The sequence below is a fragment of the Microchirus variegatus genome (genome assembly GCF_963457635.1).
Source record: "Microchirus variegatus genome assembly, chromosome: 4".
Lineage (NCBI taxonomy): Eukaryota > Metazoa > Chordata > Actinopteri > Pleuronectiformes > Soleidae > Microchirus > Microchirus variegatus.
The window spans coordinates 26,769,492-26,883,633 of NC_139805.1; the positions used below are offsets into that span (position 1 = coordinate 26,769,492).

General features: G+C 41.0%; 2 protein-coding genes across 2 annotated transcripts; one reads left to right on the plus strand and one right to left on the minus strand.

Moving 5' to 3' along the window:
• Positions 1-14,373: 14,373 nt before the first annotated feature.
• Positions 14,374-26,976, minus strand: hps3 (HPS3 biogenesis of lysosomal organelles complex 2 subunit 1). Its single transcript, XM_083888706.1, has 25 exons — positions 26,917-26,976; positions 25,677-25,845; positions 25,518-25,589; positions 24,543-24,636; positions 24,343-24,416; positions 23,610-23,822; positions 23,464-23,518; positions 23,221-23,309; positions 22,982-23,099; positions 22,651-22,801; positions 22,466-22,548; positions 22,150-22,324; positions 21,426-21,507; positions 21,146-21,303; positions 20,809-20,910; positions 19,188-19,296; positions 18,727-18,983; positions 18,031-18,208; positions 17,714-17,947; positions 17,074-17,271; positions 16,776-16,979; positions 16,292-16,396; positions 15,978-16,184; positions 15,774-15,861; positions 14,374-14,936 (listed from the first exon to the last, which is right to left on the minus strand). Exons 2-25 carry the CDS (start codon positions 25,725-25,727, stop codon positions 14,809-14,811), a joined length of 3,225 nt encoding a protein of 1,074 aa, XP_083744832.1. The 5' UTR covers positions 25,728-25,845; positions 26,917-26,976; the 3' UTR covers positions 14,374-14,808.
• A 31,792-nt stretch (positions 26,977-58,768) lies between these two features.
• bcar3 (BCAR3 adaptor protein, NSP family member) lies at positions 58,769-110,088 on the plus strand. Its single transcript, XM_083888134.1, has 17 exons — positions 58,769-58,886; positions 69,466-69,670; positions 70,568-70,828; positions 78,136-78,181; positions 98,849-98,977; positions 100,226-100,351; positions 100,550-100,666; positions 101,521-101,744; positions 102,663-102,763; positions 102,924-103,058; positions 103,707-103,961; positions 104,838-105,472; positions 106,556-106,671; positions 107,799-107,970; positions 108,065-108,176; positions 108,634-108,837; positions 108,923-110,088. The coding sequence occupies exons 2-17, from the start codon at positions 69,474-69,476 to the stop codon at positions 109,099-109,101; spliced, it is 3,009 nt and encodes a 1,002-aa protein (XP_083744260.1). The 5' UTR covers positions 58,769-58,886; positions 69,466-69,473; the 3' UTR covers positions 109,102-110,088.
• The last annotated feature ends 4,054 nt before the right edge of the window (positions 110,089-114,142 follow it).

Genomic DNA, 114,142 nt, shown 5'->3' on the forward strand with positions numbered 1-114,142 from the left:
CATTCGTTTATGGAATGATTTGTTTTGCTCAAACCCAGTAGTCCAGTGTCACTTGGCCACTCCTATTGACTACAATCTCAGATTGAGTATTTCAACTCACGAGATTCATGGAGCATGGCAGAGTGGTGGTCAATATGCGTGATCAGGACACAGACACTCCTTATGGTCTGGTCAATGAAAGGGCACACCAAAATGTGGACTTTTACCACTTGTCAATGAGCGTTGAAGCTGTGGCAACACAACTGAATGACGCCGTATTCACCAGACACGTCATCTATGGAACACCTTCTGGGATGTTCTGGATAGGCGTGTCCGCTATCGGGTTCCAGCTCCAGTTCCCCAGAACGGCCGCCAACTTGGGACTGGGACAACATCCCCCAGACCACGATGGACAACCTGGTGATGTCCATGCGTCGCCGGTGTACCGCTCTGCTAATGGTGGACACACGTTATTGAAGTTTGTGAACTCGGATCATCGACCCCCATCGTGTTCTTCCTGCCATTACTCCAGGACTTTTGTTTTGAAATTGATCCTAATCAGTGTGCGAAATACCCATTAATAATCGGGGGGGGGGGGGGGGGGTCCCATCTCCAATTTGTTGCGCAATACTGTTTCACCACCCCATCTTCCCTGTCAGATGTGGGCTTGTGTGGGCCTTTTCCACAGCGCCATTTGGAAAGCAAATAATTAAAACATTAAAAATGCACAATTAGAAATAAAATAATTGACATTATGTCTGGTTAAAAAGGATAAGAAAGAATGCAAAGTGTATTATGTATGTAGATCATATATGTAAAACTTTAATTACAAAAATCTTTCAGAAAAAAACATGCTTTCCAATTACACTGTAACATGTTTAGACCCCACTCAAATTTTGCATTTGAGGCTTTCAGGGGGTCTTGAGTGTTATTTAGGGGGGTCTAACCCCCCCCAGACCCCCCTGTATCTCGCACAGTGATCCTAATGCTCGCAAATTAAAGCCACTTTATTGATAAAGTTGTACTGTTATTTTTAGATAGTTACTCTGGTTTATCACACAACAATAACTACAAGTTTTTCTTTGTGCGTTTATATTTTTGTTGAGTGTAGCTGACGAATAATCGTTTCAGTCCTAATCGCAACTGGCCCTCATACGATTTCTTTATCCCATGAAAGAAGAAGACATTCAAAAAAGGACACTGACAAGTCTCACACTAATCTGAGAAATACTAACCCCGGTGTAGAAACGCAGGGAGATTAATCTGGGGAACCCAAGAGGAGGCAGGTGATCGGCCCCAGTGATGAAGGTGAGGACATCTTTGAAGGAAAAGTCTGCCTGGCCATCTAGATAAAAATACAATTTGTTTTCCCCCCACATTCTATGACAATCACTCGGTTAATTGCATTATTTGGTGAAATCCACCCTCCTTGCTTACTGCTGATGATGGTGAGGACCGTTTCCCAGTGGTCGACCGTCGCCTCCTCTGCTGCTCTCAGCTCACAGCCTCGACGGCTGTAGCAGACGTCGAAGAGGGTCAGAGGTGCCTGGCGTGCGCTCGTCATCACCGGCACAAACGCCCTCCAGTTCAACTCTACTATGTTCCACAAGCCACCGCAACTGTTCATCCCCGCCTTGAACTGGGAGATCATACTGGCGACCCTGACAGACAGCAGAAGGACATGTGGATCTTAAAATAACACAAAAATAAATCAAGAGGGCAAAAGGAAATGCAGTTCAAGCACTTCATGGGACACAAACTACAGCATGTGTGCACGTGTGTGTGTGTGTGTGTGTGTGTGTGTGTGTGTGTGTGTGTGTGTGTGTGTGTGTGTGTGTGTGTGTGTGCGTCCTACCTGTGGTACATGTAGTGTTTGACAAGGCAGCTATAGATGTCTGGTATTTCCTCAGAATGGGCGGAACAGATGCCAGGGATCCCACAGCTCGACACCCACTCACACAGAGCAGGAGACAGCAGCTTCACATCTGTACAACTTTGCAGCTGGAAGAGAAGCTTATATAAATGTATATATACATATATATATATATATAGACATATATGACCTATGTGTTTGTGTGTGTTACCTGTTGCAGTCGGCTCTGCGCTTCAGTGTCAGTAATGTCTCTCCATGTAAAATCTTCCAACGATAGATTGTGGCCACACATCAGCTGTTGGTACACAGAGTACATAACATACATTACATTGATATAGTGTGCTGTATAAAGGACTTGTACAGTACGACTATATACTAGATAAAGAGCTGCAGAAATTTGCTGATTGCAAAAAACGAATTGTAAAACTAAAATGTTGGCCTGCATTAATGTAAAGACTATATTTTTCCCTCTCACTACAATAAAAAAAAGAATTAGTGGGATTTTTTTATAGATCTATGAACTATTTTAAATGACAAAGTTAATCTTTACTATTTTGTGGTGAAGTTAATCCAGAAAAGGCGTCGTCGTTGGCGTGCAAGTGCAGCATTGACTGACCAATAACTTAATCAGTGAGCATTTAAATAGATAGCCACGTTAAAGTTGCATTATGTAATAAATCTAAAGTAACTGGCCATAAAATCCTCCTAATATGTCACAGAGACTCAGGAATAATGTTCATATAACAAACTGAACTCACCAACAACAACAGTGCAGCCAAAATATTTACATTTAAAAAAGATATTTTGCAGACTGTAAATCATGTTTATGTTTAGAAATCATGTTTTGGCATGTGGCGCCACCTACCGCCATCTACCAATCATTGCAGTCAGTAGAGTCTCAGCTGCCGAGCAACCACGGGTTGCCAGTTACGGCGGAGAAAACGAAACCTAAAAGACCTCTGTATTTTGAATGTAGTAACCGTTTTTGGCCACATTCTTACATATGGCGCCTTTAAATAATGATGGTACATTTCTGAATTTGAGTCTAGCGTGTTTGCATGTTGGTGTAAGGGAAAAACTTTTAAAGTTACTGCATCTCTTCTGGAGAGAAACATACATGATTGCATTTGAACAGAAGAGTCATTCTGCTAAAACAGTTTCTCTTGACATTATGTTGCTTGTGTCCCAGTGTTTTGAATAAACAGACATGATATAAGACAATATCCAGTCAGTACCAGTGCCACATAAATAATAATAATAATAATAATAAAAAAATACAAAAAATAACATGCACACAACCTGGAAGAGGGCAGGGTGTAGACAGCGAGGTCCAGGTCCGCCCTGAGCCAAAGACCAGCCAATGAGAACGCCTGCTTCGTAATACTTCCCGTCTTCGAGAGCGGCGAGGTCGCAGGTCAAAAAGAGGCGCCCTGGAAGACCCTCGAAGACAGAGCTTTGCTGCAGCTCGAGGAGAATCAACCTGCGAGAATACAACGACGGCACATGTGCTTAAAGCTTTGAAAGGGACTAAGATAGCGAATAAGATACCGACACATTGTCAGCCTGAGAACCAGAACAGGAACTGCGTCTTCACACTAGAATCAATTCCATTTGGAATTTGTAAGGTTGGTCATCTGTGAAGTGTCGCCATGCCAGCTTTCATCACTGGGCGTGTTTGAGCTGTAGTGGAGAGGAAGAAGGAAGGAGAAGCAATTTGCTTTGTTGCCACTGTTATGTTTACTTCTGCTTACATCGTTCACTGAGAAAACCCCACTGTTGTTGATGATGAGGATGATGATGATGTACAGTAGTGGAACGTTTGGTTCCGCCTAACTGGGGTGAACAACGGGTTGGTTCACTCACCAAGGTTTCCGACTGGAACCAGAACCGTGCTGGTGCTTGCCAGGTGTGCAAAGTTAAAGCTTCAGTGGGTGATTTCTGCCTAATTTTGCAAAACATCAAGTTGGCGACATATCGTCGTCCTTCCTCGTGCAATACGATAAAATGAAATAAATATATTTTCATTTACAAATTAAGACGCTCTCAAGTAAACCGTCCCTGCCGGTTTCACCTGCCTGGCGTCGGTACTTCATGTCTCCTCATGGTGGCGCTGCTCAAATGAATGAGGGGAAAATTAGGTGGAAGTTACCTGGCCGAAGAAGAGGGGATAATGGTGGAGAAAGCTACGTTATTTAAGCACTTTTTTCTTTATGTTGTGAATAAACGAGATAGATTCTAGCTTGGTAGCTTACAAGCTAACTAGCCGGCTAACTAGAAAGATAGATAGATAGATAGATAGATAGATAGATAGATAGATAGATAGATAGATAGATAGATAGATAGATAGATAGATAGATAGATAGATAGATAGATAGATAGATAGATAGATAGATAGATAGATAGATAGATAGATAGATAGATAGATAGATAAAGAATGACCCAAGAGGTAGACATTCAGTAAGAAAGAGAAACCCTGACGTTTTGTTTTCTTCACGGTAACTTCATCACGCCTGTCCACCCAAATATAATTAGCCGCAAAACTATTTGACATCTTGTAAAAAGTTTTACACCTAAGTTTATGTAGTTGTTAATGCTTGAGAAAACATGTGGATCCAGATAAGCACTTTCTTCACGTACACGCGACTTCATTCAAGTGTTGGGAGTGGCTTCCCAAATTATATTTAATTAAAGTTTCAAATGCAGGTCTGTTGAGTTTGGAGAGGGTTTTAAAAATAGCATTTGACGCAGACATGGGACGCGATGCATATTTTTAGTTGACAAAATATTTACAACACTATTATTTATCGCCTTGATCTCAAAATAAGGCTCTACCAGAGCAATGTTGCTGTCCGGTTGTGTGGAGATGATTGGTTTGAATTTAAGAGACATTTCGTTTCCTTTTCTAAAAACAAGGACATTTGACAAACATGTTCTAGATACTGTTGACATGAGGTAAAATAGAATATGAAGAATCAAAAACCTGAAGAATTCTCTGAGAGTCCCCTCGCGGCCGTTGGTCTCCTCTCCGCTGAAGGAGATGATGGGCGTGGTCCTGAAGCAGAAGGCTGGGTTCCTCACCCACTGCAGAGCACTGTGCAGCAGGTCTGTCCTCCTCACCTGGGCGTGGGTTTCTTCGTCTCCGTCCATGTTCTCCTGCCTGAACTGTCTCAGGACAGTGTCCAGGTCCAGTTTGGACTAAATCAAACAAGACAGACTGATGTTTTTATAGGGTTCCCACCTTGGTTTCACATCAAATTCAAGGACTAAATGTGCTGAGGGCAACTCGTAAGATTTGCAGCACACTTTGCATCTGGACAAGTGATTGTCCCAAGTATCTTGGTCAAAGTTCAGCCTTTGTAATCTTCTTTGGTGAGACAGAGATCTTGGAATTTCCCAGGCTTCACGTTGGCATTTGCTCTCTTGCTTAACTTTACTCGCTCATTGTTCTGCAGTGCCTGGAATCTCACGTCAACGGCGGAGAGAGACAGCGGACAGTGTCCACAAGACCGCTAGTAATTAGGACTTGTCCTGCGTACTCTGAAACAGTAGGTGGCGTCATAACAGACAAGGGAGTCATTTATCTAAATATCAGCTTAACTTTTTCAAATTCACAAACTTTCCAGGGCCTCAAGGACCCGTGGGAACCCTGCTTTCATAATGTAGGAAATCATTTCACCTCCTCTGAGGCGCTGCCACGATCAGGCTGCGTCTCTTCTCCTGGCTGATCGACTTCATCCATGTTGGCCTCGAGACAAAACTCCTCCCTGATAAGAGACAGCAATCATACCTTTGTGCACTTCAGTCACATAGTTCACATCTGGATACGATCCAAAAGGTTTTCAAGATCTAACTGCAAGGAATCGCTCATGTCACCGAACCTGTTCAGCACAGGCGTCTCACTCGAAGGCCTCTCACATTCTGCCTGATGAGGAAACTTTAAAGTAAAAAGACATTTTATTAACATTTTAGAAGGACAATCAAACACTGATGGTAGCTATCATTTTTATAATTATTTATCCATCATTTAAAAATGTCCAGTGTGTAACATTTTGGAGGTTTTATCGGTAGAAAGTAGAGTAGAACTGCACAGAAATAAAGAGCCTTAGAGCAGACACCTATAACTTTCATTCAGCCCCTCATATCAAGTTAGAATTATTATTATTTTGCTATTTAATACGGAAGAGTGTTAGGGCCACATATAAAAAAAAAAATTTGAAAGAAAGAAAATGAAATTGAATAAACTAGCTTGAATGCTGACCTTTTCTTCAATCTCAGAATTCTGATTTGAATCTTAGAATTCTGACTTTAATCTCAGAATTATTTAATCTCAGAAGTCAGACTTTTTTTCCTCAGAATTATTTAATCTCAGAATTCAGACTTTTTTCTCAGACTTTTTTCTCAGAATTCTTTAATCTCAGAATTCTTTAATCTCATAATTCAGACTTTTTTCCCCCTCAGAATTCTGACTTTGATCTCAGAATTATTTAATCTCAGAATTCAGCCTTTTTTTTGTCAGAATTCTGACTTTAGTCCCAGAATTCTGACTTTTTGCTCAGAATTCTTTAATCTTAGAATTCTTTAATCTCAGAATCCTGATTTTAATCTCAGAATTATTTAATCTCAGAATTCTGACTTTTTTCTCTGAATTCTTTAATCTTCCTTGCCCTAATACTCTTCCATAACATAAGATTAACTTTGCATCACACATTTGTTTTTACTGTGAATTATATGTAGTTACATCAACACTACTAACCCTACTGAACAGGTGTCCCCTATCCCAAAAAGTATTTGACTTTTTTTCCTCTTGACCAGACTAGATGCTCATTAGCCCCCAGTTCATTTAAGTTTGAGACTCCTTCCTTCACTCTTCAGGAAGCTACAGTGAGAATGCACCTCACATTTGAGACTCGGTAAAAGTGTTCAGTTAAATGTGAGAGGAAGCTTTCTTTTGAAAGAGTATAGATTATTTCATATGGAAAAAATCATAAAACACATTACTTTCAGCAATCATACTGGCTGAAAGGATAAAACACTCCCCAACAGTAACACAGCAATAATCAAGGAATCAAGACGAGTGTGTTTCACCTGAGGAACGTCCAGGTGAGCAAAGACGTACAAGGGACCATGTTGGGAAATCCTGAGCACCTGCTCTGTTGTCCAGCCCTCGGCAGGGGGATCTGGGACAAACAGAACCCTGGAGCCCTGCAGACACTGTAAACAACAACAACAACACACACAGATAAACCCAAATGTAGATCAACTCAAACTAAACAAGTCATTTGCCCTCAGATTCTGATGAAGAGAATACGAGAATGACAGCTGAAAGAAAAACTCCACGTCCTGAGAATTAAATACACCAGTTGTGATTTTTTAGTTTAAAGCTGCAGTGCCTAAAAATGCCATACAAAACAATGTCAAAAGAGTTCACACAACGCTGATAAAAACCTGTTGGGCCCAGATGTCAGAGGTTGTTTTTGACCAAACTGAGGCAGAACAATAACGTTAAAACATAAACTGAATGTTAACTTCATCTGGATTCGTAAAAGTCTTGGTTTTCAGATTTTGTCTGCAGAACGAAAAGACAATTCAAATATGAACATGCACACCTGCAGGTACGTGAAGGAGAACCTTTGTCCTGCTCGTCTTACAAACTTCCCTCTGAAGAGCATGGCCAGCCGACTCTCCATTTGACCGATTGACCAGCCGTCGTCGATGGTGATACGAGCGGTTACCGCCGCAGCTCCTGGAGCGGCTCCTTCTTCATCGTGTGGAACGGTCTGTCTGTACGGACAGCAAAGAATATATCTATTCATATTAATATATTCTCATAATCTGGACTTTTTTTTATCTCATAATTTTGACATTTCATCTCATAATCTTAATTTTTTATCTCATAATTTCGATTTTTTAATCTTCTAATATTCATATTTTCTCTCATAATCTTGACTTTTTTTTTAAATCTCATAATCTGGACTTTTTTATCTCATAAATGTGACTTTTTTTAATCTCATAATCTCAATTTTGTTTAATCTCATAACCGTGACTTTTTTAATCTCATAATTTCTACTTTTTAATCTCATATTTTCGATTTTTTTAAAATCTCCTAATCTTCATGTTTTTATCTCAATCTTAATTACTTATCTCATAATCTTGACCTTTTTTTTTATATCTCATAATCTGGATTTTTTTATCTCATAAATTTGACTTTTTTTTAATCTCATGATCTCAATTTTTTTTAATCCCATAACCTTGACTTTTTTAATCTTATATTTTCGATTTTTTAATCTCATATTTTTCGATTTTTTTAAATCTCCTAATCTTTATGTTTTATCTCATAATCTTAATTTCTTATCTCATAATCTTGACTTTTTTATCTGATAGTTTCGAATTTTTTATCTCATAATTTAATTTACTTTGAGGATATTTTATTATCAAGGCTAAGTTTCACCTCTTTTTTTTCCTGGCAGAAATGGACTTCTTTAATCCCTTGCTTGATGTGTGTAATTTCCTAATTTACTGTCCGTTTTAAACTGTTTTTGCAGCTATAACAAGAGTATTTGCCCAATGAGGGATAAATAAAGCTTATCTCATCTTAAACATCAGAATTCCTGATTATGTCACTAGAGATCATGGCCACAAAGAAAAAGTGGATACAAATATGCAGCTTAAGTTTAGAAATTACTACTAAGTAACTGAGAACTTGTGAAATGCAGTTTCCAGGCATTAGTACACACTTTGGGAATTAGGAATTAGGAAATAATGGCACTAGCCATATTTGAAATATGTCACTGTAAATAAAAGAAAAAGAAGTGAATAGGACATACTGTCGCTTGAGGGCAAAATTAGTCGAAAATAACCCTTTTCCATTCAGCTAAAGTAGCTTCATATGCGATTTGGAATCACCAGATTACCTTTAGAAAATGAGATAAAGTGATAAAGAGACTGTCCAAAAATAAAAAAAAAGGGATCATCAGTGAGTGGGAACTGTTTATGTTTACAGCAAACTCAACATTATTCTGTCACTTACATCTTGATAGTGATGGGGTTTTAAAGAGGAGGAAGTCGTCACTGATAACGGTGCCAGCAAAAAAACAACAACAACAAAAACAATCGCGGGTGGTAATAAGGGACAATATCAGATGTCATACCAGTCTGGTGAGTACTTGAGATCTGATCTTATCTGATGGACAACTAACTCCTCTCTGAGAAAGATGTGTGTGTTTTCCTCACACGAGGGAGAGGAGAGAGGAGTTTATCAGATAACGCTCTCACCGATGCAGCTGAGCCAGGTCGTGAGCCGTGGGCAGACAGACGACGTCTCTAACCACCAGTCCTCTCCTCTGCGGAGTCACTCTCCTCCATTTGAGACGGCTCACAGCGTCTGGCTGCGATGGCTGCAACACATGATACATGATTCAGTTTAGGGTTATAAGCATACGATCGCAGTTTGAGGCCCATCATCAGAGCAGGGAACGAGGAAACAGTAGCATGGATATAAATATGTGCTTTTTAAAATTATTTTTCTTTGTTATATGGAGCAAAGAAACTGAACAGGCAGCATTTTTACAAACAGAGGTCATGGTGTAAGAACGGTGGAACTTTACCTTCACTACTTCACTTTTTGAGACTTTGAAGGGAGGAAAAACCTGTTAAAAAAAGCCCAGAGATAAATGAGGTTTACAGTTAAAATTCTCTAAATCAATCACAAGCAGGTGTTGCTATGACAGACTGGAGTGCTTTTGATTTACGGAGCCTAGATTACTAACTCACTCCCATTCCACCTATTGTTATCACTGACCTCCATTTCTATCTCTATTTCCTCCATGAAGCCTGGGATCGGGGTGTAGTGTTTTGCCACTTCACCTGCAGGAGGCTCTGGTCTGGGCCTGGTTCTGGTTCTGGTTCTGGTCTGAACCTCGACCTCAGACTCAGACCCTGATTCTTTCTCTGGGTCTGGGACCAGAGGATGTTCCAGGTGTCTCTGGGATCGAGAAGAAGAAGGAGTTAAATAAGTTAAAGTTCAAACGGCTGCAAAATTATTAACACCACCGCAAAACCATAATCTCAACTGTGGAAAAACTGGTTATTCGAATCGATATATAGATTAAGCTTTACGCACACACTTATCTGTGGATCTTTGACCGGTTTGTTCAGTCACCACTTGAATAAAACCAAAACCAAATTGGAATCCAAGAGCTGCTTTTTTATTTGTTTTTGACTTAGTTTTGATGGCAAAACTCTACATCTCCATATGAGATTTGAAAAGACTTTAATATACAATCTAAAATATGTACGCCTCGATAACCAGTTCTCTTTTTTCGTCGCTGGCATTCCTGTGGTCATGTGTGTCACATTCCTTCTGAGAATTGAGCATCAACCTAACTTTTCCCTCCTCGTGTTTTCACAACAAACAACTTGATGATGAGGATCAGTGAAGCTTCCTTGTTGTCACTGTGTGTTTGTCACGAGTAACAGTAACATAGTGAAGAAGAAGAAGAAGAAGAAGAAGCCACACCTGGTAAAACACGTGTTCCTCCTCCACCACCTCCTCCTGCACTGGGATCACCACACACAGTTCGTCTGAGGAGAACAGCTCCATCTCAATGGTTTCTCTGACGGCCAGCAACGTCACCTTCTTCTCGCCCAACATTGTCCTCTCAGATTAAACAGCTTTTGGGTTGTAGCTCAGCTGCGTCGAAACTCAATCTCCTTCTCACTTTTAGCTCCACACCGCTGATTCACCACTTCTTATTTCTTGTTTATCTCCTTGGTCTCAGTCTTCTTCTTTGTTGTCTCCATGCCTGCTGTCCATATCTTCTCCGTTGCCCCCGCCTTACAAAGCTCTCCTCAGCTGTTGGTGGCCTTCCAAACATCTGAGGTCTTATTTCCTCAAGGTGAGATCTATCAGAGTCCAAAGCTCTGATTGGCTCATAGTCCACCAGTCCGGGCTGTGATTGGAGAGGTGGACAGTTCAGAAGCTCAGATTGGTTTAGCGATCTTATCTTTGGAGTTAAAACATTCACATTTTGTTTTTGGGGTCAGTTAAGAAGGCTGATAAGACTGAGACATGCACAGCTCATGTGACTGATCGACCCCAAACTTCTGTTTTCTTCACTGACCTGATGATTGAGTCACTTTTCACTGATAGTTCAAACATAATCCAATATTTGTCCCAAATGCAGTCCCACAGTTACCATGGTTTTGGTCTGTGGTGTTTTATACATGATTGTGTAAAGCACTTTTTAATATGAATCCTATGGAAGTGCATTGCATTCACTTAAAATTAAAAAATGGCTCTGTTATTCGGATTAATTTTCCCTGACTTTTTCTGGCTCTGAATTTCCCGAAAAACTAAAAAGTCTGGGTCTGATTTTCCAAGATTTCTTTTATAAAATTGTTTTTCGGGTCTGAATTTTACGAAAAAAACATTTTCTATCTCAAAACCTCAGACCAGGAGCTTTCAGGATTCAGTACACCTACGTATATATTCCTGAAATATACCATGTTCATTTAAATAACCTTGGCGAAACATTGCAATGTCCAGCAGATCTGAGTTTTCTTTCCGTCTGAACAACCTCAAAGTCCTGAGTTAACCAACTGATAACAATACTATCAATATTATTGAAGGACAGGAGAATCTCAGAAAAAGCCAAGTAAAAAACAGGATTAAACCGAAGATTTGGGACATCTTTGCTTTATATTGATCGATCGAGACGGAAAACGGAAGCTTCTCAGCTGTGTCATTTATTCAGAAAAACAGATCCTGAAAACAAAATCTCTTTGATTCAAGACAGAAAAACCATCATGAATTCAGATCTGTAAAAATCTTGGACATTAAGACCAGAAAAAAAACAACTAAAAATAAATCATGAATTCAGACCTGAAGAAAAATCGCATAGATTCAGATCCGCAAAAAAATTGTATAATTTCAGACCTTAAAAAAAACTGTGTAAATTAAAGGCGCCATATGTAAGAATGTGGCCAAAAACGGTTACTACACTCAAATTCAAAATACAGAGGTCTTTTAGGTCTCACTTTCTCCGCCATTGTAGCTCAGACGTAACTGGCAACCCGTGGTTGCTCGGCAGCTGAGACTCTACTGACTGCAATGATTGGTAGACGGCGGTAGGTGGCGCCACATGCCAAAACATGATTTCAAAACATGATTTGCAGTCTGCAAAATATTTTTCTAATGTGAATATTTTGTCTGTACTTTTGTTGTTGGTGAGTTCAGTTTGTTATATGAACATTATTCCTGAGTCTCTGACATATTAGGAGGATTTTATGGCCAGTTGCTTTAGATTTATTACATAATGCACCTTTAAGACGTGAAAAAGTCTCAAAAATTCAGACCTGAAAGAAAATCATGAATTCAGACCTGAAAAATAATCTCATAAATACAGATCTGCAAAAAAAAAATCTTAGAAATTCAGACCCTGAAATAAAATCATCCTTTAAATTAATGCAAATCACTTCTGTAGAATCCAACATAAGCATTATAAATGAACGTTAGAATTAAACAGTCACAGACTTTATACTCCGAGTCGCCTTTAACCTTCTTTCAGCAAAATCTCTGCATGTTAAAATCTATACGGCAAAAAAACAACAACTCTGATTGTGGGTTTTTTAAAGTAGCAAATGCACCAGAGATTATTTAGAGTCACATTTTGAGCGTGTGGTGACACAACAAGACAAACACACATAAATATCTGTTGTCAAATAGTGTCAGTTAACTGGAACAGCAACACAAGTCATTGTCTTTGGCAGCAGCGTGCACTTCAACTTTGGTTTTCTTGCTTCTGGGAGGAGAAAATATTTTAAAAATCTCTTGTCTTGTGACATGAGAGAGAAAGAAAAATGTCGTTGGTACAGCAGAACGACTTCATCTCACATCGCCAGATTTACATCGCTCACATTCCCTGGACAAAAAACGACTGCTGAAATAATCTCAAAGTCAATTCCTTGTGAACGCGATCGACGTGATAAACTTAAACGCGACATTGCGTTAAAAGACAGCAGATTATTGACGTCAAATTCACAATAAAAATGTTTACACGTCTGCAAATTTATGCAATAAATATAAAAGCCAATTCTAACTGTCATTTCTGTTACGCCTAATAATATTTTAAATACAGAAAACAGTTTTAAAAAAGAGATAAATATCTGAAAACTGATTCACAACATTTTTTTTTTTTCTTTTTTTAAATAAGTCTTAAGAAAAGGCTGGAAAAAGTCTCTGGGAATGATGGATTCACAATGTAACGCAATGCAATGTTCTAAATTCTACTGGATTAATCATCTTTGAGGTCTGTTCTCTCTTCCTCTTCTGCCAAATTCTTCATAAAGTCACCGAAATCTGGCAATTCTGTGACACCTACTGCACGTCTGTCCATCCTGAGAGGAGGATCCCTCCTCTGTGGCTCTTTCTGGAGGTTTTTATATTCTTCCCCTCTGTACATGAGTTATTGTGGAGTTTTTCCTCACTCAATGTGAGAGTCTAAGGACTGTAAAGCCCTTCAAGGCAAATTGTGTTGGTCTATATAAATCAAACACTTGATTATGTCTTTTTTTTAGGTTCATTCTTTAGACAACAGTAAGTTTTCCTTTACCTTTGTACCTTTCAGCGGACCATATCACTGCAGCTTTGTGATATCGCCAATTTTAACCACTTAATTTAATGATTTTAAATTGCATTCCAATGTTTTATTCATTTCTGCTTGATTTTACATTGTTTTTTTATTTTTTTTAATTGATTGTGTTTTAATCAGGGTCTCTGCAGGTTTCAACAAGTCAAATGTAAGACTTTTCAAGACTTTTTTAAAGACCATAATGAATACAATTTACAATTTGGCAAAAAAGTACAAAAGACATGAAGGAAAATTGGAGCCACAAATCGTTGGAACTTGGCAATTTCGGCTTAGCTGTGGGCTTTCATGAAGTTTTCTCTGCTGCTATGCTAAGCTGTAACACACCGCGGCGTGCGCACAGCACACTAGCTAGTGGTGCTTGATAAATTCTCACCGGGCAGCACAGGTGGTCTACTTTAGTTCCGTGTTGTAGTTATGTTATCGCATCCTCAAAAATAGAAACATTTCAAAGCGAGATTGAAGTTTATGCATGTTTTAAATAAAAGTAACATTAATAGATTTTTAAGACCTTTCAAAACTGTATTTAAGACCTTTTATGAGATTTTAGGAGAATTTAAGACATTTTAAGGCCTTAAATTCAAATGATTGGATTTAAGACTTTTTAGGACCCCGCGGTTACGCTGTTAATTTCAAATGTATTTCCTTGCCTTCTGTAAGAATGGCACTATACAAATCAACTTGCCTTGCTTTTGTTAAGCAGTTTCGGCGTGTATCTCGCCTTCTTCAGAACTGTCACCTGATGTTAGGTGGTCAAACTGCTGTTATCAGGAAGTCATATGATCAGGTTTCCTAATGTCTAAAAAAATTAACCGAAATAAAACTAAGTTCAATCAGAATACATACTGAACTTCCACAATATACTTGGGACTATGACGCCATTTTCTTTTGCTGCTAAAAGGTCACAATACTGTCATTTTTATAATTCCCGATTCTAGCAGCGCTGAATTGAAATGAGTTAAACCAAGCACGGCTCTTTGTGTCAACAAACAACAAATCACGGTACATTATAAACACAGGTGTGTGTTGAATGATCCTTGAAGACCGTCACGGATCGATTAAAGCAAAAACACTGAATCTCCGCTCACACACGACGACACGTTTGTCTCTGGTTAGAAAACCTCACTTTGTGAGGACATTTTGGCTGGTCCTCACATCTTAAAGGGTCTTTTCAGAGTTACAATTGGGTTTATGTTAAGAGTTAAGCATTAAGTTGTGATAGTTGAGGTGAGGACGAGGGGCTAGGGAATGTGTCATTATGTCTCTGAGTGTCCTCTGCCGTACGTGTGTGTGTGTGTGTGTGTGTGTGTCTCAGGCCAGCAGGTGTCTCTGGGTACATGTCAACAGGTGAGGCAGGAAGTACGACGCCGTGCCATCGTCTGGTATGAGTTCCAGGAACTGTGCGGGGCTCGTCTCCGTGGCGACCACCACCAGCGTCTCTGTTGGCACGGAAACCGTTAGACAAACTAGACCCCGGTACCAAAAACAGGTTCCAGAATATCATTGCTGCTCACCATTATTTTGCATTTCCTCAAATAAACAACACATTGATTAGGTTTTTGAATTTTTTTTGTTTGTGGTGCAACTTCAGACGACTCAGCTGACTCTGATTCAAAGATGTATTTATTACCTGGATTCTTTGTATTAATCTTATATTTTTATATATGGTGCTTAAAAACTGTATTAGACCACCACCCAAAGCCACAGCTGCCCTAAATGAACAGCATTGGTAATGATCAAAATCATGTTTTTATGTTTCTGTAATGGAAAATACATCAGTATGTAGAAGCTCTTTGTCCAAAATGATATATTTAATGATAAAATATCATTATTGTTGTCATCTATGAATTTTAAACATTCATAGAACAAACTTCTCAGAGAAGAAGCCCAGTGAGCCAGCTCAAATTTGGGTACAAAAAAAAAGGTGAATTTCTAGTTTTTATGCTGTTTTTTGACTTTACTTTCCCCTTGTTTTTGTGGATTTTCCCACTGAATGTGTAAAAACCTATTCCTCTAGTATATTTATTCAGCTAATCTAATTTTTTGGGCACAAAACGTTGCCTATCTGACCAAATGAAGCACCCCCTGCTCCTAACACTGCCCCCTACAGGTTTTTGGGCTGAACCACGTATTAACAACAGGAAATATAGAATTAAAGAATCATTTATTGCCTTGACTGTAGTTGTTTTTGGTGATTAAAAAGCTAAATTGTCAGTCATTATAAACAATGTAAAGTCCAGCTGAAATAAAGGTGTCAGAGTACATTTTGACTTTACCTTTGAGAGCAGCCAGTAAGATGCTGTTTTCTGCAGCAGCTCTTGTTCTGTTGCAAAGCTCTGGGAGAAGCTTCTGCCACCACAGCCCCTGCAAAAACACAACACTGTAGTGAGACACGACGGCAACTTCTAGAGAAACTGCTCATTACCTTAAAAATGAACCAAACTATGATACGGAATGAGAGCGAGAGTCAGTTTAGACACCATGTTCTTGTCTTGTAAATGGTGATTGGCGTAAGCGATGATGGCCTGAGGACATCTGTCCAGCAGCTTCTCAATGCTGATGTCATACTGGCCCCTTCTGGTCGTGCAGAGGAGGTGCAGGCTGAAGCCCCATAAGGTTTCCTCGGACAAACGCTCCAGCAAAGGTTGGACTGACCCAATGGACAGAGAAGGACCACACAGGAGAGACTGGAGACACAGAGAGGAAGATTAATTAAGACCTCGTCCTGAATTATCATTAAAATATTTGTTTATTTCTGATGTTTAACGTCACTTGATGCTAGATACTTTATTACCTGTAGTTTGTATAGCTCCTCCTGGTGTTGGCAGCTGCTAGTGTGAGCTGGACAGAGAACAATGAGCCATGGGTAGAGAGATCCGTAATGGGAGCACGAGTTGATCTGGAGACCGATATGAATGTGAAATTAATCTGGAGAACAGTGACCAATGTACACTACTACAAAAAGTTTGGGGTCATCTATACATATTTGTTTGTTTTTAATTAAAAGTCACACTTTTATTCATCAAAAGAGTTGCAGAATGAATAGAAAATATAGTCAAGACATTGACAAGATTAGAAATAATGATTTTAGAACACTGGAAATGGGCCTCTATACACCTAAAAAAGAGCTTTTCCTTCAAAAATAAGGATATTTCTAAGTTACTTCATACTTTCGAACGGTAGTGTACATATAAGGCACTGGTATTGCCAACAACAGCACGTCTGAGATACAGTTTTTTTTTTTTTTTTTAACATGAAATGAAAAGAAAGAAACGTACCAGGTCATCGGTGTTCTTCAAGGACCTGCGTCTCTGAGATATGCGAGGAAAGCTGCGGCCCGAATCCGAGTTGGTGCTCACAAGTCGATCGATGTAAACAGAAGCCAGTCGGAACAAAAGCTCCTGGATGATGGCTTCTTGTGAAGAAGCCATGAGCATCGCCTCCCAGAAATCCACCTGTAAGCAGTTCTCACAGCCCAGCTCCTACACACACAGAAACACTTGAAATATTTTTACTGATCCTCTACTTTCAGAATCTCTCTCCAGCTGATTAAAATAAAAAATAAAATACACACACCTTGAATATGTGATCAGCCTGCTCCAGCTGAACCTTATTGTTCTCGTGCAGAGCCACCATGCCGGCCACCAGCAGACCTGGCTGGGACTTTGCCAGCTGGCGGCTCAGCGCCGTGGGATGCACGTGCGTGCGCGGGGCTCCGCCTCCGCCGTGAAGCAGCAGCCGCGGCTCCTCAATGAAACCGTAGACCAGCAGCATCTGAGCACAAAAACACATGCAGTGTGTAGCTCTCTATTTCTGTTTATTTTCCCCTTCCTGTCAGCCATTTTTCCTTTCACCACAATCGGTCTAGGCAGATGGCTGCACAACTTTGAGTCTGGTTCTGTCATAGATTTCTTCTTCTGTTAAATGGGAGTTTATTCTCTCCACTGATGCCTAGTGTTTGCTCATTGTGTGAATTGTTGGGTTGTTATGTTATGATTCGACGCTATACAAATAGAATTTAATATTTAATTTAATTTAATTTAATTTAATTTAATTTAATTTAATTTAATTTAATTTAATTTAATTTAATTTAATTGGCCTGTTTTAATTGATAAATTAATTGATAAAACAGGCCAAGCACCTTCTCTTTGCATTTAAATAATATTTAATATAATAAGTTATTAATACATGGGCCAGAAGCTAGCTTCTAACTCACCTCAGCATGTCTCTCCATCAGTTGCGTGTACTGCGGTAGGTCGTCCAGACGCAGCATCATGGTTGCCATGGCGATGGTCAAAGGCACAGACACGCCGGCTGTGTCTTCCAGGTGTTGTAAGATCCTGAGCGTGCGGGCAGGACTGACATCAATCATGGACGGGCTGGCACAGACGCTGAGGAGCTCCGACGGACTCGATCGGCTGAAAATGTCAATGACCTCGTCAGCCGATTCCTGCAGCAGAGAAGTTTTTTTTTTTTCAATAATTTCCTACAATCATTTACATTTCTACACGACTTTCAGCTCTCTTCGGGTACCTGACTGAGCTTCTGCTCCGTTTCCTCTAACAGGTAATGCTTCAGGTAAAACAGGAAGCCGAGGCCATAGGAGTGAGGGCTGCTGGGAAGTGGGCGGTTCCTCACTATGATCTCTGTGACGGACAGACCGGACATCCTGTAGTAGGGTAAAGCCAGGTGACAGACCTTCTGACTCGCCCTTAAATATGTAGAGAAAGAAAAATCATCAATGAGAAGAAGGGATGCAACAATGACAAACAATTTAAGTGTTTTCTTCTTCTAAATAAAACCAAGTTTATTCATTTAATCTTCATTTTGCAGGCAAACGAACATTTAAAATAAACCTTGATTAAACCTTGATAAAAAATTGATTAATCATAACAACAATCATCTGATAAATCAATAATCGTGAGTTGCAGACCTAATGAAAAGTGAAGAGAGGGACAAATAAATATATATATGTATAAGGTTATAAAAGAAGGTTTTTTTAAGGGGTTTGATGGAACCTTACTTTATATTTGAGGGTAAAGCTTTAGAGAAGCGCTGCGTGTTTTAGTAAAGGCCGGTGTGAAGGTGGATGTGCTGCTCCTCAATTTTTATAGATTATAAAGATGAGGTAAATTAGACTATATTTTGTAAAACAATTCAACAAAAGCCCAAAACCTGCTCATATAGAACAAGAAAAGCAGTTCAGTACTAACAACATCTGTCATTCACCTGCTGAAACCGTCTCCCAGCTGTGCACAGTTCTGTCTGAGTGCCTCCTCCAGCTGTTGTCTGTGCGTCTGAACGGCTGTATGACTCTCATCCTGTCCGTCTGCGTCTTTCTGCGGAGACGACGTGCCGTCGCCGTTCTGTTGCTGACCTGGTGTTTGCAGCAAGGAGGCACGGAGGAGGAGGTGTGCTTCGCTGAGGAGGTGCTGAAGGCTTTGGGCCTGCGGGTTGGTTTCTGCATAGTGTCGACTGTATTCCACCTGTAACAGAGACACAGAAGATTCATGGACCCCGTTTGGAGCTGGTATTAACATAAACATCCGTCCATCCAGTGATACAATCACAGCTACACAAAACCCACATTCGACAGTGGTTTGAGGAGGGCTGTAGTAACATTTTTGAGCTAATGTAATCTGCATTCTGACTCTTTTTCTCCAATAGAGTACAAAAAAGTGACGCGTTACCATCTCTTTATAAAGAGTGAGGGGTGAGACGGTGTCGACCACGTACAGGTTCCACCCATGTCCTGCCGTGCTGGTTTCTTTGGGAGCAGAGATCGTCCACCTCCGGCCTCTGAGAGATGTCACGAGACAGAATACAGTCATTCCAAAATGAGGAATTAATGAAATTAAGGGAATGTTAGAATCACACATGTTCAGACAGAGCAGGTTAGAGGTAATGAGCTCAGCCTGTGTTTCTACACCTATCTACAGTCAGGATAGGTGTTTCTTTCCTGGTATAGAAAGATAGAAAAACATATACATGGCTGTTTTGTTACTGCACACAACATATACACACATAATTAATCAAGTAGAACAGGTTTTCTATTCTAAAATTCTTAGTTCTGATGTCATTTGAAACATGGCCTTTGTCAGAAATGTAACACCACCATAGATAGGTTCATGCCTATTATAACTGCGATAAGTTTATAAAAGACGGAAGTTAAGTCACTACTTTCTATGAAAGTTTACAGTCAGATCCACAGACCACATGTTTCTTTAACACCAGCTATGAACTGTTTTCATGTACAGTGAGTGATGTCCATGACACCAAAAAACAAGGCACCATATAAACGCATCTGTTCAAATATCGTCTCTGCCAATCACATGGCAGCAACTCAATGCTTTAAGGCATGTAGACATGAAGCTGAAGCTCAATCTGAGCATCAGAACAAGGAAGATTTAAGTGACTTTGAATGTGGCATGGTTCAAGTATTTCCGAAACTGCTGATCTACTGGGATTTTCACATGTAAGCATATTATGCAGGGTTTGCAGAGAACGGTCCAAAATGAGAAAAATGTCCAGTTGTTGATGCCAGAGGTCAGAGGAGAGTCACCAAGTACAACCAAGGTGTGCAGAAGACCACCAGGAGCCACTCTGGACACTTTATTAGGTGTCCTGTGTGTACCTAATACAGTGGTGGGTGAGTGGACGTGTGTGTATATGCAAGAAACCAGGAGCCAGTTTCTTAAAGCTGGGAGAACTTAACTGAAGGAAATTCAGCTCCTTTTCATCTCAGTCCAAACATGATTAGTTTGTGAGCAAATCACACACACACACGCGGTGGACAGTTAGAAATGTTAGGGTGGGCTCGATTTAGAGATTAAAATGGGAAGTGTTGTCACTTTCAAAGTAAGCTGCAAAGTGAATTCAAACAGGAAAAAAGCTTAGTTTGATGCAAACCCTTTGGTCCTAGCATGTTTTCAGTGTAAAAACCTGTCTGGCAAAAACCTGATGCTAACGAAAATGTCGTAAAGTGTCTAAAAATAGAGGAGCGCATTGTAGAATTAAACTGACCCTGAAATGTAATCCCACAAAATTTGTCATGGAATAAAACTCCCAGGATAATAACCACTATCAGATTGCAGCCGGCAATTTTGGTTCCAGTGGCAAACACAAAAAAAAAAAAATCTGCTTTTGTTTCTGTGGCTTTTGTTCTCTGGCATCAACATTTGAAACCTAATCCAGGGATTAGCCTTGTGATCTCATCTAATCTAATTACGAGGAATTCCTGTTATTGCAGCTTGACCAAAAGAGACAACAGAGAAAGGAAGGGGTGGGGTGGGGGGGCGTGGCTTGTCTTACAGGAAGGGGCGTGACAGAAGGCTCTCCAGAGCCGGTGTGGTGGCGGGATCGATTCCCACCGCTAGGAACATATCAGTCAGCATGGTGTGCTCTTTCAACTGGCTAAAATGCACAATAACATCAAGATCAGGTTTTTAAATGTTTGTATGCCCACTCTCACACACACGTAAAGTTGTTTTTATATTTTTACCACCATTTTTACAAACAAGTCCCTAACCCTTACCCAAAACCCAGTTCTAACCCTAAAACCAGGTCTTAACTCAAGACCTTAAGGTTTATCATCAATGCAACACCATATGTGTCATATGTATGTGTTTTTTGGGTGTGTGTAACTCACAGACTCCTGCGCTGCGTGCTGCGCTCGGCCTCCTCCCGCGGGTCGGCGTCGGCTGTAGAGAGCAGGACAACATGGCGGCCGTAGACGCACACCGAGCGCAGGCCGATAAACAGCTGCATCCTGAGCGCGCACACGTCCAGGCTGTTGGGTGGACAAGCCTTCAAATAACACACACACAGACACAGACATAGAAAACACGATTATCTTAAGAAACGTGAAGATTATACACGTTATATATGATACTACAACTATGGCAACTATATTAATAATAGGCCTTTACCTTCATGGTGGTATCAATGTATGGGTCTTCAGTCCTGGCCGCGACTGCTGCACAGCGCACTGTGAAACACTGCAGTGCATTCCTGCCACAAACATACAGAAATCAAAATACACCCATGAATCTTCACACAACGGAAAAAAAGAGCAGGGATAACCAAAAAGCTAAAAAAAAGTCAACAGACCACATCAAACTGTCGCAGCTTATATGTAAATGTAACTTGTACTATGAAAATAATAATCTGCCATTTGGTCTTAACCTGATTTCTTGAGTTTTGTTGGACCATCAATACTTTTTTATAATTTCAGGAGAATAAAGTAAAGGAACAAAAGAAAACCAATTCCATTTTGATATCCATCTTCAATGAATCCATTCATTATTAATTCATCAAATCAAATGTTTTGGTGTCAGGATTGTTGAAGGACAGTTTAGTTTGTTTGTGTTCTCATTAAACTCTCCTCAAAACATCACTGTTGTCTTCTTGATGGGCAAAGAGGATATGAATGAAGGTCTAGCTAGACTCTAGCTGCACTCACAGCACCCTCTGCTGGACAGCTATGTAATTACTTTTAATAACCAATAACATTTTGAACTCAAATTGTTTTTTTAAGGTTCAAATTTGGGTCTAAATTTGAACAATACGGAAATGAATTAAAATCAAATTGAATTGGAATTGAGTCAACTCGGGATATCAGTTGGTATAAACCCATTCCTGCTAAAGACGTACTTTGTTATGACATGCAGCAGGTGGTCGCTCAGCACCGCCTCCTGCACCCTCTCTGGATACTGATAGGCCGAGAGCAGCTCAACGCCACTTTTCAGACTGTACAGGTATCCGGCATTGGGGAGGGAGAAGAAACAGAACAAACATGCCGGCTCTTCTGTGGACACTGACTGGTTACCTGGAGAGGGAGTTACAGTCATAATGTAAAACAATATGTCGATACAGAATGTGAAAAGCATCTCGATAACTCATATTGTATGTTACCGAGTCCTAAAATACCCGTCAAACTTAACTTTAACAGACAAGGTTATGTCCTTACTGGTGAAAAGTGGGTAAAGCTGCAGGGAGTGGAGCTGCGTCTCCTCCACACTGCAGCCTTGGAAGAACTCAGGAGTAAACCGCCTGCAGGAGGGGAAAGACAGACACTGTTAAAATATGACCTCGATAGGAGAAATATTCTTTCTATGAAAGGTCTAAAGGTCAAACTCAAAAACACACGCCGACCTGAAAAGAACATATGACAGCGTGTATTGTCCTTTGTCTTCCAGCCCCGTCTTCTCGATGCTGACGGTAATGTCACAGTCTCTGGCTTGATCACCAAGCAACTCCTGCTGCCTCGGTATGAGCAGAAGGTCAGCTTGGTCCTCTAGATAATCTGATGCACAGACATATACAGATTATTATCTCAAATGGTCCACCAAGCCAAAGGCCAAGGTGGGGACTCATACTTGGCTGACTGACCAGAAGAAAATCATGGAAATGCAGAATTTAACAGACTGGTGCAAACACAAAGATCATGAACACATATCATATTAATAGTATTGTTTGTTATTACCATTTTTACTGGGGTCCGATGATTCGTTCACATTGTTAGGCTCAGAAGATGCATCCAGTTTCAGTACGAGCACCTCCAGCTCCGCCTGCACGGCCAAGTAGCCTCCACACAGCGCCACCTGGAGGGGCACAAAAGGTGCTTTTTGCGTTTAGTAAACATCCTTCATGGGGGTTATGTACTCTGACAGCCAGTGAAGCAGCAAACATCACAAAACTAAATTAAAAATAGGTGGAAATTACCTGTTTGGGTGTCATTTGTGGAACATGTAAAATGACTGAACGCTCAAAGTCCAGGATGGAAACGTTGTGGTTTGAACTTGATTGGTGACCTTTGGGCAGAGAAGAAGTTTGAGGTCAGATCAGTCACAGGAGGAAACCTTTTCTGTCATTTTATCTTCTGAGGCCAGAAGGGGAAGTGGAAAAAACTACTACAAATTACAAACAGGTTATTTAAACAGTAATGCATGACTTTGCTTCAGTTACCTTGACTCTGACTGGAGCTCTGCTGACTGTTCGCCCAGGAGCCCTGAAGGTTCTGCTGTCATTTTCCACAGAAAGACAGTCATAATCTTGCATCTTAAATGGCAAAGGAAATATCATTTCCTTGTGTCTCACAACTGGATACCTACCAGGTTCTGCTGGTTCTGCCTCCTCAAGGTAAAGAGGATCAGAGTGTTCTCACAGCCGACCAGCAGGTCTCCTGTCACAGAGCAACACGCCACAGCGACGGGACGCTCCGACAGAGGGATCTCGATGATCTCCATCTGCGCTCCGCCCCGCACGGACGCACCGCGCAGCAGGTGACCCAACAAACGCACCCCGACGCGGGCTTTCTCTTCAGCCTTGATTGTAAAAAATAAATGAAGAAGAGAGGAATTTAACAGGAGGAGTAGATTGAATATAAACTACAAAGCTACCGAAACAGAAAGTATATTTTCATGTTGTTTAGCAATAATGGGGATTTGGAAGGTATTTTTTATCTATGGATAATCCACAAAACTGTTTCTAAAAGGGTATGACATCAATTACAGGGTGTCCTGATGACAATAACGTCCTTTAAAGCTCTTTTGTCTTTGTTTCAGTTGCCGAAAACTGGATGAACATTTACTTCAAAATAGAACGCAATTATAAACCTGGGCATTTTTCCTTAGGGGGAAGTTTGTCATCGAGTTTGTAATGTAAAGTGTCCAATACATTCCCATTTAATTAGTATTTTAGTTTACTTTTACTGGTGTCATGGGTTCAATCAAAAATGCACTGATCTGCCAAAAGATTAAACCAAGTTTAAATGATGCACTGGATATTTTCTTTCTAATCCCTTGTTGACAGCACATTAAAGTAATAAACATGACACCCTTGTACCTGGTATCTCCAGTTAGTGTAGGCTCTCAGGTAGGTGGCGCTGTTCTTCTCCTCTATGGTCACCAGGTAGTCTCCTGTGTGAGGAAGGAAGAGATGGTATGTGAAGTGTGTATAATATGTTATCAGCTGCTTTACTTACATATACTGTACGAACACATTGTTTCTAGTACAAGTAACAGACAGAGTAGAAACGTTGTTACCGATCTTGCTGTGCCGGATGCTCCTCACGGTGCCCATGGTGCCAAAGCGACAGATGAGTGGACAGCCCTCCTGCTCCAGATTGTATGCATCCACCTATTTATAGCACAACACACACAAACACACAGTGTTATGATGGTGAATGGTCTGTATTTATATTATAGCACTTATCTGGACTTCTCCAGTGGAGCTAGGTGGTTGGTTTGAGCAGCATGGGAAGGAAAGTGATGGGCGGAGACGGGTTTTTTTTTTTTTTTTGAGACAGAAGAAATCGGTTTTTGGTGACGTGTTTGATGTGGTGATCAAATGAGAAGTCAGCTGGATTGGCTCCATATGCCTCGCAACCCTCAAAGAATAATACGATTTCACCAACTTTCACATTCATCCACACCCATTCAGACACAAGCGTCACAGCCAGTTAGCACAGGGCACATCAGTGTGTGGACAGTACAGGATTTAACCTTGAAAATTACTCTTTTTAAGTGAAATGATCGGTGCTGTAATTCATCACATATTACCATTATTGTCTATATGTAGACAAATACCACACGCTGCTATTAATTAATTAGTTGTTTGGTCCATAAAGTAAAGGGAAATATTGAGAAATGTTGATCAGTGTTGTCCAGACTTAAAATCATGTCTATAAACCAAAATTATTAAATTTTTATGATTTCTTTGTTATATAGAGCAAAGAAATCAGACATTGAAAAATCAGAGAATCTGAAAAACACTCACAATAATCTATTAAATTACTAATTGTTGCAGCCCTATATCTTTTTGTCTTTTACTGCCTTCATAAATGCATGAGCCATACCTTCTTACATAGCTTGTGTTTAGTCTATGCATGCATTAAACAATGCATAGCATCTAGAAGACAAAAAATATGATTGACGATTGCTCCTATATGAATAAAAGATGAGCATCGTTCTCAGACAAAGACAGAAAATAATCAGTGAAATAAAACAGTTGACGGTAACCTTGCATCCTCCAGTGGCCACCACGAACAGGGCTCCTCCTCCACAACAGAACAATCCAGGCTCTTGCTCAACCTGAACCACAGAGAGACAGCAGATAAAGATAAACAACAGCAGAATGATCCACCAAACAACAACACAAATCAGTAAGGCTCCACTGACCTGCACAATCTGCTGCGAGGCAAACGGGTGGCAGTTGTACACGTGCACCATGTTTGGTCTTCTTCTCGTTCACTTCAGCAGACGGAGTAAATGTTCATTAAGCTAAAATTCTTCTTTAGCTACGAATGTGACGAATCCATGAACTCCTCCGTTTCATGCAGCAGGACGACTAGCATGACAAAAAAAAAGAAAAAAAAAACATTTCATTGTGGTCCAGTGACATGAAGATGAAAATATTTTATATTTGGTATTATGCAACTTTGCACACACTTTTTTCTTTGCCCCGTAAATAATATGAGATCTAATCAGAAGATAACTGTATTATTGTGTTGGTGCTTGCAGGAGGATGCACTCTCCATTAACACAACGTGATTTAGCTGAGGGTTGATGAGAATTAGGGAAGAAAGACACACAGTTTTTGACCATAATATGATACCGTATATATCAATGTATAATGTGTAATATATACCGAATACATGCACTGCATAGTAAAGAGGTTTAGTGGATTGATTTGTATATGCAAGTTCACAGAATTGTCACATACAGATTGAGTCATTTCTTTTGAAACATTTGAGAATGATATTTTACATTTCAGAAAACCAAATTAGAGAAAGAAAATTAGAATAAAATAAGATTTTATTTGTCATGATGAGATGCTCACAAACCTGACAAAGCTAAATAATTCAGTTTTAATGATTCATTTGTTATGCAGAGCAAAGAAACCAGTAAATATTCATTCAAAAGGCTGAAAAGCTTGTTTTAAAACACTTAAACCGATTAAATCGAGTATCAAAATAGTTAGTAATCGATTCATGGTATTATCGTCCTGGTAATTTCATGAAACAATGACCACTCTTTGGCCTGATCGTCACATCCTCTGCATCCTGTCAGTCAATAAATAATTAAATATCTACCAAACTCAAGATTGAGAGACTTTAAAACCAAACTATCAAAATAAAAGCACCAAATAAGCTCAGCACGTGTAAAACTAATGTATATTTGTCTAAACTGAATGTTATTTTCTGCATCTCTGGCTGTAACAGACAGAGTTTCACTAATCGATATCACATGTCACACAGTCTTGTGAGCAGCAGCAGAAGCAGCTCCGGCGGTTTGTTTCCCTTCAGCTCACATTAACATGGTTCATTTTCGCTTTACTCACGTCCTAATAATCACTAGAGACGCGTCAAAGTTGTCACACACGCTGAAGGTTATAATATAAAGGAAATAGCGTCTTTACCGTCGCTGTCTCTGCTCTTCCTTCTCCACTTTTCTGCCGCTGCACTTTTATCGATTTCACGCAGCAACACAGGAAGTGCAGCACATCAACACAGAGCCCGCCTCCTCTGGATTCTGATTGGCTCCTGCCGCTGCTTGTTCTGACTCTGGCGTTCTCATTGGCTGCTGATCTGTCAGAGAAATAAAGGGCGGATCTTCCTCTGTTATGATATTTATTTTTCACCTTTATTGTCTTTTGTGTTTGTTCTCGTTATTTTTATCAAGGTATTTTTGTTTGTTTTGTTTTTTTTTAATTTCCAAACTATTTTTTATCAACTTATTTACAAAGTTGTGACAATTTGTTTAATGAGCTTCGACAATCGCAATAAATGTTCTTGTGTTGTTATTGAACATACTCACAAGACAATAAGCCCTTTTATTTGATTTATTTGACATCATTAAAATATATATAAACACAATATGGCACTGCAACTTTACATCCAGTTGTTGCAGTGACTCAGACTAACCACAAGGGGGCAGACACTGACATGCATTTGAGAGAGCATGAACATATAATGTGTTTGCAAATTGAGTAGAGAGAGGAAATGTATTTGAAATTATGTACATTAAAATACGTCAGCGTTTGTATGATGCTTGTTTCAGGTTTTGTTCCCAGTAACTTGGTTTTTAAGTGATTTTCCCCTTGATTTATGTTTTATTGGTCATCATCCATGTTTAAAGTCTTCATCCATTAATCAACCTGCTCTTTTCCACAGCATGCATTTTCGCGTTTCAGGAGAATAAAGAAACACAGGTGATAAAGTCATGACAGTGTAGTGAGCCAGCTGAATGGAACTCAGCCTTCATTATGGTTAAATCACTGCTGCAAATTTTATTTATTCATTTATTTATTTTTCAAAAAATGTCTGCTACTGTATGACGTGGACACACAGTGGAGATCTCCAACTAACTGCACTTTTATATTTTTATATGTACCATGATTTATTTAGGTATTCATACTTGAGATTGATGCAGAGCAGGTTCACCCTCTCCCCCTCCTTCTCTCTCCCCCTCCCTCCCTTTCTCCCTCCCTCCTTCTCTCTGATGCTGACAGGTACTCTGGGCTTGTATCCTCCTGCAGAGCTCAGCTGAGGTGTCGACAGCAGAGCTGAACTTAATAATATGTCATTCGCAGAGTGAGACGGTGGTGCAGTACCAGCAGGACTTGCCGAGAAGAGCAGAAGAGAAGAGGAAAAGCCACTATTATCAACTCCACCTTTTATCCACAGCTGGTGTGCAGACTGTGTGTGTGTGTGTGCACCGGTCACTCTGCAACTCACCAAGGTAAATATGACATGTTTACTACTAATGCAAGCGATGTAGTGCTTCTGCTATTCATTACTATGTTGGCTGCAGTGTTATTCTCACATTTGATCATCATTTTACAGCTAATTCAAATAAGACAGAGGAAGAAAGTTGAAATTAAACTAGAATATGTTGCACAGATTATTCCGAAATTAGATTAATCAGCTAAGTGGGCAAACGTTTGCATTTGTTGTTGAAATGAATGAATTGGCAAAGCAGGTCGTTGTCTCAGCACTGGCTGGCTTTGTGCACTGAAACTTGAAGTTTATGTATGGGTTTCATCCAAAAGTTATTAAGTTTCTTTGGCAACATTGTCATGTTTAATATGTAGTGAATACATCATTTCATCAATAAATGTTTATGGAAGTTAATGCATAATATGTTTTAATTGCAAGTCCATTTATATAGAGAATGGTGCACTTTTAAACCACTGGGTCCTGCTTGACATAATTCAGCATGGCATTGCAGGAAAAGCAGTTTTATTATTGCATTATTAACTGATAAGCGAGAGAAAATGAGTATTCCCCTCTTTGTTTTAGAGAGCTGTTTTTGCTTTTGTTGGACCTTCTCCATACATCCCCCCTAAAAACAGAAAAATACAGTGTGTGCAAGTCATGCAGCTCCTCTGAGGAATGTCTCTCCTCAGAGCTGAGTCATGCAAATTATACCTCCCTTGTCTTTCTATCATCTTCTATCTTGAATCTGTTGTCGTCAAACCACAATATTTCATTTTTAATTTTTAAGGCAATGCATATTTTACACTCACCTGCATGATTTTACGGCAAATAAAATGGTAATATTTCATAAGAGTAATTAGTGGTTGATGAGTCAGACAGTAAATGGAAATATTGGCTCCAAACTCCTGAAAACATTTTGGGGGTCGTGACAGGAGCGTGGATAAACGACAAAAACAGTTTTAGAAGGAAATAAATCATATGTACTTCTTAAAATACATAGTGCACATTGATTATCTTTTACATAAAAATAAAAGCGCAGGACTTCTGTGTTCTTCCATACAAATATAGAAATACTGCACAAAATACAGTGGAAAATGTTGAGATGTCTTTAAATTATTTACATACCCAATGAAGCAGGGTTTGGTTTTTTTTTTTACATGAAATGCATCCTGCCTGGAGGCAAAGATCCAAACCAAAAAAGAAAAGTGTGGTGCAGCGTGATAATGGCTCCTCTGCCTGCAGCACAGAACCAGTGAAAGTCATCTAACATTTCACACAAATGAGATGTTTGCTGCTGCCTGGTACTTTGCTGCATGCCCGGCCATGTTTGATATGCACCTGTCTGAGAGAAGTGTCATAAAGTTGCCAATTTCACAGCCTCGGGTTTAACGCAACACGATAGCCATTATCTGTAAATCTGCAATATACGTATCGCAAAAGATCGATACGCCATGTAAAAGTCCAGAATCTGTTTATTCATGAGAGTCACATCATCATTGCAGTATTCAATGTTATCTCATATTGCCTTGCAACCCTATCTCCCGCTTGTGAATAGAGATGCATAAAAATGCAGACGATGAGTTTGGAGAGACAATGGTAAGAGATAGCGCAGTGATATCTAAGACTGTGAAAGAATATGAGCAGTGGACTGACAGTGAAAGTTGTTTCAAGAGGAGTCACAGTTATTCACATAGTCTCATCTGATCTTCACTAAAATATGCTCAATGTGACATTTCAGCTGCTTCTGCAGTTAATGTAACCTGCAGGTGAACGCACTCAGGCAGCTTCAGACATGTTCTGAAGGCGAGCACACAGCCACACGGAGGGGAAATGTATATTTCACCCCTGTCAAATGTTTATTTTCACACTCCTGAAACAGTTCAGGAGGGGTCACAGAACATCTCATCATAATCTTTGATGTTTCTGACTTTGTCTTATGAAGTTTTGTGCTGATGTGTTGTTGTGGAGTCAGATATGATTGTATGAAGTTTTGAAAAAGTTTTATTTATTATTATTTTTTTGGTTTAATATTGTTCAGACATCAACATCAGTTCGTTGTCAAAGTGCATCAGGGCAAATGGATCATTTCCTGAATTTCAAAAATGTATTAAAATTATTTCTTAAGAGGTTTACAAATATTTTCAACGGATCCTTGTTCAGGGTGATGCAGACTATTATGATGGTAAATTTCAAGTCATTCCGAGATACTTTTTTTTTTTGAGAAGAAAGTCAGCTCACTGTCAAAGTGCATCAGGGCAAATGGATAATTTCCTGAATTTCAAAAATTCATTACAATTATTCCTTAATAGGTTTACAAATTTTTCAACGGATCCTTGTTCAGGGCGATGCAGACTATTATGATGGTAAATTTCAAGTCATTCAGAGATACTTTTTGTTTTTTTGAAGAAAGTCAGCTCACTGTCAAGTACTGTTCTGTGTGGAAGTCCAAGAATATCGGCAGGAGTTACGGCTCTGGCTTTGAAAATTTAGCTAGCTGCTCACCAAAATCAGTCTTGCATGTGCATATGCTGTAATCACCAATGCAAATGATTGATGATCAGATCATAGTGGTTTCTGTGATCTGATCTGATGGATTGAGAGCAATTCAGATCTGTACTTAGAGCAAATTGCATGTAATCGGATCAGGACGGATGTTGATACCAGGTTTTAAATGAACTGAATGGAGTCACTGACTTATATATAAAGGACTATCTTATCTTATCTTATCTTAATTTCCAGGTGGACTGGATTGTTATATTCCACATTTGTTTGCTAATTTCACTCCTTCTGGACGAATCAACCTTCCCTGCCTTGTTGATTAGCGTTGCCTCGCATATTTGCTAACTTGGTGACGGCATCTCATTTGTTCTAGCCGTGTGGCGTCCATCATTTGAAACAAACCAACCTTGTTCTGCCTCCCTCAGCTCTGAGAACTGGAATTGGCTTGGCTGTCACGCTGATGTTATTTTTGGAGCTTAATTCAATCGGTTGGATTGTGTCAGTCTAATGTGATTGTCAAAATGGATGCCCTTGGACTATAAAAGGCAGCCCATACAGACATTAGAGAGCGACTGAGAAAAACGGAAGCTGTCCTCTAATGCCGTCTTATTTTGGACTTTGTTGTTTGCCGTATAGCTGCTTTGGTATTTGGAGAGTATCTGTCAAATAGCCAGCTAGCTTGTCTAGATCATTCACTAAGTGGGATGCTGGGACGACTCTATTTATATTCTATAATGAAATGGACTGCTGTGACAAGTCTCTAGAGAAATGTGGCCATGGGAAAAAGCTGAGGTCAAACCAACAGGGAGAGGAGAGGGGACGCAGGCTGGATTGTATTGGACAGGAAGAAGAATCCTCCAGAGACAGAGTACAGCTTCACTTTCTTGATAGTGAACTTGTTCTCCGGGTTCTGCTGGGTAAACTCTTCTGCACATGAGTGCTAACCTCTTGTGCACTTGTACTACCATACTGTCAGCCCTATTGGGAATGCATGCAGCATTTCCCTTCCACTGTCAACAAATACTAAAATGCCTGAGTTCCCCAGGAGTGAAGATGAGATAAGACGGCATCTCCCACGGAGTTCTCCTCGTCTTTGAGGACAGCCAGTGTAGTCTGACTTCCGGCTTCTTCCTGTAGCCAATAAGCCAATAACTCCCTTTGGATGGAGGTCAATGGGATAATTGAGCCTAATTCCCACTTGATTTATAACATGTTCTCCCAATGTGTGCATGGGTTTTCTCCCAGAGTCCAAAAACATGCAGATATGGGGATTAGACAAATTGGAGTGCACGGTTGTTTGTCTCCATGTGGCCCTGTGATGGATCCTCATGGAGGGTGGAGGATAAAGTGGCAGAAGATGAGAGAGCAAAAGAGCAAGAGAGAGCAAGAGAACTACGGTAGGAAAGAGACACCAAATGTAGAAAGACAGCAAATAAGTCATGTTCCAGCCTGAACTTAGGGCCAATTCCAATTCCTATCTTAACCCTCAATCTTAACCCTCAAACTCAACTCTTAATCTTAACTGGCCCTCAAAACCAAGTGTTGAGGGTTATTTTGTCACTTAGAAATGGGACACTCCTTAAATGCAGATACGTCTTCAGACTGAAGTGGGCAGAATAACGTGAAAGCTGCTTCCAGTCTGTCAACTCCAAAAAAAGAAGAAGAAGAACACATTTACGTCACAATTATTTATTACGATCCATTTGTCAGTCAAGTTATTAGGTTGTCAGTTAGTTATAAGATGATACTCATACAAATACCACAACCACGGACATATTTAGCTGACAGTTACCACACACCACGGCTTATTGAAAAGTAAACCATAGCAAACGATCGCTTGTCTGCACCGGCCGACTATTGACAAAAGATCGTAAAATAAAAATAAATGTTACGCAACAATGACGTCAGTAATCCATAATATGGGCCTAAACTAAGATAATACAATGGTTTTCATCATTTTTATATCTCCATTAACAAAGAAAATACTTAATTTGTAGCGTACTCGTTTCGCTGCTTTAGGCGCCATCTTTATTCTGTCAAAACACACAATGCATTCTGGGTAGCCCTTGCTCCCAAGGGTGGTCTCGGAAAATCTCAATATTGAGGACGATACAGCCCTTAAACTTGCCCCTCAACTTAATTTTTCTGAGAATCGGGACAGCACTTGCACTAGAGGGAGTGCACATTTTTGAGATTGAGGGTTAAGATTGAGGGTTAAGCAAGGAATTGGAATTTCAGCTTCGTGTTTTCATGTGTGTTCTTTCAGAGTTCTGTGATCCTTCAGCAGTTTCCATCCAGCCATGTGGAGCCTTGACAATTTACAAGATAACCTGCCCATAATCCGAGGGAAACGCCTCGACACTGTGAAATGACACACAGCTGTTGGGTCGTCTGTGCCGCTCAGTGGTTACGAGGATCATCTGGCTGAAAGATGCACTGACACAGACGGGGGTCGTAGTCGACTCTTGCCGCATAAGCTTCTCAATTAACCACAGTCATCAAAGCTGTGAGACTCTGTAGCCGTTTTGAGGTTAATTATAAGGACGCCACTGTTGCTTAGATCCACTTCCAGCTGCGAGATCCTCTCTTAAATCAGTGAAAGTGAAACAGGCAATTTGACACACGCTGTAGTAAAGGTTTTTTTTTTTTTTTTAATTCAGCAGTTTGTTAAGTTTTATTTGAGTGATAAAGGAGACAGAAACGGTTGATGTCTACATCCATGTCTTTCCCAGACTGTCTATTGAATCTGCCTATTAAACTGCAGGATGTATGATATCTGTAAAAGGGGAGTTTATTTTGATGTTTACGTAAAAGTGTTCTCGTGTAAGAACATGTAGAGCATTGGCTGATGGCAGTACTTCAATTGAGATCCATCACAGTGGTGCAGAGCAGCAGCTGTAGCCGATGAGGTAAGTTGGAAACACTGAAAAAACAATTGAACATGCTAACACGCGTAACATATAGGGAGGCAGAGAATGGTTCCTCCGATGCCTGGCACTGCGTATGAACCGTGTATAAGCTCATTGTGGAGCACGGAGGTCGTTCCCGCTCCTGAACGACCTCTGTTCCTCCATAAGGTTAAGCTGAAGATGGTGTTAGACTCCGACAGGAGTACATATACTGCATGAGTGACTCCTCATCTACATGAGGACACTACTCATAGATTAGATTGATGTGATTGAAAGTGTGTGTGTGTGCACGTGCGAGTGTGTGTGTGTGTTGAGGGGTCTAACAACCTTTGGTGACAGTCAGTGACATCATGTACCTCTCTGTGACATCACTTAGCTTGATTGCGTGTGCATGTGTGTGTGCATGTGTCCCTGACAGGGTTTCTGTTGTCCCATCTTTTCCAATGACACGTTCCCACACACATGCATGCACGTTGGCACGTGCATCTCAACATACAGTGAACAATTAGTAATGAAGTAATGTTGACAAAGTATGACGGTAACGCGCAGGTGCTCAAAGCAGTGATTGTTCTCGTCAATACAAATTGGATCACCATTGATCTGGAACAGCAGCATTTCCATATAAATATGATCTTTCTTTTTATTCCCCTGAGATTCTGAGTCAGCATTTCAGAACTTTTATAATCTATGATGCAGATTTTCTGTCTCAGTTGACAAGATGGTCCAAACCATCTATTTTTTCGACTTTTGAAGAGAACTTTTTTGCATAAACATGTCTTGGGACCATTTGGATCAGTGTAGTGTGAATTCATTGAAGTGTCAGAGAACCCTTTGCTCTCTTTATATGGCACTTATACCTCTTATATAATGTCATAATAACATAATGTTCACGCTTAGTGGAAAGTGCTTGGTACTCGATGGAGATCGAATTGCATCATGACCTTGACCGGCCTCGTTAGCGCAGTTGGCAGCGCGTCAGTCTCATAATCTGAAGGTCGTGAGTTCAATCCTCACACGGGGCAGTTGTTTTAGACGTCCACGGGACAAAGTGGAGGGGAATTGGGCTTATAATAGGCGCGTTTCCGGTTCAAATCCCAGGAAAGGTCATGAGCTGGTGTTCCCCTGAGAAATATGTACTACCCTCACTGCTCCCAGGCCTGTGCACCATCTCTATGCCGGGTTCACTACTGCTTTGTCAGAAGGATGAATTAAATGCAGGGGGACATTTTTATATTCAGTGTTCTGTTCTATGCAGTTAACAGCCCTTTTCTCAGGGAAACTAGCCTTTAATTAGGCAAATAACATGACATAAACATACATGATTACATCAACACATGTCCATATATGTGTGTGTATGTTTGTGAATCTGTTAGCTTAGAGTTTTGTTTGGCACTAATCAGCAGTGCCTTTTATTCCACGTGCATTCTGCTTAATGTTGTGTGACTTTATCTCGACTGGCGGCACAGACACCGAGTCTGATTCTCAGCCTCCTGTTGAGACGGAGACATCATCACCCATGGGTGTTTTCAACACTGGATTATCTGCAGTGTTGCTGTTAATCAGCCATTACGCTGATAAAGAAGGAGAGCTGGCTAAGAGAAGGCATACACATGGGAAATACATTTAGATTGCGTTGCACATTTTGGCCTGTTTGATTGACACTTTTCTGGCACTCTAGCTGCTATATAGAGTGGACCAGTGACAACACACAGCTGAACCCCGACATGACCAGTTTTGGTATTAGATATGGTCCGTCTTACTCTGACATGTATTCATCTTATTATCATTTCAGTGTCTGTGAATATGTCCTGCTCTGTTTTAAAGAGGGAGTGCAGGTTGAATAAAATCATGCCAAACAGAACCTGTTTGGACATTTTCCCTCCCACAACTTTCCCGTGATTACTGTAGCGTGATTACATTTCCCTTTTCCCAGCAGACCCCCCTCCTCCCCTTTTCAGATGAAGTGCACATGCATCATTCATGTATTCCTGTACCGGCTAAATCCAGCTAATAGTAAAACTGGCAGATTCCAGAGCTGGTTGTTGAGAGAGGTCACGGAACGGTGATGAGAAATCTGTTTTTGCGTCTCTTTTAGGATAATTTGTAGATTTGTTTGATTGTTTGTCTTAATTGCTCTTTTATTCCATCTCTGTTCCAGGTTCCATGCGAGTGCACATGGCTCCGCGTACACGCCTGTGAGTGCGTATGTGTGCCGTCGCCATGAAGCACCAGTCTATCTCCCGATGGCTGAGCCAGCTGGGTCTGCCGCAGTACTGCACTGCACTGGAGCAGGAGTATGATGGCGTCGAGGTAACACAAGAACACACACAAAGAGGATGTCTTCAGCTTCCTGTTCCTGTTTCTCTTTCTAAAATAGCTTCAGAGGCCGCAGCGCCATTGCAAAGTAGTCGTGTAGTTAAATGTAGATTGTTAATGTTTTCATATAGAGTCTAAAACATGGGCAGCCTCTATAATGGTCAAACAAGGATTCTAATCAGCTGTGAGGTCATTTGAAAAATGGTAAGAATTTTTCATTTTTGCACACACAACAATTAGTGATAGTGGATTTCAACTCTGCATTTAACCCACATCCTTATTACACACCAGTAGAAGCAGTGGGCACACTCTTAGAAATAAAAGTGCTGAGTAGAACCATATAAGGTTCTTCGGCTCGTCCTCATAGGAGAACCCTTTTTGGTTCCAGGTAGAACCTTTTTATAAATGTTCCACCTGGAACCCTTTTGGAGGGTTCTACCAAGAACGGGGTCAAAGGGAGTTTAAAGGGTTCTCTGAAACAAAATGGTTCTTACTGGAACCATTAGTGTTACCAAGAACCCTTGGAAAACCCTTTCTTTGGGAAAGGGTTTTTCAGAAGCAAATGGTTCCAGGTAGAACCTCAGCGCTTGTATAAGGACCCTTTTGGAACCCTTATTTCTAAGAGTGCAGAACTGGGGAGCAGTGGGTGGATTGGGTGCCTTGCTCTGGGGCAAACCTTGATCTATTCTGGGATTTGAATCCACAACTCTTCAATTACAAGCCCAATTCCTTTCCTCTTGGCCATGTGTTGCCCCAATGGCAATGGCCCTGTGGTGGTAGAACGCCGAGTCCTCATCACTAGAACACTAATTCAAATCACTGCTAGCGACTGGTCAACCGCGTGGCCCATGATCTGAATATGAATCATGAAAAAAATAAATGTTTTTGTCAGTTGATCGTTGTTTGATGACGTGTGGATGATAAAGTGTTGGTATTTTGGCAGAGTGGTTGTTACTAAGAGTGTGAGACAGAGACGGATGAAGGAGCTCATTACAGTTTTATCACAGACCTCTTAGACACTAATGTGGAGGCTGTTAAACATCCAACCATTGACCGACTGCATTCTGAACATTACACAACCACTGGCTAGGAGACCAGATGGATTGCCCAATAAGGCATGAGTTATATCATTACCCCCCCCCCCCCCCCCCCCGCTAATGTTTACCCAAAATGCATCGGTGCAATTAGTGGAGGCATAATGGGGTAGGGTTTAAAAAAAACACAGAGAGAGAGTGAGTGAAAGTGTCAAGGAGATTAATACAGATTTATCAAGTCAATGGCAACAAAGTGCTTTTCTCGTCTCATTCTGCATTTACGTGAAATTTGGGTTTAACGAAGTAGAAATGTGTTGTTTTAAATTTTGCTGTAGATCGAGAAAATGGTGGATTCTACAACACAACTACTAGGAACAATATTGAAGATTTACCTAAAACAGGGACTGTGTGTATCAATGGACTTTAAAAATGTAAATACACAGGATTGCAGAAATGGCTAATTTTCATATTTGTGTCCCTTTTTATATAGATTGATGGTTCCTAGTAATTAAGTTCCAAATATGCATCACTTTTAACAATGTTGTGTTGAACACACTAAATGACATTGAAATAAAATAAAAAATAAATAAGTGTGAACCATATGAGGTTCTTCGGCTTGTCCTCATAGGAGAACCCTTTTTGGCTCCAGGTAGAACCTTTTTATAAAGGTTCCACCAAGAACCCTTTATTCAGGAAAAGGGTTTTACAGGGTTCTCTGGATCAAAATGGTTCTTACTGGAGCCATTAGTGTTACCAAGAACCCTTGAAAGAAGCAAATGGTTCCAGGTAGAACCTCAGCCCTTGGACCCTTTTGGAACCCTTATTTAGTTGGCTCAATCTGTGACTGTTTTCTTAGTATAAGCAAAGATGAGGTGATGTTAGAGGCTCAAATGTAGCTGCAGCAGCACATCACTGGTTAAAGAAAGGTTACATTTCCATCGTCATTGTTATAATCATCATTCTTTGGTGTGAATGATCTCTGTCCACAGACACTGGAAGTACAGGCAGCACACAATGCAACACTCTGGTGTGACACTGTCAGTGAGCGATGGGTTCGGCACAGCGTTGCTAATCTTCCTGTAGATATGATCACAACAATATTAGTCTCAGCGCCTCTTAGCCGCGCAGGCTACAGCGACGCTGTAACAGCCTCTGTGGTGAAAAACTAACTCAGCCGGCGTCATTGACTCTGCCAACAGTAACATGTGTGCACACAATGTCCAAAGATGATTTCCTGTCTCTTTTATTATTGTCAATATTGTGGCATATAATGCATTTGTGTTTTCACGGCATTAGCATTTATATTTCTCTGCAGAGGAATCACAAGCCTGACACTCAAAAATGTGAGTGTACCAGTGAGTGTGTACACAAAACTGCAATATTCATTTGATTTGTGATAGAATGTGTTCTAATTTTATAGGATACAGCAATCAAAAGTAGAATATTAACTAATTGAGTTTTAAATTGTCAATTTGAAAACAAATGACTAATTGTTCATTCTCACACAAAACCACAGTGCATGTAAAGGACTTTATTAGAAGAGATACTGTTCTGATTTGCGGTCCCAAAGTCCAATTTTAAATCCTGATTTACAAGTAGTTTAAAAAACTGTTAGATTCCCGCTTCATGGTGAGGATTTTTATGTCCCGAACTGTCCCTGAATCTCGGCTCCCGCTGGTTTTTTTCCCCTGCGTGCACCTTCATCGGTGCAGCAACATTCATGTGGGCAAAATCAACACTGACCACTGCTGTATCAACTCTCCTCCGGCCTGGTATGAGAGTTCATATTATTGCTCAGCTCTGCATGATGTGGATAAAGAAAACATGTCAACTTGCTGTTGGACACGAGAGGGAGACGAGAGAGAGGGAGGACGAGGGGGGAAGGACAGACGGAGACACGGATATAAGATGTGCCAATCCCCGCTCTCTCTTCTTGCACACACACACACACACACACACGTTTGCACAGCAGTGACTTCCATCAGTTTAGAAAGCCTAAACAAAGCTTTATCCCTTAACTCATCTATAACCACAAATCACATAGCGCCCTAAATTGCGCTAAAGTGAGCTTCTTCGGACCAGGGTTTGGGCTTGTGGTCCTGACAAGGTCAGTGTTTTTGCCAGAAAAGGTCCTGAAAAGGTCAGTCACACTCATGTTTGTGCAGCATTCTTAGTGAGGACACCCCCAACCAAATCTTAACCCGCAAAAATCCTCCTTTTGCTTTAATGTCCTCACTTTCCCAAAATGTCCTCACTTCCTATGGTCGGTGCGTGCATGTGTGCAACTTGCTTTGTTATTCAGGTATGTGTGTGTGTTGTGTGTGTGTAACCTCTACCTTGGTGTGTGTGGCTGAGAGTGACTGTTGTGTTTGATTGGGCACTCTTCCTGCTTGACTTTGCCATTTGTGTGTGTGTGTGTTTGTGCTTGTGTTTGTTCCTCTCTCTCCCTCCCTCTGTGTGTGTGTGTGTGTGTGTGTGTGTGTGTGTGTGTGTGTGTGTGTGTGTGTGTGTGTGTGTGTGTGTGTGTGTGTGTATATGTGTGTATGTGTTAATATTCATGGACTTGCCCACTGTATATCTTGTCCAAACTGAGCAGTGTTTGTGATTAACTGGTAGAATAGTCGTATTGTTGAGAAACCAAAACAATGAGGCCTTGGTTCGCTGAGCTGAGCTGAGCTGAGCTGGGCTGGGAGTGTCCTGTGATGACAGTGTGTGTACTTCACCAATGTGTGTCTTTGTGTCGCTCCATTAGTGCACAAGGTCGTGTTCAAAGACTGCGAGGGCTCTCCTTCACCAGGTTATTTCAGGGGTCACTTATGTGAGTGCTGTGGCGAGGGTCAAAGTGAGGAAGGGTGTGTTTGTTCGTGTGTTTAAGACAATGGCGTAATGACAGGGGCAGGATGAGGGGAGGAGACGACGGCACACTTTTTTTAAAGGAGAAGATAGCAGGGCGACCAGTGGCCTCAGCTCCACGATGGAGTCACCACGTTGTCTAGACTGACTGTGTTTTACCTGACGTGCACCAGTCACAACAGTATCGTCACCATAAGACAATCTGACTCAACTATTCACATATAGTTCTTTTAACTGGAGCGCTGAATGTTATTGTGTTTGGTGAGACTGGGTGAGCCATCCTGTGACAGTGTTAGTGTTATTCACATGAAAGGATTTGCTAAATATGTGTGTAAAGAAGTGTCTTTAGAGTTCAAATGTAGTATCTTTATCGCAGTTGTGTCATTTTCAAAAGCCTAAAACATTGCATTATTGCTAATGAAATGCAAAGTTGAAGTGATTAATAATATCAACATTAGGGCTGCAACGATTATTCGATTGATCGATTGCTTAATTTACCATTTAGGTCATAGATTGACCATTTTGAGTGTTTTTTCAATAATTAAAACAAGATTTCCGTTTCTTTCAGCGTCTTGAATGTGAATATTTTCTTGTTTCTTTGCTCTATATAACAAATAAATCATTTAAACTGAGACATTTTGGTTTGTAGACAGAACAAGACATTCAGAGAAAATAATCAACAGATGAATCAATCGCTCTAAACAACACATGTTGACCTGCATTTAAAGCATTAAAAAACCTTTTTCCCGTCTCTTCCTTACCATAAATTGCTCTTAAGGTAAAGGTTGCTGACCCCTATTGAAAGAAGATGGGGAGTTTTGAAGTAGCACAAAAGCAGGAGTTTCATTATTAGTTTCAACATGATCACTTTCTGTTAGACTTTTGCTCGTGCTCTTAAAAGTGTTATTTTTTTGCATATCTCATCCTGCTAAACAGTTTAAAACGCTGACACCTGAGAAACACAGGTTCTCTAAATCCCTTAGTGTGGAGCACGTACGTCTTAGGACTACACTGCCGTGTGCTCATACTTCTCTTGTTTGTTGAAGATATTATAAGTAAATAAAGGGGTGAAAGACTGGGCAATTGGGTTCACTGTCCCTTTTAAAAACACAGCACACAAGGTCGAGAACTGCTGGCAACTGAGCAAAGCCATAAAATAAAAGGCTAAGGAGACAGTCAGGAGGGGAAAAGGACAAGAAGAGGGCGAAAGATGAGACGGTGTCCTGGTCTCGGACGCTCAGTCTGCGTCTCGTGCCACTTTCGGACCAAAGTAATGACCCCGGAAATAATCTTCTCGTCTTTTAAAATACCGTCTGAGTGAGACGACCATCTGACGCAGGTCAAAGTCAGGGTTGAGACTCTGTCGGCGCTCGGTGTCAAAGTTCACTCTGTCGCCACGGTGACTGGGTCTCATTTTCCTGGCATGACTGTCACATGTGAGGTTATATATATATAAAGTGAAGACAGTGTTTCTCATAGTGGTTTAGGCTGTAAAAGACCATACAAATTTATTTTAAAGGCACCATATGTAAGACTGTGGCCAAAAACAGTTACTACACTCAAATTCAAAATAACAAGTTTTTTTTTAGGTTTCGTTTCGTTTCCCTTGTAGCTCTGACGTAACTGGCAACCCGTGGTTGCTCGGCAGATGAGACTCTACTGATTGGTAGACGGTGGTAGGTGGCGCCACATGCCAAAACATGATTTCAAAACATAAACATGATTTGCAGTCTGCAAAAGATTTTTGTTAATGAGAATATTTTGGCTGTACTGTTGTTGTTGGTGAGTTCAGTTTGTTTTATGAACATTATTCCTGGGTCTCATGGCCAGTTGCTTTAGATTTATTACATAATGCACCTTTTATGATTGACTTTACAGGTTCATTTCAATGTCAAATGAAGGCAGATAATAGGACTTTGTTAGGAAGGCAGACCACAGCTGGACCCAAATGCACCAGGCCGGAGTCCTTATTCTATACTATCAAAACAAAAACAGGAACACTTCGTCTTCTCAGTAGGAAATAACATAAAGCCTAGCACTAAGGCTAGATAATCCAAAAGAAAGAAACAAACTTAAATTCTTTTCTTGAGACAAATAACAAAAATACAGGAATACTTCATCCGTAAAATAACACAAAAAGCTCCTGAGCTAGAAGATCAAAAACAGCGAGACAGACTTGGATAAGGTTTTCACTGGCAGCATAAACAACGTACTGGCACAAGACAAAGAGACTGGGGACACTATATAGGATAGGAGGGAATCAAGGGCAGGTGTGAGTGATGACTTACTAAGGATCTCCAGGTGAAGAGCATGAGGGAGTTAGAGGAGATGTGTCAAGGTCGATGAGGTGACAACATAACAGGAACTGAATGAATATTACCAAAATAAAGGGGAGGTGAAAATCAAACCCAACACCAAAAAGGTGACATGAACTTAACGTGACTCGAAACCAACTAACACAAAAAACAAAACTGGCGCCTCATGAGAGACTTGAGTTCTTCTCCAACATAATTGACCACTTGTTGAGCTCTCTGTCAGCTCTTTGACGTGTCTCACTGTGGACATACTCAACTTTAGAGCCTGGTTTAGCTATAGTGACAGTTTTAAAGTTGTAAGATTAAGTTTGCTCTCCCGAGGTCGAGCGTGGAGCTCAATCATTGGCGACCAGAAAGCAAAATATCAGGTCATCACTGATAGTTAAATATTGTATAGAGTCATTAATCACAGCCTCATTTTGCATGTGTTTTCATGTCTTCCAGGACCTGCTCCACCTCTCCGAGTACGACCTTCTAGACCTTGGAGTGCACAATCACCTTCACCGCCTGCACCTCCTCACTTCTCTACGCCTCCTCCAGGAGCGAGAGAGGAGGAGAGGTATTCCAACACACACACACACACACACACACATTATCTTTCCTTATCTGTCCCATCGGGTTGTTGATACTTGCTCTGCGTTGAAGTCCGCATGTTTCCACCTCTCCGTCTCTTGTGCTTGTGTGCACAGAAAGATAAGCATTAGTGTCATGTAAAGACATGCTCATGCCTGGGGGGTCTACAACTGCTGCTGCTGCTGGTAGTAGTAGTGATGGTGGTGGTTGTCTGCGGGAGGACAAACACTGTGTCTCACACACAAACACACACACACACACACACACACACACACACACACACACACACACACACACACACACACACACACACACACACACAAATGTGAACGCCTTCCAGAGCTGTCAGCAGGTTAATTGAGTGCAGAGGCCCGGCAGTCCTGCTGAGTTTAATCACTGCTATACTGTGTGTGTGTGTGTGTGTGTGTGTGTGTGTGTGTGTGTGTGTGTGTGTGTGTGTGCGGGACGGGCGGCTTTGTTTGCTCCGTTTCCCATGCATTATACGGTGAAATATAGCTGTTGTCTTGGTGACGTCGCGCACAAGTGCTGAGACGAAGAAAGGTCATTGTTTTAGTGCAGTGGTTCTCAAACTTAACACCTAAAAAAATAAGTCTACGGACTTTTCACAGCAGGCAGATTTAATCCCAATAAGATCATTTGCTCTCTCGTCATCCTCCTCTTCCTCACATTATACTTCAGACACTGGTATAGTGGAATTAATTTAATTTATTCTTACTTTTTTGTTATTTGTTTCCATTCCAGAGGAAGCTCATGTGCACCACAGTTTGAGAACCAAGGTTTTAGTGAATCCTCTTAAGGCACATGTGTCAAACTCAAGGCCCGGGGGCCAGATGTGGCCCGCCACGTCATTTTATGTGGCCCATGAGTGATTAATTGGTCTTAAAAATCTGTGTTAAAATAAGTCTATGCTGCTTTAAGGTGTGTGTTGAGCATAAACTACATTTACCACAATGCATGGCGACTGCGTTACCCACAAAGTGACGGCATCCCAACCGGGACCGTATCTATGTTCCCTGGGTCCTATGTTCCCCGCTTTGTATGTGACCGGGGAACATAGGACCCTTTCTCTAAAAAAAGGGTCCAATGCTCCCTGCTGTTCACCCAAAGGGTCCTATGTTCTCCACTTTGTATGAGACCGGGGAACATAGGGCCCTTTCTCTAAAAAAGGGTTCTATGTTCCCCGCTGTTCACCCAAAAGGACCCGGAGAACATAGGACCCTACCCCTACCCTAACCCTAACCCAATCACAGTCCTGAATTAAGCTTCCCACTGACCTTGCCCTGCCTGAAAACCATCTTGAGCTCCGTGAAAACTCCCTGGAATCTACTTCAAGTAAACTAAGGAATCTAGAGATAAAGTCCCCCAGAGGAGGAGATAAAGAATAAAATGGAGAATAGGACATTAAGAAGTTAAGGACACATAAGGAGGACTAATGATAGCAATAAGGAAAGGACGAAAGCAGGGGTCAAGGGTCAGAGGGCAGAATATGCCAGGAAAAGGAAGAATATGGAAATAAGAGAAAAAGAAAAAGATAAAAAGACAAAAAAGACAAGAAATGATTATACATGCAGAAAGAATATACATACAGGAGGAGGAATATAGAAATAAGCCAGTTTGAGTCTACACATACAGGAGGAACATAGAAATAAGCCAGTTTGAGTCTACGTAAAGCATGAGCCTGCCCTGAGTCAGAGGGGGCGTGTCCAAGGGGGAGTATAAGAGGTGCTGCAGGAGCAGACCTCAGTCTGTGGGTCCTCGCCTGATGAAGGATCTATTAGATCCGAAACGTTGCGATAGAGGCCCACATATGAGCTTGTTTGTTATTTTAGTTTATTGTTTTAGTTTGTTATTTTGGGGGAACTTAAGCCTGGATAAGACTCATAAAAATTAAGCCTGTTTGAGACTACGTAAAGCACTGGAAGCACATTGAAAGCACAGTAAAACACATTATCATACTTAAAGAAACATAATACTTACCTTTAAACACAATACTTACCTTAAAATGGATACACTTTACTGGAAAACACTTATCTGGAACATCTTGGAACCTGTGGAAGACAAAAAAATACAAAATTAACACAAATTAAGACAATTACGGCCTATATAAAACAGCCACATACAAAATCAATACAAACCAATACAAATTTAACTAATCTGAGGCTACGTAAGGTACGGGCAGAGGGGACAATGACAAATCTCAGGGTGCAGTGTGGATCAAGGGACACGCCCATTATGGGGTGGACCCCGGGGTTATGCACTGATACCGTTTTTCGGGACAGTCATACCCTGATACCGCTGTGTTAAGCACAGTTTGAACGAGTCCACCTCTGAAAAGCGTTTCCTGAGGCCTGTTTTGTGCCCTGATCCCCGTCATATCCCCTAACCCAATCTACCTTACTAAACCTACCCACCAAGCCTAAATATTGCCTAAACCTACCCACTTAAAGCCTAATTAAAGCCTAAATCTACCCGCTTAAGCCTAATTGAAGCCTAAACCTACCCGCTTAAGCCTAATTAAAGCCTAAACCTACCCACCAAAGCCTAATTGGAGCCTAAACTTACCCGATTTAATAACCGCATCTGAAAGGACTCCAGAGCGGATGGTTGGGGTCTGGATGGTTCCCGCCGGGGGGGTTCTGGATGGAGAGTGCATCGACCCTTCCACCCTTCGGGGATGGTCGGGTCAAAACCCTTCACCTACCCTTACCCTTACCCTTACACTTACCCTAAACCTAACCCTACCCTAACCTCAAACCTAACTCTACCCTTACCCTAACCCTACCCTACCCTAACCCTAACCCTAACCCTAACCCTTTACCCTGGAGCTCCACACCCAGGCTTCCACAAAGTGGGGAACATAGGACACTATGTTCCCAGATGCTCCCCAATCGGGGAACATAGGACCCGGGGAACATAGGACCGACCCCTTCCAACCAGATACAGACTCTTAAAACTGTTAGTTTGTCAAGAAACACCAGCGTGGCCCGGGTTACATCTATAATGCATCATATTTGTAACTTGAATAAGAAATAAATACAGAAAGTTATTTAGCAATATGTTACGGAGTAGTTACCTTTATCTTACATTATATTTGGTTACATTTAGTCACCCCTGTCTTAAGGTAATGAGCAAAAAAGGAACAGCTGTATGACCATTTTAAACTGCAAAGACAAGAAAGACAAAGACAAATATCCTCACAAACAAAATTTGTGAGGATTCATACACGGTCAAGTTTGAAGTAATTTCTTTGTTTGATGGAGGAGACATGAACCGTAAAGACATAAATTCTCCTCCTGTTAACTTTGTTAAAACCAGCTATTTGCTCGCCCATATGGAACACTCTGTGAGTGCAGAGGTGGTAAAAACGTCTCGGAGGAGAGAGGTTAAAATAGAAAAGGAGAGGGTTATCTCATGCTTTATTACACAATAATTCATCATAACTATATATAGGAATATTTATGAGACAGGCTTTCAGTCAAACAGGCTGCATTTGAAATAATGTTTTTCATTAAACGGCCAAAGATGTGAAGATAATTCCTGTTGAAGGAAACGATTCTGACAAATAAGAAAGAGCAACAGCTGCCGAGGCTTTGAGCAATAAAAGACGCCGTCATTCATCCAGCGCTGCCTTCAGTCTGTAACAGCAGCAGCACGGTGTCATAACAGTGTGGAGCAATAACACTGTCAAAAATAGACTCTGTAATTTGCACAACTGCAACTCAGTTGTCATTACTCACCATGGGCTGTCATATCCCGCTCAATACATATGTGCAATATTTCTGAGCAATAACTGTGTGTCACTGCACTTTACACGTCCACAACTGGGTGATCATTTCAATACTGTATATGTAAACATGTACAAAATAGGTTTAATACTTTAATTATATTATGGAATCGGTCTCGCGCGTCCGCGTCGTCGTCCGCGTCCGCATATTTTAGCCGTTAACGCAATAACTGGAAAGGCGTTTGAGATTAAATTTTCTTATTTTTTTTATGGGTCACATACCCCCTGTAGATGATCCCTATTAATTTTGAGCTGTCTACCATTATTATTAATTAGTTAATTCATTAATTAATGATATAAATACCATACTCTGCTTGATGCACACCCTGGAAATTATAGAAATATGAACAATTATCATAAATATATCTTTTTTGATTGCTGCAGTGTGATGAAAATATTTGTTTTACCTTGTTTTGCCCTGCCAACAGGAGTCGGTGTGGGAGTGCGGACTCTGCTTGAATCTGTAAATTGAAAATTCCTTCACATCAGTACTGGCAACAGATATTACAGTATGTGAAGTAGTGGGAATAAAATGGCGATCATATGACATGGACTGAATTGGGTGAGCGTGTGTGGGTGTGTGTTTTGGGTGGGGGGGCGGATCGCTTTGATCGCTTGGGGGGGGGGGGGTGTATTGCGGATCGCCCATCTCCCCTTTAGCCAAAGTTAAACAAGTTAGCCCGTTCTTACCTTCTTCCTGTCCTCCTGCAGCGTCTGGGGACGAGTCTCTGCTGCTCCTGCCCGATTCGGACGGCAACCACTCATCTGACGAATCAGGGTCCGGTTCGCTAAATCCATCAGATTCGTCCGATGAATTTATAACAGGTGCAACAGTCACACGGCGCGAGCAATGCGGCCTCTCACCGCTATGTCCCGGTCGATCATCGCTGCCTTTTTTGGAGACCAAACGGCTCCGTAACTCCCTCCTTTGATCTCCCCCCTGATCGCCCTCGTCACCTCTCACTTTTGACACCGTCCTCACCGAACTGCCGCGTAACATGCTCTGTTCGAGAGTAAGCTGCTTCAGGTTATCCATCTTCTCCTTCGCCATCTTTTCCCTCAGCATGTGAGATCTGTAGATCTTCTTCTCATGATCTATACTGACCGCTCACCCAAAAAGAGCAGTGCTGACACCTACAGGGGCCAGGTGTCATTACACTTAGTTTACAAGTCGGATATTGAGAGATAAGCTCCGCCCGGGTGTCTCGGGCCCCCTGCTGGCGGAAAACGTAATTGACGTGTGTACACGTCGATGGCAGTGAACGGTTGGATTCCAAATGACGTGTATACACGTCAATGGCAGTGAAAGAGTTAATAATTAATTAAAACCGTTAGTGGCAGGTGCGAGTGCGTATACTTTGAGTATATTGGAAAGTTGAGGATTGGACAAGTTCGCAGATATACCCGTTGCTGTCGGCCCCCAACAGCGTAGGCAAGTTTTGTATTTCTTTTTCACTTTTTTGCACACCTGTTCACCTCTGTGACACTCGTAGAAATAAAAGTGCCAAATAGAACCATATAAGGTTCTTCAGCTTGTCCTCATAGGAGAACCCTTTTGGAGGGTTCCATCAAGAACCCTTTTAAAACCCTTTATTCAGGAAAGGGTTTTAAAGGGTTCTCTGGATCAAAATGGTTCTTACTGGAACCAAGAACCCTTGAAAAACAAATGGTTCGAGGTAGAACCTCAGCCCTTATAGAAGAACCCTTTTGGAACCCTTATTTCTAAGAGTGTATGGTGTTGTTTTTTAATATTGTTATAGTTCAGTGGGGGCTGCAAGGGAAGCTCATTTCAGGTCCAGGTATTTATACATAAATTCAGCAAAAGAACAACTAGAACTAAGGAAGACGCGATAATTATGTAAAATTGAAACACTACAATATTGTCTATTTGTCTACAGACTTCCCTCACAAAGTCCACACAGGACTGAGAAAGGCTCTACTGTCGGGTATGTTTCTGCAACGCTGTCAATCAAAAACTGGCCCTGCCTTTCACACAGTTCCTCCAATCATCATGCAGAAGCCCATGCTTCCACACCCACCCACTGCTCTACTGACTCCCGGAGAAGCTGAGCTTCCCCGGAAACTGTCACGCTCAGCATAGTGAAAAAAGAATATTCTGTGCCGTCACACAGTGAACAGAAGAAGCTGAGCTTTTAGTGGTTTTAATCTACGGGACTACGAGAATCACTTAATCCGCGATAAACACGTTCTACTGCACATTTAGTATTGATATCGAAATACAACACAGTAAACAACACAACATTTTAGAGGAAGCTTAGCTTCCCTTAAGGCCACATTATACTTCTCCTGCATAACCACGGAGACACCTCGAGCCTTCATGGTACCCCATCGTTTTGGTGAGCAATGTAAGCAATGGCGTCCGAGAGAGAAAGACTGTTGTTCTTGTTGTTGTTGTTGTTGTTGCAGCGGAATAACATTGAAACAGTGGCCGTTTCTCACTTTTCTGTGTCGCGGAACACAGTTTTAAGATAATTAGAGGCGGGAAATTAGCCATTTAGAGTCTAAACATGTGCTGTGTGTATTAAGATATGACGTATTTATAGTTTGGCAGCGGCGTTGTCGGCGGTGATCAGCTCCGCCTCTGTGGACGCTCGATGCACACTGTGAGCCGGCACAGAACAGCGCTATCTCGGCCTGCCCTGAGGACCAATCGCAGACCTTGCCGTCTCCGTTGTCCCTTGACAGAGTGACGGACACTTCAAAAATATTTTGTGCACCCAGAAACAACACAGAGGCTCTCCGACAGGCTCTCTGGCGACGTAGAGGGGTCTCCGTAACATACATAGAGCACTTTACGCAGTATAAATTGGGCTTTACTGTCTTAGAGCTATCTAAATAGCCACTGCGATTTTTCTATTGCTTATTTTATATCGTAATATAGTATAGAGTATATCTGCTCCAAAGTGGATTTCCCCAGTGTGGGTGTTACGACCAGGTCTAGAGGAAAACCTGATCGCAACATGAATGAGAAGACTCCCAAGAAAACAACAGCAACAAACTAAACTCTTATACCAGTCAGGATCCACCCAGACTCACACACACACAGACACACACACACACGTGATTCACTCAAACATGCACACCTGCAACCCATCACACACTCACATGCAGACGCACGCACAGGGAAAAGAAACACCACCCTGTGGTCGTAACGGTGGCATCAATTAAGTCAAATCTAATTTAATCTAATCTAACGCTGATTTCACTGCTGCTGCTAATACCTTGAGTCGCTCTACATAAAAAGGTGAGTGCAAAACATGAACGCTGGACAGCAGATGAGGACACTCTGCAGAGTAGAAACGTGCATTTTCACATTCCTGCGTGGACTGTGCGGTCGCTCGCGGAGCCTCGACCTGCCCGCACGTTTAGGACTGAGGCGAAAACGGCCTCTAGTTGAAATCACTCAGTCGCCAACTACTGTGGTATTATCTGTCTGCCTGGCAGCCTGCCACCCCCTATCATTACCACAGAGGCCAGATTTGTTCAGCTAATCGTATCCTTTACACACACCGAGGTGTGCTCAGCTACTCTTCTTAGACAAACCAGCCTAAAAACAGTGTTATTACTAAACAGTTCATGTCTTAACCTCACCGTAACATAACAACAGCCCTTAACCAGGTCCTTAGACAGGACTACTGGTCCTCACAAGGTCAGTTTTACCCCCAAACAAGGTTCTTGAGAGGTAACACAAATACAAGGAAACACGGGCAGCCTCCGAAGTTGCCAACTCAACATTTGACCCAGATAAGAGTTTCCCTGCGAGAGCAACTTCAGCATAAAACTCACACATATTCATTTCACCAAGGTACTGTTTGTTGGCTACAGTATATGATTACACATAGAGAATAGGAATCTGTGGTGTGTAGGTGTGTGTGTGTGTGTAAGGTACTTTCCCCGCTGGCAGAAAATAAAATGCAGCAGAGAAGCAGAGATGTTCCAATTAGAGCAATTAGAGGGCGACGTTAGAGGCATCAGTCAAACCACACGTGTATGATCATATTTCACATATTTGAAGTATAATTTGAGGTTATGTTGAGGTGCAGTGCTGTCATTTGGAGGGAAACTTTTCAAATGAAATGTGTTGTTTGCTGTATTTTTTATGGACAAAACAGGAAAAGTGTCGGATTATTGCCACATTTATTTTAGTTTTTTGTTGTTTTATTTATTAATTTGAGTTTTAACTGAAGCACAGATGAGTCTAGATTACACGTCGGCAACATACAGCCCCGAGGGCTGGATCCAGTTCACTCGCAGAGGATTTGCTCCTGCTGTGCTCGAACATGAGCTCACTTGAACATTTAGCAGGAGATTATAATACGAGGGAGCTGGTAGGAGAAATTACGTGTGGACATTTGTGTGCGTTTCACACATTTCAGCCTCTTTACACAATCGCCTGAGAATCTTTGGAATTCAGTGCATCTCTGCTCCAGAGAAGGACAAGAAAAAGGGGGAAAAAAATCTATTCTATTAATGTTCGTACAGCTATTCTTTTAAGGACTCGCATTGACTTCTATTCAGTTGGACAGTCTAACCAAAGCCTTATCCGTAACCTTAATCTTTACTAGTTAATCCTAACCATAACCTGTTCCTAAGACATGAGTTTCTGCATCATTTGGACCAGATTTCAGTCTCCTTGAGGACTACTTAGGCCAGAAAAGACACTTTATATCTTCACGAGGACACATCATAGAGATAAAGCATTCTTTAACCCTTACCCTAACCCTAACCTATACCCCATAAGTCTAAGTGTAAACCTTAAACCAGGTCTTGACCCTAGAAAATCCCTTAAAAGTTTGGAGCCCTAACAAAATGTCCTAAAAAATATAGGTTTTTATGTATTGTTTGAACCTCACAAAGACATAAATACACACACACACACACACACAGAGAAATCGCTCAGACTTAGGGAAACAGGAATGTGTTGAGCTTGGATTTAAAAGTGTAATGGCGTCACTGATCAGGTAAAGAATTGCACAGTGCTTGTCTACAGTAACTAAAGGCACATTTGCAGATTCGGCAGATTTAAAGGTGCCATATGTAAGAATGTGGCCAAAAACGGTTACAACATTCAAATTCAAAATACCAAGGTCTTTTAAGTTTCATTTTCTGACGTAACTGGCAACCCGTGGTTGCTTGGCAGCTGAGACTCTACTGACTGCAACGATAAGTAGATGGCGGTGGGTGGCGCCACATGCCAAAACAAAAGTTTAAAAACATAAACATGATTTGCAGTCTGCAAAATATTTTTTTTTAATGCAAATATTTTGTCTGTACTGTGTCTGTTGTTGGTGAGTTCAGTTTGTTATATGAACATTATTCCTGAGTCTCTGTGACATATTAGGAGGATTCTATGGCCAGTTGCTATAGATTTATTACATAATGCACCTTTAATAAGAGTTAATAAACATTCAGGTATAAAGAATGTAAAGAAAAGAACCTGCTTTTAGCAAATCTGAGAGGTTTGACAGGAGAGCAGTCAGTGAGAGGGTCTGAAATAATGTACTTTAATGACTTAATTTACTCATATGAGGATTAAACAACAGATTGTCGACTACAAATCTTCATTCATACACACACTTAACTCACAGCTTAAATCTCTGAGCTATCGGCCACCAGCTGTTTTGTGCCCTGCTAAGGAAATCCATAATGTGAATACCAGGACACACACAGACAACACACTGTTATGCTAAACATGGATTTTGCATTGTTTGTAAACACACACACACACACACACACACACACACACACACACACACACACACAGTTTGTTTGCTTGTTTGTATCCCTGCTGGTCAGTGTTGTTGCCATGGCGCCAAAACACTCAGAGTGGTCAGTTGGGAGATTCTAGGGTTCAGTCATGGACGTCTCTCTCTCTCACACACATACACACACACAATTACATACATTTGTGGATGTCAGCACGTGTGAATTATTGCCGGGGTCGTCAGGACGTTTTGAGATTGGTGCATTCCTTCCACCTGACTTTGGCGTGTCAGATTATGATTCTGCTGTGGTTTGTCAGCTGTTATAAGCCAAGCAAAGGCACTCCTTATCTCACACACGGCCTGTGTTATGTTGCCAGTGGTTCAAAACGTCCTCACATCTTCGTTCACAGCTGTTACCGATCACTTTTATTTATTTTTTTTCGTCAACAACCTCTGAGGCAAATGCACACTCACACCACATTCCTCACGAGCTGAGAGTTTCGAGGTTAAACTGTATACTTGGGATTATATCAGTGGTATGTGTATTCAAAAAATACACATATTTTGTGTAAAACAAGTTTTAAATCACAATTATAATATATCATTCTTCACTCAGTACTGTATGTGTGTTGTGCAGAGACATAAAGATACATGACCTTTACATATTACATCATTGATGTCACAGTACAAGCTGAACCCAGATACTCTGTGAAGGTGACAGAGTCATCAACACCACCCACAGTTAATACTATAAACATCTTCCTGTTTCTGTCTGACTGTGTCTGCTGTTATCTCCTCTGAGTCCAAACAGTCTCAGGAATTAGACTGATCCAAGATAGGAAACACAAAATAGCACATTGTGTGTCTTGATTGTACACAAATCACATTAAAGTTTGCTGTTAGGACTTTGCTAAGTGACTATTGCACAGTAGTTTCTCTATCTAGAGAAAGCTATACTGTATTTTCCCATGAGTAATTTGACGGAGTGACTGTTGCCCTGAAACAATAGTATGGGATATGAATACTGAAATATTCTACTAAGGAAAAGTACAACTATTTTTGAAAGTTGATAACATTTTACTTAAGTACAAATAAAATCACATGTCCTCGTTATTCACCTGTCCTCATCGTTCACCTGAGGACGTTCACCTGTCCTCATCATTCACCTGTCCTCATCGTTCTCCTGTCATCATCATTCACCTGTAATCATTCACCTGTCCTCATCGTTCACCTGTCCTCTTCATTCACCTGTCCTCATCATTCACCTGTCCTCATCGTTCTCCTGTCCTCATCATTCTCCTGTCCTCATCGTTCACCTGTCCTCTTCATTCACCTGTCCTCATCATTCACCTGTCCTCACCGTTCTCCTGTCCTCATCGTTCTCCTGTCATCATCATTCGCCTGTAATCATTCACATGTCCTCATCATTCACCTGTCATCATTCACGTGTCCTCATCATTCACATGTCCTCATCATTCACCTCTCATCGTTCACCTGTCTTCATGGTTCACCTGTCCTCATGGTTCACTTGTCCTCATGGTTCACTTGTCCTCATCATTCATCGTTCACCTGTCATTGTTCACCTTTCATCATTCACCTGTCATCATCGTTCACTTGTCCTCATGATTCACCTGTCATTGTTCACCTGTCATCGTTCACTTGTCCTCATTGTTCACTTGTCCTCATCATTCACCTGTCATCGTTCACTTGTCCTCATCATTCACTTGTTATCATTCACCTGTCATCGTTCACCTGTCATTGTTCACCTGTCATCCTTCACCTATCCTCATCATTCACTTGTCCTCATCATTGGGTTAGGGTTAAAAGTAAAATTCCTAATTTTAAAAATGACTTTCAAACGTACAAGTACACAAAAAATACTTACTCAAATACAGTAATGCGCATACATGTAATTCATTACTTTCCACCTCTGATATTATAGCATAATATCATGTTTAAATAAACTGATGAACTTATGACCAACACTTTTAGACTGTGAGGCTGCAACCACAGGAATGAGGAGCGGCTTCAGCAGTGAACTGTTTACACTTCACACTTTTCTGATTGCATGTGTGTATAAAGGGGAATAAGGGAATACATGAGGTGAATAGAGCGGATGGAATGAGGGGGAGAGAAAATAAAGAAAGGTTAATGTTATTCACACACTTCATATCTTTTTCCTGAGGTGTTGCAGAAACATCAGAAATATCCTTTCTTTCTTTCTTTCTACGTGAAAGAGAGAAACCCCTGAATCCTTCACAACGCGAGGTGAAATAAATCAATAAGACTCAAATCCAATTATGCACAGGTCACAGCTTCAGTAAGGTGCAGAAGCCAAAGCCATCTATTTAATGGTTGGGGAAACATCGGCGCCCTGCGGTGGATTGGTGGTCAGTGATAGGAAATGAGTGACTCAGCATTGACGCTGTGCCAACATGCCGCCAAAGTGCCAAAGCAGGGTTTGGCCAGTGGAGCCAAGTTAACAGGAAGTACAGGAAATGGCTGTAATGGTATGAGTTTCCACAAAAACATTTTAAAAAGCAGCAAAATTAACGTTCTTGAACTGCAAATCTTTTTCGTAATTTGGGGATAGAGCCTTCGTGTTGTTTACTTCCTGTGCAGCACAATCAATTCTGTATGCAAAATGAATCATCTAAAAATACTCTGAGAGCAGGAAATGCCGCTGTGCTCTGCGTGAAGCGGTTCTTCTCTGCCCTGCTATTGCTAATAACAGCCCATTGTGCATTATTACTTGTGTGTCTAATAGTTTTAGCATAGTTTCAACAAAAGAAACGGCTCATAAATGAGATTTTGTCTCTGCTACATCAGTGTGAGACAGCGGGTGGGGAGAATTTGCCAGTCGGATGTCGTTAGGCGAGGCATGTAAATAGATTAACAACAGAGTTCACACCGTGTCACATACGAGTGAAAGGAAAAAGCTAAAGAAATTAAATAGTCTAGCCGAGTGTAAGAAATTATTGATTAATTAAGTCACAAGAGTCAAAGTTCAAGTGAGGAAACTCGATATAATGCGTCAAACCAGTGCAACGACAAGGAATGATGACATTGAACGTGCCACAGCAGACAGCAAAGGAGGACATCCAGCAGCTCTTTTCATCTGGCTTGGTTTGTGGCTGTTGGTCTCAATAAGACATCAAGCATTTGGATGAGAATAGACTGCGGGGGTGATGTTTTTCTGTCACCCAATCAGCTGACTGTACCGTAACGTTTTACTGTGGTACTTCAATGGAAGATTTCCAAAAATGGAACAGTTTGGGCCAGTTATTTTGGTACGATAACTCATGGAATTGCAAAAGAAATATGTACCGTGCCGTACTGAACCGTTCCACTCATTGGAAACTCAGCTTATAACCATTTAAATATTACCACAACACTGCAAAGAGTGACAGAAACTGAGCCATCTCAAGGACTACCTTTTACCCTAGAGTTACTTATCCAGACTGCATCCAGGAAACTTAGGGTGCTTTAACACCAGAGCTGTTAGGTCTGCTTTAAACAGAAAGTCTGCTTCCATTGGGTTGGAAGCTAATCCGAACTCTAGTGTGGACCAAATAAGCAAACTCTGGTCCACCTGAAAACGTGGGTCTCGTGAATCCTGGTGTGGTTTGCTAAAAGTGGGAAAGGCAAGCTGTCTATCCAGTGAACCAAAGAGAGGAAGTGATTGAAATGATTTACGGACATACTGTATATGTGATCTGAAACGTGCCTCACCTGCTGCTCGTACTGGGCAGCTTCTTGTGCTCGTTTTGGGGCGAGCAGCTGTCGTAACTGCGTGCCGATAACCAGGCGGTTTTGTCCACTTACAAAAGTGCAGTGTGAAAGCGAAACTGAATGAAGGTGTGAACATTTGCATCATTCCCCACCCAATAAAATGGAGCCCACCCGGACAGAGTTGCAGACACTGACAGAAAGGCTCATGCTTTAGGGGAGCAGCCTCACTGAATGTCCAAAGTGTGTGGCCACTTCTTGGTGTGTGATTTTGGCCATAGTCTATGGGTTACTGTTGTATGGAGCTGTCTTGCTTTACTCACGCTGTGTGCTTCTTTCACCTTGCCTACTCAGTCGTCACATCGAATACCTCTTCCACTTTCTGTGCAGCACACATAGGTGATAATGTAGCACCAGACCACCTGATTTATGTTTTTCTGAGTTTCTTTCTGTCTGGTGTTTTGTACGGGTTAGGGTTAAAATAATGAGATACTTCATCATGAGGACACATGTCAGTCAGGTTTTATAGTTCTCACCCAAATGACTCCCTGCATTTTTTTTGGGGGGAAGAGCACAGGTGAGTCAAGAGATGATTACAGATTACTCTCCTGACTCACTGCAGTTTCTTGGAAATACCTCCTTCGCCCCCACACAAAGAATTTTCACCTGTCTGTGTGAAATAGTACTTTTACCTGAGACATTTGGAGCGGAAAGAAAAGACGAAAGATGAATAATCAGCATCACATGAATGTGTTTCACTGTTCCCTGTTAGATGTAGAACTCAAAAGCACTGAATACTTTTTAAAATGTTATCCTTTCCTAACACATTTAGCCCCCATCTAATGATTTTTAACACCACTCGTCATGACTTTGTTGGTCCTTCTTTGTGGCTTTTAATGACTTTTTTTAGGTGTTGAGTTCAAAGCCGTGATGGTGAGTCACTGAGAGAGGAAACAGGAGTGGCCAAGTGATTACACAGACTGTAAATAAAGCTGATGATTAAACATAGCATCATCTGAACTGCTCACCTGTGAATGAAATTCAAAGGCACCTGCACACTGTGTCAACGGAGGTTTTTCCATCATATTGACATTTCTTAAGTGTCAAAGTTCATAAGTATGGCAGGCAAATGCTCATTTAGAGGTGAAGTGGATGAACTGAAGCGTTATTGCAGTGTTATGAAGTGCCTAAACCTATGTGCAGGTTACTCATAGTCTGTTCACACCTTAAAGATGAAGTTTTCAGCTTTAAAATATGTAAAAACAATGAAACCAATGATATATTTTTGTTGAATTTACTTCCAGCACTGTTTTATTCAAGGTGCAAGGTCTTCGTTTTGGACATCTGTCAGGACAAACCACCTCAATGAGTGAAGGAAATTGTGTTTGGGCAGAAGTACACTCCGAGAAATAAGGGTTCCAAAAGGGTCCTTCAACAAGGGCTGAGGTTCTACCTGGAACCATTTGCTTCTGAAAAACCCTTTCCCGAAGACAGGGTTTCTCAAGGGTTTTTGGTAACACGAATGGTTCCTTTCCTGAATAAAGACTTTTAAAGGGTTCTTTATGGAACCCTCCAAAAGGGTTCCTAAAGGTTCTACCTGGAGCCAAAAAGGGTTCTCCGATAAGCCGAAGAACCTTACATGATTCTACTTAGCACTTTTATTTCTAAGAGTGTACAACAATTCCCATGATCCCACGCTGCTTCCTGACATCTTCAGCGGAATTGTACAACAACAACAACAACAACAACAACTTTTATCTCTGACTATTACAGTGACAGTGTCCATGTTGTGGCCCCTCATGCACTTTCACAATCCTATAAGAAAACGTGTGAATAGCTCAAGATTAAAAGACGTGTCGATGAGGGAGAGAGGAGGGAAAGATGGTTCATACGGGTCACATTTGATCATCCCAGTGTTCATAGGAGCAGGATGGGCTGGTGTATTGTCTCAAAGGAAACACTACACACACACACACACACTCACACAAACACACGCACACACACACACACACATGCATGCACGTGTCTGGATGTTATCAACTCTAGACAATACAGGGGGAACAGGAGGACAAAGACGGGAGAGAGTGTTGTCCTGAGGGTCCACAGCCAACACACACACACACACATGACCTCATACCTGATGTAACAGCACATGCACAGCTCGTCCAACACCACATGAAATGTAATAATTTTTTCGCCAACATTCCTGCCATATTTGGCGTTAACGCACCAACTGGATTTCAGCCTCTGACTCGGGGCTGATTTATGCGTCAGCCGATGTGCACTCTCCAGTGAACCTCAAGTTGCTCAAAGTCACCACTGTTCTTCTCTCTTCTCCTTTTTTTTCTTCTTCTTCCTCCTGTGTCTTTTAAAATCACCCTCTCCACAAATAGCAACATTAGGTCACAACATCTAAATCTCGTCTTAAGTGCCCGGAGCAGTCGGCCGGTGTTGGTGTAAGAGGTCACAAACAAAAAAAAAGACCCAGGAGCATGAAATATGAGGCTGTGCAGGGAAAGAACACAGAGGCCAGGGGGGGAGGAGGAGGAAGAGGGCAGAATGGAGTTTTATTCAGTGCTGGGGGGGGGGAGGTTTCTCCTTTTTGGGGGGGGAGGGGGGGTCAAGAGATAACTTGGGTCAGAGAGAAAGAAAGAAAGAAAGAAAGAAAACTCCTCCCAAACAACAGTGGAGCAGGAGGAGGAGACTGAGGCTGAGAGAGTGGAGAGGAGGGCAGGGCTTGTGCAAGTGCTACTTGTTGATGCCTGTTTGAAGGAGCGTGAGTGTGTTGTCTCTCAGCCGGTCAGTCAGTCAGTCAGTCAGTCAGATGCACTATGAATAACTCTGACAGAAACTGAAATATTACAGAAGAAACCGAGGACTCAGGGAGAGAAGAAGGAGGACGTTGTGACAGGTAGGAATGAAAATGTGCACTTGTGTGTAGGAATGTGTGTAGATGTGATATCAGGGCGATCAGAGGTGAGACGGTTATCTTTTTTCATCTTCTGCATCATCTGAACAATTTAAAAAACAAACAAACAAACAAAAAAAACAATGGTAAATGTTTTGTCTAAACTGTGGCTGTGGTTCCTTCACTTTCCTTCTCTTTCCACTCCAGCGCTGCTGATTCATTTTGTTTACAGTCACTCAGAGTCACTCAGGGGGCTTTTTTGTGCAATAAGTTGCCATCCCAAGACACTGGGTGTAACTGTGGTTGCTGCATGGGGGTTGGTGGTGTGTTGCTAACTGTGGAAAAGCCCGGCAGGAAATCATTACATGAAATATGACAGATAAGAGCAGCGCTTTGTTTACTTCCCTCAGTTTGACTGACTGCATTCAGGTTTACTCACTAAAGCTGTGAGTATCTTAAGGCTCGGCTTAAGGACGCTGATTGTTCCGTGCAGATACAATAAATGATCGGCAGATGTAATCAGATCAAAGCTGTGAGATCGTATCTTGTCTGATGCTTAAGCTGCAGATGAAGGTTCTTACTTATGCTACTTGTGTCAGTGGTGGCACTGATGATGATGATAATGATGATACATGTCTATATATATATATACACATACATATATATATATATATATAAATATATATATGTGTATATATATATATATGAAAAGTAACAAACGACTTATCAGAAAACCAGTGAGTGTCTCGTGTCACTCTGGAGAACATGTTGACCTTCAGTTACAAGAACACATCTTTAAACGGCAAACCACCCACAAGCTGATGACAGAGTCTGACATGTGTGTGCATCTGTGTGTGTGTGTGTGTGTGTGTGTGTGTGTGTGTGTGTGTGTGTGTGTGTGTGTGTGTGTGTGTGTGTGTGTGTGTGTGTGTACCATGCACACACACACACATTCTTGTACTGGCTGCATATTGAGGACCGGGTATAAGTGCAGACAAAGTGAGGACCAGCATTTCCACTTTATAAATCAACACAATTATAAATATCTACTTCATTGAATGACATCTGTACATATAAAGAACTACTGGGTGCAGTACAATAAAATATCTGCAGGTGGAGCCCCAGAGCAAAAAGTGTGTGAAATACCAGGGCTGGAAAACAGGTTTTTGTACCAAATTGGGCAGTATAGCATTTTTACAACCTAAGGAAGTGATTTCAATGAAAACAAAGTGAGGACCGGCCAAAATATCCTCACTTTATAAAAATGTCCTCACTTTGTTGGTTAAAAACACTCACTGGTCCTCAGTATGCTGCAAGTACAAGAACACACACACACAGCAGGTTGTTTCAGACATGAGTCAGTGTCGTGTCTAAAGTGTCACATTGTGTTTGTTCCCTCTCTTTAAAGCATAAACACTGACCCTCGTCAGGGCCAGTAGTCCTCATGGAGACCAAAACCTGGTCCTAGTGAGGCAGAACCTCATTTCTGAGGAACTGGTTATGTTTAGAAATTAACATTTTATGGTTAAAGGTGCCATATGTAAGAATGTGGCCAACAACAGTTACTACATTCAAATTGAAAATACAGAGGTCTTTTAGGTTTTGTTTTCTGACGTAACTGGCAACCCGTGGTTGCTCGGCAGCTGAGACTCTACTGACTGCAATGATTGGTAGATGGCGGTAGGTGGCGCCACATGCCTGAACATGATTTGCAGTCTGCAAAAGATTTTTTTTAATGCAAATATTTTGGCTGTACTGTTGTTGTTGGTGAGTTCAGTTTGTTATATGAACATTATTCCTGAGTCTCTGTGACATATTAGGAGGATTTTAGAGCCAGTTGTTTTAGATTTATTATATAATGCACCTTTAAGGTTCAGGGGAAAATGCGTTGCTTATAGGCATGGGAGTCAATGCGGTGTCCTTAGACCCTGTGTGGTGTTGTGTTACTTGCTCCAGTGGGATGGGGTGGTTGGTATTCCAACCAGCCGTCAGCACTTTATGACCTAATGGTCTTTACAAAGACAGACAGGCCGACTGACTGACTGACTGACTAAGTACATTTATTCTTGTTCTGAAGTCGAGTCACAGTAGCATCGCCCTGTTGTGGAATTAAAAACACGTTTTCAGATACTGTAGCTACTGGTTTAGAAGATTAAACCCTTAAACTCGTGAGGTCTATGTGCAACCACCAATTATTGTAGATATTCTCCATTCATTCATGACTTCACTCCATTTCTTAGAACTCACATGGTGCACAGATGGTCACTTCAGACGCTTGATGCGACACGGGACGCAAACGCAATTGTAGATTATGCACTTTGTCGTATTCTAAAGATATTTAAACGCAACGCAAAGTTGTGTTTTTGTTGTATTTTTTGAAAAAACTTGGTGTATGTGACCGTCTGACTGTTATCAGTGACTGACTGTAGCTATAGACCCACACACACTGTCCATTTCCACAGGTTGCTGTAGACCTTATAAATAAGCCCATGCACACACTGAGGGAAACAAACAGAGGTTCAGATGTATTTTAACTGCTACTGCTGAGATTTAATAACAGCCTCATTTATATGACACACACACACACACACACACACACACACACACACACTGGTGGCCCCCACGCACTGAAGAGCGCAGTAGGACACCGCTCTCTCTCCTCCCAACAAAGACCGGCTCTAAACAGTGGTCATGTGACAGTTGTTTCTATTGTTCACTTCTGGCCAGGGGTGGTTTTGCTAATGCACTAGTGTGAGCGTGTGTGTGTGTGTGTGTGTGTGTGTGTGTGTGTGTGTGTGTGTGTGTGTGTGTGTGTGTGTGTGTGTGTGCGTGCATACCATAGCAGGAATACACTTTAGAGGAAAGCCCTCAGTCCCAAGCCTGCTGATGTTTGTGTTGATCCTCCCTGTTGTGTGTTCTCTGTGTGTGTGTGTGTGTGTGTGTGTGTGTGTGTGTGTGTGTGTGTGTGTGTGTGTGTGTGTGTGTGTGATGACAGACCAGTAGTATATATAGGAAACAGTGACAGCGTCGCAGTTTAAACACACACTTTTTCCCCGCATATATAAATCACTGTTATTATGACTCGAGAAGACGTCACGTGGATTAACAACAAAGCTTCCTGCGCTCCTGATGGATGCAGCACATCAGCCGGAGACAAAGGGAAAACTTTAAATTGAATTAAAGTGAACTGATTTGAATTGAATTTAGCATCAGAGCGCTGTCCTTCAACACTGTGTGAGACAAACTCAGACGCAGCTGCAGAGATAAGAGAAGAGATGTGTTTTGTTTTATTGCTGCTAATCCTTTCTAACGAGCCGTCTGTAGTCTAAATGTTTATTCTGCCATTTCCTCTTCCTGCACTTGTTTCCCACCCAAGGCCTCCTGTGTGTTGTTAGTATGTGTGTGTGTGTGTGTGTGTGTGTGTGTGTGTGTGTGTGTGTGTGTGTGTGTGTGTGTGTGTGTGTGTGTGTGTGTGTGTGTGTGTGTGTGTGTGTGTGTGTGTGTGTGTGTGTGTGTGTGTGTGTGTGTGTGTGTGTGTTCTTAGCCCAAGGCCTTCACTGCGCTGGTGACAGAGAAAAGTATTTTGTCTGCTCGTCCACGGTCAAGGAAAACACTTTTGTTTGGATGATACACGACCATTAAAATGTCAGGGATGCAAAAAATAAAAATAGATTGGTTTACACGTGTGTTTTAAGCAGGTTTTTGAGTACTTTTGAGTGGAAAAATCACTGGCAATGGGAATGATGTAATAACACGTTTCTAGTTCAGTCATTTCACACGTACTTGCTAATTTAATGTTAAAAAGGCTTATTCTTTAGCAGGATTACACAAAAAGTACATGAACGTGTATCTTAAAGGTGGTGATCTTTTCAGATTCAGGTCATTTTATTGATTCCAAGAAGGCAGTTAATTTGCTGATAAAGGGATCTAGTACAATTGTAGATCGAGCGCATTGTAGATTATGGCCCAATGTAGAAATGATTAGATTTTGGTTTGGAGGTTTTTACTATCCGAGTGCTTTTTCTTCATTATGAAGTATAGAATAAAATAAAATAAAAGTGTCTGCTCTTCTACAGCATGTTCTTGCCCAGACCTGTGGCATGTGTTCTTATATAAAGTATATCATGCTGTTTCAGTGTATTTGCTCTTTATTTATCCGTTAGGACTCGACACACACTGTAAATCATCAAACACTAACTGAGCTTCCTTGTTCATGGGTGACAAAATAAAATTTTGGATTTTAAATGTGGATTTTAGAACATCTAAAAACACGGTCAACAATAGCCCGAAATGATTGTTAATTCTCGTCTTTATTAAAGTAAAAGTAACAATAATGCTTTATAAACTTTAAAAAATTGACAAAATAGCTTCCATTTTTAAGTGTTTTTCTGTAAATTGTGATAATATCCCAATATAGAACATCACAGATCTGTAAATAAAAAATGCCAGCACTGCCATTTTCCTTGAGTGTGTTTGTATTTTTACGAGCACAATGGGGTCTGTTCTGGTCTAAACACTGACCCTGTGCATACCAGCAGTCCTCATGGAGTCCATAGTCTAATAAATCCTGATAATCCAGATAATCCAAACTGAATTTCTGAGGTCTCGGTTAATGTTGTCGCGGGAAAATGTGAATTAAGGGTTTGGTTTTTGGTTTGGTTTCATGAATGTAGTGTGTGTGTTCAGTGTGTGTGTGCGTGTGTGTGTGTGTGTGTGTGTGTGTGTGTGTGTGTGTGTGTGTGTGTGTGTGTGTGTGTGTGTGTGTGTGTGTGTCAGATACAGGGCAATGTGACCGGGCACTGAACAGCTGTAGGGAGGAGAGAGTAAAAGAGGGAGAGAAAGACAGAGGAGGAAAAAAGGAGCTGGAAGAACAAAAGGACAAAAAGAAGGTGGTGAAGTGAGGAAGCAAAAGAAGAGCTGACATCATGATGGACAGATGTGTGTGTGAGTGTGTGTGTGTGTGTGTGTGTGTGTGTGTGTGTGTGTGTGTGTGTGAGGGGTGGAGGAAAGGAAAGATGGATGAGTTGGGGATGGAGTCGACAGGACTGAGCAATAAGAGCTTGAATGGAGACGCTGGAGGACGAAAGAGGTTAAAGGGAGGAGGAGGAGGAGGAGAAGAAGAAGAGTGAGAGTTTTCACACCTTTGCTCTGTGTGGAAATAACTTCCCGCGGCCTCTTAGCGTGAATTATTTATTTATGCGCCAGATTAATCGAGATTAAAAGTGTGCGTGTGTGTGTGTATAAGTGCTGTCTGTGTTTTCACTCAGTGAGAGTCAGTCCTTTCTCCTCTGCAGGAAGGCGTGTGTGTGTGTGTCTGGCAGATGGTCAGGGCCACACACACACACACACACACACACACACACACACACACACACACACACACACACACACACACACACAGGCACAGCTGACCATCCCTGAAGGTCTCATAATGGGTCCCCCTCCTGTAGTCGTTCAGGCTCTCAGAAGAATCCCTGCTCTGACCTAACATGCCTCAGCAGGACTTTTACAGTGTGTGTGTGTGTGTGTGTGTATTTAAACTTTACTCGTCATGCCACAGTCTTCCTCAACCTGCCAGCTGTTCCTTTCTCTTAACCTGCATTTGCATTTTGATTGATATTCATCGTCACAAGCTGCTGTCACTGTTAAAGTTGTGGGTTTTAGTTCCATTCTTAAAGCTCACATAGAGTGGTCCTGTTGCACATGTATGTTAGTTATGGAGGTCTACTTACATACATTAACTTGTTTTTATGGTCAAAAACCTCCTTGTTGCTGTAAACGAGCCGATAGAAATCTCTCCTTACTGACGCTCTCCTCAGCCGCGATATTTCAGACTGAACTTTCACCCCTATAAGACAGAGTGTGTTGTGATTGGCCAGCCAGCGTAGAGCGTTCCCAACTGTCTTGTGATTGGCCAATACCTGGAAGTGACATAATCAGCACACCCGCTCTCAGAAGCACAGCTCCCCCCTCTGGAACGGTGGATGCACTGCTACTCATTATCAAAACATTGATTTAACAGTGTTTAAAAATAGCTTCTTCACGACTCCCCGCCGCAGTCCCTTTTATGACTTTGACCCGGAGTCAGAAGACACTGTCGCTCGTGAAACACCTCCACAACGGACGTTATTCTTCTTCTGCGGTTCAATGTACGCAACCGGATGTGCCCGGACTAGTGCCCGGAGCAGGAGGATCTGCTGTTCAGGAGAACCGGTGTTTACGTAACCGGACCGGGATTTTTCAGAGATTTCGCTGAGCCCGAATTACAATAAAACACAGCGTTCTCAGCAATGGCTGAACTGTTTGTTTAAAACCTTCAGGGCGTTAATTGGAACTTTCGGTCTAGGTCCACTTTAACGTGACTTTTTTAAACCACAAACTAACAGCTTGAAAACCCTTGTGAATGTGATTGGTCACTGATTTGTAACAGAGACAATGGAGATTGGTGAGAGGTTACAAACACTGAGAAGTGAACCATCAACTGAAGCTTCATCCATGACCGATCTAACTATTTTCATCATGGATTATTCTGTCGGTGTCAGCAAACGTCCATCAGTGATTTCCCCAGTCATCCAAACGATGACGTTCTCAAACGTCTTGTTTTGTCCACCAACTCCAAAATGATGCACTTTTAATGATTTCTTTGTTATCCGGAGCAAAGAAACCAGAAAAGTTTCTCCTAACAAGAAATAACAAGAGTGCAAAGTAAGCGCAGGTATTCCTTTTATGAGGCTGACGACACGCTGAAAGTAAAAGTGAAATGTGTGGAAGTGTGTCATCATTCCTGCAGCTCTCTGCTTCTGCTTGTCCACACTAAAAAAATGCAGCCCTGGAGGTTTTTTTTTTTTTTTTTTTTTTTTTTTAATATAACTGAGCCAGCAGAATTATTATTATTTTTCTTACTTTTTCTGTTTTGAGGGCTCTATAAACACCAGGGTAATGTGTACGGCAGGCATATCCAGGGCGGATGTTATACTTTTTGAAATGCAAATGAAGTATATACTATGGATATATAGCCTCAATCTGCCAGAATCAGGCGCAGCAATGTAAAGTGCTGAATCGAGGTCAGTTGAAAACACAACATTAAAGGTTTTAAAATCCTAAAATGGAGACGTTTCTGACCACCATCATAGTCTGAGTTGTGCTTTAGTCTGATTTGGTATAAATTCAGATTTTTGGGAACTATGATGGAAACTTTCACTTCCTGAATGCAAAAGTCAACTTCCAGCAGTGAATACAACTTAGATAATGCATTTCAAGCATTGCTAAAACTTTGTGCAACAGTTTCACTTCTTTGAACGTTTTCTTCATCCTTGCAGTAAAACAGGTTCCTCTTCTTTTTTTTCCTGTCGACTTCGATTTGTTGTTGTAAATAGTTTACGCGACAAATACACCAAGTAAATACAAGTTCAGACGTCGGTAAAAACAGAACAGACAAGATATTTAATGTTCAAATGCTTTTTGAGTCTCGTTAAAAGGAAAAGGTGATGAAACACAGTGTTGAACAAACATGGCCCTGTCCCAAAAATGAGTGAAAATTTGCACACACAAAAAAAAAAAAAAACTTTAACAGTTTGAACTTTAAATATCTTGTCTTTCGTCGTGTATTCGCAGTGTCCTTCAAAGGAATTGGGGTTAAATGTTAGAAACTACTAAGTGATGGAGCACAACTACACTCTCAGAAATAAAAGCTCTAAGTAGAACCATATAAGGTTCTTCGGCTTGTCCTCAAAGGAGAACCCTTTTTGGCTCCAGGTAGAACCGTCCACTAAGAACCCTTTTAAAACCCTTTATTCAGAAAAGGGGTTTTAAAGGGTTCTCTGGATCAAAATGGTTCTTACTGGAACCATTTCTGTTACCAAGAACCTTTGAAAAACCCTTTCTTCAGGAAAAGGTTTTCCAGAAACAAATGGTTCCAGGTAAAACCTCAGCCCTTGTAGAAGGACCCTTTTGGAACCCTTATTTCTAAGAGTGTACAACATCAATGGTACTGACATGAACTCTGGTGATATTATTCCAAAAGAACACAAACATCTACACGAGTCGCTCACTCTGGACATCCTTCAGAGATCTAAGCTCTGGATCTGATCCAGAATCAGCCTCAGAAAGTCTCAAATGTTGAAAGGAGGACTTGTGTTGAGTGAACTGGGGAAACTCAGAGCTATTTTCTTTAGTTTAATGAAATGACTTGGACAAAACACTGCATTCTTTGTTGTTGCAACCTGCAGCTAAATTGGTCCATGACATTGTTGTCAATGTTCACACTCTGTCATCATTTCTCAATGGGAGACGTTGCAGATTGGGGCTCGGAATTCAAAATAAGAGTATTTTTTTCTCCTCCTCCTCATCTACTCTGACCTCATCTGGCAAAGCCACAGCAGTGTTGAGATCCTCACAGTTTACTTTCTCTGATTGTCATCAGGTCATTCGTATTCAGACACAATAACAAACACCGGTGTTAGAGTCTTGGCTCTGTAGAGTTTCTTTAATCTTTAGACACCGTGCACCAACATGTCCTTCAGCTCAGATCAGGATATTTTAGTTTGTGACTAAACGACTGCTCGCTGACTGATTCAGAGCAGATGATGGCGACCAGTGCACTCATCATCATCATCATCATCATCACATATCAGGGGGGAATTTATGGAGAACACGGCCAGTGTTTTTTCCGTCACTGCCACGTCTGTCTGTCATGTTCATCTCCTCATGTATTTATATCCACTGTTCTGTCTGTTTCTCTGTCACAAGACAGAATAAAGTCCATGAGCAACACATGACACGTAAAGTAAATTGTCTTTAAAGTGTTTTCTGGTTTTCCTGAAGGGTTTCAGCTTCTTAAATGTGGATATTTTCCAGGTTTCTTTGCTCTGTTTTTCATCGTTTGTGGACAAAACAAGTTTGTGGAAACACACATCAACCTTTTATGACATTTTACTGAGCAGAAGTACTCAGTTAATCAAGAAAATCATCAATATAGTCATGGATTATGAAAATAATCGTTAGTTGCAGCCCTACTCTGACTGAATTTCCTTTCTCATCTGCTAAGTAGACTAAAGTCAATTAGGTTTACCGGATATCAATAGTGGAGAATCCCAGGAGATTGTTTTTCTATGTATTTCTTCTTTTTTTTTTAAATATAAAAGATATTTGTTTTTCTGTGGTTGCAGCACTGCGGTATTTCTTTTTTTTATTAAATTCTTTTTAAGCGCATGAAATTTCATCTGAATGAAATGTGAGGTCACTCACAGTTTGTGCCGTCCTGTGCTCGGATAAGACTGATACTGTCCCTGTGTCCTCCTCTGTGTTCCAGCTATTAGTCCTTGTGTGTCCTTATTTCTTATGCTCCTCTCGAATGAACCATTTAACCCTGAAAGTTATTGATTTATAAATAAATGTATTTTTATTTATAAAAATAAATAAAAAAGTGAGGTCTTGCTTTAAATATTTTAATACTTCACCGGGGGCAAGTGTGAAATCATACGCTGGAACACTTTCATGGCACAGCCTACATTTATAGCAGCATTGATATCCTCTATGTACACTACCGTTCAAAAGTTTGGGGTCACCTATACATTTTTTTTGTGTTTTCCATTAAAAGTCACACTTTTATTCATCAAAAGAGTTGCAAAATGAATAGAAAATACAGTCAAGACATTGACAAGATTAGAAATAATGATTTTTTATTCCAAATAATCAGTGTTTTCAGCTGTGCTGACATCATTGCACAAGGGTTTTCTAATCATCCAATATCCTTCTAACGCCATTAGCAAACACAATGTACCATTAGAACACTGTAAATGGGCCTCTATACACCTATGTACATATTCCATTAACCAGACGCTGCAGCTAGAATAGTCGTTTACCACATTAACAATGTATAGAGTGAATTTATGATTTATTTAATGTTATATTCATTGAAAAAAAGTGCTTTTCCTTAAAAAATAAGGACATTTCTAAGTGACCCCAAACTTTTGAACACAAGTGTATGTTAATGCACATTTTCCCTGTCAAATCAACTCTATAAACTATAAATCAGACAGTTAATCAGTGTAACTTTACCCAAAATCAAAAATACTGGTGTAATATTGTATAATAAGAAGTCATATTTTCCCTCCAGGTGAATGTTCTCATGCGGTTTTGTATGTGTGTGTGTGTGTGTGACGTGTGTGTGAGGGTATGTGAGGTTGTCTTGTCACTCATGTGAGCGTATATGGGCCGGGGGGGCGGGGCCACCTGTTGTACTGACGCTCGTATCGTGTGTCATAATATTTCATGTTGGGTGAATGCTGTCAGTGTGTGTGTGTGTGTGTGTGTGTGTGTGTGTGTGTGTGTGTGTGTGTGTGTGTGTGTGTGTGTGTGTGTGTGTGTGTCGTTCAGATCATATGTCCCCTTTACAGCGTTCTGTATTACACATGACACCCGTTTGTCTTGTGTTACCAAGTTGTTACATAACGGCTGTAACGCACTCAGAGACCCTTTACCTTATTATCATGAGTCTGTGGAAAAACTGACATAAACTGTTCAATCTAAAATGTTTTTGTATCTAAAGCTAAAGGTCAGATTTATGTTGTCTTCTTTCTAGAGTGGAGGATGATGGCAGAGGGGCGTTTTGCGAGTCTGCCCAGGTCACTTCATGCACATCACAGCCTGGAAGGAGTCACCAGCCACACTGGAGCCCCCTCCTCGGCCCTCGGTGTTCCCAGCAGCAGCAGCAGCAGCAGCTTCTCCTCCAGGAGGCTCCAGGCGTCCCTGGCCTCCTCCATGGACCTCCACAGCTCCAGAACTGGGTGAGTTCATGGTCCTGAAAGAATCCTTTTTTACTTCTGTCTGTCTGTTTCTCTGTCACAAGACAGAATACACTCCATGAGCAACACATGACACATGAAGTAAGTTCTCTTTTTTGTATTTAAAGTGTTTTCTGTTCTTCCTGAAAGTTTGGACACTCCCTTCAGTCAGAATTATGAATCCATTATGAAATTTAAAGGTGCCATATGTAAGAATGTGGCCAAAAACGGTTACTACACTCAAATTCAAAATACCGAGGTCTTTTAGGTTTCGTTTTCTCCGCCATTGTAGCTCAGACATAACTGGCAACCCGCTCAGCAGCTGAGACTCTACTGACTGCAATGATTGGTAGACGGCGGTAGGTGGCGCCACATGCCAAAACATGATTTCAAAACATAAACATGATTTGCAGTCTGCAAAATATTTTTTTTAATGCAAATATTTTGTCTGTACTGTTGTTGTTGGTGAGTTCAGTTTGTTATATGAACATTATTCCTGAGTCTCTGTGACATATTATGAGGATTTTATGGCCAGTTGCTTTAGATTTATTACATAATGCACCTTTAAATGATTTTTCAGCTTCTTAAATGTGGATATTTTCGGGTTTCTTTGCTCCGTAACAAAGAAAATTATACAAAGTGAAAGACTCGGGGTTTGTGGACCAAACAAGACGTTTGAGAACATCATCATTTCCAGGTTACGGGAAACACTGATCAACGTTTTTCAACATTTTATGACATTTTATGAAAGAATATCATCAATATAGTCATGGATTATGCTTTCACTTCTCTGGGTGGATTGGCACCAAATTCTTCCATGAAAACTTTTTAGTTTGATGTCAAAATGAGAAAAGGCTGAAAGTCAAAACTAACTTCCTCTTCTTCTTCCCTCTCCGTCAGCGTCCCTCCAGGACAGAGCAGTGGCGTCCCCGATCTGTCTGCCGCCTCCTACCATCAGATCTCCATTCACGGCACGATGCCTCGACGCAAGAGGGGAGGAGCCAATCTCACCCAGGGACTGAACTACACCTGGGACCCCAGAGCCAATCAGACGCGTCCATCGGTGTGTGTGGGGAAAGTGTCGCGAGCTCCCGCTCACATCCATCAACCTTTGACCTCTCCGCTGGTCCAAAACATCATCGACGACTTCCAGGGTTTCAGGTAAACGAAAATACCAGCGACGTTGTCGGATGTTGTCGTCGTCGTTGCGCAGTTTACAACATGTGTTCGCGTTTGAAGACGATGATGTGAAGAATTAAAAACTCCACAGATGATTTAGATTGTAGACTTGAGAGGTGGATGAAAGCTTTAGTTTAAAGTTTAAACCGCAGCTATAGTCTGAGATGAACTGACAGGAAGTTAAACCCTATCTCATCATCTCAAAGTCTTGTTTAATGTTGTATTTGTAAATGTCGTGTAGTCGTTTTGTTTTTTTTTATTTCTCGTGTCTGGACAAGATAAGAAATCAGCTTTTTTTTAAATATCCTTTATTGCTCTATAAACACAGACCGTGTTTCATGTGCAAACCTGATGAAAGTGAGAATCTGATTCATATTTTAAGGGGGATTTCCTCTTTGTAAAACTAGTGTCCTCAATTTGTGCCGGTTCAACTGTGGCTGGTTGACTCTGAAAAGCTTGATTTACACTTTACAAACTGAGCTGTTGAGCGATTTTGTTGTTGATCGATTGATTTTTTGTCATAATTTGTAGTCTTTCTGAGCGTTAGCGCGGCACAACGATGCATCAGAGACTCATCAGGGTGAAGAGGGAGAATGAGTTTGGATGAAGAGAGAGAGATGGGAGGTTGTAAAGTCCCCTCGAGGGGGTGCAGCAGTTAGCTCCACTTCAGAGGCAACACACACACACACACACTCTGTCCCCTCTTCCCTCATCATGTCCTTCCATCTTTATATCTCCAGTGTAGAGTTACAACAGACTGTATCTGATGTAGCCAGTTTTGTGTGTGTGTGTGTGTGTGTGTAGCCCCCAGCAGTCGGGTTACCTTTGTAGGTCAGGGTGTGGCAGGACAGATCACAGATTACTGTGAACTCTTTTGTCTGCTCCCCTCGCTCCATCTTTCTGCCTCGGCGCTGGATTTCATTTCAAATAGCTCCGTCGTAGCAGGAGGACAATTTGTCCAGGTCAGATTCAGCCTGTGCAGGTGGTTGAATAATGAAGATAGTGTTGTTGATGTTGTTGTTGTTATAGCTGAATAAAATATGATTAATGTTCAGAGAGAGGGAGAGAAAACACACTTCAAACTGTCTCAGGATCAGAGTAAAAGCACTTGGTAATAACACAATTAAATCATCAGCTACAAAGGAAGTGATTGACGAGTCTCGACGCGTGTGATTGTAACACAAATCAATCTTCACGTAAGGAGGTCAACTCATGTTTTAGGGGAAACTGCTTAAAAAGACCCTAATCTGCATGGTTATAATCCAAGATTACCAACAAAAAACACTCCCTGCGTTGAAGGACTTTGAAGATACCGTCCACTAAATTCCACAGCTCACAGTTGAGTTTACAGCAAACTCAGTATCTTTGAAAGTATGTAAGCAGCAGCCAGTTGGTCTTGACTTTCCATTGCTCATGCTGTCACCTGACCTCTGACCCCTGACCTTATGTTGCACTGGCTCCCCATTGGTCATTTTTTGTCCGTGGGCATCTTGACAGACCACCATGGAGAAGAGGAGGAGGAAGAAGAAAAGGAGGAGGAGGGAGGGCAAACACATGGAGAAGAAAGAAAGAGAGAAAGAGATGAGAGGAGGAGCAGAGGAGAGAGAGACAGGAGCAGTCTGTTGACGTGAAAATCTCCATCTGTGGATTTGTTCTTCAAGATTAAAGATTAGTCAAGTCGTATTAGAAGAAGACAACAAGCAAAGAGGTTAAGGGTCAACACTCTTCACCTTAAATTAAAAGTAAATGAATTATTTCTTTTCATATTTTACACCCATAACAAACCTGCCACATTATTAGGTACAGAGAAAACAAAATAACTGATGCCGTTGCCCATTTAGCTTCAGGGTCTTGACCTGCTGTGAGTTCAGTGATGTTGTTCTTCATACTTGTAACAAGTGGTTACTTGAGGTTATTGTTGCCTCTCCGTCATCTTAAATCAGTTTGGTCGTTCTCCTCTGACCTCTGACCTCGACCAGACGTTTTCTTTCTCAGATCACTGCCTCTTTTTCACATCATTCTCAGTGAACTCCAGACGAGGTTGAGTGTGAAAAATCGCCGTAGATCAGCAGTTTTTGAACAATTCAGCTGAACCTCAGCGTACACCCTTAGAAATAAAAGTGCTAAGTAGAACCATATAAGGTTCTCCAACTTGAGAACCCTTTTGGAGGGTTCCACCAAGAATCCTTTTATACTTTATTCAGGAAAGGGGTTTTAAAGGGTTCTCTGGGTCAAAATGGTTCTTACTGGAACCATTAGTGTTACCATGAACCCTTGAAAAAGGGTTGTTCAGAAGCAAATGGTTCCAGGTAGAACCTCAGCCCTTGTAGAAGAACACTTTTGGAACCCTTATTTCTAAGTGTACACACCTGCAAAACAACAACACAGCAGCCATTTTAACAGGTGCTACTGATACTTTAATTAACCCTAGAACACTGAATATCGCTCAAATTCAAAACAGCATCACTAACACTAGGTGATTTTTACCCGAGATAATAAATGCACCCAATAAAAAAGTACTCGTCATCATAATATATCAAAACATGACACATTTGAGTAGTGTTCTTTTATTTTAAATGTGTCATGTCTAACAAAATGAAAGAAAAGCATCATGAGGGGACAAATATAAAAATGCTCCAAAATTACTGGAACATAAGGAATTTGGGAACAAAAACTTTCCAAATAAAAAATAGTAATAATAATGAAGATAAATGCAATCGACCCTTAATTAAATGGATTTTTTTCTCCTGACGTTTATTGTGTTCATCTAATGTATAATTTGACAGTATGGGCATCAGTTGACAGTGGAAACACAGTGACCTCTGTAGGCAGAACAAAGACCTTACATGTTAGTCTCCTTCACTCTCTCTCCCTCCCACCCACACACACACACACACACACACACACACACACACACACACACACACACACACACACACACACACACACACACACACACACACACACACACACACACACACACACACACACACACACACACACACACACACACACACACACACACACACACACACACACACACACACACACACGGTGTAGTCCCTAACTCCAGCCAGTTGTGGTTGTGCTGAGTATTGTGTGGTGAAGCGCTAAAGAACAGTAGCCAGAAAAAGACTGTGGCGAGTTCTGCTGCCTGCCTCTGTGCTCCTCCCGCCTCTTATTTTTCCTCCCTCTCTCTCTCTCTATCACTGACTTCTTCTTCTCTTTCTGTCCTCTCTCTCTCTCTCTCTCTCTCTCTCTCTCTCTCTGTCTCTCTGCTGTGTCCACGGTGCAGGTCAGATTCTGTGGTCGTAGTCTGATGCTGTTTCAGCAACAACAGTTAGGAGGAGGCAAAGTTAGCTGTGGTCAGCTCGTGAAAGTCTGTACCTATATCACATCCACCAAACTTTGATTCACTTTTCTTGGTGCTGAAGTTTAAAATAAATATGAAAAAAAAAAATCAAGATTCAGGGCTTTGATCTGCCCTGAGGACAAGTGGGAATTTCCCTCTGATGAAGCACATTCAGCTCCAGGAGTGTTTGTTTGGTGATTGTCACTGTGTTGTCGTGGGGGTCACGGGGGTCACGGCGGCGGTGGTGGTGGTTGGCGCTGTGCGGTGCAGACTCAGGTCCAGTCAGCCGCTGAACCCCAGTGAAGCGACACATTCCGTGGCAGATATCAAACTGATTTCAGTTTACATCGGAGACCACAGAGACTTCCTGTCCATTCTGCTATTTTCTGCTCCTTCTGCTCGTGTCGCGGGGTTTTCACATCACTGCAAGACAAACAGCCCGGCATCTAAAAAACAATTATATTTTTAGAAATGCCAGCCCAGCAGGATTTTTTTTTCTTTTTTTCACTAATATGCCTCATCTTTGCACTGTATGAGGAGTTCAGGTTTTTTTTGTCATTGTCTTATAAACAGTGAGCCTTTAAGTGCAGGGAATATTGGGAAAAACACATATTAATAAAATAAAATGAATACCAGCTTCGGTGTACAAGCCTTTTTTTGACTCTTTAACAACATCCATGGAGGAAATGGTCATTTTTAGCCTGTACGTCTACTCCAAAAACACAAAATAACACTAATTTAATTTAATGATTAAAAGTGGATCCTTGTACCGTGGTGGATTAAATCCCTGATTTTCTCTTTGGACTATGGCGTGGGAGAGTGAGTCATTTAGAATTTGACACAAACTCTACCTTCCACTTGGAAAAGGCCGTCTAATGGTGAGAGAAAATGGTGAACATATTATTTTAGTCCGGTGCCTAAATAATTTTTTTCCCCGTTTTACTTGTCGGAACATTTTGTTTCAGATTAAGTGAAGAAACATTGTGCTGCTCAAGTGATAATGGGAGTAAAAACAACACCCGTGAGAGCAGTGACTGATGCACTAATACAGTAAAGGGAATCACCAACTTTTCATTTCCCATCATTATTATCGGAAAGTGAAAATATATTGTGGAAGAGAAGTTCATGTGCTGAGTGAGCAGCAGTTAAACTCAGCTGCTATGACACACATTCAAATAGAAGTTATTTTCACGGGCTGTGTTTGCCACCGTAGAGACACCCATTTTCCCTTAAGTTTAGACAACAACACGAAAGCACGACAGAGACAGAACTGAATAAGTAAAAGAGCTCGGCATAAAACACAAGTCAACGCAGGAAAGGTGAAGAGAAAGTGAGCTGTTTTTTATACAGAGGAGCTGATGAGCTGCAGGTGAGGAGAAGAAGGGGGAGGAGGGAACAGGTGAGAGGAATGAGCTGATTACAGAGCAGGATCTGAAATGACAGGTTTAGAATGCAGCCCAAATCTGATTTTTAACCATATCCACATTGAATCTAGCTTGATTTTTTTGTTGCCAGTTTTCCCAGATATTTTATCTTTAACAGAAAAAACTTACTGTATTGTAAGGACTGGTTTGTGGGCCCATACAACTGAATTGTGAATTAAAAATGATATAATGAACATCAATAAAGTGAAAATAAATACAACACCAGAGCCTGAAAAGTAAAGAATACTTACATTAGGCTTACATTAAACCATGGAAATGCATTTCAAATATGAGGTTAAAGAATGGCAGTTTTGGACCCATCAAGACGTTAACTACACTCTTAGAAATAAGGGTTCCAAAAGGGTTCTTTACAAGGGCTGAGGTTCTACCTGGAACCATTTGCTTCCGAGAAACCCTTTTCCCGAAGAAAGGTTTTTTCAAGGGTTCTTGGTAACACTAATGGTTCCAGTAAGAACCATTTTGATCCAGAGAACCCTTTAAAACCACTTTTCTGAATAAATGGTTTTAAAGGGGTTATTGGTGGAACCCTGCAAAAGGGTTCCAGGTAGAACCTTTATAAAAAAGGTTCTACCTGGAGCCAAAAAGGGTTCCCCTATGAGGAAGAGCCAAAGAACCTTATATGGTTCTACTTAGCACTTTTATTTCTAAGAGTGTAGCTTTAACTGACTTCCTGTATTGAATTAAATTGCATGTCGTGGAAAACCCAACATAAACAAACGTTCACTGACACGTCAATATTTGAGAAAAAGTAAATATTACTTAAGTGACTTATTAACACATAATAAGTCAAGTGATTTCGAGTCATTTTACTCAAGTCTAACTCGAGTCTTTAGTCATTACCCAAGAAATAAGTCTCAAATTTGTGACTTAAGTCAGACTTGTGTCCTCTACCTCTGGTGATGAGACATAAAAACAATGACTGTAGATGTGTGTTTGATGACATAGTGTAGTGTTTGTGTGTTTGTCAGGATGTGTTGGATCACACATCTGATTATTTGCAGACCTGATTTAACCGCGTGAAGCTCAAATCTGCTGTGGACGCTGACGATGACAGAGAGCTCTTCAGCTCCTCTGAGTCAGGGCTGGACATTATTGTGAATGGACTCTTGTGTTCAGTTACACAACTAAATCCTGCTCATTATGTGGAGCCGCACTAAAACTGGAGGAAGCTTAGAGCTGAACATATTTGGTTTGGTAAGCAACGGCCTGCGCTAATATTCCCGTGGGAACATCAGCAAATTAAGGCTTAGGGGATTTTAACTACCAACCTCGCCAACGTCGTCGGGGATTTGAACCTAATTACCTCCTTTAGCTCCCGGCTGTGAAGCCTCATGTGTAGACACTCGAGTACCGATATTCATCACAGTACACATGAGTAGTAATTAAGCACATGCCAAAGTCAAATGTCAGAAAAATGTTCTCTGACATTTAAACAATAGTTTTCCAGATTAAAAATAAATAAAACAATCCAGTTTGGGTCAAAAAGGGAGGGGGGAGAGACGTGAGTTGAAAATTGTAAATCAGCTGTGGTTTAAAATGTTTTTTAGATGAGGCTAAGAAAAAAACATCCAAAAAGGGACGACTGGAAAAATGTGCACGCATGTGATTTGGTGTGTGTGTGTGAGGACCAAAAAAAGCATATAAACCATACGGAGTGAGGACATTTTGGTAAAGTGAGGATATGTTGAGACGTCCTCACATCTTTATATGACTTTTTGGGGGGTTAAGACCTGGTTTTACAAGTTAGGGTTAGGGTTTAGGTAAGGGTAAGGGGTGAGGAAGTGCATTATGTGTATGAGGGTCCTCACTATAAATGAAGTGCAAACGTGTGTGTGTGTGTGATCTCTAGCCTCTCTGTGAATTTGTCAGTATATTCTGAAGGGTAGGCGTGTGGCTGTGATGTGTGTTGTGGTGGGGGAGGAGAGAGAGAGAGTGAGGGAGTGAGTGAACATGTTTACCACTGAGTGAGAGAAAGAAAGAGTGAGTGAGAGACAGATAGACAGATGAGAGGGACAGAGAGAAGACTGAGTTTCAGAGTGAAAGCAGTGTTTTTTCTCTCTCGCTCTCAGAGGAACCACTTGTAAAGTGGGACCCATTTCCTTGGGGGATATCATCATTACACTATACAGCACTTTCCTCACTCCCAGAACATGTGAGAACACTTGTTTCGGACCAGTGGAAATCTCTTTGGACCTTTTCTCCTCGTGCCACATCTCCACTGAACCATATCATCTCCTGACAGAGCCGCACTGTTCCCCCCGGAGGAGGCGAAGCAGCATCAGCACCAGAAAACAGGGAACACCGACAGCTCAGCAGTTATTTGTGGCAGGAGCGAGTGCAGCTATTTACAGATTCTTTTGTTTGTGGAGATCAGAACTGAGGAGGACGTGCAGCAGCAGCAGCAGGAGCAGGAGGAGGAGTTTTTTTTTTTGTTGTCCCAGTAGCAAGATGTGCTCTCTAAACCGGACCTTGTCTCTGTCTCTGTTCCCCAGCAGAGAGCCTGCCGCCGGCCCGGACGCCACCGTGGACTACGTGAAGGTAAGAACAAGAAATGTTCAGTATCTTATGAACTGTTTGTACAACAAACTTATACTCTACTTGTATTTGCTATTTAAAAGCAGTCGCTGTGGTCGAAAGCACTTAAAAACCCCGCTGGCAGGTAGAATAAAGGTTCAATGATTCCGTTTTGGATGTGAGCTGAAATTCAATTATTGTAATTTAAGTGACAGACCGAGGATCTGTGACCACACTGAGCGGCGTAAACATCATCAAGTGCGTCCAATTGGCCGCGCGCCACGAGGAGGATGCTCCTCTTAATCACAGACACTGTCACTCTGGGTTCACTTCATGCTGTAAATGATATATTACACACACACACACACATTATGCACACACATATACACACCACCTGAGTCCTGCTTTCCCTCAGTCAAACACAGATGATGACTGGAAAGTGATTATTTTGTTATTACAGTGTCATCAAGGCGACATTAGAAGCCCTTTTATTGTGTATGTTTTCATCTCTATCTGCCTCCATCACTTCCTGGTAAAATAAAAACATATAAAATGATAATAATCGATAATAAAAATGACATTGCACTTGTTGAATATCAGTCATGCAGGGTCTCATGTATATTTAGCAGCAGCTAAAAAAGGGGTTTAGTAATGAAAGTAGTCATTATTTTAAGTGCTGTTTCCTCATCAGTTGTTGTTTGATTTAAATCACAATGGAGTGGATTTCACACAACATTCTTCTACTGCTGTTCTGTGGGCTACAAACAACAAATGATGTTTATCACGAGAGAAACTCGAGACATAACGACACACAGAAGTGTAAGTATAGGCTATAGACAGGATCTCAAACCAAGCTATAGACCCACGAGAGGCTTAACAGCACAGTTTCTGAAATAAAAAATGTGACAAAGGAATGTTTTTGAGCAAATTATCTTCACCGTAGACCTTCACGTCTCATTTATTTAATATTTGGACGAGTCGAATAATAAAAAACAAAAGCGAGCAGTTTATCAACTGATCTGAGTGTTTGTTCAGCTGCTTTTCATAGACGCACAACACAGTAGAAAACATGTTATTGTGACCTCCTGGTTGTAGCATGCTCTTACATAAATAATACAGTGTGTACATATATAAATATATACATATCTAAATGTATAAAGCTGATTCTCCACTCATTCTGGTTTATGAAAAACTTACAATTAGGTTTTAGGACGCAAAAAACGCAGTTTTCCACATTTGCAAAGAGGTTTAGTGAAAACAAACATTAGGTAAAGACAAGAAGGAATCCACAGCAGTGCATGTTTTTGTCTACAAATTAATAATTCATGAGCAGCAAAGGTTCACGCAAGGTTCTTCACCTCCTTCATCCCTCTTTTCTTCCATCTATTCGCTCATATGTTTGGATGCTGATGCCGACACCTCGGTGTGAAAAGCAAACACACTCCTTCCCACGAGAGAAGGGTGCACTCTCTCTGACACATGCACACACTCAAAATTGTTTTATATATCTTTGTGAGGACACTCCATAGACATAATGCCTTCCCTAGCCCCCTTACCCGGACCCTAAAACCAGGTCTTAACCCTGAAAAAGCCACTTTAAACTCAGGAGAACCAGACAAAATGTCTGGTTTGTACTTTTTTTGGACCTCACAAAGCTAGAAATACAAGTAACTCGCACACCTGTGTGTATTACTTTGGTCAAACTGGGGCAGTGAGTCGTGTCAACAGTGTGTGCGTGTGTGTGTGTGTGTGTGTGTGTGTGTGTGTGTGTGTGTGTGTGTGTGTGTGTGTGTGTGTGTGTGTGTGTGTGTGTGTGTGTGTGTGTGTGTGTGTGTGTTGTCCACATATGGAGCTACTGTTTCATAACCATTACAAAATACGTGTGAGAGTGCAGCCGTCAGCTGTGGCGCTCCAGGTGTGTTTGCATTTCCAGTGTGGTCGAGAACGCCAGCCATGTGTCCATGTGTGCACACACACACACACACACACACTCAAACACAAAGACACACACATGTTTGTACTTCATTCATAGTGAGGACCCTCATAGACATAACCCAGTTCTAACCCTTGCCCTTAAACCAGGTCTTATAAGTTGTAAGGACCAGCCAAAATCACTACACTGTTAGAAATAAAAGTGCTAAGTAGAACCATATAAGGTTCTTCGGCTTGTCCTCATAGGAGAACACTTTTTGGCTCCAGGTAGAACCTTTTTATAAAGGTTCCACCAAGAACCCTTTTAAAACCCTTTATTCAGGAAAGGGCTTTTAAAGGGTTCTCTGGATCAAAATGGTTCTTACTGGAACCATTAGTGTTACCAAGAACCCTTGAAAAACCTTTTCTTCTGGAAAGGGTTTTTCAGAAGCAAATGGTTCCATGTAGAACCTCAGCCCTTGTAGAAGGAGTGTATGCATGGTTTATACGATTTTGGGTCCTCATTAAGTCACAAATACAACATAATGGACACATGCACGGACCATGCAGGTGTTCTGTGTCATATCCTGTACTAAAAGGTCACGATGGGGTCAGTGCAATGAGCCTCGGATGGATGTACGCGGGGCAGGAAGTGTCTGCAGAGAACAATCGTGCACAGAAACTCGTGGACTCAGTTTGTCTCCAGAAGTGTTTGATGTTTAAATTCTGCCTCCATTAGCCGCTCGCGTTCCCTTTCGCAGAGAGGAAGCGGCGCCATCTTTGATGTGAGAGGCTGCCGAGTTAAATATAAAACCTGCATCATTACCGCTGTAATTACAGAACAAAGGTCGGGCGCAGAACATTCAGAGAAGTCCTGCATGAAAGGCGGCTGAGGCAAATTAGTCAGTGATCACAGTCGAGGTCGCTTTCAGGCATTATTGTCCACGATCCCCGAAAACTCCACTGAGGAGAAACTCAGACAGGGAAATGAGCGACGTCCTTTACAGTAGACACAACCAGGAAGGCACAAACACAGTGAGACATTTTGATTCTTACTGTATTAGTACGACAAATAGATGATAAAGCATTATCTCTGACAGCTGATTGTTCACTGTTGTCGTGACCCAACAGAGATTTTTACATTTACACAGAAACTCAAACAGTTTGTACTGTACAGGGAAAAACAGCAGAAGTACTAACCACTGTGCGAGATATGGCTTTTTTAGATTGACATTTGGCCAGATCAACAATCAGATATTATTGGCAACTTTAATCATTGAGATAAACAAAATACTAGTAAGAAATGGAGTGTAAACTAAGAGGAATTGTGCTTTTAATTGTGTTGAATAATTCAGACTAATGCAGAATAACAGAGCTAATCTGGGATATAAAGTGAACTATAGTGGAAACATCCACTCAGGCTGCTCAGTACACTCACATTTCAACCACCTCCTTTACATGATTTGTTTCAAAACAATACTGACATTTATGAGCAGAAAAACTGTTGAAAACTCCCCTTTATTGCAAGTTTAACAGTTTTTCTTGACATATAATCCTGAACCCATATCCTGATCACTGCCAAGATCATATCTTTTTTCCCTTGTGTCATTAAATCACAACTTTTCTCACTTATTTTTTAAAGCTATGACGCTCACAGTCAGACACAAACATGGAAAAACCCCAACATAAACCAACACAGAGACACTAGAGAGGCAGAGCTGATGAGACACAGGTGAGACAAACAGGACACAGGTGAATCACATTAGGGCGGGGCCAGACAGGACAGGAAGTGAAACTGGACAAGGTACACACACGAGGGAGTACAAAATAAAAGAGGAAACAAAGAAACAGAACTCCAAGAGGCCAATAATAAAGCGACAAAAGAGACAAAATTCTGGACTTTAAAAGTGGTGTCAGTGTAATACATCGTAAGAAAGAACGAAAGAATATTCCCTTGATGATTCTCCTTTCTTTGATCTATGTGACTCCTCTCTCTTTTTTGGCGCTCTCCCTTTCACTCCCTCATCTCTGTTTTTGAGTTGAAAACATCAAGTTTGCTCCACACAATAATGCTCTGTGTGTGTGTGTCTGTGTGTGTCTGTGTGTGTGTGTGTGGTCTCGGGTTGCAGCAGCTTTCAGCTCTCAAAGTGGAAGATAATTTACAGAACACAGTACGAACAAAGCACTTTGAACAGTGTTCTGGTGTTTAGCCATAAATATATGACTGTAAACAGTTAGAAGCTCAAACACGACATTTAGGTGTTTGCTCATTCCATCATTCATTGATGAATGAATGAATGAAGTTGTGCAAGAATCAAAGCACAAAGACAAAGAAAGAAAACAAAGATGGCTCTCAAAACATCATCACACAGCCGTGAAAATAGTGTATTTCACTGAGGGCACTCTGGCACACTCTAGTGGTCAGATCAAAGCACTGCATCCTGTAAATGTGATATTCATCAGCATCATCACCCCAGTGTGTCAGCACACACACAAACAAACAGAATGGCGACCAGCTGGTCACGCAGCTCACCGACCATTCACCTCCACCAGCCGTGACCGTGAGCCGAGTCAATAAGATCATCAACAGCCAATCAATCAGGCTGCAGCTGAAACCACACGCTGTGCGACACCACACGAGGATTAATAATCTCTTCAGAATTCAGTAATCCTGTCAAACTCACAGTCGTAATATCATGTGAATGTCTAGCTGTCATATATCATGTGCACAGTAGCTGTGGGCATGGAGACATGGTGCTATATCTTATACATCTGAAATGAGGACATGAGGTAGATGATCTGCTGTGGCGAAGCCGAAAGATCATAAACACTTGAAACATGATGATTTGTAGGAATCCAGGGACTAAACTGCTGCTGCTGTCTGTATTTAGAGATTGTCCTTATTGGATTATTAGCACGGTTGAAAGGGTCAGTCAGGGTTAACGATCAATGTGAGAGTGGGGTCAGTCAGACACTATAGATCACAACAATAGATTAGAACAACCTGAACCATGTCACTCAAGGGTCATTTTCAACCATGTTAAACACACAGTGTTGACAAGCCTTTAATTCAAAGCACTCAAAGCTCAAATTAAATGCAAAAAAATTGGAGGGCACGATATCGGAATCAGGCGATATCGGTAAACGTGACACGATCCATCGATAATAATGAACAGAAGGCAGAATAAGCCTATTTTTTAATGTTTATCTATTTTGCACAATGAGGAAAACTTCTGCTGCGATATGAGTATGCAAAATAATATGTTAATTTCATTACGGAACAGACTATATGACCTCTGCAGGGCGCACGGGGGGGGGGACAAAAGTATGTATAGATCAGTTTAGGTATCAGTTATCTGTCCGAGTGCTGCGGCACATCGGTGTATTGGATATCGGCAAAAAGCCAAATATCTCTAAAAACAGCAATAGATCAGCGTGTCACACCAAACTGAGTATGTTATCACTGAATTGTAGTTGTCAGTTTTTGATTCTTTAGCATTATTAAAGCTCTTATAGGGTCTTGAACTACCAACGAATCATGTTCCTCATGAGCTGCAGAGCAGATGCATGGAAGTCTTTGGTCTAAGTCCAAACTTCCACAACTGAAATTATTATTTTACTGAATTTGGGCAAAAAACAATATAGAACTAGGTAGCGTCAATGTCTCCTTGCATATTATTTTCGGGATACGAAGTAAAAAGCAGAGCCGGCCCAAGGTATAAGTGGACTATCTAAGGGGCTGCTTCGGGCCCCCTGATCATCATAAGTGACCTGAAGGTTACCCATAAATAAAATGTATGAAAAATTATTATCTTAAGATAGATTTAGATCTCTAAATAGTGTTGAGCTTAAATTATTTATTATGTGTTATTGTGTAGTTCTGAAGTTTGTAAAACCAAAGTAATTAAACTAGTTTACTTTATTTTTAATTCAAGTCAAATATCACCACCCTTAGTGCTTCAATTTGAATATGAAAGGACAAATTAATACCAGGCAACGTTTGTAATTGATCTGCCCTCTAAGTTAAAAAAAAAAAACAAAAACAAAAAAACAAGAGTGACACTCATTCATCTCCAGGGCCCCATAAAGGCTTGTTTATACTGTAAGATAGTATAATAGTCCATGTATCATCGCCTCCAGTAGCAGAAAACATTTAAAAACGAAACTTTTTACAGCCTCATAATAAAAATATACGGCGCCCACTGACTTTTTATCGACTCTTGTGTAATGAAGACGTCACATTTCAGCGATCAATAGAAGACATGATCACAGGCCCATTACTGATCAATGACCCGTCTCAAAGACTCACAGCGGCGACATTATAATTAGTGACATTAAGTCGCTGCTACTAGAACATGATGAATGTTGTTAATGCTTAAACTGTGTCATGACATAAAGACCCAATATGTCGTATATTTACTGATTTTAGGGACTTGACGCGATAACTTGTGTTGTTGTTGTCACTCTGACGACGTCAGCGTGTCCACCTTTGACCCACTCTGCTGCAGTTGTGCAATTATGGGATGGGCTGCTTTTAATTTGTTATCGACGTTTGTTGTTTGTATACAGGATCAATACATGGTGACCCTAATAATAATGCTGTATTAGTTAGTGTAGAGGAAGTCCTCTCACACGCCTCTATCTCAAAAAAATCTGAACACTTATTGGTTCATTGTCGATCCCACGGTTTGTGACTTTTCATGAGCCTCATGAGGGTTTTTGGGGAATTTTTAAAAATCGGATTGCAACATCCATAAAGGCTGAGTGTGAAGGAAGGAAGTGTGGGCTGGTGTTCATTAACACAGCAGAGGCAGAGTTTACTCCTCTTCCTCCTCCTCATCTGCTCACAGTAGCATCAAGGAGGCCTCATTCACAGAAACTTTTCACAAAATGCCCTTCAATGTATTGTTAGGGAGACCTCTAGTGGCTGTTATGCTGTTGTTCATTTCCCGTGTGAAAACCATTATCCATGACCGGTCCACAACCTTCGCCTGCATGTTTATTATTCTACACATTACGATGCCAGGGGCTCAAATCTGAGAATAAGGGTCATAGATGTCGGTACTCGCCAGATGGAACTGTGTGCGTGCGATCGCCACAGTATACCGTTCAAAAGTTTGGGTCACATATACAATTTTGTTGTGTTAAAAGAACCAGCAAAAACAGTTTTCAGCTGTGCTAACATCATTGCACAAGGGTTTTCAAGGGTTTTCTAATCATCCAATAGTCTTCTAACACCATTAGCAAACACAATGTACCATTAGAACACTGAAATGGGCCTCTATACACCTATGTACATATTCCATTAAAAACCAGACGTTTGCAGCTAGAATAGTCGTTTAAGAGTGTATTTCTGATTCATTTAATGTTATACTTACTGAAAAAAAGTGCTTTTCCTTCAAAAATAAGTGACCCCAAACTTTTGTCACATTAAATTTTTGCTGAAATGCTTTTCCATTTCCCGACAGAAACAACAAGCAGATAGAAATAGACGGCGCACAGAAGAACCTCAGCGCGGCTGATTTTTCTTCTTGTCTCTCGTTGTTTTTTCCAGCGCATTCTTGGAGCGGAGGATGTGTGTATTTTAAGGTGGACATTTAGGCTAGCTGGTGATTTGGGGCTGCTGTGGTCGGTTGGGTGTGTGTGTGTGTATGTGTGTGCTCTTTGGAGCCCTAGGGAATGCTCGACATGGATTTCCTTCGAGGATCCTCGTCCTCGTCCGTGCTGTAATTAGTGGCTTCATCCTCTGTGGTGACATATTCCTTTAGCTGCTTGCTACTGGGGGGGGGGGGGGTGCCACCCTTCACAGGGTATAACATATCTGCCGGGGTTCACATGTGTACACGACCGTGTGAACATACATCCACAGTCGTGTTTTTCTGGGTGTGTGTTTGTTTGAATTTGCACAGTCGTGTGAGCCACATGTGTCTTTGATGCGAGTGTGTGAACCGGCTCTGGAAACATGACATTTCACTCTCACACACACACACACACACACACAGAGAGAGAGAGTGGGTGTAATTGCACACGGGAGTCATTAACCAACATAAACGGCCAGCGATTAACCACAGTCACTCTGCAGGACAGATTTATTATTTTTAACTTTACCCTTTTTTAAGCCAGAATTAATTCAGCCTTGACCTTCACCTTAACCGAGCGTCAATTAGCACCTTGTCGCTGGACCAGGAACCTCGGATGATGTGTGAGCTCATTAGGGAACGTGATTTAATCCCCGTGAGGAGCACTTGGTCCTGACAGGATTGGTGATTATAGCAGAGAAGGTCGTAAAACGTGTCACCTCTCTCACACACACACGAATGCTTTCCCATGATCGTCCAGACCTCCTCATAGCTGCATTTTTGGGATTATTTTCAGAACACTATCTGATTCTCTAACAACACAGGAAGTGATGTATGTTCTGTTTTTAGTTTCGGGCGCAATGAAGAGAGACGAGAAGCAGCGACAGCAGCTTTGTCACTCACTGCAGTCAAAGACGAGGAAAGTTTAACATGAGATAAAATGAATTTTTGCACTTTTCTTGTTGCAAAGTGCTTTCTGATAAAAATCTAATAAAGTAAACACAAAGTGCTGTTTTATTGTGTTTTTTAATGGCCAAAAACTAGATTTTTTGGATATCTGGTTGGACAACATTTAATAATAGTCATAATTTGTGTATTTCAGATGCAAAATCAACAGTGAGCGTGTGTCAGAGCTCAGCAGATGTAAATTGATCCATATATCCATATGTTTTCACGTATAGAAAGAGACTTTGCCTCTGGGCCACTCCCAGTAATTCTACATTATTATTATTTGGTCAAACCTGATCACATGGCTCGGTCCCTTTCCCCCCGTATATGGAGCTCTGGAGGGGCGGAGTAAAGAAAGGATCAGCGGAGCAGAGTGAGCAGTGGATGGTGGGTTCACTCTGCAGGAGACTGTGGAGGAGAGAGAGATGACAGAGTGATACAGAGGCTGACAGGATGTTGGGATATCAGGACGACAGATTGTTTTTTCCTGCAGTATCTGACAACAAATCTAGACTACACTTCTTTTTTTTTGGTGTGCTGTTAACGCAGATCTCAGAAGATGTAAATGACCACGGTTGTTGTTGTGATTAAGTGATCATCCAAGTTACGGGTGTTTGGGGTCTGTCGTCAAGGAGACGAGAGCTGGCATTTACAGCTGAAGTCAAGTTTGTGGGGGTATTTTTGCGAGAATGTCTGAGCGATGCAACCTGAAAACCCTGACAGCAGCTCTGTGCTGCTTCTACCACAAGAACGCTGTCATTTCAGCAAAGGTGAGCGAAACAGGAAGAGAACGTGAGGATGTGTTGAGTGCACACGTGCATGCGTTTACCCTGCAGCTTTTGTGCGTTTGAGTGCCTTTAAATCAAGCCTAAAGTGGTATTTATGTCTCCTTTTTTTTTACAGCTCTGTTACAGATCTGCATGCTGTCATTTAACGTGGACAGTTAGTTCTCCCAGTGAGACATTTATGATTAAAAGCAGATTTTTTTTAGAAAACAATCTGCAAAGTGTATGGAGAAATCTAATCACACTGAACAGTTCCTCCTCTTTAACCTCACTCTCTCTCTCTGTCTGTGAGCTGAACACTGGGCTTTTATTACTCGGACCAGACGCCTTCATAAATGACCAACTGTGTGACCGTCTGACTCTGTGTGTGTGTGTGAGAGAGAGATATATAGCTGGCTTCATCCATAACTACTGCTCAGCTTGGCAGACACACAAAGCAGTGTGTGAAGCAGAGGCTGAGACACAGATAGTTATGGCCTTCGAGGGGACCGGGGATGGGGGGGTGGCCCTCAATGAGGATGATAAATTGCTAACTTGTGATAGTTTGTCTCTTTTTTGTGTGACGTTAGTGAAATGTATGAATGCCATTAAGGTGATTGCATGGAGCGTGCAGCGGTGCACCAGCAGGAGATGAGTGAGGGGACACGTTTGTTCCGCTGTGGTCACGTTTACATCAGCTGCTGAGATGTATTCTGGATCCTGGATGGAAGTAAAACGCATGTTAATGTCACATGTGATGGGATCTGTGGTTTACTTATATGTACAGTAACAGGTGCAATGAACAGAGAGTTTCTCATTTCTAAAACATTAAAATCACAGGCTGTGTATTAAAAAGGACGGAGTTTTCTGGTTTGGAAAGTGAAGTTCAGGAAGTAGGGCAGAAGTAGCAGTTATCCACCAGGGGGCGACTGCACCGGTTGCAAAAACAACTCAGTTTGAATGGAAGTCTAAGGGAAAATGTGCTTCTACTATGATTATTTTACATAAAATGTTGAACTGTGTTTCCCAAACCTTGAAATGATGATGTTCACGGATGTCTTGTTTTGTCCACAAACCAAAATGATCCTGCTTTCATGATTTCTTTGTTACACGGAGCAAAGAAACTGGAAAATATTCATGTTGAAGAAGCTGAAAAATCAGAGAAACTGGTATTTATTGTTGAAAAAAACAGAATAATCGAATAATCGTTGCAGCCCTAACGTGATTTATTTTGTGAGAATCTTATAGTCTCAAACTCTAGTTTCAGTTCTTCTACATAAGCAAATGTTGTCAGTTCTGTAAATCACAACTGCTACTGTCCAGTGGCGTCTATGAATTTTTGGCTCATGGTGATGGTCAAATGCATCAAAATGCCAAAGTCCACATCCATTTTTATTTAAAATCCATGATTAAAATGCTCATCCATCATGGTATTGATAAAAAAAAGCTAAATTAGGTCACTTTATGTGTGTGATTAACTTGAAATAATGTAAAAAATGGGATATTCTTGCACCAAAGCAAATCATAGCTCCAGAAAAATGAAAAGTAATAGGGCAGAAAATACCAAAAAATATCTGCCACAAGCTTCTGCTTTCACTTACCAATGATTTAGATCCCAGAATAAACCTGTTCTGGGTTTTTTTTTATTGTTCTCTGTGCAGCAGCAATCTTTATGATGTAAGAACGAGTCTGCAAAAGAAACAACAAACTCTCAGCATTTAAATTAAAAACTGCCACACCTCTCTAATTCAGGCCTATGAAAATCCTCCTTGTGCGCTAACATCCAAATTATTAATTTAATTTAATAATTGATGTGACTCTGGGCCATGATCACATGTCATGGAGCACAAACTGAGCTCAATAACAGACTTTTGTCTCGTCCGATCCTAATAACACATCAATTTTCATGTCGATGGATTGTTTAAATACTACTTTGGCAAAGAGCGCTCGTCTATAATTCATGACGGTGCTTAAACGTAATTGTGTGGAAGATGAGATTATTGATTAAGTCGTTCTTAATCGTGATCCGGTTCCAGAGTGGAGTCATGCTCATTACCTCACAAGACCCTGTTATATCTGCAAAAAGTCAGTGTTTGACTGGAACAGTGATCTCTGTGTCACAGCAAAAAAAAAAAAGTCCACTCCTTCACGCACTGTTCATCCTCCATCCTTCTTTCCTTCCTTTCTTTTCACTCCTCTCCATATCCTCCACATGTCTTCACTTGTGGACCCAAAAAGCCTCAGGTTTAATTCCATTCGGCTCGTTATTCTCTCCTCCATCTGGCTCTTTGGGAGCGTTCCATTTAACCTCAGCGAGGCAGCTTTCTTTGTTTCTGTGTCTGTGTCTTCACACTCAGTTTAGCTTCCTAGAGTGAAGAAACACAGGGGACAGTGGAGATTATATCATACATATTTTTGTACAGATTAGATTATCTTCCATGGGAATACAATGTATGTACAAATGTAATTTGTAATTTGTCCTTCCCTTCATGTCTGTGCAGTAAAAAAAGAAATTTATTGAGAGCTTCAAGGATACGAAGCATTAAAATTCAAAAATCCCTCAGCCTTATCCAAAGAAAGAGGCCGAGTGCTTCAGTGCTTTTAGGCGAAAAATCCTCAGTTTGTTGAAACCTAAAGCTATGCAGCCTGATAAACCCAGGCATTATCTCTCAGACCCTGGAAACAACCACTCAAGATCCGTGTCCCTGGTCAATATCGCATTGAAACATGAAGGGATTTTTGTTTGAATGCTACGTCACACTCCACCTCACCGGTGTCAGGCTTTGTGTGTGTGTGTGAGATCTTTAGAAGGCGACTGAGGGGGATTTGCTTCCATGGGAGCTACAGTACAGGGAGCTTGGATGGTTGGTGTTAGGACTCTTAACAAACCAATCAAGTTCTTCTATAGCAGTGTTTTGATCAATCCTGGTCCTCTGGATGTTTTAGATGTTTCCCTGCTCCAAGAACAAGGAACGACAACTGCTATGCTTCTTAAATGTAAAAAAAAATAGGATTCTGGAACTTATTTTTTCTTCAGTTTCCTTTCATGAAGATATTTTTGGTGGATAGTTGATGTGTAAACTGTCTCTTGAACAACGGTCATGTCTTTGCATGCCTATGAAGTCAGGTCAAGTGTCACAGAACCTGACTGTTTACTCATGCTGGCGTCTGCTGTTGGGCTTTGTTGCTGATGTTCCTTAAAAAGGTCCAGTGTGTGTGAATGTGTGACATCTAGTGGTGAGAGTGCAGACTTTAACAAATGGAGGACTCCTCTCTCTCTGGTCTGCTAACTCCCATCTGTCCCAGACACATGTCCTTAAAGGTGCCATATGTAAGAATGTGGCCAAAAACAGTTACTAAATGCAAATTCAAAATACAGAGGTCTTTTAGGTTTCGTTTTCTGACGTAACTGGCAACCCCGTGGTTGCTTGGCAGCTGAGACTCTACTGACTGCAATGATTGGTAGACGGCGGTAGGTGGCGCCACATGCAAAACAGTCTGCAGAATATTTTTTTTAATGCAAATATTTTGGCTGTACTGTTGTTGTTGGTGAGTTCAGTTTGTTATATGAACATTATTCCTGAGTCTCTGTGACATATTAGGAGGATTTTATGGATAGTTGCTTTAGATTTATTATTAATGCACCTTTAAACTACGGTGGCCTAGCTGTTAGCAGAAGCTAGCTCGTTAGCTTCACAGCGCAGAATTCACATGGCTGCTGTCGAAACGTGGCGGCACATATCATTTTTCTGCAGCAGCGTTGCCCATATTCATTGAAAAAAAATTATAATTAAATGACCTAATAATAATAATTGTAGTTTGTTCATTTAAGTCCTTTTAATATCATCATTATCAAATTTTGCAAGATATGAGCGCTAATCATATCATATTTATAGGTCATATATAGAAATATTCTGCCAATAAATCCTCCTAAATGTTGGGCATTGGACTTTTAAAATTGTAAAAAATAAAAATGTCAGTGATGTTGCTGTCCCAGGAAAAATACTGAACACAGGAAGATACATCTGTTTATCTGAGCGTGTGTAAACAGGAAAAGGTGGGGACACTGGGATGATGAAGTCAAGATGTAGAGATGCAGAAAACAAATGATCCGAGCACTTCCTCAGCTTTGGGACTGTTCAACCTGTCAGAAAACACAGAACACTCCCTCTGGTTCTTATGTAACTGCAGTGAAATAGAAAAACTCAATAGAAAAGACAGTTTCAGTGACAAGTTTTTTTTCGGTTTTTTTTGCTGAATAATCATGCAACATCCTCTCTAAAGGGCTTTCTTTGCCTTTTTTTCCTCTATGGATTTTTCCAAATTAAGTGCATTGTTGACAGTTTGCACTTTTATAATGACTTCAGAAACTTTCAAAACTTCACCTTTTTGTTGTTTTTGGTTGGTGAAAAAACATGGAAGCACATCAGGAAGAAAAATGAGTGGAAAGTTTAGGAGGAGAGGAGGAGAGGAGGAAATACCAGATAAAGAGCAGCTGATAGAGTGTTTTAATGATGATGATGTGCTCTGTAAAAATCCTGTGATGGTAATCGAAGTCATTTTAGTGCAGAGTATGAAAACTGTTTCCTAAAGACTGGAAACAGTCTTTTCATATGTAATTCAGTGTTCAGCTTATGTAATGATTTGTGTTAAGCTGTGGCTTCAGAATGGACTGAAACCATGCAGACACCAAAACCCGAGAGAACATTTTAAACTGTTTAAGTAAAAGTGAGCATGTGTCCAGAAGTCCAGGTATACAGTAGGTGAGTATAGGGGAACAGTAAAAAACTGGTGGATTAAGGCCTGATCGACACAGAAATAGAACTTATTACGATACAATATTTGTTTTCCGTAAACACTGCATCATTTTAAACACATGAAACACCCTCAAACGACTCTAAATGCTGTGTCGTATATATACTATATACTGTATATGCCAGGCCTGTATGTGACATTTTGACACATTAAAAACAGAGGCAAACACATGAGAGGTGGAGCTATGACATCAGTGTTTTCTCAAAGTATTGGTTGCGTATGCGGTCGAGTGTAATTTTGAGGTTTTCTCACTTTTGGACCCGTTTTCACCACAAAAAAATGTAAATTTAAGGCTCCCAAAATGCTGGTTTTGAGCTGTTACAAGATGTTGGCGGACTCTTCTAAACTTGTTTTCATGTGTGAGGTGAGCAAGACAGGTGTTCAGGAGCAGAAGAAGAGGACAATGCACTTTAAATCAATGTGGCAGGAGGCAAAAAAACAACAACAGAAGATACAAAACAAGTAGATGTTGAAGTTTTGAGCCAAAGTCCTGGCAAAGACTGAAGCTGAAGGCTGGGTATTTATAGCAGGTGGTGAAGTCAATCAGTGGGACGAGCAGCAGGCGTGTTGTTGAGATCACACTCAAACAACAAGGGGGAAAAAACAGGAGATTCTAAGAAGACATTAGTCATGTGTTCACCTCACTGCACAGGACGCGCTTACACTTCAGTTTTAATCTGTTTTAAGACAAGAAATGACAAGAAACGTCAAACTAATGCAGGGAACCTGAGCTGAGATGATTTCACCAAATCGATGTAATGACACACATCACTGCCATGGTTTTTTAAAATCTTCACTGTGACATCATTCACAACCTGTTAGAGCATAAAGTGCATGCACATGCAGCGCTACGACAAATACATAAACCGCTGTAATAAAGGTTTTATTGTGGGATTATCCCTTCTCGCCGTGTTAAGCCTGTTTGTGTGTGTGTGTCTGTGTGCACTGGCTCAACGGCTTATTTTAATTGGACGAGCGCTGCTGTGGTTTTCTGTCGCCATGATTTAAACGGTGCAACGGCACGTTATTTTTAGTGTCAGATGGCAGCGAGGAGGAGTCCGGACATAAACTGGAGGTCGTAGAGAGTCGCGTTGTGAGAATCTCAGCTTCGGGAACGCGGTAGACGGAGGATTCGAGCAAGACGAGGATTATAATAATGTCATCGTGTGCATGTGTGTGAGGAGAAAATAAATCGTTGATTATAATGCCTAAAAGGTTATTTGTCCTCACCTTGGTGAAATCCAAGGACAAAGCTGCTTACATCGCTGTGCGTGATTTGTTACGACAACAAAAGATCGGAATCTCCGTAAACACAGAAACGAATCAAGAGTTCAGTGTTTTCTATTTTTGTGCCAAAGTCGGGAAATCCAGTCAGTGGTGGAATCCTCTTGAACAATGCTCCTGAGTAAGACTTTAAGGCAATTTTAGATGAGGAAACATTGAGGGTGAGGGAAAAGCCATGTGGTCATGTGATCATGTACGGTCATGTGACGTAGAGCTTGAACTGACACCACGTCCCCCACTGAGTATTGGTCACATATTACATTATCTCGCCTCATACACACTCTCACTTGTGAAGGTAAATGTGTGACGTTACACGGTCATAAACCTGTGTCCTCTGGTCCGAGAGGAAAAAGTGGAAGAAGGAGGAGAAGAAACACACACACACACACACACACACACACACACACACACACAGAGAGAGAGAGCCTGGTACGATATAAATGCAGCCTCTCAATGACAATGACATCATATTGCAGCATCTTATGAACCATCTATTTCATCTCTCATTCCTCCCCTCTCACCTCCTCTCCTTCCCTTCACATGTACAGCATCCTTTCCCCTCTCCATGCCGCCACCGTTCATCAGTCGTGTTAATGTAAAAAGCACTTTATTGTTAACACTGCGCTTAATTACATGTTCCCATGTAATCGATAACCAAAAATACAGTGTCATTCTGTATTGGAGTTGAGTTCTGCAAGCTACATCTACACTTGACCGAGTTCAGGTCGTCTCAGGTGAAAGTTTGTCGTGTTACGCCGGTACAACAGGAAAAGCACGACGTCCTGGCAGAGAGTTAGTTAGTGGGTGTATCAATGAGTCTTTAACTGAGGTGCAAGAGAAAGTAATATAGTCGTGATGCAACATATAAAATCTTATAATTTTACAGGACAGGTACATGCAGTAGCAGCTTAAGTAATAATATTATTATTTTCCTTTATAAACAGCAGTTGTAGGTTTGTGTCTTGTGCTTCCATTAAATCAGAACTAAGGTCACTATTGAGATATTGCCATGTTTTCTTTTTTGTACTTTTACGTGTTCTCGGACGTGATATTTTGTAACCAGATGAACTTATGCAGTTATGGTCACAGGAGGTCAGAGGTCACAGAGGTGTTGGGGATAAATAAATAGCATACTACATTTAAAAGGTGGACCACAAACACAACATAAATTTGGGTGATACCTAGTTCCGAGTAGACAAAGCCACCATGTGATCCCTGGACCGCAGGTTGAGAACCATGACTCTAAAGAACCGTTACGCATATGTAACGCACGCAAAGTCACAATATTGAGTAGAATTTTTTTGATAAATTCATAAATCAAAGTCTGAATACCATAATTAATGTACATTCCTATTCACTCATATACTTAATTGGCCTCCTAAAGAATGAATGAATGAATGAATGAATGAATGAATGAATGAATGAATGCTACCATAAAATGAACAATTAACCTCAACAAATATAAAAAAAAAACATTGTGCTTCACTCATTCATGCAGATCTGGTTTAAAATAGCTGAAATAAAATGTGATTTGAACAGTTTCACTGTGCACAGAATCTGATTGTGAAATCAATACAAGTGCAGAATGTGACTGAGCGACAGCTCTACTGCCTCAGGTACTTTCCACAGCAGCACACACACACACACACGCATTATGACACCATTACTGTTGTCATCCTCCTGTAATACGATAGCATGATAGGATGATTTCCCATCATGCACAGAGACACGGAGACTCAGGGCAGAGGTTTAGGTCTATTATTATAATGACTTTAGATACGGAGATAGAAGGAAAGAAGCAGTGGAGCAGCCACAGGATGAAAGAGTGAACGACAGAGAGAGAGAGAGAAAGAAGTGGTGAAGACATTTGTGTGTGAGTGTCTTCATGGTCTCAGTTTCATGGGGCGACGCTTACAGGCATATTTTACAATTTCACGCACACATACAGTAGATCAATAATAGAGTGAGAGAGTGTTATTGTCACTAAATGACACATCTTTACTGTACATGAGTTAGAACACAGTGTTTCCCACTATCCCTGCTCCAACACGCCTGAATCAAACGGTCAGCTCGTCATCACGCTCTGATAATGACTCATTCGTTTGGTGTTTTGGGGCAGGGAGGAGGGGAAAGGGAAAGTGGTATCCCCGACGACCAGGATTGGGAAACACTGGGTTATAGGGTTACCCTAGGGTGCTATACTTATCCTTACTGATTATCTGAGGCACTTATTCTCTCTCTCATTCTCGGTAAACTCTTTGTTATTCGTGAAAATGCCAGTTGATTTCTGAAATAGTGTCATTTTAAAAAAGTCACTTTTCTTCCTCATTCGGTTCTCTGTTTGAACTTCGCCCCCTGGGTCGTCTCAACTAAACACAACTGGATATTCATGTTCACACGCAGTAGAACAGGTGTACCTAATAAAGTGAATAAAGTGGCTGTGGTTCACGTGCAGCATGCGTAACCCGACACTGATGCACAAGCACAAGGAATAGCATTGATTATAACAAACGAGTAGAGTAATTGGTCATGCTCACTGATACTATACTGTACGTACATCCATGACATGAATATTTAAAATGCATAGAGTTTCGGTCATAGAAAGCGTCTTTTATATTAGTGCTGGGCACGTTAAAGGCGTCAGCGGCGTCAGCGTTTACGCATGACTCGTTTCCATGACGACTGACCGGAAAAAGACGCACGTGGCGTCTTGTTTACGTGACTCCAGATTGTTAAAATTAGTCTCTAAAGTAACGCAGTTTTTCGTGCCACGGCACCGGAGTCCAGGCACTGTTTACCAGTTAGCTCCGTTAGCTGTGTTAGCTCCTTTAGCGCCGGTTAGCGCACCTACAGTCAAACTGGAGGGGTCCGTTTATTAAACGAAAAGAGCAGCGCTACAACTAACCAGCGTACCTGTGTACTGCGTTTGTGTGCCTTTAGCGTTACTTTTTTTAAAACTTTTTTTCCGGTGAGTCGTCATGGAAACGTGTCATCAACGTTGACGTCGTAAACATCGGTTAACATGCTCAGCACTATTTTATATACATTTCCTCAAGTTTAGGAACAATATATGGTATATTTTAACTATGTTTGTGTTATACCGTGTGTTACCCAGTGTTGTAATGTCACAAAGTACAAAAATGCACGTATATACTTTGTTATTCATATTTCCGGCAGTTTTTACTTACTCTATCTTTGTTGGTCATTACTACCAAATCAAATCAGAAGAAGAAGAGTTGGTAATGGTCTGTATTTATATATAGCTTTTCTAGTCTTGATGAGCTAAGTGAAGTTAAGTGTCCTGCAGAGCCAGGAATTAAACACTTTTTTAAATACTTTTACCTCGGAAACTTAAGTATATTTTTCATTTTATATCAGAAAACTGCTTTTGATACTAAAGTACAGTAAATGTCATATACTTTAAGAGTTTTACTCAAGTAATATTATAAAAAAAGTGACTTCAACTTCTACCAAAGTCTGGTAACACACTTGTACTTTTACTTAAGTGACCCTTTAAGGTACTTTATACAAGACTGGAGTTTTATCTGTGACAGTAAAAAACTTGTTAATGAGGTTTTAAAAAGACACAAGCAGAGATACGTTCGGGTTGCGTCACCTGAGTGTGTGAGTGTTTACGTACGTCAGGTCAGGTGTAGGTGTGTGTGTGTGTGTGCGGAGGCAGGTCCGGGCAGCTGGGTGTGGTCATGGCGATGACGCACCAGGTGGAAGGGAGAGACTCAGAGAGGAAACTCACACTCACTGAGAACACACTACCAAGAAAGAAAGAAAGAAAGAGGCGAGAGATTAAGTGTTGAATGAGAGACATTTGTATGGACATGTGTTGTAGAGACGAGACAGTGAGACAGCGTTTGATATGAAGCGTGTGTTTAAAGGAGACAGAGACAGACGGAACGATGCAGAGACCCAGCAGCTGTCATGTAAGTGTGTTACCTCTCTTAAGACGTTGTCTGGTTTACACGCTGACCTTGTCAGGACCAGCAGAGACCAGAAACATGGTCCTAATGAGGCAGAACGGCATTTCTGAGGAGCTGGTTAAGTTTAGTTTATGGTTAAACTGGTTGTGATGATTAAGGATAGTGGTAACTGTGGCTTTGGGTCGGGCTGTACACATGAGTGTATGTGTGTGTGTGTGTGTGTGTGTGTGTGTGTGTGTGTGTGTGTGTGTGTGTGTGTGTGTGTGTGTGTGTGTGTGTGTGTGTGTGTGTGTGTGTGTGTGTGTGTGTGTGTGTGTGATTGTGCGTGTGTGTGTGTGTGTGTGTGTTGTGGTGCCGGTGTTTTTTGCTGACTCAGCATCCTGTCAGGTCATTGCGAGCATTTTCTTGCCCTTCACTTTTTCACTTTGTAAATTGCCAGGATTAAACTTCGGGTGTTGTGTATCAGTTGTATGAGTGAGTGAGATTTGTGTAAGTTATGTAGAATATTTAATCACACCTGACATATCTATCTATCTATAAATTCCAGGAACGTCTGTCTGTTTGTGTGTCTGTGTATGCTCCGATTGATTTCAAACCTGTCAGGTGTCTTGCTACGGCCACGAGTGCATGCAGTGACAAGTTTGACGTTGTTTGGATAAGTAATGCAAAAGATATCGGTAAATATAGCGGTAAAAGAAGCACAGAATTGGCTTTTCGCGGCTCTACTGTAGCCACGCCCCCTCTCCCTCACACAGCGCTGTGGTCTACCTGAGAGGATAAACAATGACTTAAGATATTGCACAGGCAATGCACTAGTGTGTCTAAAATAAAGAATCCAGTGGTGCGACACATGAAGCAGAGGTGTGGTAGAGGCAACAGCCGAAGCAGAAATAATAATAATAGGAGTGATATTTACACACATAATGCTATACTGTGTTGATAAAACACGAGCTGCATGTCACTAAACACGTGAGCGCGCTCTGATGTCCTCATGTCAGAGATCTTTGACAGAACGTGTTTTTTAAGCAGATGTTTTATCATTCTTAAGAGGTCGTATAAGAGAAAATAAGCAATAACATATGGCAAATACTCACATCACTGCTCTATTCACTTTCATACCACAACTAGATTTAATAGCATGTTTTATTTCAGTTCTTTTCAGGTCCTATTGAGACACAAGATCTCTTCCTGGTCATGTTTAGATAGAAAACCCACAACAGAATATAAAAGCTAAAAGGAAGTAGTTAAAGGAGAGAGATAATAAAAGTAAAGTATACAGGCCATTACAACAAGATCCTTAATCCAAACCCGTTGTAAAACAACAACATGTTTCTTTCTTTTTTGATGTTTGTGTCTGTGAGCTTTTCCTTCAACACTGATTACTGTCTGTCACCGCTTTGATGGATTCATAAATAAAGATATTGTTCTCTCTCTCCCTCTCTCTTTAAATCTCAGTTCTCCAGGGATCACTTCATCCTGGACTGTCCCTCCGAGAAACTCCGCAAAGAGCTGGAGGAGGAACTCAAGATGAACTGTGAGGAGCCCAGGAGCCACGCGTGGTACCACGGAGCCATTCCCAGACAGGTAACACACATGCCTACACACACACACACACACACACAAATCACACAAATCACAACCACACAAGTCCCTCCCTGTCAAAGCCTGGTTAAAAACTTGTTGAACCTGATCACCTATTATTAGCCTGCCCTGCTGCACACAGGAAGATTAGAGCTCCAAACAGTGGCCTCGGCTGTAGAGCTGAGGTTGTAACAGTCGCTGAGTAAAAAGCCTCTTTCTCTCTGCATGTGTGTGTGTCCTTATATATATATGCATGTGTGTGTGTGTGTGTGTTTGTGTAACAGAGAGATTGTGTGTTCCCAGCCCGCTGAGATGTAATCATTTTTAATAAGCTGCTTCCTTTCGGTCAAACTAAACTACCACCATTAAATGCTACACAAACACTGTGTTAATTAAAGTCTGTTAGTGTGTGTGTGTGTAAGTGTGTGTATGTGTGTGTGTGTGGAGTGGAAATTTAAAGGAAAACCCATTCAACCCAAACCTTAATGAAATTACATTTCACGTCAGTGCTTTTTCTTTTCTTTTTCTTTTTTTTACTGTGTATATTTATATTTATAAAATACAACTTCTTCTTATAACAACCGGATGTTAATTAAATGTGAGTTTTAGATTTTTATGTCATTTCCATAATCTGAGTTGGTCAATTCATAAAATCTGTTTTTAATCCATTAAATGTGAGCAAATATTCACCTCACAGTCCCAAAAAAACTTGCATAATATACGCTATTCACATAAATAAATTCATGATTAATTCATAATTCAGTGCATTTCATGGCTAAACCTGGAGCTTTTTATCCTCGCGTGACACATGGAGACAGATAAGGTGTGTCGCAGTGACCCGAGCATGACAAGTCAGATACTGCAACTGAAAGCAAAACCAAGCTGTTTCTCAATTTCTGAGAGACAATAAACTTCAAAAGTGTTTCACTTTTCTTTTCAGTTACTTTTACGAATTGTGAAATCAAATCCCCGTTGGACGAATCATAGCGTGAGCTGCTAATTACACCAATGAAACGTCGTCACATGTTGCCAGGACGACGCAGGTCAAAAGGTCAGGAGAGTAAATCTACTGTCAAACCTCTCCAGGCTGAATAAATACCTGAGTGGTTTTAATATCCTTGCGTCTTCCGTACAGTGAGCTCTGCAGACGCTGCTCGTGGAGAAGGTCACGGTGTGACAGCGGCACCGCGACCGTGATTAGATTTAATGAAATGTTTGGACTGTCAACAAACTGCTTCTGTCATGTCTCAGGTTGCAGAAAACCTGGTGCAGCGCGACGGAGACTTCTTAATCCGTGACTCGCTGTCCATCCCGGGGAGTTACGTCCTGACCTGCCAGTGGCGGAACGCTGCGCAGCACTTTAAGATCAACAAGAAGGTAAATAAATAAAACTTACACTTACAGTTATAGACAAATATCTCCTCATTGTTATAGATAGTTCTCATTTGTGATTCCCTGATTGTTGGAATAAGCTCTGTCTCTCAGTATCTATATCTATATTATTATTATTATTATTATTGAATCTATATTAAAATAACTTTAAATAGTTAAATGACGGTGTTATGCCTCGTGCAGGTGGTGATGCTGAATGAAGCCTACTCCAGAGTGGAGTATCGTCTGGAACGAGAGGGCTTCGACAGCGTTCCGGCACTTATCAGATACTACGTGGGCAACAGGAAACCTGTCTCGCAGGTGAGTTTACTGAGCTTTTATGAGACACTTTTGTCTTAATGAGCTCTTATTTCACTGATTTTTCTTGGCTCTGTTTAATATGGACGTGCATGTAGAGCAGGCATTTCCAAAGTGAGGGCCGTGAACCCCTAGTGGGCCATGACGGTACTGCAGGTCAGCCGTAAAGGTCATTAAATATGATGTGTTATTCTACTGATATTGCGACCTTTTATGCGTAGGCATCCCGTAACAAACTGGGCTTACATTTCAGTATTTGCTATTCATTTTAATTTCTAATTCCTACTCGTTACTACCAAATAAAATCAGAGGATGAAGAGTTGGTAATGGTCTGTATTTACTTTATATAGAGCTTTTCTTGTCATGATGAGCTGCGTTACACTACACTTTATCCATTCACACATCTTTCACACCCATTCACATGCTGCAACAAGGGGTGAAGTGTCTTGCTCAAGGACACGTAGACTAGTGGGGAATTGAACCCACAACCTTTGAATTGAAATTGAAAGACAACTCGCCCTACCACTGATCTACTGTGGCTCAATCCTAATTTTCTCACTTTTTATTACTTTTACTTTTAACACTTAAGTACATTTTATATCAGAAAATTACCTTTGATACTGACAGTATAAATACAGTAAATATAATAGACTTTAAGACAAAAATATTAGGTCAAATGCTTAAGTAATTCCACTGAGGTCATCTTTTGAGTGCAAGCCATGACCTATGGTTTGTGTTTGGACCTCAGAGGATTTTTCAGATTCCAAAAGTAGGCCCTAGCACCCTGGGAACGGCTGTTCTCGAGAAAATAAGAGTCTCTGTACTTTGTCTTATCTCACTTGTTTACACACATTTAGGTGGTTGGAGCCATTATCTTCCAGCCAATCAACAGAAGCCTTCCTCTGCGCTGCTTGGAGGAAAAATACGGATTATCCGGCACTCACCGCGAGGCGCTGATGGCGCAGGAGAGACGCAGTCAGAAACGCCTCAGCCTCAACATCACAAACGGACACGCGCACGACAACGCGCACGACGCCACGCACGGACACGACAACTGCATGGGCCGCACCAGCCAGCTCAGGTGTGTACACAAACACGCTGATGAAGCAGTGGTGACATGTTCATTCACCTCAGTGATTCACCACACGGGGGTGTTGGAAATGAAAAACAGTCAAATAAATCATTGCTCAAGGTCAAGTCTTTAAAGTTTCTCCAAAAAAAAGAATATTGGAGTAAAGTTTCATTCATAAATGACATGTTTCTTAATTCTTATGCCTCAACCTGTCTATTCTGTGACTACGTTTAAAATGTTTTCGTAAATATGCACCGACATATTTCCTCATAAGTCTTTTAAGATGTTTTTACCGTTAATGTCCTCATATTTAATTGCAGTGCTTCTTATTTATGCATAAACACAACGTGTAAAGGCAGTTTTGTAAATGAATAATGGGGACGTTTTATTCTTTAAAAGTACACAAACGTGTTATTTTCTCAATAAAATACATATATATATAAATAAATATTATATTAGAAACTATAAAAAGAATATGACATAAAATGCTTTTGTGAGTCGACTGAGGTCATCGTTTGTTTGAGTGCACACTTTTTTCCCTGTGATTCACGCTAAACCGTCATTATCCTTCAGGGGCTAAAAGTGACGCCCGCCTGTGTTTATTGTTTCTATGAGATCATACGTGTAATTTGCTCAATCTCATTGATATATTGTCAACTGCAGAGTAGGTGGTGAATAACAAACTGTTATGCAACTGATATATTTAAATCAAGCCTTTAAATCACCCTCATGCTTTTAAGCCCCGAGCTTTCCATTCAACATCCAGGGACTGGCTTTTATGCACATGTTCCATATGTATCATCAACAACACCCTGTGTAGTGTAGAGTTTCACGCTTCTGTATGAAAGTAAATGGCGTGAGTGAGTGACTGTGGGAAAAACAGAAGAGACAGAAAAGAAAACATTGTGTTTTTTTGCTTACATTCAGGTTGAAGGATCGATGTGGCAGCCAACCAGCAAGTCTCAATCAGGTCCAGGAGAGGCGACGTCCACTCAAGGCGCACCAATCAGAGAGCTTCTTACCTCTCGGTGAGTGAAACTGATGTTTCAATGAAACCTGAAAACAGAAAGATGACCCTGTAAGATTAATGTGACAAACATTTAAAAGACAAAGAAAAAGTTGGAATCCTCACCTCTTTCTTCTCTTTTTAAACACCTCCTTGTTATTCTTTTGCTTTCTCTCCTCCAGGATCCAAACCCCAGGCCCAGCAGTCTCCCGACTCTCTGCTCCCCAGCCCCAACCCCAAGACTCCGGTGTTTCGGACAGGCAGCGAACCGGTCCTGAGTCCCTCTGTCCCGCGGAGGTCAGCGGAGATTCTGGCCGGTGAGTGAACAAAGAGGAGGAAAAAATAGGATTACACACAGAAATACTAATAAAAACATAAAACAAACACAACTTTAGAAACTTAATACTGAAATAAAAAACATTGAATAATACATAATTAAGACAGAACAACAATGAGACACTCGTCTCTGATTTGACTCAAATGAATGAAGTGCAGCTAAAGGGGCAATTGAGTGTGATTACCAGGCTAAAAATAAAGCTTTTGTGTTGGAAAATTAAAATTATACAATCACTGAAGCACTTAAGTCCTTATTAGCTTCTGCCACCGACTGTGTGCAAAACAGGAAACTAAATTATTACACTTTAATGAAGGGCTGGGACAATTTCGATGATCAATTAATCAGTTTGAGGGTCTCTTCAATTGTTCAAACAAGTTTTTATATATATATATATATAAAAATATAAATGTTAGAAATGTCCTGTTTTCTTTGCTCCACTTCACAAAGAAGTCATTAAAACTGAATCATTTTGATTTGACATATGAGAACATCATTATTTCAACGTTTTATGACATTTTATGGACCAAACAAGTACTTGATTAATCGAGAAAATAATCCACATTAATGCAAACTATGGCTCAAATTCAAGAGACAGATGTGATGGTGACCGCGTTCTTGTCGTCTCCAGGTCAAGCGATCCGAGGCTCCGACAGCCAGCTGTGCCCAAAACCACCGCCCAAACCCAGCAAGGTGCCGCTGTCTCGACTGCCTCACTCTGCCGCGTGTTTCCGACCCCTGGTTCCTTCCTCCCTCACTTCCTCCTCCACCTCCACCTCCTCCAACCACACACACTCGTCCTCGGCCTCCTCCTCCTCCAGCGTCGCTGCTCCTTCCCTGGACTCACTCACATGTGGGGAAACGCCTTCAGGGAGGAGGAGTGGAGGTAATGTTGTTATTCCTGACCAAAACGTCATCGAGTCGTGTTCAATCGAATTTAGTTTGTGACACTGCACAAAGAGAGCCATTCAGAACAGTTTAAGCTGAGATATTACATTTATTTGTGAGGAAAGTACTCTTTAGTTTTGGTTTCCTGTTCTATCGCAATCCTCGGTGGAGTCTCACAGGCTGATGAAACAATGACTCTTTAGTTATAAGAATGTAAAAAAAAAAAGAAGAATGAGGAAAACCAGCTGAGACAACCTGTGCTTCTATCATCGTTGTGAACAATTCATGTTCATTTACATCCGATTAAACATGTAAATGATCTACAATAATCAGTTATTGGTCAAATAAAAGAAGAAAAATATTTTAAATGGTGATTAATTGATCACTAATATCATCCGTTAAAGCTGCAGGGCGTAACTTTTGGTGATTTCTGTTTTTGATTCCTATCCCTTCCTGACTAAGAGGAGTGTTTGTGTGTGTAGAAAAGCATCACAGGGGCGGGTGGAGACAAAACAAAACAAAACAAAAAACTGCTGAATGACTGCATTTTTTCAATTCACTTCTGAAACTTCTGACTGAAACTTTAACGGCGTCACGTTTGCTGTTGCCTCGTGAAACAAATCCCTTCCTGTGTGCAGCACGAGAGAATGGCGCAACAAGGTCTCAACACTGAGAGCTGCGTGGAGCTGCTAGACTTAATCTGCATTTTTACATTTAACAATAAAATCAAAGATTTGTTATGATTTAAAAGTTACACACTACAGCTTTAAAGCTGATTTCGGATTTCCACTGGTGTTGCAGGATGTCGTTCGATTTTAAAATAATAGTTTAATATGTTATATTAGTGAGTGATCCTCTCCTCTCCTCTCCTCAGGTCCTCCTGTTCCTCCACTGAAGCCCCTGAAGTTTCACCATCAGCTCCTCCCCGCAGACTCCATCAACTCCTCTGTGGTGTCGCCTCATGAGCCGGTTCCATATCCAGATTCAGAGACACTAACAGGACGGACTGAGCGGCTACAGCCGAGCCCTGCTGACCTGAGGTACTGCAGCCCGCTGGAGTGGGAGGAGCCCAACTCCATCGCGGACAACGAACACCAGCCGCCGCCGCCGCCGCTCTGCAGCTACGTGGAGCGGCTGAAAAGAGAAGCGGACGGAGGGAGAAAGGTGAGCGAAGGGGAGGCAGACGCGAGAGGACGGAGAGGGCTGGACAGAAGCTCCTACCATCACGCCATCGCAGCCTTAGAAAACACCAGCGAGGAAGAAGAGGAGGAAGAGGATGCAAGGAGGGCGAGGGAGGAGGAAGAAGAGGATGGGGACAAAGATAGGAGCAGTTTCCAGAGGCCGGTGGTGGAGACAGAGTCGGCGTTCAGGCCGGCAGAGTTCGGATCTCGACTGCTGCCTCCTGAGAACAAACCGCTGGAGATGGTGGTGCTGAAGAGAGCGAAGGAGCTGGTGCTCAGTCACAATCACCACAGCATCGCCAAACACCTGCTGATCGCAGACTGCCAGGTACACACACACACACACACACTGGTTTCCATCACCTCAGAGGACATTGCATTACACTAATTTCCTGTCGCCTAACTTAACCATAATTATTAGTGCCCTAAACTTAAAAAAAAGGTCTCCACCTTAAAATGTATTTATTTACGTTATGAGGACTTGTTTTTGTCCCCATAACATGAGTAATACCAGGCACAATCACACACAGCACAGGGACATAACAATTCAAATAATTAGTATTCCACTTAAAATCCACTTATCCAACAGTAGACTGTATATGTGGCTCAATAAAGCACATATACATGAATACAAACACGTGCATATGCAGAAACAGATCAATAACTAAATCATATTTTAATGTTATAAACATCAGTTATAGATAATATTGTATTAAAAAGACCAGGGTTTGAGGGCTTTATCTAGCTCACCTGTTGGAGCTGGCGTCTCATGGGTCAAGGCGGAGGTCAAGGCCCTCTACAGGTCGTCCTCATGAACTACACACCCAGAAAAAAAGTGTTGCGCTAAAAAAGGACCTGACAGTGGACAATTATTTATTTTAGCTGATCTAGTCAGAATAGAAAGAAAAAAAAACAATAAAAAGCCTTTTGTTCCTCATTAAAAGCAGCTACTGGATTTTCATTTGAGGAAAATCACTCACAGGTGCAGAGGAAATTCAACTTACATAACAGACAGATTTATACACGTGTGTGCAATTTGTACGTGTGCTTTTATTTACCTGGCATAAACACTGATCTTGTCAGGACCAGCCATAAAGACCAAAATCTGTTCCTAATTTAGGTTTTAGGATTACGATTTGTGAATTGTGTTATGGGTTGATGTTAAGGTTAGAGATAAGGCCTAAAGGGAACAGCTACTCAAACCTGCGTGTGTTGAAAATTAGATTTCTGTCTCACAGCCAATGTTTCTGCTGCAATAAAACGACTCTTGTGACGCAGGAGAAACACAAAAATACAACAACCCCTCTAACACTGGACAGACTCAGTGAGAGATGGAGATAAAAAAAAAAACATAAAACATAAAGGTAATTGAAATCCATCCCATTAAAAACCTCTCTCTCCTGGTCTCCAGGTTGCGAGGATACTGGGGGTGACTGCAGATCTCAAAGGTCAGATGGGCGTGTCCTCCGGCCTGGAGCTGGTGACGCTGCCGCATGGTCGGCAACTGAGGCTGGACCTCATGGAGAGGTACGTGACGCACACTCTCTCGCTATTATTTCAACATGCTGTAGATACAAAATGCAGCAAGAAACAAATCAGGAAAAGCACTGGTGTATTATAATAATAATAAAAATAAAAATAATAAAATAACTAGTGCAGTGCCCGTATTTCTACAGTGGGGCTGAAGAAGATTTTTCAGTTATGGTAATGCATGATAAGGAACGTAAAGGCTAAAATAACACAAACACTGTGCAACCTCATTAGGCAGAATGCAAATGTGCCTAATGTTTTTTGAAGAAAGTCAGCTCTGTCAAACTATATCAGGGCAAATGGATTGTTTCCTGAATTTAAAAGAAATCATTAAAATTATTCCTGAAGAGGTTTGCAAATATTATCAAAGCATCCTTGTTCAGGACGATGCCGGCTATTATGCTGGTAAATCTCAGGTAATTCCGAGATACCTTTTGTTTTATGGAAGAAAGTCATCTCACTGTCAAAGTGCATCAGGGCAAATGGATCATTTCCTGAATTTAAAAAAATGTATTACAATTATTCCTTAAGAGGTTTACAAATATTTTCAACGGATCCTTGTTCGGAGCAATGCTGACTATTATGATGGTAAATTTCAAGTCATTCCGAGATACTTTTTGTTTTATGGAAGAAAGTCATCTCACTGTCAAAGTGCATCAGGGCAAATGGATCATTTCCTGAATTTCAAAATTTCATTAAAATTATTCCTTAAGAGGTTTACAAATATTTGCAACGGATCCTTGTTCAGGGCGATGCCAACTATTTTGATGGTAAATTTCAAGTCATTCCGAGAGACTTTTTTTTTTGCTGATGAGCCGCTGCCTGCCTGGTGCAGCATGATAAATCAGTGAAAATTAAAATTCCTCCAAAGAAATTTGAAAATCAAGGATGCACACCATCGGGTCATGCTCAACCCATATCCAAAGTCTTAGGGCAATCTGACTAACGGTCAGCGAGTCTGGGATCTGGAAAAAATTTAAATAAAACATGAACCTCTTCAACATGAAGCCTAAAGACAATAGAGTCAAATTCATCCCTGCAGCCTTTGAAAGATCAGATTAGAAAACCAGACCTGGACATCACATTGTGTTGATAATCCTCCTCCTCTCATTTTTCCCTCCCAGACACCACACCATGGCGATAGGCGTTGCCGTGGACATTCTGGGATGCACTGGCAGCGTGGACGAGCGGGCGTCCACGTTAAATCGCATCATCCTGGTGGCGGTGGAGCTGAAGGACGCGGTGGGCGACCTGTTTGCTTTCACCGCCCTGATGAAAGCTTTGGACATGCAGCAGGTAACACACACACAGAGATAGACACACACACAGAGACTGAGACAGGCACACACCAGCAGAGGGTTTACTGACTTTTCTCACCTCGACTTCACAGATCAGCCGTTTAGAAGAAACATGGACGGCTTTACGAAGGAACTACACACAGACGGCCATCAGCTACGAGAAGATACTCAAACCTTTCTACAAGAATCTGTATGAGGGCACAGGTACAGACACACACCTGTGTACAGACACACACCTGTGTACAGACACACACCTGTGTACAGACACACACCTGTGTACAGACACACACCTGTGTACAGACACACACCTGTGTACAGACACACACCTGTGTACACACCTGCCACTACTTAAAGGGATAGGTCAGGTCAGACGGTCACCAGTGTCTTTAAACTGCTCTTTGACTCAGTTTTTGAGAATAAAAGCCACTGAATTCAACATTATTTCTTTATTTTTGTGAATATAGCAAAAGCATTATTTATTTATTTATTTATTTTTTAATTGATTATTTTTTAATTCATATACCAGGTCACCGGTTGCTGATATGCAATTCCAATAAGCAGCAATGCAAAATTATAATATCGTATAACTATTTGAATATTATCTATGATAAATTCTGTTTTACATTTTCAAACTTAACTGTCGTTTTTCCTCCTCCTGCAGCCTCGTCTCCTGCGGTGGTGTGCGTCCCTCTTCTGCTGCCGCTCCTCACTTTGATGGAGCGGCCGTCAATCGCATCTGAGGGGGCGGAGCTCTGGGAGACCAGCGACCAGGGCTGTGACATCATGCTGCGCCACCTGGAGTCTGCGCGGGCCGTCGCACACAACTCTCCGAGCTACACTGCCAATGCACAGAAGATCTTACAAGGTATTTAAAAAACAAAACAAAATAAACAGTACAAAAAAAACAAATTAAAGGCACAGTGTGTAAAATTCTGTATTCTTGTTTTCAGGGTTTCAGGTGGACGACAACCTGCTGGAGGTGTTCAAAACCGACTTCCAGCTGCGGCTGCTGTGGGGAAGCCGCGGGGCGTCCGTCAACCAGTCGGATCGCTACAACAAGTTCAACCTCATCCTCACCGCGTTGTCACGGAAACTGGAGCCCCCGCCCAAAACACAGACCTTAATCTGAATTAATCCGGAGCAGCGACGCAACGGCGACTCACTGTGGACTCAATACATACTACACATGTCTATGAACTCAACTCATACTTTTAAAAATGCACCATTCCCTCTGTCGGACACTGTAGCCATCACAAAAGTACTTTTTCACTTTTTTAAAAAAACATTTACTGTCTGATTTTACTTGTACAAAGGGTTTAGAGATTCTCATTTCGCTGCGACACAGATTTGGTTCAAACATGTAAAGGTACGTCAGGCCTTCTATTTATACTTTAAAGGCCCAGTGTGTAACATTTAGCAATATACTGTGTATATGTATATTTATTTAAGCATATAATTCTTTATGGAGCTTAATTTGTGCATTTGTGCAAGAATGACATCCTTTCTGGTGTGTGAAGGCCACCGTAGTTTCCCTGACATGCTTGGGAAAGGGAGGTTTGTTGCCATCTGCAGTCTCATCATCAGATGTCACTAATTCTTACACCGTGGGTCTTAAATGCAATATTTGTACCTCTTATCTATCTAAATATTACACACTGGACCTTTAAGGAGAGTTGGATGTATATGATTCAAAAATCGTTATACTTTTCAAAGAATTATTTTTTCAAAATATCTTTTTTTTTTAAAGAAAATGCAAAGTCAAGGTTCAAATAAAGAGCCGAGCAGAGATTTCTATGACACTGCACTTAACTCATAATCCCCTTCAGAAGCAGCAAACTTCAAGAACCATTAAAATATATAATGTTACTGAGGAAAACAGCCCTACATTATTTTAACTGTTTTTAAACACGAAACTGTGAGGAAAGAAAAGGTCAAACAGTGAAAACAGAGGATAAAAAAAAATCTTGCCACATTTATACAGGAGTTGCAAAAAGTAAAGTACGCTAACATGTAAGAGACTAAAAAAGCTGTACATATTTTAAAGAGTTAGCATGTTAATAACAGACTGTACATATTTTTTCTGTAGACTGTAAAGAAAAATAAAGCCGATAAAAGTCTAAAAGTTTATATATGATGAACGACGGTGGTGTGATTTAATAAATATGACGTATGATGAACTCACTTTGTGATACACAGTCTTTACATGGTGACAAGGCAGGAGTTAAAGCTAGGAGACCGGAAGTTCCAATTAACGCTGTTTTGGTGAATATCGGCGCCATTACCTTGTTTATGAAGCCCTAACGTTTCCAAACAAACAGTTCAGAGCCACTGTTGAGAACGCTAGGTTTTATTCGGGCTATACAATCGAAAAAGCCTGAAATTGTGACGTAAGGATCCCGTCTCCTGAACAGCGGATCCTCCTGGTCCGGGCACTAGTCCGGGCACATCCGGTTACGTACATTGAACTGCAGAAGAAGAAGAACGTCCGTTGTGGAGGTGTTTCACGAGCGACAGTGTCTTCTCACCCTGGGTCTGACTCCGGGTCAAATGCGTAAAAGGGACTGCAACGGGGAGTCGTGACGAAGCCATTTTTAAACATTGTTGAAACAGTATTTTGATAATGAGTAGCAGTGCATCCACCGTTCCAGAGGGGGGAGCTACGCTTCTGAGAGCTGATGTGCTAATGACGTCATGTCCAGGTACCTGGCCAATCACAACACAGTCCGTCTTCAGTGAGATTTCGATCGGCTGGTTTGTAGCAACTAGGAGGTTTTTGACCATAAAAACAAGTCAATGTATGGAAGTAAACCTCCATAACTCACATATATGTGCGATAGGACCACTCTATGTGAGCTTTAATGTAAAACATGCTTTATTTACTGCTGTTAAAGTCACAAATCAAAGGCCACACACGTATCTTTCATTGCTGCTTATTTTATTAGAACAATATCTCGGGAAGAAGAACGAGAACATCTTTCTTCACAAAGTGTCAGACGACATTCAACGTAAAAACATGTGCACGACAATATGGAGAAAAAGAGAGAGAGAGAAGCATTGCTCTGGGTTATTAAAAATGTACACAACATGGTAAAAACACACAGATTTACATGGATTTGTAATGTTTTAATGTCCACGTCCTGTCAGAACCACGAGTACCTGCCGTTTTCTGTTAACGGCAAATTAAGAAGTGTGTTGATGCTGGTGTAAAACAAGGGTGTTGTGTTCATGTTTTCATGGTTGTAGGAGGTTCAGATGTCACCACAGGACATGAAAAAGCAGAGGAATGTAAAGAAGAACACGTGTTTGTTTGTTTTTTGGCTGGATGTTGAAGCAGGGTTTCAGTAAAAGAAACGTTTTAGCATCGCTAAGCTGATTCATTATTAGTTATTCCTGCATTATATTCAGGATTAAAGCACAGTGGATACTATAATACACAGCTGAGTGGTTATAGGTTTATTTTTGTTACAAAAATGATCCGTTAGTGTGATTTTGCTCATTTTAAAAGCTGCCAAACTCATGATTAAAGAGACGGTTCACTCCAAACAGGAGACGAAACAAAGAGATTACAAGAGTCTACCTGGGGTCAAGTGTCTGTTTGAATAATCATACATTAACATATGTGCACGTCAATTAACGATAATAAGCAGAGTATTGGTTTCAGTACTGAAAATCTCTTTTTTTTTTTACATTAAAATGAATTGCCATTGTTTTTCCTCTGAGTTAACTGGATATCTTTGGGTTTTGGACCATTAATTGTTCCAAACTAGTTACTGGAAGACATGTTTTGGCATCGGCGTTATTCATTATTGTACTCCCAAAAATCTAAGAACGGCTGCAAGAAAACAAAACAATTCCTTTTTTTCGCCCCAAACAACTGGTGTTTAATTAAAGGACACAATTAGTAGATTAATTGGTAATTAATAGTATGATGATCTGCAGCCCTATGCATGAACACATGATGGATCTTTGCACTTGTTTACAAGATAATCATATCAGAAAAAAACTAATTAAAACTGCTAAATCTTTGCCATTTTGACTCCCTGAACAGCTTTGATTTAAACCAGGTTATCATGGATTAGTGACTATTAGCGACTAATAATGTAATCCAACATTTTTAGAGGCATATTAGTGGCTAAAAAGGAAGACAATCTTATTTTTAATGTTTAAAGCAGTCTTTCACCAGTTAGATTACAGGGGTAACCCACAGACAAATGGCCACAGATAGATAGCAGAGGAAATGTGGAGTTCAAGTAACAACGACAGCATCATTCTATACATTTCACAGCTTCTTCAAAGAAACACAGATTACAGCTCGACCAGGAGAACCTGTTTCCTAGAGCATCAACAGGACAGGTTTTAAAATAAAATGTTGTTTTGCTCGTCTATTGGAAAGATAAAGAAGAACAAAATGATCGGAGATGAATTAACTGAAGGGATCTAGTAAAAATCATGCAGACGAGTGTAAAAAACATTTTTTAAGAAGAGAAAACTACCGTTTCCCGCTGCTCCAGCCTTCAGTCATTCATCCATTCATTAATAATCACTCGTTCATTCGATCAGATTCATATGCTGTAAGGGCAAAGTGCATCGGTTCAATTTAAAAACCTTGGTTTTCTTTGTGAGCGTCCAAACCAAACAATCCTAACAAATGAGTCGCCATGGAAACACATTCAGCATCGACACAAGGGGATGTTAATATGTACAATTCATTCAATGGTTTAAAAAAAAAAAATAACATCACGCATGTAGCACATGCGTGTCGTCACATTCACAATTACAGCCAAGTAAATGGGGACAAAAAATGTTTCCTGTAGATGCAGCCACGCCCAGGTGCCTGATGGGAAATGACGTCAGGCGGTAGATATGTACTTGTGTGTGTGTGCGGAGACAAAAAAAGATCCTCCACAGTAGAAGAACATGGGAGTTTTAAGGCAGAGTCTGACCTGCAACAATAACTTTGACAACAGTAGCCCAGTCTGGCGGTTTGGTGACGAAAGGCTGCCATCTGTTGGTCGGCTGGTGGAATCGCAACCAAAAAGGTGAGAAGTGGGAGGAAAAGTGAAGAGAGGAGGGTCGGGGGAAAAGGAGAGGAAGAGAGGTTTTTGTTTTCACCTGATAGTCCTGCTATCTGTCTAAAGAGTCGCTCTGATGTGACCCCCCCACTGCTGTTTGGGAAACGTTACAACAAACAAACAAATAAAGGAAAAAAACAATCATCAACTCATGCTGGACGTCCCGAGAAAACATCGTGATGAGACGACATCCATCACACACACTTTAAATCACCATGCGACCGTATGAGAGTGAGGGCAGGCATGAGGAGCAGAGTGGCTCAGGCAGGCAGACATCACCAACAGAGCACAGATAATGACGACACAGTTGAGTGAGTTCGAGCAATGGATCACCGATGTTGTTAGTGGCAGTAAATTAGTGTTAAGTAGTACCTGACCCTGACCTTCATAAACCCTGATGTTATGAGTTTTTCTTGCTTAAATAGGTTTTTATTATTCAGAAAATATGTAAGGTAAAATATTAATTGTAGAAAATAGTATTATTATGTAAAATCATGTTTATTTGAGTCTAGAGGGGAGTGAATTTGTTTGAGTTTGATTTTCAGTTGTATTTTTGCTGTATTTTCCTTTAATACCAAATATTTCTATACCATGAAAATCAATAACATCTTAGCTAAATTTGTTAAGTTTTTGCAAATTTGCAAGAAGAGAAGAAATTAAGAATTTATATAATATTCTCTACAATTGCAAAGGTAGGAATGAGCTGATACAAAGTAAAGGTATCAGTCCCATACTGGACAAAATCCCTGGATCAGATCGCACAGATAATATGAATTTTGATACAATCAATTCTTATTTATGGGAGAAGAATATTTGAATTATGCCATTGAAATAGCTACAAAGCAGATGCGTCTAGTGTTTTTTTGAAAACCTTTAAAATGGCTGTTGTCGGACTGATATTGGTATCGTGCTATCCCTAGATGCAGGTTGTACAGTTATTTTAATTTTGGTGGTAAATTAAACAGAACTGCTGACACTAGAAAAATAAGTACCCTACATTTCCTTAGAGTTAAATCTGTACATGGCAACACAGTTTAAATCTAGTTGTACTGGCTGTACCGTGAACCCTGAAGTCTTCTTGGTTTGATGCAACGTTAC

Coding starts and splice junctions, on each gene's coding strand:
- hps3 (XM_083888706.1), bottom strand. CDS start 25,727: ATGGTGCACGTGTACAACTGCCACCCGTTTGCCTCGCAGCAGATTGTG. Junction 24,637..25,517: donor TGGCCACTGGAGGATGCAAG/GTTACCGTCAAC, acceptor TGCTATAAATAG/GTGGATGCATACAATCTGGA. Junction 21,508..22,149: donor CTGCTGCATGTCATAACAAA/GTACGTCTTTAG, acceptor TGTTTGTGGCAG/GAATGCACTGCAGTGTTTCA.
- bcar3 (XM_083888134.1), top strand. CDS start 69,474: ATGATGGCAGAGGGGCGTTTTGCGAGTCTGCCCAGGTCACTTCATGCA. Junction 78,182..98,848: donor CCACCGTGGACTACGTGAAG/GTAAGAACAAGA, acceptor TTTAAATCTCAG/TTCTCCAGGGATCACTTCAT. Junction 107,971..108,064: donor AAGCTTTGGACATGCAGCAG/GTAACACACACA, acceptor TCGACTTCACAG/ATCAGCCGTTTAGAAGAAAC.